General features: G+C 41.4%; 2 protein-coding genes and 3 long non-coding RNA genes across 6 annotated transcripts; 3 read left to right on the forward strand and 2 right to left on the reverse strand.

Moving 5' to 3' along the window:
• Positions 1-24,808: 24,808 nt before the first annotated feature.
• LOC115204592 (globoside alpha-1,3-N-acetylgalactosaminyltransferase 1-like) lies at positions 24,809-43,446 on the forward strand. Its single transcript, XM_029770256.1, has 10 exons — positions 24,809-24,863; positions 24,961-24,996; positions 27,548-27,607; positions 27,891-27,926; positions 34,770-34,904; positions 37,171-37,222; positions 37,493-37,648; positions 38,032-38,156; positions 42,155-42,317; positions 42,577-43,446. Exons 1-10 carry the CDS (start codon positions 24,838-24,840, stop codon positions 42,775-42,777), a joined length of 990 nt encoding a protein of 329 aa, XP_029626116.1. The 5' UTR covers positions 24,809-24,837; the 3' UTR covers positions 42,778-43,446.
• Positions 43,447-64,959: 21,513 nt separating this feature from the next.
• Positions 64,960-78,414, reverse strand: LOC115204597 (uncharacterized). Its single transcript, XR_003880403.1, has 2 exons — positions 75,501-78,414; positions 64,960-65,741 (listed from the first exon to the last, which is right to left on the reverse strand). It is a non-coding gene; the product is annotated as an uncharacterized LOC115204597 (long non-coding RNA).
• LOC115204596 (uncharacterized) lies at positions 67,380-67,898 on the forward strand. The gene is made up of 2 exons (XR_003880402.1): positions 67,380-67,593; positions 67,803-67,898. It is a non-coding gene; the product is annotated as an uncharacterized LOC115204596 (long non-coding RNA).
• On the forward strand, positions 70,129-112,291 carry LOC115204593 (globoside alpha-1,3-N-acetylgalactosaminyltransferase 1-like). 2 transcript variants are annotated; one of them, XM_029770258.1, is made up of 12 exons: positions 70,129-70,418; positions 90,726-90,780; positions 90,883-90,918; positions 96,256-96,327; positions 96,620-96,655; positions 101,712-101,846; positions 104,187-104,238; positions 106,173-106,328; positions 106,975-107,099; positions 111,115-111,277; positions 111,500-111,682; positions 112,177-112,291. In XM_029770258.1, the coding sequence occupies exons 1-12, from the start codon at positions 70,409-70,411 to the stop codon at positions 112,177-112,179; spliced, it is 1,026 nt and encodes a 341-aa protein (XP_029626118.1). In that variant the 5' UTR covers positions 70,129-70,408; the 3' UTR covers positions 112,180-112,291. The 2 variants fall into 2 exon arrangements, with proteins under 2 accessions (XP_029626118.1, XP_029626117.1); XM_029770257.1 differs by lacking the exon at positions 112,177-112,291 and having other exon boundaries at positions 111,500-112,094.
• On the reverse strand, positions 92,546-94,714 carry LOC115204594 (uncharacterized). Its single transcript, XR_003880401.1, has 3 exons — positions 94,144-94,714; positions 93,608-93,665; positions 92,546-93,497 (listed from the first exon to the last, which is right to left on the reverse strand). It is a non-coding gene; the product is annotated as an uncharacterized LOC115204594 (long non-coding RNA).
• Positions 112,292-130,539: the final 18,248 nt, after the last annotated feature.

Raw genomic sequence — 130,539 nt, forward strand, 5'->3', positions numbered from 1 at the left:
GCACCACCCTCGGGGGAGCTGTGTGGTTGAGGGCAGTGCAGTTGCCGTACCAGGCTGTGATACAGCCCGACAGGATGCTCTCGATTGTGCATTTGTAAAAGTTTGTCAGGGTTTTGGGTGACGAGCCAAATTTCTTCAGCCACTTTCAAACATTTTTTGTTTTCATGAATTTTACCAATATAGTCAATCTTTACTTAGTGGCTGTGCTATCTACTGGAAACCCAGCGATTGGTTACCCAAATCTCCCATGAAACTCTGTGACCCAACTTCACCCAAGGTTTAAACACAGAGTTTCTAAACCCAGAGGCGCAACAACGCGAGACTTCCGGGAACGATTGCGAAACAGACCAAGCAGACCAGGCCGGCGTTTGTTGTTTGAGAAGTCAATGAGAGAAATGAAAAATTCTTCTTTAGTTTTTAATTTTTCAATCTAAATGCACAACCTAGATTCGAGCCAATGTCTTAAGTAGTTGAACATGTTATTACTCCAACCTCGTAAAAGTGACAAACTGACACGTTTTCATTATCGTCAAAAACAACTTTATATGGAAGGAGTGCCTTTGATTTGATGGCCTGCACATGCGCAGCTCGGCGCAAGACGATGACGTGATTCTGCGCATGAGCTTAGCGATATCTGGGATTTCTATTGGAGAATCAGATTCTGCCTATATTCATACTGTACTGTCTTTTGGTTTAAAATTGCTTCAGGGTAGATGGATGCCAAAAATACTAGGATGGAAGTAAATGTAAGTAATTATAACTTCATAATAAATCATCCCAAAAATGTACTGTTTAGAGGAATATATTAGTTGCTGTAGAGAAAAACTATTCTGCATATTTTTTTCCCACAAAGGTAATTTATGAAAATGTCTATAGATGGCTTGGTTCTTTAGCAACATGCGCAACTATGGAGTAAAACAGATGGGGTTGGCTTAGATGAACATGTACACTATATTTTGTATCCAATGTTTGTTGAAATCATACATACATTTGCACAATGAGCACTTGTTGTCTCTCAAATACATTGTTACAGTTGTTGGTTAGCTAGCTAGAGAATTTTTGCCGTATTGGCATCGGCGTGGCATCAGTCAAAACACCTAAAAACAAGACATGGCATCAAGAACAAGATGAAACTAGCTGAAACGAGTCACTTACAATTCCCCACATGGAAGTTTATTGTCATTGTTGGTAGCTATCTGGCCATCCAGAATCCCAACAACTCAAAGACTTCTGCCCCATTGAAGCGTGTGCATGATTTTCGTGACGTATGTTAGCTAACCCATCTATTTAACAAGCTAGCTGACTAGCTAATATTAGCCAGCTAGCTATATTTAGCTCGTTTTTATGGGCGTTTTGACATTTGTATAAATTGTAATTCATGTTGTTTCATGTTTTAGGGACTCCTGAGCAAACCAGGCTGTCATCTTGTGAAACCCAGTGGATGTAAAGAATCTAGCTAAAGCATTTACTGCGAATTGAATGTACGGTTTTCTTGCGGTTCATTAAAAACCTCTTGAACTGAATGGGAAAATGTAGATTTCTGCCTAAATAGACATACCCAAAAGTAATTATTTTTTCATGAGATGGCCATAAACTATATCTAGTAATGCTGCATAGTTCTAGAAACATCTGGAACTCCCCTTTCTGAAATGTTTTTTTTAAAATTATAAATGGCTGAGGTTTGTCCCCATTTCATATAACGAATAAAATAACATTTTCTGCCAAGCCTCCTCTGAGTGACACAGAGACACCATTGGAATGTCTGCAGACTCGTTACAACTTTAGCTTTACGTACAACGGGATTTTGTACCTCTGTGACCAAAAGAAAGTGGCCATGTTTAACTTCCACTAAATTATTTATATTTTTCATGTTTCATGTCTAAATTCACCTGAGAATATTACAGCGAGATGAAACCATCAATCACTAGATTGTCCCCTTTAATATGCTTTATCCCAGGCTGTGCTCAGTCACTCAGAGGGAGAGAAAATCTATTGTTTGTCGGGATGGGACAGAAATGTGACACCACTCCTAGAGCGTTTGTACACCAAAATGCCATTCAGAACCGATCCAGAACCACTCAAAGTCCCCTAAATAGGAGATTTAACATCTAAGAGATTTTAAAAAAATATTTCAAGTCAATCACTTGTCATTGTTCTTTATTGTAGTAACGTTATAGATTGACGATATTTGCCATGCAATGCAGCTGAAGTAAAGTTGCTCAGGGATTCTTGAAAGTCGAGACAATCCTTGTTCAGCAGGGAAACTTTTTTTATATTTTGAATATTATTAATTCCCATGATGACCCGGGTATGTCCTTGTCTGGAGCAAAATATCACAATTTCAAACTCTCAGAAAAGGGTTTAAAATTGTAAAAAATAGCCAATAATTAATATTATCCAAAAACGAATGTTATGTAGTTTGAAATAGCCCTATGTGACTTCAAATAATATTTCTCTCAAAACTGTGATTCCAAAATGTTTTTTCTAAAATCCCAAATTAATCAGGAATGAGCAGTAAGCCTTAAGATAAATAATCCACTTGTTTAGACAGAAAAATGTACATTATTTTTTGTAAAGTAGTAATATGTTGGATGAGTGTGTTGGGGGCAACTCGCCCCCCCCAACTAGGGGGTAACTGGCCCCTAGGGGCTAGTTACCCTTTTATGGTTATGAATGTGTTTCTACCTGTCATTTAGACAATGACTAGCGCAGGTAGCGTTAGTTTATGCTAACGTGCTAGCTAGCAACTTCACTAGCAGTAAATACTAGCCAGCTAGCTAGTTAGCATAAGCTGTTAAGAGTGCAATCTAGCAACCTTACTACCAGATCGTCTGAGGTAAAATACATTATGGCAAGATGGCGCCGACAGAGATGGTCGCCTCGCTTCGAGTCCTTAGGAAACTATGCAGTATTTGTTTTTTTTAATGTATTATTTATTACATTGTTACCCCAGGAAATCTTAAGTGTTGTTACATACAGCTGGGAAGAACTAGTGGATATAAGAGCGACATCAACTTACCAACATTACGACCAGGAATACATCTTTCCCAAAGCGGATCCTCTGTTTGGACCACCACCCACGACAATGGATCTAATCCCAGAAGCCTACCCAAAACAATGACGCCGCAGAAGGGGCAGACAGAGCGGCCTCATGGTCAGGCGCCGTAGACGTGCACATCGCCCACCGCTCCTGAGTATACTACTCGCCAATGTCCAGTCTCAAGGTAGACTAAATTCGAGCAAGGATTGCCTTCCAGAGAGACATCAGAGATTGTAACATTCTCTGTTTCATGGAAACATGGCTCTCTCGGGATATGTTGTCGGAATCAGTTCAGCCACCGGGCTTCTCCATGCATCGCGCAGACAGAGATAAACACCTCTCTGGGAAGAGAAAAGGCGGGGGTGTATGTATGCATCATGATTAACGACTCATAACAACATACAGGAACTCAAGTCCTTCTGCTCACCCGACATAGAATTCCTTACAATTAAATGGCGGCCATATTACCTCCCAAGAGAATTCTCATCAGTTATGGTCACAGCTGTGTACATTCCTCCTCAAGCAGACACCACGGCGGCCCTCAAAGAACTTCACTGGACTCTATGTAAACTGGAAACCATATATCCTGTTAGGGATAGGGGGCAGTATTTACATGGCCGGATAAAAAACGTACCCGATTTAATCTGGTTATTACTACTGCCCAGAAACTAGAATATGCATATAATTGTTGGCTTTGGATAGAAAACACCCTAAAGTTTCTAAAACTGTTTGAATGGTGTCTGTGAGTATAACAGAACTCATATTGCAGGCAAAAACCTGAGAAGATTCCAAACAGGAAGTGCCCTCTCTGACCATTCCTTGGGTTCTTGGCTCTGTTTATTGAAAACTTAGGATCTTTGCTGTAACTGGACACTTCCTACGGCTCCCATAGGCTCTCAGAACCCGGGAAAAAGCTGAATGATGTAATTCCAGGCGCTGGCTGAAAAACTTTAGCGCGTTTGGATGGTGGTCGATCAGAGGGCCATCAGACTGAGGCTCGTGCACGAGGGGATCCCATGTTCTTACTTTCTCTCTCTTTGTACTAAAAACCGATTTCCCAGTCAGAATATTATCGCTTTTTTACGAGAAAAATGGCATAAAAATTTATTTTAAACAGCGGTTGACATGCTTCGAAGTACGGTAATGGAATATTTAGACATTTTTTGTCACGAAATGCGTCGTGCTTGTCACCCTTCTTTACCATTCGGATAGTTTCTTGAACGCACGAACAAAACAGAGGATATTTGAACATAACTACGGATTATTTTGAACCAAACCAACATTTGTTATTGAAGTAGAAGTCCTGGGAGTGCATTCTGACGAAGACAGCAAAGGTAATAACATTTTTCTTATAGTAATTCTGACTTTGGTGAGTGCTAAACTTGGTCGGTGTCTAAATAGCTAGCCCTGTGATGCCGGGCTATCTACTGAGAATATTGTAAAATGTGCTTTCACCGAAAAGCTATTTTAAAATCAGACATAGCGAGTGCATAGAGGAGTTCTGTATCTATAATTCTTAAAATAATTGTTATGTATTTTGTGAACGTTAATCGTGAGTAATTAAGTAAATTCACCGGAAGTTTGCGGGGGGGTATGCTAGTTGCTAGTTCTGAACGTCACATGCTAATGTAAAAAGCTGGTTTTTGATATAAATATGAACTTGATTGAACAAAACATGCATGTATTGTATAACATAATGTCCTAGGGTTGTCATCTGATGAAGATCATCAAAGGTTAGTGCTGCATTTAGCTGTCTTTTGGGTTTATGTGACATTATATGCTAGCTTGAAAAATGGGTGTCTGATTATTTTTGGCTGTGTACTCTGCTGACATAATCTAATGTTTTGCTTTCGTTGTAAAGCCTTTTTGAAATCGGACAGTGTGGTTAGATTAACGAGAGTCTTGTCTTTAAAATGGTGTAAAATAGTCATATGTTTGAGAAATTGAAGTAATAGCATTTCTAAGGTACTTGAATAACGCGCCACGGGATTCAACTGGCTGTTGAGTAGGTGGGACGATTTCGTCCCGCCGACCCTAGAGAGGATATCCTGAGGCTGCATTTATTGTAGCTTGGGATTTTAACAAAGCAAATTTGAGAACAAGGCTACCTAAATTCTATCAGCATATTGATTGCTGTACTCGCGGGGATAATACACTTGATCACTGCTACTCTAACTTTTGCGATGCATACAGAGCCCTCCCCGCCCTCTCTTCGGCAAATCCGACCACAATGCCATCTTGCTCCTACCGTCTTATAGGCAGAAACTCAAACAGGATGTACCAGTGACTTGAACCATTCAACGCTGGTCTGACCAATCGGAATCCACGCTTCAAGATTATTTTTTTCACACAGACTGGGATATGTTCCTGTCAGCCTCAGAGAACAGCATTGATCTGTGAGTGAATTTATAAGGAAATGCATTGGAGATGTTGTACCCACTGTGACTATTAAAGCATACCCTAACCAGAAACCGTGGATGGATGGTGGCATTCGCGCAAAACTGAAAGTGCGAACCACCACATTTAACCATGGAAAGAGGTCTGGGAATATGGCTGAATATAAACAGTGAAATTATTATAATTAAATCAAGACACCTAGACATAGCTTTTTAACATTTTTATAATATGTTTATTATTTTCCAATAAAAAATAAATTAAAAAAGACAGCAATACAATCATTGACATTCATTGTACTGTTGAATGGGATGTCCAATTTAGAGGACAAAACAAAACTTAACTCACACACACAAAATAAAACAAAATCATATTAGGTGGTGCGTGTATAAGAAGACGGCATATAGTCATTACAAGCAGTGTAGTTAACCTCTTCGCTATATGGGGCAGTATTTTCACAGCTGGATGAAAAACGTACCCAAATTAAACGGCCTACTTCTCGGGCCCAGAGTCAAATATTTGCATATTATTAGTAGATTTGGATAGAAAACACTCTGAAGTTTCTAAAACTATTTGAATGGTGTCTGTGAGTATAACAGAACTCATGTGGCAGGCAGAAACCTGAGAAAATTACAAGCAGGAAGTGGCCTGTCTGAGAATTTGTAGTTCTTCTTTCACGTCCCTTTCGAAACTACAGTATCTGTGGGGTTACGTAGCACTTTCTAAGGCTTCCATTGGCTCTCTAAAGCCTTCAGAAAGCGGATTGAGGCGTCTCCTGTCTCTGGGCAGAGTATAGTAGCTCAGTTTCTCAGTGGTCTGCCAGGTGACTAAGAGATTGGATATGCGCATTCACGAGACCACGCTGTTTTTTCTTCTCCTCTTTGAATGAATACACTATTGTCCGGTTGGAATATTATCGCTATTTTACGAGAAAAATACCATAAACATTTATTTTAAACAGCGTTTGACATGCTTCTAAGTACGGTAATGGAACATTTTGAATTTTCTTGTGTCGAATTGCGCCCGCGCGTTACCCTTTGGATAGTGACCTGAACGCACAAACAAAACGGAGGTATTTGGACATAACTATGGATTATTTGGAACAAAAACAACATTTCTTGTGGAAGTAGCATTCTGACGAAGATAAGCAAAGGTAATACAATTTTTCTAATACTAATTCTGAGTTTAGTGAGCCCCGAACTTGGTGGGTGTCTGAATAGCTCTTCGTGATGGCTGAGCTATGTACTCAGAATATTGAAAAATGTGCTTTCGCCGAAAAGCTATTTTAAAATCTGACACCGCGATTGCATAAAGGAGTTCTGTATCTATAATTCTTAAAATAATTGTTATGTATTTTGTGAACGTTAACCATGAGTAATTTAGTAAATTCCCCGGAAGTTTTCGGTGGGAATACATTTTCTGAACATCATACGCCAATGTAAAAAGCTGTTTTTTGATATAAATATGAACTTGATTGAACAAAACATACATGTATTGTATAACATAATGTCCTAGGAGTGTCATCTGATGAAGATCATCAAAGGTTAGTGCTTCATTTAGCTGTGTTTTGGGTTTTTGTGACATATGCTTGCTTGGAAAATGGCTGTGTGATTATTTTTGGCTGTCTACTCTCCTAACATAATCTAATGTTTTGCTTTCGCTGTAAAGCCTTTTTGAAATCGGACAATGTGGTTAGATTAACGAGAGTCTTATCTTTAAAATGGTGTAAAATAGTCGTATGTTTGAAAAATTGAAATTAATGCATTTTTGAGGTTTTTGTATTTCACGCCACGCTCTTCCATTGGATATTGGCAAGGCGTTCCGCTAGCGGAACCCCTAGATGTAAGAAGTTTTAAGCCAAAAATAAATATTGAGTGGAGTACAGCACAGAGTAGCAGCAGATCGTCAACCCAGTTATGAAGCGGGACTAGACCATTTATCTAGGATCGGCTGCCGTATTTTGTAAAACAATGGACTTCTATTGGAGGTATTGTATCGTATCTTTCCCATATGTATTACATTCCCTAAATCCCGTAACCACATTTCAAAAGGTACGTACAGTATCCAATTTCCAAAATTGCAATATGAGCCTTTTGGCTAATAGAGTACAGAGAGACAGCCTTCCCCTCCTGGTTATTCCCATCAACTGTACCAAACAGAGCGATCAATGGATCTGGGGCTACAACTCTATCGATGGCTTTAGATAAGTCATCAAAAATGAGAGCCCAGTAAGCATGTAACTTATGACATGTCCAAAATAAGTGGGTCAACGTCCCCTCATCCTGCTTGCACCTCTCACACAGTGGTGAGGTGTCTGGGAATATTTTATTCAGTTTTACTTTTGAGTAGTGCAACCTGTGTATCACCTTAAACTGAACAAGGTTGTGCCTGGCATTCACTGAACTGTGGTTTATATTCCTGAGAGCTTCCACCCAGTCCTCATCTGAGATTTCTGAACCAAGTTCTTGTTCCCAAGCCCTTTTAATAGTGTCTGTGGATACCTCTATGTGGGCCTGTAGCACATCATACAGTCTAGAGACCGACCCTTTTGAATGGGGTTTGACAAGGATCAGGCTATCTAATGTAGGATTATTTAGCTTAATGCCATACTGTGGGATATGTGTCCTTAAGAAATTCCTGATTTGGAGATATCTGAAAAAAAATTGTTGTTGGCATGTTGAACTTTCCCTGTAATTGTTGAAATGAAGCTAACTGACCATCAATGTATAAATTACCAATTGTTGTGAGCCCCTTCTCCCTCCACTGTGAAAACACCATATCATCCAATGCAGGGTGGAAAGCATGATTCAGGCAAATTGGGCTGTCAATATATACAGTGGGTAAGTTAAGAAAATACCTAATCTGTTTCCAGATCCTAAGAGTATGACAAATGACTGGATTAGAGTCATAAGTGGCTTTTGTCACATATGATGGACTATTAACAAGTGCAGGGAGTGAGGAACGTTGACAGGAGTCCTGCTCAATCCAAAGCCATGAAGGCATATCATTCTGTCGCATCCCAGGTAAACTTTCCCTCCAGAAAGACACAATGTTCAGATTAGCAGCCCAATAATACAGTTTAAAGTGAGGAAGGCCAAAGCCCCCCTCTATCTTGTACTACATAAATGCTTCTTTGAAATTATGGCTGCCTTGTTATCCCATAAAAAATGGAATTACTATTGAATCCAGTTTCTTAAAATAGCTTTGTGGTATGAAATTGGGTAGACATTGGAAGAGGTAAAGAAACCTGGGCAGGACAACCATTTTAATAGTGTTTATATGACCAACCAAGGAGATAGGCAGAGTTTTCCAAAAATCTATATTTTGTTTAAGCTGATAAATGTTCATGTCCCAATTCGCTTTCAATAGCTGATCAAGGTCTCTTGTCACTACAATGCCAAGGCTTGTGAACTTGTCCATCACTGTTCTAAATGGGGTAGATTGCAGAAATTGCATATCCACAGGCCCGTGATATCGGCATCAAATCGCTTTTTTGCCAGGTTATCTTGTAGCCAGAGAAGGAGCCGAATGTATTTATCAAGTTAAGTAAGGGGGGAATAGAAGTTTTAGGCTTGGATAAAAACAATAGATATAGCTTCTAAGTATTACTTTTTAAGTATTACTTTTTTTTTTTTTTTTAAATCGAAATAACACTGATTAAATGGATTTTAACACACTTGTGTGAAACCCTATGCCATAATCTTCTACCGAAGTACTGGCACCCCTGGTGGCCAATTACACCATGGGGTAACGCCCCTTTTCTAAAAACAAAATTTCATGAAATACCTCAAAAAGTGTCAACTGTAGCCATTTATTTACCTTTATAGTTTATTTACCTCAGCATGACCTTCATCCACACACACATTTTTTCCCAAACATTGCTTTTAGACATTGTTCTTCGTTACCCCGTTGTACCCTACAAATTAATGCAAGAATGACTTGCAAAACAGGCACTGCACTCCTGAACTCAGTCCTCTACTACAGATGTTGTTCTACCGTTCTATAGGGCCGGTTTACCAAACACAGATTAAACCTAGTCCAGGACTAAAAGTCATTTTCCATGTAGATTCTTCACTGAAAGAGCTTTTTAGTCCAGGACTAGGCTTAATCTGTGTCTGGTACACCGAACCATTCAAATCAAATGAAATCAAATGTTTTTTGTCACAAACACATGTTTAGCAGATGTTATTGCAGGTGTAGCAAAATGCATTGACAACAACAACCCATTAGATTTGAATATGGGGTCCCATGTGACTGAGTTGGTAGAGCATGGCGCTTGCAACGCCAAAGTTGTGGGTTCGATACCCACGGGGACAAATACAAAAAAATATGAACATGTACAGTGTTTACTCGCTACTGTAAGTCTCTCTGGATATGAACGTCTACTAAAATGTAAATGTAATGTCAGACACGACCACAGATGTCAGAGATAAATGTAATTTAATGTAGAAAATCAGAACTGACATAATTAATGCTTTAGCACTCCCCGGTGAGTCCAAAAATATGTATTGTATGCGGAAGATCGGCTTTACAGCGTGATTGAAAATGTAAAGGCGATGTCCCTGCTTTAGCGGAGTCTGCTTTCCGCTCAATCGGTACGCTTCAGCGTTACATATTAAATAGAGCCCTACAACTCACAAAGCACTATATAAGAAGCATTTGGTGCGAGGTCTGATATGCGCTTTGGAACACCTGAGTAAGGTCCACTCCTTGTACTGGCGCCGTCGTGACCTTGACCACTGCATTTGTTTACCGAGATCCCCTTACTTTCAATCAGTTCAATTATTTGTTTTTCAAGGACTGAGGCACTTTGTACAGTCACATTCTTGAAGCCCAGGAAACAAATGCTTAGCTTCCAAGTACATGTGGAATTTAAAACGTTTTATTAATTACTTTTTAGAGGGTTACTGTCAAAATAATGTATTAAATAAAACATGTGACATCGATAACAGGCGCACGGGCCCCCAGAGCTCTCGCCTTGCGGTGTCTGGTACGCCAGTGCCTGCTGAGTGTTATTTACTGTTATTTACAACCCAGGACCAGCTGGGTTGGTACCACTTCCAAATAGAAATGCACAGTCTTAATAGAAGACATGGGCTCCATAACGGTATGTTACCCTTTTCCAGAAGTGTGCACTGGCCCACTCCCCGTCATGGATTTCAAATGAACTGACTGGTGTGAGGTTTGAGGAATATGGTGGAACCTCCCTCCAGCCATGCCTGCACCAATCCAATGCTTCTAAATGCATAAGGGAAAGTGAACAAGTACACACTTCCGGAGAGAGGGAACGGTGGGAGCTCAATGTATATATTTATTTGTATAAAGCGACAGGTATAGATAGCTACTGTAGATTAACCTTATACTATACAGACAACTGGGACCAGGTGATTTTCAGGAGCATCAGTAAAAATGATACAAAGTGAGTACAAGTCAATTGATTTTTTAAAATGTAGATATCCTTACATGTAGATATGATAAGTGACATGTTTTATCAGATAAGTTAGTGAAGAAAAGTTTGAGTGAGTGTTTTTATCTATCTAATTGAATGTATTTTATTAAATCTCTATTACATTCATGTATTGAGGTCAGTAAATAGGCTATTTCAGAAATACATGACTGTTCACCCTATTGACTGCTAATTGGGTATCAATAACACGTATATAACACGTATATAATATAATTAAATGCATATAATATTATAATATGTACATAATAAAACGTATATATTATACAATAAAATACTTTTGAGGTTTGGTGCAAATAGGCACCACGTGGGCGTAAACCTTTCAACGAGCGTAGAGCCTATTCTAGGCTTAGTTGGGATCAGGCGTAGGGTGATACGCACAGAAAATAATAGCAATCTATATTTTCAAAAGTATATAAATCTTGTGTTAATATTTCACAAGTCGAGTTGCCTATGCGCGAGTTAATAGTAAAATAATACACTTGATTTATGCTACATATAGCATGCTAAATGTTTCTGATCAGTGATGCATTAGCAAACGAATAGATGAGCTACCTCGTTCCTCCATTTATTTGCCCAGCCGGAGATCAAATAACAAAATATACAGATGAAATATTTCAGTGAAACAAAATCACATTGATTGATGAACAGACAGGTGAAGGGCTTTTGGTCGGGATAGGCTACTACGTGAGTGAATGGCAAAATAATCCACACTTGTAACAGCCTAGTAAAGGTCGATGGCCAGCAACCACCAAGAACTCAAGAGAAAAAAAGGTCAAATCATGATGACGTAAGTGATCTTCAGGTAGCTCTAGAAAGAGGCCCGAGTTACCGATTTACAATTCCAAGTTGGATTAAAGTTCAAAGCGTATTTTCCCGAGTTCCCAGTTGTCTTGAACTCACTAAAGTCAGATTTTGCAGTTCAGAGTTAACAGTTGTTTTGAGCAAGACACAAATCATGCTTCATTGACAGCATGGTCAATGTTGAATGTTTATAATTTTAAACTAGAGAAAAGAGACCCTTGGGACCACACAGCCACTCCACTGAATAGCAGGCTAATGATTGCTTTGCAATTATTACAGTTAGCCACTGATTCCTTCCAAACAACTCATAGTTGAATTTGCAACTTGTTGTGTAATGTTTGTCCAATGGCTGATGAGCACCAATATGTTTTATCTATAATTTCTCTTCATTATTTTTCTTCATATGTCAAGGACTAAAAAGGATTTGCCAGTAGTTTGTCGACTTCATTGACTGCTAGCTAAGATTTTGTAAAGTATGACGTAATTTTATCTGTGGTCAATGACCTTGAGCCTTCTTGGATGAACACTTCTAATGTAACTCTATGGCAGCACCCAAGGGGCTTGAATTTTTCGAGCTCTACCCTTAGACTTTGCGGTGATGTAGTGTCTCCATGAGTGACAGAACACTGAGCCAATCACGGTGCAACGCTTCATATTTTCTGCTGGCTTGCCCCACCACCACAGATAGCACTGAGCTAGGCTGAAATATCTGCATTTTGGAGCTGCCTTACTCAAGAAAACAAAAAAGAGGCCGTGTGTGTATGCGGCTTTATGACACAATACAACTATTTACCAAAATAATATGAAATACAACCAAAACAAACAGCAAATGGATCTAACAATTTTGTAGAGTCACAAGCTTGATGTAATCTTTGCATGCTAGGAATATGGGACCAAATACTAAACTGTTGACTACTTTAATACACATTTGTTTTTATTTTACCTTTATTTAACTAGGCAAGTCAGTTAAGAACAAATTGTTATTTACAATGACGGCCTACGAATAGTGGGTTACCTGCCTTGTTCAGGGGCAGAACGACAGTTTTTACTTTGTCAGCTGGGCGATTCGATTTAGCAACCTTTCGGTTACTGGCCCAACGCTCTAACCACGAGGCTACCTGCTATATATGCCTAAGTGAGTTTGCCCCAATACTATTGGTCCCCTAAAATGGGGGGAATATGTACAAAAAGTGCTGTAGTTTCTTTATGGTTCACCGATATCATGAAAATACCCTCAAATTAAAGCTGACAGTCTGCACTTTATTCTCATAGTCTTTGTATCATATTATATCCAAAGTGCCGGAGTACAGAGCCAAAATAACAAAAAATGTGTCACTGTCCCAATACTTTTGGAGCTCACTGTATATGACTCTGGCTAAGAGTCTTATTTTTCCTTTGTGCAACAAGTCGGACGTAGCTACACCCAAGTTAACATTTAAGACCAACTTGTTTACGCCCAGCTGGTGCAACCGGACCAGGGGCTGCATGGAGTGCCTCATTTGTAAATCGGGAGGTGCACGAACAAAAAGTGAGCGCGAGGGTTGGGGGAGTTCTGAGGTACCAGAATGCACGAGAAAAAACCCCCCTTTATAATAAAGCATTGCATGCATATGATCGCATTTGCGTAGTGGCAAAGAGCAGTAGAGTAGAGGCACTTACAGAAGTTGCACACATGGGGTCCATTTTTAGTAGTCTAAAGTCCGGGGAAAATGTGGCTTTTTTGAAGCCCCTTTCGTGCAATTCTAAGTAATTTTACATGACTGGAGACATTAGTCGATTTTTTTTAAATACTGCACAAATGATCGAAATGGCAGGCTACTTTGACACTGACAAACTGAGAATCTTAGATCAATAAAAATGACCGTGTCTTGAATCCATTAATAGCCTAGGTGGGTGGAGACACATATTGTAGGCTACAATATGAGGAAATTATAGTCCTAAAAATGGTTTCCCGCATTTCCCTCATAAATGTGAAGAAAAATAAAATCGCTGATTTACCCAATGATGTGCAGCTCACCCGCTGGTGATGCGCTCATGCCAAAATCCCATCTTTCTCTTATTTTACTTTGTAAAACAATATTTGGAAGTTGATAAAATATGTTAGTAGCCTACAGCACAGTCTTCTCTTTTCAGAAGTAGCCATTTGCTTTCCAACCTGTGTTTTCCCTCAATTGTAATTGTATTTTAAATATTGCGAAAAGCCTGTTTTGTCTGCATGCTGTAGTTCACTGACAGATTTGCAACGCGGCCCGGACTCTAGACTATTCCTTGTTATCGGGCTACAATCCACAGCTATGCTATTTTTAAAAGAAGCTATTTATCCACTGCCGCTAATTTATATGCCTTCTCATATGCATATATGCCTTTTGAACAGACAGTAGTAATTCTATAACGTTGGCAAATGTATTTACATTTATTAGGGGTGCTGCAGTTTCTTCAGAACCCATCGCGTGGCCATGATTCTTCAAGGAAATAAATGATGATGTACAACGCTGGAGAGATAAGAGTTGCAGGCTCATGTCTATCAGAGCAGAGCGAGAGATCATAGAAAGTAAATCTCATTCTAGTTATGTGAGAGATACAGGCGCGCTTCTAACACAACCACGGTCACCCGCTGGTTTTACACATAGGCCTACAGTAAATTATAATGTTGCGCAAATCATAAACCTATTCAAATCAACTCGTTGAATATTAGGCCCGTAAGGAAAATCTACTTTTTAACATGACTTTTTTTGTTCGTTTTTAATGAAGAGGGAACACAAATTAACTTTGATCGCAATTAATTTGTGACAATTATATTTCATGCCACGAGTGTTACCGAATCCGAAAAATAGGATTAAGCACTGGCTGCATGCATGGGTTAGGTGTTTAATGTTTGAAGATTGGATAGCCTATTCAGCATATGGCTTGCAATTGAAATACTTGTCTCAGGAAAATATAATTTTCAAAATAAAATTATTAGAGTTTTGTTTTTGTCTTTTTGAAATATGTGTAAAAATCTATATTCCCTGTGGTGAATTAATGTAATGTAATGTAAAGTCATGTCTTTTGAGCAGTACTAGCTGTATATAGTATGCGCTAAGCTATTGTTGCAGACAGTAACCAGATTTCCATTCAACCTTTTTATGCAAGTAAAGGCAGGCCCGATGCAAACATAATTCTTTTCGGTAAACTTTCCAAAATATGTAAGACAAGTGTCGGTAAAATTCATTATATAACATTAAAATTAATTATGCGAGAAATGTAACGCTTTTATGCTCAAATATTCATAAAAGAAACATGATATTGAAAAGGGAAGTAACTTTCACTGGGGATGGGCATTTTTGTCCCCCCCAGTTTATCATTGCAATGTGATACAAAAAGTGGCAATGATGTGCTTAGGACCAGGCTGTTTGGAGTGTTCACACGGCTGGATTTAGGACCATATGGACACCACAGAGCGGGCTGAAAGGCTGTGTGAAGGCAAAGCTTCTGGAAGGCTGGTTGGCCCAGCATAGGAGAGTTGAGCACAGTTCAGTGCGTACATACAGTGCATTCGGAAAGTATTCAGACCCCTTTCCCTTTTTCCACATTTTGTTACATTACAGCCTTATTCTAAAATGTATTAAATACATTTAGCCTTCCCTGTAGCTCAGTTGGTAGAGCATGGTGTTTGCAACGCCAGGGTTGTGGGTTCGATTCCCACGGGGGCCAGGCCAAAAAAAAAATGTATGAAATGTAAGTCGCTCTGGATAAGAGCATCTGCTAAATGACTAAAATGTAAATGTAAAATGTTCCCTCATCAATCTACAAACAATAACCCACAATGACAAAAAGCTTACTGGTTTTTAGACATTTTTGCAAATGTATTACATATTAAAAACAGAAATACCTTATTTACATAAGTATTCAGACTCCTTGCTATGCGACTCAAAATTGAGCTCAGGTGCATCCTGTTTTCATTGATCATTCTTCTACAACTTGATTGGAGTCCACCTGTAGTAAATTCAATTGATTGGAAATTATTTGGAAAGGCACACACCTGTCTATATAAGGTTCTGCAGTTGACAGTGCATGCAAAAACCAAGTCATGTTATCGAAGGAATTGTCCGTAGAGCTCAGACAGGATCTGGGTAACAAAACACTTCTGCAGCATTGAAGGTCCCCAAGAACACAGTGGCCTCCATCATTTTTAAATAAATGGAAGAAGTTTGGAAACACCAAGACTCTTCCTAGAGCTGGCTGCTTCTCTCTCGGGGGAGAAGGGCCTGATGGTCACTCTGACAGAGCTCCAGAGTACCTCTGTGGAGATGGGAGAACCTTCCAGAAGGACAACCATCTCTGCAGCACTCCACCAATTAGGCATTTATGGGAGTGGCCAGATGGAAGCCACTCCTCAGTAAAAGGAACATGACAGCCCGCTTGGAGTTTGCCATAAGGCACCTAAAGATTCTCAGACCATGAGAGACAAGATTCTCTGGTCTGATGAAACCAAGATTGAACTGTTTGGCCTGAAGGCCAAGCGTCACAGCTGGAGGAAACCTGCCACCATCTGTCACAGTTTCTGTGTTATTTGATTGTTGTTTCCTTAGGTTACTGCTGGAGGGCACCCTTACCCTGTTTTCTAGTTTCCAGGTTATCCTGATTATTACTTATTGGATTCACCTGTGTTCAATTACCTTCTCTGTTCACTTGGTTGCCTTGTTTTTTAGCTTCCTCAGTTGGCCTGTATCGTTGCTTAGGTCTCATGTTTTATTATTGTGCTCTTGTGCTGTTGCCTTGTTTCTGTTAAGATTCTAAGTAAAAGTTCTGGATTTACCCTTACCTCTGCTTGCTGTGTTTCTCTGCACCTGGGTTCGAGGTTGTGCTAGCATTATTGTTACACCATCCCTACAGCGAAGCATGGTGGTGGTGGCATCATGCTGTGAGGATGTTTTTCAGCGGCAGGGACTGGGAGACTAGTCAGGATCAAGGGAAAGATGAATGGAGAAAAGTACAGAGAGATCCTTAATGAAAATCCGCTCCAGAGTGCTCAGGACCTCAGACTGGGGCCAAGGTTCACCTTCCAACAGGTCAACAACCCTAAGCACACAGCTGTGGCAACACAGGAGTGGCTTCAGGACAAGTCTCTGAATGTTCTTGAGTGGCCCAGCCAGAACCCGGACTTGAACCCGATCAAGCATCTCTGGAGACCTGAAAATAGCTATGTAGCGAAGCTCCCCGTCCAACCTGACAGAGCTTGAGAGGATCTGCGGAGAAGAATGGCTAGAAACTCCCCAAATACAGGTCTGCCAAACTTGTAGCGTCATACCCAATAAGACTCAAGGCTGTAATCGCTGCCAAAGGTGCTTCAACAAAGTACTGAGTAAAGGGTCTGAATACTTATGTAAATGGTATATTTCAGTTTTATTAAAAAAAATGCAAACATTTATAAAAACCTGCTTTTGCTTTGTCATTATGGGGTATTGTGTGTAGATTGATGAGGGGGGAAAAACTATATAATCCATTTTAGAATAAGGCTGTAACATAACAAAATGTGGAAAAAAATCAAGGGGTCTGAATACTTTCTGAATGCACTGTATCTGTTGCGCTCTTTCACCGAGTTGTAAAAGCAAGCAGATCAGAAACTTGCTTCTAGTTAGTTGACTGATGTAACTGGCAGGGTAAATGCTTTTTAACTTAACATAAAACTACTAAACTAGGTTTTATTCGCAGTGCAGAGCTAGTATTGTAACTGACATGTAACGTTAACGAATGTTTATTCCGCTCTCGACTGTGGTGAATGAATTAGCTATGCTAGCTAGTAGCTACTACTGTCAGGTCAGCTCTAACCTTTAGTCTGTCAGATAGCGATATGAGGTGGCTATTATTACTATCTAACAGTAGTTGTTTGTAGGGATTTTTTTTTAGCCTTTGTTTTGTCCCGTTTCAACAATAGTAAATAAACTTGGCTAGCTTTTGCCAGTTGACGTTCCATTAGAGAGAGCTGGCCAAAGTTGGCTAATTTTCTTAGATGTTATTTTTGCCTCAATCACACTAGACCAGAATGAAATGATCAAACCATTAGCCAAATGATTGAAGATTGATATTCTGATGTTTTTTTCAGTGTAATGTGAGTTTTTATTAGTCAGTATGGAAATGTAACGTTATTGATCTGTCAGTTTCCCGAGCTAATTTCCTTTTCACACTGACATAGTAATAAACAGTTCAAATGGTACAGGCTTCACAGTCATGATAAACTGTAGAGGTCTGCTGCAGGACCGATTTCTTCATCCCTCTCCTGCCTGCACCCACAGCTTTTCATACCGCACTCTGCCCGCACCCGCTGGCTTTCTGTCTGACTCCCACCAATATGCTAGATGTACAGTCGTGGCCAAAAGTTTTGAGAATGACACAAATATACATTTTCACAAAGTCTGCTGCCTCAGTTTGTATGATGGCAGTTTGCATATACTCCAGAATGTTATGAAGAGTGATCAGATGAATTGCAATTGATTGCAAAGTCCCTCTTTGCCATGCAAATGAGCTGAATCCCCCAAAAACATTTCCACTGCATTTCAGCCCTGCCACAAAAGGTCCAGCTGACATCATGGCAGTGATTCTCTCGATAACACAGGTGTGAGTGTTGACGAGGACAAGGCTGGAGATCACTCTGTCATGCTGATTGAGTTCGAATAACAGACTTGAAGCTTCAAAAGGAGGGTGGTGCTTGGAATCATTGTTCTTCCTCTGTCAATCATGGTTACCTGCAAGGAAACACGTGCCGTCATCATTGCTTTGCACAAAAAGGGCTTCACATGCAAGGATATTGCTGCCAGTAAGATTGCACCTAAATCAACCATTTATCGGATCATCAAGAACTTCAAGGAGAGCGGTTCAATTGTTGTGAAGGCGGCTTCAGGGCGCCCAAGAAAGTCCAGCAAGCGCCAGGATCGTCTCATAAATTTAATTCAGCTGCGGGATCGGGGCACCACCAGTACAGAGCTTACTCAGGAATGGCAGCAGGCAGGTGTGAGTGCATCTGCACGCACAGTGAGGCGAAGACTTTTGGAGGATGGGCCGGGTGTCAAGAAGGGCAGCAAAGAAGCCACTTCTCTCCAGGAAAAACATCAGGGACAGACTGATATTCTGCAAAAGGTACAGGGATTGGAGGAGGACTGGGGTAAAGTCATTATCTCTGATGAATCCCCTTTCCGATTGTTTGGGGCACCAGTAAAAAAGCTTGTCCGGAGAAGACAAGGTGAGCGCAAACAAAAACCCACTAATTCTGACAAACTCCAAGCATTGACTATGCAAGAATGGGCTGCCATCAGTCAGGATGTGGCCAAGAAGTTCATTGACAGCATGCCAGGGTGGATTGCAGAGGTCTTGAAAAAGAAGGCTCAACACTGCAAATATTGACTATTTGCATCAACTTCATGTTATTGTCAATAACAGCCTTTGACACTTATGAAATGCTTGTAATTATACTTCTGTATTCCATAGTAACATCTGACAAAAATATCTAAAGACATTGAAGCAGCAAACTTTGTGAAAATTCATATTTGTGTCATTCTCAAAACTTTTGGCCACGACTGTAGTTTGAAGAGAGCAGAGTAGGAGGGACTTGCACTTTCTCTTGAGCTATTTTTATAGCCTACTTTTTAGGAGTGGGAAGATTTTCTGTCATGGTTCCACCTGTCACCAGAGGACGGCAGAGACCGTCCTAGAGACATTAACGACACTCAGCTGTGTCCTATTTACTCATGATTTCCCTGTTAAAAGAGTTGTCTTTTCTGTTGTCCTTTGCTGAACCTTGAACTCTGTGTCGTGTGCGTTTGTCGCCTGAGTGAGTTTTCGAGACTTAGTGTTTGTTGTTTTCCCAGTGTTACTGTGATCCTTCTGTAACCGTTTCTCAGTAAATTATTATGTTTATCCTTAACCGCTGATTCCTTGTCTGATCTCTTCTCTGCACCTGGGTCCAACCTCAACATGTCACAGCAAGCTTCAGCCCACAACATGGACCCAGCAGAGATCACCCAGATCAAGAATGTTGTAACCCACCAAGGAGCACTGCTGGGGCAGCAGCAAGAACAACTCTTTCCGATATCAGAAACCCTCCAGGCACTTAATGACTCCCTACAACCAAGTGTCTTCACCCAGTGCTACAAGGGTCGCCGTAGTTCCTCCAGGAACCTGCACCGGGAACCCAAGATCCCAGCCCCCTTCGCGGTGTGACGGCCACCCGGGAGGATGCAAGGGGTTCCTCACCCAGTGCTCTCTGGTGTTCGAGCTACTGTTCTCCTCGTTCCCCACCAATCGGGCCATGATCGCCTACATAATCTCTCTACCCCTGGCGTGGGAAACAACGGTGTGGGAACAGCAACAACCATCCTGCAGCTCTTTATTAGCTTTCACTGCTGAGCTGCAACGACACTAAACAATACAACACTAAACAATACATTAATTGCACTATAACGGCGACAAGCAGTGCCCACAAACTGTTAGGGCCGAAATAAAGCTGTCCCAACAGCAGAGCTTTCTTTCCAGCACAATGGAGTGAATCCTTACCACCGTTACACCTGGCTATCAGCGAAACAATTAATTCAGCCTTATTTACTGCCTTTTTATAAAACATAGCTGACTTGCTTAAACAAATGTGGTTTCTACTGATAATTGAGATGTACAAACTATGGCATAAGGGAATGATGAGCGGATGAGGCATTCCGTAATTTCGATTAAGACATTAATGAGTGCGCGACGACAGACGTAGTCAATATAACTACGTGTTCTGCACTTTTGAAATGTTACAGCGACAGAATGCAGAACATGGGCTGCTCTTACAGTATTTTCCCTGTACACCAAGTCAGAACCGTAGGATAAATAAAGGGGGCATATAAGCAGACAATGAAACCTCTTACAATATTAGATGATGACATTTCTCAAAAACAGGTTATGGGCTTCATGTGCAGCACCAAGTCAGAACAGTAGGTGAAATTAAGATGTGAAAATAGACCAAATTATTAGGGTGAGACACAGGGGCTACTCATAGCTTTCTACACAACATACACTGGGTATTACTTTCTTAGCAACAGTATACATATTTCCCTTGCATATTACATCATTTATGCAGCAGCATACAAGACAATTTTTGACTCACCTTGGCTTGTTATGTGCTCACTTAAACATGGATGTGGAGCGGCGGTTTTGTCATCCAAATTTGTCATCAAAGTCTGGTATTCTGGATTTATGGTGGGAACTCGGGAAAAAAACACACAGCCACTCCACTGAATAGCAGACTACTGGTTACTTTGCACGGCTTGCAGTTAGTCACTGATTCCTTCCAAATGACTCATCGTTGAATTTGCGATTTCCAACTTGTTGTGTAATCTTTATGTCCAATGGCCGATGAGCACCGATACATTTTATCTATAATTTCTCTTCATTTTTTCTCTTCATATGACAAGGATTAAAAAATATTTGCCAGTAGATTGTCAACTTGATTCATGATGATGACTGCTAGCTAAGACATTGAAAGTAAGATGTTGACATGATCAGTCCAATCAAAGCTACTGTACATATAACGTGATTTGACGTCATTTTATCTGTGGCCAATGACCTTGAGCCTTCTTGTAAGGACACTTGTAATATAACTCAGAACCCAAAGGGCTGAAATGTTGGATGTCTACCCTTACTAAGGACATAAACTTCACGATGACGTAGTGTCCCCATGAGTGACAGAACACTGAGCCAACCACGGCGCAATGCTCCTATTTTCTGCTGGCTCGCCCCACCACCACAGATGGCACTGAGCTAGGCTGAAAGCCCTGCATTTTGGAGCTGCCTTACTCAAGAAAACAAAAAAGAGACTGTGTGTGTGCGGCTTTATTAACTCAATAATGTACACTACCGTTCAAAAGTTTGGGGTCACTTAGAAAGGTAATTTGTTTTTGAAAGAAAAGCACATTTTTTGTCAATTAAAATAACATCAAATTGATCCGAAATACAGTGTAGACATTGTTAATGTTGTAAATGATTATTGTAGCTGGAAATGGCATATTCTTTTATGGAATATTGTGGTGGAATATTGACTCAGAAATATAACACTCTTACTAGATCTTGTGAATTCAATATAGACTTTAATACAAAGTAGCAAAGCCGAGCCCTTCCATGGGAAAACTCAATTACAAACGTAACAGAGCCGAGCCCCTCCATGAAAAATACTAAATTCTCATATGACAGAGTCCTGCCTTTATAGTATTCTGCCTTTTCGTAACGTATAGAATCCCCTCCCTCTATATGAAAATAGCTTTCCTTGACCTTTCTCCATTATTATCGCTCCATCTCAGTTCTTGCTTGTTAACGCCCACATCTGACAGCTGTATAGGTTATAATGGTAGCAGGACCTGGTCATATATGTTCCATTCCTTATATTGCTATTCTGTCTTAGCTCTTCAAACTGGACAGCTTAGATGCTGCTAATCACGGAAATGAAATCATCGTCATGAGTTTTGCTCCCACAATATCTACATAGGCGTACAGAGGCCCATTATAAGCAACCAACACTCCTGTGTTACAATGGCACGTTGTGTTAGTTAATTCAAGTTTATCATTTTAAAAGCCTAATTGATCATTAGAAAACCCTTTTGCAATTATGTTAGCACAGCTGAAAACTGTTGTACTGATTAAAGAAGCAATAAAACTGTCCTTCTTTAGACTAGTTGAGTATCTGGAGCATCAACATTTGTGGGTTCGATTACAGGCTCAAAATGTCTAGAAAACAAATAACTTTCTTCTGAAACTCGTCAGTCTATTCTTGTTCTGAGAAATGAAGGCTATTCCATGTGAGAAAGTGTCAAGAAACTGAAGATCCCGTACACTGCTGTGTACTACTCCCTTCACAGAACTAACAAAATAATGCAATTTTTTTGTGAGGAAACCATAAGTAGAGTTGAAAATGCTTTGGAAACCCATTTAACTTGTATTTTTATTGGGTACATGGGAATTTAACCGCAAAATATATTTTTATCTGCACTACATCGTCCCTCACAGTCTTTTATCAGAACAAGTCAATTTGACGGAAACACATCTCTTGTGGGAAAATGTGCACATTGTTTTAATGGGGATTTTAGAATATTTGCATGAAAATCTGTAGCCAATTGGATGGAAACCTAGCTAGTGTGGGTGTGCTTGCATGGGGCGAAAGTGACATTTTGCGTCAAAATAAAGAGCATCTTGGTTATTTATTTTAGATCAAAAGAAAGCTGTTGAGATTAGATCTATTTGGTGCCTTCACTCATTGAAAACATTCAAATATTAGGAAAAACCTGAACAACTACTAAGGCTACCAATCAATGTTGTTTTTGCTCTCCTGCTCCTGATTTACGCACCCATCTGTCTGTCTGTCTGTCTGTCTGTCTGTCTGTCTGTCTGTCTGTCTGTCTGTCTGTCTGTCTGTCTGTCTGTCTGTCTGTCTGTCTGTCTGTCTGTCTGTCTGTCTGCATTATATTGTATTAAAATTATATTGTTATATAATATACAGTACCAGTCAAAAGTTAGGACACAACTATTCATTCAAGGGTTTCTCTTTATTTTTACTATTTTCTACATTGTAAAATAATAGTGAAGACATCAAAACTATGAAATAACACATGGAATCATGTAGTAACCCAAAAAAGTGTTAAACAAATCAAAATATATTTTAGATTCTTCAAAGTACCCACTCTTTGCCTTGATGACGTCTTTGCACACTCTTGACATTCTCTCAACCAGCTTCACCTGGAATGCTTTTCCAACAGTCTTGAAGGAGTTCCCACATATGCTGAGCACTTGTTGAATGCTTTTCCTTCACTCTGCGGTCCAACTCATCCCAAACCATCTCAATTGGGTTGAGGTCGGGTGATTGTGGAGGCCAGGTCATCTGATGCAGCACTCCATCACTCTCCTTCATGGTCAAATAGCCCTTACACAAGCTGGAGGTGTGTTGGGTCAATGTCCTGTTGAAAAACAAATGATAGTCCCAGTAAGCGCAAACCAGATGGGATGGAGTATCACTGCAGAATGCTGTGGTAGCCATGCTGGTTAAGTGTGCCTTAAATTCTAAATAAATCACAGACAGTGTCACCAGGCAAAGCACACCCACACCATCACACCCCCTCCTCCATTCTTCACGGTGGGAACCACACATGCAGAGATCATCCGTTCACCTACTCTGTGCCTCACAAAGACACGGCGGTTGCAAGCAAAAATCTCAAATTTGGACTAATGGACAGCTTTCCACTGGTTTAATGTCCATTTCTCATGTTTCTTGGCACAAGCAAGTCTCTTCTTCTTATTGGTGTCCTTTAGTAGTGGTTTCTTTAAAGCAATTCGATCCTGAAGGCCTGATTCACACAGTCTCCTCTGAACAGATGTGTCTGTTACTTGAATTCTATGTAGCATTTATTTGGGCTCCAATTTCTGAGGCTTTTAACTCTAATGAACATATCCTCTGCAGCAGAGTTACTCTGGGTCTTCCTTTCCTGTGGCGGTCCTCATGAGAGCCAGCTTCATCCTAGCACTTGATGGTTTTTGCGACTGCCCTTGAAGAAAGTTCTTGAAATTTTCCGGATTGACTGACCATTCATGTTTTAATAAAGTAATGATGGACTGTTGTTTCTCTTTGCTTATTCTAGCTGTTCTTGCCATAATATGGACTTGGTCTTTCACCAAATATGTCTATCTTCTGTATACCACCCCTACCTAGTCACAACACAACTGATTGCCTCAAACGCAAATTAACATTTAACAAGGCACACCTGTTAATTGAAATGCATTCCAGGTGACTACCTCATGAAGCTGGTGGAGAGAATGCCAAGAATGTGCAAAGCTGTCATCAAGGCAAATAGTGGCTACTTTGAAGAATCTCAAATATAAAATATATTTTGATTTGTTCAACACTTTTTTGGTAACTGCATGATTCCATATGTGTTATTTCATAGTTTTGATGTCTTCACTATTATTCTACAATGTAGGAAATATTAAAAATAAAGAAACTCTTGAATGAGTAGGTGTGTCCAAACTTTGACTGGTATTTTTTAGCAGAAATGACTTTTCCTTCATCTCATATTGTTGGTGGTTAATGACAGTTTTTGTTTCTTCTTCTCCAGAACGTGAACACTTGCTACTTGCTTTAGTAATGGCTGGGGGAATGGTTCTCTGCTGGTAATGACATTTTAGAAGCTGTAGCCTACATTGGAACCTTTTGAGTTTTTATTGTCATCACTATTGTTGTTTCATTTTTTTATTCTCTTCATCAAAGGCTTGTCTTCTCACGATGCGCATCTGTCTCTCTCAAGTAAGAAAACATGTATTACAATGCTGGGTGAAAGCTGTGCTGTAAGGTGTGGCTAAAGCTGGGTGAATGCTGTGCTGTAAGGTGTGGCTAAAGATCTGCAAATTTGTTGGATGCATTAGCTGTTTGTTTTAATTGTGTTTCAGATTATTTTGTGGCCAATAGAAATTAATGGTAAATAATGTGCTGTGTCATTCTGGACTCACTTTTATTGTAAATAATTGATTGTAAATTAATGTGGATTCTACCAGCAAATGCATCCAACAAATTTGTGGAGTCACAAGCTTGATGCAATCATTGCGTGCTGTGAATACTGGACCAAATACATAACTTTATATTGCTTTAATACACATAAGTGAATTTGTCCCAATTTTTTTTGCTCCCCTAAAATGGGGGGATTATGTACAAAAAGTGCTGTAGTTTCTAAATGGTTCACCCAATATGGATGAATTTAAAGTTAGACAGTCTGCACTTTAACCTCACAGTCATTGTTTAATTTCAAATCCAAAGTCTTGAAATATACAGCCAAAGGAAGAAAACACGCTGCACTGTCCCAGTAATTACGGAGGGCACTGTAAACCCAGTAGATAATACCAGGATTACTGACCTTCAGTGCCTTCGGAAAGTATTCAGATCCAATTACTTTTTCCACATTTTGTGCGTTACAGCCTTATTCTAAAATGTATGTAAGAAGAAAATCCTCAGCTAGCTACACACAATACCCCATAATCAAAAAGCAAAAACAGGTGTTTAGAATTTTTTGCAAATGTATTAACTAATAAAAAACAGAAATACCTTATTTACATAAGTATTCAGATCCTTTACTATGAGACACGAAATTGAGCTCAGATGCATCCTGTTTCCATTGATCATCATTGAGATGATTGGTGTACACCTGTGATAAATTCAATATATTGGAAATGATTATGGAAAAGGCACACATCTGTCTATATAAAGTCCCATCATTTACAGTGCATGTCAGAGCAAATACCAAGCCATGAGGTCGAAGGAATTGTCCGTAGAGCTCCGAGACAGGATTGTGTCGAGGTACAGATCTGGGGAAGGGTACCAAAAAATGTCTGCAGCATTGAAGGTCCCAAAGAACAGAGTGCCCTCCATCATTCTGAAATGGAAGATGTTGGGAACCACCAAGATTCTTCCTAGAGCTGGCCGCCCGGCCATACTGAGCAATCGGGGGAGAAAGGCCTTGGTCAGGGAAGTTACTCTGACAGACCCCTAGAGTCTTTCAGAGTTCTCCTTCTGGAGAACCATCTCTGCAGCACTCCACCAATCAGGCCTTTATGGCCAGACGGAAGTCACTCCTCAGTAAAAGGCACATAACAGGCACCTAAAGACTCTCAGACCATGAGAAACAAGATTCTCTGGTCTGATGAAATCAAGATTGAACTCTTTGGCCTGAATGCCAAGTGTCATGTCTGGAGGAAACCTGGCACCATCCCTACGGTGAAGCCTGGTGGTAGCAGCATCATGCTGTGGGGATGTTTTTCAGTGGCAGGGAGACTAGTCAGGATAGAGGGAAAGATGAACAGAGCCAAGTTCAGAGAGATCCTCGATGAAAACCTGCTCCAGAGCGTTCAGGACCTCAGACTGGGTCAAAGGTTCACCTTCCAACAGGACAACGACCCTAAGCACACAGCAAAAACAACGCAGGATTGGCTTCGGGACAAGTCTCTGAATGTCCTTGAGTGGCCCAGCCAGAGGCCAGACTTGAACCCGATCAAACATCTCTGCAGAGACCTGAAAATAGCTGTGCAGCAACGCTCCCCATCCAATCTGACAGAGCTTGAGAGGATCAGCAGAGAAGAATGGGAGAAACTTCCCAAATACAGGTGTGCCAAGCTTGTAGCGTCATAATCAAGAAGATTCGATGCTGTTATCACTGTCAAAGGTGCTTCAACAAAGTACTGAGTAAAGGGTCTGAATACTTATGTAAATGTGATATTTCTGTTTTTAAGTTAATAAATTAGCAAACATTTCTAATAACTTTTTTTTGCTTTGTCATTATAGGGTATTGTGTGTAGATTGAGGGAATCCTTTTTTAAAATTTTTTTTTTAGATTAAGGCTGTAATCTAACAAAATGTGGAAAAAGTTAAGGGGTCTGAATACTTTCCGAAGGCGCTGTATTTACTGGAATTCTCCACTCTGCCTCTAAGGTGTCTACTTGGACAGGTGCTTAGACATAATTATCTCTGTTACATTATATTTTTACATTTTGAAGATGCTCTTACCCATGGAAACTTACAGTAGTGAGTGCATACATTCTCATAATTATTCATACTGGTCCCCCGTGGGAATCAAATCCAAAACCCTGGCGTTACAAGCGCCATGCTCTACTAACTGAACCGCTCTTTCTCTGTTTTCTTTCTCTGCTGTCTGTCTGTCTGTCTGTCTGTCTGTCTGTCTGTCTGTCTGTCTGTCTGTCTGTCTGTCTGTCTGTCTGTCTGTCTGTCTGTGTGTGTCTGTCTGTCTGTCTGTCTGTGTGTGTCTGTGTGTCTGTGTGTCTGTGTGTCTGTCTGTCTGTCTGTCTCTCAGTGAGTATGTGGAGGGGTTAACATGGCACCAGGTGCATCACCAGGTTGTGCTGAATCACAGGTGAGTGAGTATGTGTGGGTACTGACTGTACACATATGTTGAACCTGCACCGTACTGCACTGTACTCTTTATACCATTTCATTACTTCATCAACCAACCATAGCCTGGTCCCAGATCTGTTTGTGCAATCGTGCCACTCCTTTTCATCCCAAACATGACAAGAAGTGGCATGATGGCACAAACAGACTGGTACGCCAAGCAAGTCTTAGCCTTCAACATTTTATTATTATCTCAGTGCCAGTCTGTTTCTGCAAAAAGTAAACCTGCTCCCCATGTTTTTCAGATTACAGGGCAAGCAAGCCAAGCTTATGGAACCAGTGTAAGTGGCAGCACATGCAGACGACAGCATTACAATAGAACTTTATTCTATTGTTTGAATTCTAGATTATATTATAAATCGGGTGGTTCGAGCCCTGAATGCTGATTGGCTGAAAGCCACTAGTATAACAATTTAATTAAATTTTTACTGTTCTAAATACGTTGGTAATCAGTTTATAATAGCAATACGGCACCTCGTGGTTTGTGATGTATGGTAAATATACCACGGCTAAGGGCTGTTTCCAGGCACTACGCGTTGCATTGCGCTAAAGAACAGCCCTTAGCCGTGGTATATTGGCCATATACCACACCCACTTGTGCCTTATTGCTTAATTACTGTATACCATTATGGTAAATACTATGTAGTACATACTTGCTTTATAACATACTTCATAATGTCTTTTCATGAAGTTCTACCACTATTGGATGTTTATCTTGATGATTATGTTAAGTGACAGTGCAGCAATATCTAACAAGTATTATCTAACAATTTCACAACATATACCCAATACACACAAATTTAAGTGAAGGAATGGAATTAAGAATATATAAACATATGGACGAGCAATGTCAGAGCAGCATAGATACAGTAGAATAGTATAGAATACAGTATATACATATGAGATGAGTAAAGCAAGATATGTAAACATTATTAAAGTGACATTATTAAAGTGACTAGGGTTCCATTTATTAAAGTGGCCAATGATTTATAATATATATTTTTTCTTCTGAAGGCAAGGGTACACTAGCTTTCTTACATGCTAATATTGTTATCATTATGCCCACTCTAGGGCTTAAACAATTTAAGCTACAAACATGAAACCAACTTTTAAATGTGCAGATGGCCCCAACTTAGATTGCTTTAGAAAAATATTTGTGATTGCATTTATACTTTTTGTACTACAACAATATCTAACCCTCAAACTACCAACTTTTATTACATACATAGATTACGAACAGTGGTCATTTGTACCCAAAGAAGAAACAATTGGAAAAATCAACAATCAAAGCAAAATATCTACTTATTTCTCATGAAAATATCATTAGACTTGTAAATAATCTCTGAAATAAAAATGATCAAAACAAAAAGTATCAAAATGTGCAGCTTTTGCCAAACTACCATCCACATAAGTACTAAAAAGCAAATGTACTATAATTTGATTAGCTCCACCCATCTCTTTAAGGATTCACATGTTAGACCAGAGTGAATCAGGTAGAGTAGTAAACAACTAAAGATTTCAAGACGAAGTGGTGAACATAGTAACAAAAGTAGTAGTAAAATACACTATGTATTCCTGAAGCTATATCCTAATTTGACTTTTGTGCAGGTCATGTTGTTCTTCACATTACCTTCACATCTCAAATAAAATAAAAAGATTATTTGTCACATGCTCAGGATACAGAAGGTGTAAATGGTACAGTAAAATTGATACTTGCATAGTGGAGTCATTTGTTTAGACATGTAGATGGCCAGACAGCTAGCTAGCTAGCTAAACAATGAACCATAATAACAACAGATACCACCTTGCATGAATCTGCAGGTAGCTAAAGCTAAACAAATCAGTTTAGTGTTAGCTAGCTAGTTAACATTAGTCTATAACTTGCAATGCAAATAACTTTCTGAGATACAAATAATATTACTGCACAGATCATACACGTAACGTTAGCCAGCCAGCCAGCCAGCTAACGTTAGCTAGCTAACAGTATGCTTAAACTTGCAATGAAAACAACTTTCTGACAAAATTTGAAATGTATAATATCTGAAAATGTTAACCGTGTACATGGATAAATGTGTGAGTGCAGTAGCAACACTTTTTCAGTTTTCATGACATCTTAAAAAAAAACTGGTAGAAAGGATTATCCACACATACTGAGCAGCTCATGTTATAGACAGAAGCATGCTACATGGCAGACCAATCCGAACTCATCCCTCGGCATGTCGAGCCCATCCATTATCTTAGCCAATCATGGCTAGCAGGAGGTTCCTGTATTTTTCAGTGGCTAAACCAACTAGGCTCGTAATTGAACAATTTTATTTGTATTTACAGATGGAATACAAGTTTGTTATTAAGGCACATGAAAGTTCACATGTTCCAGAAGGCGTTCTGACAGAAAATGCTTCTACTGTGACGTGCAACATATGCCTAGCTTCTTGAAACGGGTCGCATATGTACATGTAGGTTTGGTTAGGTTATTGATTGAAGTAATATGTACTGTACATGTAGGTAGTCGGTGAAAAGCAGAGACTCCAGGTAGCCATTTAATTAACTGTTCAGCAGTCTCATGGCTTTGGGGAGAAGCTGTTCAGGAGCCTTTTGGTCCCAGACTTGGCACTCCGGTACCGCTTGCCGTGCGGTAGCAGAGAGAACAGACTGTGACTTGCGTGGATGGAGTCTTTGGCAATTTTTAGGTCCTTCCTCTGACACCGCCTGGTATAGAGGTCCTGGATGGCAGGGAGCTTGGCCCCAGTGACGTACTGGGCTGTACTCACTACCCTCTGTAGCGCCATGCGGTCAGATGCCGAGCAGTTGCCATTCTAAGCAGTGATGCAGCCAGTAGTCAGGGGGCCCATGCCAAATCTTGTCAGCCTCCTGAGGGGGAAGAGGCGTTGTTGTGCCCTCTTCACGACTGTGTTGTTGTGTTTGGACCATGATACGTCCTTAGTGATGTGAACACCGAGGAACTTGAAGCTCTCGACCGTCTCCACTACAGCCCCATCAATGTGAATGGGGGTGTGCTCGGCCCTCCATTCCTGTGGTCCACGATCAGCTCCTTTGTCTTGCTGACGTTGAGAGAGAGGTTGTTGTCCTGGCACCACACAGCCAGGTCTCGCATCGTCGTCGGTGAATAGGCTTACCACCGTCGTGTCGTCAGCAAACTTAATGATGATGTTGGAGTCGTGTACAGCCACGCAGGTGTGGGTTAACAGGGAGTACAGAAAGTGACTAAGCACGCACCCCTGAGGGGCCCCTGTGGTGAAGGTCAGCGTGGCGGATGTGTTGCTGTCTACCCTCACCACCTGGGGGCAGCCCGTCAATGTCCAGATTCCAGTTGCAGAGGGAGGTGTTCAGTCCCAGGTTCCTTAGCTTAGTGATGAGCTTGGAGGGCATTATGGTGTTGAAGGCTGAGCTGTAGTCAATTAACAGCATTCTCACGTAGGTGCTCCTTTTGTCCAGGTGGGAAAGGGCAGTGTGGAGTGCAATCGAGATTGCGTCATCTGTGGATCTGTTGGGGCGGTATGCGAGCTGTAGTGGGTCTAGGGTGTCTGGGATGATGGTGTTGATGTGAGCCATGACCAGCCTTTTAAAGCATTTCATGGCTACAGATGCGAGTGCTACGGGCGATAGTCATTTAGATAGGTGTTCTTGGGCACAGGGACTATGGTGGTCTGCTTGAAATGTAGATGTTACAGACTGGATCAGGGAGAGGTTGGAAATGTCAGTGAAGACACTTGCTAGCTGGTCAGCTCATGGTCTGAGTACGAGTCCTGGTTATTCGTCTGACCCTGCGAGCTTGTGAATGTTAAAGTGTTTAAAGGTCTTACATCAGCTACGTAGAGTGTGATCACACAGTTGTCCGGAATATCTGGTGCTCTCATGCATGGTTCTGTGATTTAAGCTACAAACACAAAACATTGAAATTTGCAGACTGACTCAAATTAGATTGCATAAACACAGCTTTGTCCTACCATTCATATACATTTAGTTGGTAAAAATGTATTATTTTCCCTCGACTCCAACCCTATTCGATGCATTGGGTGGAGCTATGTTTACATAAGGGTGCTACATTTTTTTTTTAATCACAAAAGCTCTGAGGAAGACCTTGAGGCCGATATGTGAAGCTTATTAAAGAGCAGTGATACTATCAAGAGCAGTGATACTATCAAGAGCAGTGACACTATCAAGAGCAGTGACACTATCAAGAGCAGTGACACTATCAAGAGCAGTGACACTATCAAGAGCAGTGACACTATCAAGAGCAGTGACACTATCAAGAGCAGTGATACTATCAAGAGCAGTGATACTATCAAGAACAGTGATACTATCAAGAGCAGTGTGCAGGTTTCTTATTTTTTCTCATTTTTCATCTGTTACCATAGCACTTAATGAACTAATGAAACATTTATCTTTGGTTATTAAACCTGCAGACAAGGGGGGGTGCTGTGGTCGTTTTAGACTATGAAAAATACAAAGCAGAGATTCAGAGACATCTCAGTAATTACAATTTGTGTGTTGATCCCACAAAGTGATATATTCTCTAATCTGGACCTATTAAATAACCTTATCTCAAAACCATAATATAAATACATTTGCTGCACATGTGCCACACGTCCATGCTTGTACATTTTGCCGAAATTACACAAATCTAAAACACCAACAAGGCAATTATCCAGGCAGGCCAGTGGTTGCAGGAATAGGCTCAATGCTAGAGCCATTGCGAACTTTGTAGACTCTTTTATTAAAACTCATGTGCAAGCATTGCCATCATATGTAAAAGACTATAGACTTCATAAACAAGATCTCACCAATAACGGGTTTAAAAGAAGACTGTATTCTGGTCACATTAGATGTGGAGAGTCTATATACCAGCATTCCCCATAGAGGGGGCAGGCAGCACTAGCTCACTATTTGAGAGACAGAGATACTAACGAATATCCACCAACCCGACTTTTATTCTAGAGCTGGCTGAATATGTTTTGACGTATAACTATTTCAGGTCTGATAATGAATTCTATCTCCAAGCGAATGGAACATCGATGGGCTCCACATTCGCTCCGAGCTATGCTAACCGTTATGTGGGTCTTTTTGAAGAACGTTTTGTTAATAATGAAAACCAAAATCCATTTTTGATTCCTGAAGTGGTATTGATATATTGACGACATATTTTGCAATCCACACTTATTGTATATCGGAGAGGTCGCAATTTACGTGATAAATTGGTCCATGCCAACTGCCAGCCAGAAAAGAAAATCAGCCAGGCTCTTTTACACCCTCTACCAAATGGTAGCTATAAATGCAGAGGTTGTGCATAGTGCAATAATATGATGAAGTGTGAATGTTTCTGCCACCCACATACAGGAAAACGGTTCCAAATAAATGACATTATTACATGCTCCACCACCCATTTTATCTACATTATTAAATGTCCATGTGGGCTGTGCTATGGAGGTAAAACCTCTCGTTCTCTCAAACAGATAATCAGTAAACATAAAAATGTAATTTGGAGAAACGACAGGGATTATCCAGTCGCAGTACATTTTAATGACCTAAAACATGACATTTCTACCTTTTTTAGATGTGATTTTGTGGCATAGTGAAAGTTAAGATATCAGACAGGGGAGGTGATATTAATAATACTCTGAGCAAAAGAGAATGTTCTTGGATTTTCACCCTCCAGACATTATTTCCTAAAGGTCTGTCACTTCTGCCGAAGTTGGTTCCTCTCCTTGTTCAGACGGTGTTCGGCGGTCAAAGTCGCCGACCTTCTAGCCATCGCTGATCGTCTTTTCATTTTCCTTTGGTTTTGTCTTGTCTTGTATCACACCTGGTTCCAATCCCATTCATTACATGTTGTGTATTTAACCCTCTGTTCTCCCTCATAGTCCTTGTCGGTGATTGTTTGTTTGTAAGCTTTGTGCAAGATATGTTCTGGTGTGCGACGGGTTTAGTACCCACTTGTATTATTTTGTATATTTTGGTTTTCGGAGTTTTCAAGCACTGATTAAACTGCTCCGTTCTATACCAAGTTCGATCTCCTGCGCCTGACTTCCCTGCCAACAGCACGCACCCTTACAAGGTCTTAATGATGAAATGCCTATGTATGTTATGTTGGAAATTTGAACATGAATTTTGCCCCCATTTCAGATTACTCTGACGTTTTTCTTGCGCTGTACCCAAGGTTTTATGAAAACTTGCTTGGTACTGTAGGTCGATGTCTTCATTGAGGTTTTACAGACGTGTTTAACATGTTTTATGTACACACTTAATTAGAATATTTATGAAATGCATATTGTTATATTTATTTGGTAGCACTTATTTGATTTCCTTCGACTCCAAACCCATTCGATGGATGTGGGTGGGGCTAGGTCTACATAAGGGTGCTAATTTGAAAAACTCACAAAAGCTCTGAGGAAGGCCGTCAGGCCGATACGTAAAGCTTATTAAAGAGCAGTGATACTATCAAGAGCAGTGTGCAGGTTCCTTCTTTTTGCTCATTTTATTCAACTGTTACCATGGACCTGCAAAAATGTACATAGATTCGAATGAGAACTATAGGAATACAGTGGTAGCTATTCGAAATGGTCCTGCTCCTTGGCCATTTAAGCTACAAGACCAACTTTAAAAACATCCAGGCTATCCTGAAGTCAAATAAGTTGAAACCTTTTATAAACTTTAAACAATGTTAATTTGCATAAATTATCATATAATTTCATGTATTCAATGCCAAACATAACACAGTGGTAGACACTTTTAATGCTACTGCTACCATTCCAGCTACATAACAATGTTATAAATGTGCATAAATTAGTATTTAATAACCACCGTCAATAACTGTACCTCTTCAACTGTGACGCTGGACACAAAGAACATTCACATGTTCAGGCTATCCTATCAACCAACAAATCAATCAATTAATGTTTTAATTTACCTACTTTTTCAACTATAACCAGTCACTAAAATTTCTACTGCAGTTACTACCACTACTATAACTTACTGCAAAACCATAAATACTTTAAAACAAGCTAGTAAGCACACACAGTTTCTTCAGGAAACGTAATTTTCAAATTATTATTACTGTTGTTTTTGCTATTATTATTATTATTATTATTATTATTACTATTCAGGAGGACTGACGTGCTGACTGTAACCCCATGGCTGGCTCCTATAGTCTGGGAGGGGACCTTTGACCCCCTGGTCATAGACGAGGCCTTCAGGACCCACAACCTCACCATCGCTACCACTGTGTTTGCTGTAGGGAAGTAAGTCACAGATTCCATGTGTAGAAACCTGTTGCCAAGGCAATGGTTACATCACTTCCTATTTGTGTATGTATCACCTACAAGAAATGTCAAGACTGCTGCCACTAACACAAGCATGCACCTATTCACATACATTCACCTCAAACCTATCCACATGCATTCACCACCACCTATCCACATGCATTCACCACCACCTATCCACATGCATTCACCTCACACCTATCCACATGCAAGCTGTAATTTTTATGTTTGATTTAAAAAAAATGTAACCTTTATTTAACTAGGCAAGTCAGTTAAGAACAAATTCTTATTTACAATGATGGCCTACCACGGCCAAACCCTAACCCGGACGACACTGAGCCAATTGTGCGCCGCCCTATGGGACTCCCAATCATGGCCAGTTGTGATACAGCCTGGAATTGAACCAGGGTCTGTAGTGACGCCTCTAGCACTGAGATGCAGTGCCTTTGACGCACAGTCCGGTGAGAGTGATCCCAGCCCCTCGCAAGTGCCGTGCTAGAGTGGGCATCCAGCCTGGAAGGAGGATGCCTGCACAGCGCATCTGGCCACCAGTGCGCCTCCTCGGCCCAGGCTACCCTACACCTGCTCTACGCACGGCAACCATCAGGCCTCTGCACAGCCCAGTTCGCCCTGTGCCAGCACTCCACTCGTGCAGGCCTGCTATTACTATCCAGCCAGGACGGGTTGTGCAGGAGGTGCGCTCCAGACCTCCAGTAAGCCCGGTGTATCCAGTTCCTGCTCCTGGTACTGGCCCTGAGGTGCGTGTCTCTAGGCTGGTGCCTCTAAAGTCAGCACCACGCACCAGGCCTCCAGTGCGTCAGCCCAGTTTAGTACGTCCTGTTCCCGCTCCTCGCACTAGCCTTGCGGTGCGTGTCACCAGTCTGGTACCTCCACTACCAGCCCCACGCACCAGGCCTCCAGTGCGTCAGCCCAGTCCAGCTCGTCCTGTTCCTGCTCCTCGCACTAGCCCTGTGGTGCGTGTCCTTAGTCTGGCACGTCCTAAGCCAGTCCCACGCATCAGGCCTTCAGTGCGCAGTCCCCGTCCAGAGCTTCCGACGACAGTGCCTCGTCCAGAGCTTCCGGCGACAGTGCCCCAACCAGAGTGTCCGGCGACAGTGCCCCGTAGAGAGACGGCCCACAGTCCGGAGCCGAGAGAGTGACGGCCCACAGTCCGGAGCCGAGAGAGAGACGGCCCACAGTCCGGAGCCGAGAGAGAGACGGCCCACAGTCCGGAGCCGAGAGAGACGGCCCACAGTCCGGAATCGGCGCAGCCAGCGACGCACTTCAGCCCGAGGTCTACAGCGATGTGCTTCAGCCAGAGGTATTCAGCGGGGGTGGACAGGTTAGGTGGGGGACTAAGGCCAGAGCCTGAGCCACCTCCACAGTAGGAGGATTGGGGAGGGGGGGTGTAGCACGGGAACCGTCGGTGACGGTAGCCACCCTCCCTTCCCTCCCTTTAGTTTGGGTTTATTTTTTATTTGGGGTTTATTTTTGTGTTTTGTGTCGGTGCATCCGGGGTCTGCACCTTTGGGGGGGGGGGGGGGGGGGGGGGGGTACTGTCACGTCCTGACCAGTATAAGGGGATATTTGTTATTGTAGTTTGGTCAGGACGTGGCAGGGGGTATTTGTTTAGAGTGTTTCAGGGTTTGTTGGGCTATGTGTGTATGTAGAGGGGTGTTTGTTTAGAGTGTTCCGGTGTTTTTGGTTATGTTCAATGTTAGTATATTTCTATGTTCTGGTGTAGTCTTTTTAGTTCTATGTTTAGGGTTATTGGTTTGACCTTCAATTGGAGGCAGCTGTTCTTTGTTGCCTCTGATTGAAGGTCCTATATAGAGGGGTGTTTTTGTAATGGGTTTTGTGGGAAGTTGTTTTTGCATAGCTGTATGTGTGTAGCCTGCAATACTGTGCGTTCGTTCGTTTTCTTGTTTCGTGTCTCAATAAAAGTTAATATGAGCACTCAACCCGCTGCACCTTGGTCCACTATATACGACGACCGTTACAGACGATGCGCCACTCGGGAGTCATCAAGGCAAAGGGTGGCTACTTTGAAGAATCTCAAATATAAAATATGTTTAACTCTTTTTTGGTTACTACATGATTACACGTGTTTTTCATAGTTTGGATGTCTTCATTATTATTCTACAATGTTGAAAACATTAAAAATAAAGAAAAACCATTGAATGAGTAGGTGTCCAAACCTTTGACTGGTTCTGTATATGTTTTTCATCTCTATTCTTCCTTACAGATACACTCGTTTTCTCCGTGACTTCTTAGAGTCAGCTGAGAAGCACTTCATGGTGAGAATCCAGAACTATCTATCAAATGGATTGACTGTTATTGTATAAAGAAGGTTCTGGGATGATGAGGGAATAATAATAATGATAATAATTCAAATAAATGCCATTTAGCATTCTGGATCCATATTTATAAAGAGTACTGTAGGAGTGATTATTTAGGATTAAATTAAATGTAATTATATTTTAAATTAATTAAATGTAACTCAATTTGTTACAAATTCCATCAAATTCAAATAGTTTTTAATTAAATGTAATTCCATGTGATTCCAGGTGGGGCTGGATGTGCACTACTACGTGTTCACCGACCTGCCCGGCGATGTGCCTAGCAACGTGACTCTTGGTGTCGGCAGGCTGCTCAGCATCGTGAAGGTGATGAAGTTCGACCGCTGGCAGGAGATATCCCTCCGCCGCATGGAGCTCATCCAGGTCACACTTTATTCATATTATTATTACATTGAGTTATTTCGTTTATTATTAATAATAACTATTCATATTATTATGAGTTTGTTAGTAGAAGTAGCAGTAGTAGTTCCCTATAGATGATCTACAGATGACCCAACTATCAACAAAATATCAAGTGTTGATAATAGGCAACAGCTTTGTAGAGTTACAATTAAGACGATATGCCTACTAGTGCATACTAGTTATTTTAAATGTTGTTGACAGTAGATTGTATGGACTGTGTATTTATCATTTTAACCCTGCCTGCAAACCAGATTTACATCTGAGGACAATCAACTTTGATTGATTGATTTGTTTGATTGATTGAAGTTCTACTGAACATCCACCAACCATCTATTTGTGAGCAGACTGCCATTGAGGATCACATCCACCGGGAGGCGCACTACATCTTCTGCCTGGATGTAGACATGAGGTTCCATGGCCGTGTGGGGTCCGAGGCGCTGGGGAGACTGGTGGCCGCCATCCACCCCTGGTAATGCTTACTTAAAGGGCCAGTCAAAAATGGTACAACCAAAAATCTGTATTTTTTTATGTAAATGGTATGCTAAAGAAGGACACCTTTTTTGTGATTTCACTTGTTTTTGATAAACGTACCCCAAACAACGAATCACTTCCTCATCCTCGTTGTGCAGTATGAGGGCCCTGAAAAAACATGAACAAAGATTGAAAAACATCCAAATATATCATTTTAGAAACGTCAAAGCTCTCAGTATATTGATGCAGGTCTTTAGATGTTGTTCACATGAAATTTTGTCATTACGAACTTTATCCGCAATGTTATATTCCATTTTGTCGATCACACCTCTCCATCCATTCTACAGGTAAATGCCAAAATAAAGGAAACATTTGAGTAAATGAGGGATACAAAGTGTATTGAAAGCAGGTGTTTCCACACAGGAAGTTCCAGACACTTGTAGACTCTGTGCCTTGGCGCCTTGTAGTTGTTCTGGCTTTTCGTGATGGCCCTATTAGGACACTATGTTGGTGTGTCCTTTATTTTGGCAGTTACCTGAAGCAGCAGGCTACACAGGAAATGGAACGGCTGGATAGAGGAAACAGCTTGAGTCGCACAGAAGCGAATGTAACGTTGTGGATAAAGTTTGGAATGACACAATGTCATGTGTACAACATCTAAGATCTGCATGACTTGGTACTGTCCATATGTAGCTTGTTTTTTGTTGCAGGTTCAGAAATATCTGAATAATTACAATATTTACTTGGAGCTAACCCTGCATATAGCACTGCTGGGTGATTTGAAAAGTCATAGTCATTCGATCAATAATATAATAATTCTCTTAGCAAAAAACAATTTACAATCTTCCAAAATTATGAGAGTATAAAGGTTAAGAACTTTTGTGAAACGACACAGCACAGTTGAAAAATATATACGGCAAATATAAATTAAAACTGGATGGTCTTCAGAGATAGATGGGAGGGGTTGAGGGTAGATGACGGATTGGACTAAAAACAAACAAAAGATAACTAAAGGTAAAATATACTCTGTGTCATAGTCGTGTTTGTAGGTGGCAGGGAAGTCAGGCGCAGGAGAAACCAACTTGGTTAAACTGGAGTATTTTAATTAACAAAAAAACAAACTCCAAAACCAAAGTACACACATAACATGGGTAAAAAATAACAAAATACACGCGTACATAACTCAAACAATCACCGACAAGGACATGAGGGAAAACAGAGGGTTAAATACACAACATGTAAGGAATGGTATTGGAACCAGGTGTGTAGGAAGACAAAACCAATAGAAAATGAAAAACTGATCAATGATGGCTAGAAGACTGGTGACGTCGACCGCCGAGCACCACCCGAGCAAGGAGGGGCATCGACTTCGGCAGAAGTCATGACACTGTGTCCGTAAATTGTACAGTGCATTCAGAAAGTAATCAGACCCTTTGACTTTTTCCACATTTTGTTACGTTACAGCCTTATTCTAAAATTGATCAAATTGTTTTTTTCCCTCATCAATCTACACACAATACCCCATAATGGCAAAGCAAAAACAGGTTTCTAAACATTTTTGCTAATTCATTAAAAAACTGAAGTATTATATTTACATGATTATTCAGACCCTTAACTCAGTACTTTGTTGAAGTGCCTTTGACAGCAATTACAGCCTTGAGTCTTCTTGGGTATGACGCTACAAGCTTGGCACACCTGTATTTGAAGAGTTTCTCCCATTCCTTCTGCAGATCCTCTCAAGCTCTGTCAGGTTGGATGGGGAGCGTTACAGCACAGCTATTTTCAGGTCTCTCCAGAGATGTTTGAACAGGTTCAAGTCCTGGCTTTGGCTGGGCCACTCAAGGACATTCAGAGACTTGTCCCGAAGCCACTCCTGTGTTGTCTTTGCTGTGTGTCCTGTTGGAAGGTGAACCTTCGCCCCAGTCTGAGGTCCTGAATGCTCTGGAGCAGGTTTTCATCAAGGATGTCCCTGTACTTTGCTCCATTAATCTTTTCCTCTATCCTGACTAGTCTCCCAGTCCCTGCCACTGAAAAATCTCCCCACAGCATGATGCTGCCACCACCATGCTTCACCGTTGGGATGGTGCCAGGTTTCCTCTAGATGTGACGCTTGGCATTCAGGCCAAAGAGTTCAATCTTGATTTCATCAGACCAGAGAATCTTGTTTCTCATGGTCTGAGAATCCTTTTGGGTGCCTTTTGGCAAACTCCAAGTGGGCTGTCATGTTCCTTTTACTGAGGAGTGACTTCCGTCTGGCCACTCTACCATGAAGGCCTAATTGGTGGAGTGCTGCAAAGACGGATATCCTTCTGGAAGGTTATCCCATCTCCACAGAGGAACTCTGGAACTCTGTTGGGTTCTTGGACACTTCCCTGACCAAGGCCCTTCTCCCCCGATTGCTCAGTTTGGCCAGGCAGCCAGCTCTAGGAAGAGTCTTGGGGGTTCTAACCTCTTCCATTTAAAAATTATGGAGGCCACTGTGTTCTTGGGGACCTTCAATGCTCCAGATCTTTGCCTCGACACAATCTTATCTCGGAGCTCTATGGACATTTCCTTCGACCTCATAGCTTGATTTTTACTCTGACATGCACTGTCAACTGTGGGACATAAATATAGACAGGTGTGTGCCTTTTCAAATCATGTCCAATCAATTGAATTCACCACAAGTGGACTCCCACAGAGTTGTAGAAACATCTCAAGGATGATCAATGGAAATAGGATGCACCTGAGCAAAATGTTGAGTCTCATATAGCAAAGGGTCTGAATACTTATGTAAATGTGGTATTTATGTTTTTATTTGTAATAAATTTGCAAACATTGCTAAAAAAACAGTTTTTGCTTGGTAATTGTGGGGTATTGTGTGTAGATTGGTGAGCATAGTTATTTTTATTCAATTTTGAACAAGGCTGTAACGCAACAAAATGTGGAAAAAGTTAAGGGGTCTGAATACTTTCCGAAAGCACTATATAGATTTACAAAAAAAATATGGAGGATTGGAAATTATGTAGACAATTACCTTGATGGAAGCTACAAACTATCTGCAATATCAAAGCTGATCTACACCCTCAAAAAATAAAAAAATACCTGCATGACTCAATTTCATGTGTACAACATCTAAAGACCTGCATCAATATACTGAGAGCTTTGCCGTTTCTAAAATGACTTATTTGGATGGTTTTTGAGCCTTCGTTGATGTTTTATCAGCGCCCCCATACTGCATAACGAGGATGAGGAAGTGATTCGTTGTTTAGGGTAAGTTTATCAAAAACAAGTGAAATCACAAAAATGTGCTTCTAAAAAATACCTTCTCCTTTAACTTGAAAGTTTTTGCAAAATATACATTTCTGCCTAAATATTGTAGACATATCCAAAAGTAACTGTTTTTCATAAACAATAACTAGTAATTCGTGTAATTCTGCATAGTTCCAGGAAGGTCTGGAACTCACCGTTCTGGTAAACATAATTATAAATTGCTCACTTTTAAGGACACAAGCTCAAGTAAATAGTTCAAAATTATTAAATATAAACAAATCATATGGTTTGTTTTCCCTATTTAACAACAGTGGAAGATGACTGAAAGGCTTTATAAATATAGTAACAATCAAATTATAAATTACTTACTATAAGATTTCACCTTTCTTATAACGGTAAAATTATTATGATTGTATTTAGTGACAGTACAAATTTGGCCCCATTTCATATAACTGACAACAGATCATTTTCTACCAAGAGTCCTCTGAGTGACAAAGAGACACCATTCGAATATCTGCTAACGTTACGGTTAGGTTTAGAATAAGGCTAAGGGTTGAGGTGAGGCTAAGGGCTAAGTTCAGGGTTAGGGCTAGGGTTAGTAGATAGTTAGTTAGTTGAAATGTTACTGATAGTACATTCGTAGGTGCTCTACAGACTGTCTAAATAAAGTTTTACCGTGACCTTAGTAAGGGTATGTTCCTGGTTAAATAAAGTATCAATACAAAATTGTCTTGTATCTTGCAGGTTCTACATGTACCCCCGGAGCCAGTACCCCTACGAGCGGCGGACTGTCTCCACAGCCTCTGTACCCGAGGACCAGGGAGACTTCTACTACCAGGCCAACATATTCGGAGGAGCGCTGGAGGATGTTCACAGGCTGACCAAGACGTGCAGGGAGCACCTGGAGGTAGGCACTCACCCACGCATGCATGCAAGCACTCACGTACTCAGGCAGGCAAACGCTCACTCACTTACTTACTCACTCTCTCAACCCCCCCCCTTCCTCTCGCCACTCTTCCCCTTCCTCCCTCTACCTCCCCTCTTCTCTCCCTCGCTCTTCCCCCTTCTCCCCACCCTCTCCCCTTATCTCCACCCCCCTCTCCCTCTTCCGCCTCCTCTCCCCCCCTCTCTCCCTCCCCCCTCTCTTCCCCACCCCCTCCCTTTAGGTGGATAAGTCTGTGGGTGTGGAGGCTGTGTGGCAGGAGGAGAGTCACCTGAACTGGTACCTGGTGAAGAATAAGCCCACCAAGCTGCTGTCACCTGAATATGTGTGGGACGACGATAGAGGAGGGAAAGCCAAGGAGATTAAACTGGTCCGCTTCTCCTCTGTCATCAAGAACAAGGCAGAGGTCAGGGAGAACACATGAGAGGAGAAGAGAATGTTGCTGGAATGGATAGCAGAAATGTTTTACGAGCTCCTGATAAAAAAAAAAAAAACACACAAACCAGCAGAATTTAACACTGATCTTAACTTTTTGTTTTATATAATGTTTCCGCTATCGTTTCCTATGACCGAAAAGATGTCTAGATGTCCTTTGGGTGGTGGACCATTCTTGATACACACAGGAAACACCCAACAGAGGTGCAGTTGTTCACACACTCAAACCGGTGCGGCTGGAACCTTCTACCATACCTCGTTCAAAGGCATACATAATCCATGTTTCAATTGTCTCAAGGCTTGAAAATCCTTCTTTAACCTATCTCCTCTCCTTCATCTACACTGATTTGTAGAGGATTTAACAGGTGACATCAATAAGGGATCATAGCTTTCACCTGGATTCACCTGGTCAGTCTATGTCATGAAAAGAGCAGGTGTTCCTAATGTTTTGTTTAATCAGTGTATAGCTGGTTCTTCTTTGCATCGGCAGGACAGAAAGGTTGCGTCGGGGAAGCTCAGGGGAAGGGTTGTGTGTGTCTTTGTTAACAACAGCTGGTCTGCCATCTCTAATATTAAGGAAGTCTCAAGGTTCTGCTCGCCTTAGTTAGAATACCTCATGATAAGCTGTAGACCGTACTATTAAACTCTCTTCCATCAATATTTTTCGTAGCTGTCTTATTTACCACCACAAACTGATGCTGTGACACTAAGGCCGCACTCAATGAGCTGTAAAGGGCCGTAAGCAAACAAGAAAAAATACAAATCAATTTATAACATTTTTGACATGCGTTTTTCTGGATTTTTTTGTTGTTAATCTGTCTCTCACTGTTCAGATAAACCTACCATTAAAATTATAGACTGATGATTTCTTTGTCAGTGGGCAAACGTTCAAAATCAGCAGGGGATCAAATACTTTTTTCCCCTCACTGTAAGTTGATGAAATTGTTGTAGATATATTCCAATGAAGTTAGATCTATAATTGTTTTTTTTTTTAAATATACAAGTAGGAAAGCCTTAAGATAAATAATCCACTTGTTTTAAAGAGAAAAATGTAGATCAGTAAAGTAGTAATATGTTGGGCACAACTCGTCCGTCCCCCCCCCTTTACTAGGGGGTTACTGGCCCCTGGGCCTAGTTACCCCTTTATGGTTATGAATGTGTTTCTACCTGTTATTTAGACAATGACTAGCCCAATCAGTTCTAGTTTATACTAACTTGCTAGCTAGCAACTTCACTAGCAGTAAATGCTAGCTAGCTAGCTAGTTATAATAAACTGTTAGGAGTGCTAGCTAGCAACCTTACTACCAGATCGTCTGAGGTAAAATACATTAAAAAGATAACGTAACTTAATTGCAGTTATAAATGTTTCCACTAGTGACTGATAGCTTTACAGCTAATGTTACTTTATAGCCTTTTAGCTATTTTACACAGCATTGTATGTCATATAGCTAGATATCTCGATGCGTTTTGAAGAGAGAGCTTTTCAATTGTCATCTCTCCCCCTGTTTTCGGTCACAGCTGGGGACTGGATTAGGTGTGAGCAGTGCAGGATGTGGGCTCATGAGTGGTGCTCCAATTTTACTTGGGACAGCTTTATTTGTGACTTATGTACAAATTAGAATCGTGCAATAGCAGAGCATAAGATAGTTGCCACATAAATGTCACACTGAAGTAATTAGTTAAGTTAGTGTTATTAAATGTTCTATTCCAATGTTATTTAATGTTATTAGTTACAGTATATTCCATTCCAATTTTATATTCCAATTAATATTTTAAAAAAAATATTAATTAAAAACAACTATTGAAAACCTTTTGGCTCCTGAATGTCATTTTAAAGACTGCTGGGATTTAAAGACTGCAGTTACCCCGGTACTTAAAAAAAGCCCCTTTTCTAAAAACAAAATTTCATGAAATAACAAAAAATGTGTAAACTGTAGCCATTTATTTCCCTTTATAGTTTATTCGCCTAAAGCATGACCTTCATCCACATACCAATTTCTTTCTAAACGTTGCTTTTTTGTGTCAGCAATTAGATATTGTTCTTAGGGGGGGGGGGGGCTAGCTACCCCTAGTACCCTACTTTTTGAGGGGGGAAATGGCCACCACATCTTCTCTTCCAGAGGAGGACCTCACCTGTCCTGTATGCCGAGACATCTTCAGAGACCCAGTCATCCTGTTGTGTAGCCACAGCTTCTGTAAAGACTGTATACATGGCTACTGGAGGGAGAGAGAAGTGAAGGACTGTCCAGTCTGTAGGAAAAGATCAAAACTCAGTGATGCCCCCCTCAACCGGGCTTTGAAGAACCTCTGTGAGGCCTACTCGAAGGAGAAAGCATCTGCAGGTGTCCTCTGCAGTCTGCATGGGGAGAAATACTAACTTTTCTGTCGGAAACATTTATGTCCCAATAGAATAAATGACCATGACATTTAGTTTTTTTCCTAAAAAAGTAACAATTATTGCACACCACTGCTTAGTGTAGGTGCTGCTGCCCTTTAGAGAAAATGTTCTCTCAGTAAACTGATATATTTTACCATTTTCCTCTTTCATTCCAGGCGTCTGTGCTGAAGGTCCTACAAAACAAACTGGGAGGTCCTTGAGGCAGACAGTCGAAATTGTGACGAAACGGCAGATACTATCAAGGTAAGAAAGCTGAGCGACTTTTGGCTTTTATGTTTCTGTAGTAGAGTTTCCCTCAGCCAGCAGATTTGACCCTACTTGCTTTCTACTACACTAGGGTCGGACAGGCTTCCTGTGTAGATTAAGACACTGCAGAGCTGGTGCGAGATATGGCTCCCAAAATGTACTTCAGTCTAGAGATTAGAAATGCGTTATACTCCGAATTGTCTTATTATCCCAACTGTTACACGGAGTAGATGGTACGACTGATGGTTTTTAAGTAAACTGCTGTTTTTGTCCTGATCCTAACTAGCATTAGCCACAGAAGCCATCGTGGCATGGCACGTTGTGTTCCTTAATCTTCTTTGAGGTTTTATGGCAGACTAAAACCTACTGATGTTTTGCCGCCACCTACTGTATGGGTTACTGATACAAAACTATTCCTTTGCGGGAAAGGGGAGGGGCAAGAAAACCATACATCATACAAATAATGAATTAAAAAAAACATCCCACTCCTTCAGTCACCATTCAAATCATATCCCTCTCGCAGGGGCCTGCGAGGAGAAAGCATTCATCGACGGGATTCCTTGTAATGCCACTGCTGTAAAATCCCAGAGCCCTCAAAAACACCACATTCACAACGATGCCCGTTTTCTCATATTTCCTATTTGTGCTGTCCAGTTGATAACCAATGAAAATAAACGCTAGGGTCATTCGGTGTGCACCAAACAGTTGATCCAGTTCGTCACGTATATCCTTCACATTCGCTTCTAGCATCACCCCAGAGATGACACCCCTGATAGGTTCCCTGCATTGAAGATCCACACACGACACATTTCCAACCTATATCTTCTAGAGGTGCTGAGCACTGTCCTTCTGTTCCATAGATGCACAGAAAACCAAAATAATCCAATTTCTCGTTACTCTCACCGATGCCACCTTTATCCAACGCATCCACAATTTTTATAGACTTCAAACTGACCTCCCAGGTAACATCAAATCCAAAATCCTGACCAAAAACGAATCAGAACTATGGTTGGATTTACTAGATTCCACCACCACTTTACTTCTCTTTTTTCCTTTTGTGTTCACCACTGTAATCCAATTATTCTTACTCATCTCCACTCAACATGCCATCTGATTCAAACAGAACATTCACTTGCGCCAGTTTCCATTCCAACATGACATCTCCGGCCCATTTCTTTGAACAGGTCCTAGTTTTGTCGCACATAGACTTACTGTTCAGTAGTGTGGTCAGGTGCCACAAAGAGGGACTTGGGAAAATTGCAGTTGTCTCAGAACAGGGCAGCACGGCTGGCCCTTAAAAGTACACAGAGAGCTAACATTAATGACATGCATGTCAATCTCTCATGGCTCAAAGTGGAAGAGAAATTTACTTCATCACTACTTGTTTTTGTAAGAGGTGTTGACAAGCTGTATGTACCGAGGTGTCTGTTTAAAATACTAGCACACAGCTCGGACAGCCATGCATACCCCACAAGACATACCACCAGAGGTCTCTTCACAGTCACCAAGTCCAGAACAGACTATGGGAGGCGCACAGTACTACATAGAAACATGACTACATGGAACTCTATTCCACATCAGGTAACTGATGCAAGAAGTGGAATCAGATAAAAAAAATAAAACAGGTAAAAATATACCTTATGGAACAACGGGGACTGTGAAGAGACACACACAAAGTACAGACTCATGCATACGCACACAGTGTGATATTGTTATATGGTGGTATTAAACATTTTGTATTGTAGATATGTAGTGGTTTAATAATGTTATATGATGTACTGTTTTATCTTTTCTTTTATATGTGATGTAGGTGCTTTAATATGTTTAGACCCCAGGAAGAGTAGCTGCTGCCTTGGCAGATCTAATGGGGATCCATAATAAACCCCAGGAAGAGTAGCTGCTGCCTTGGCAGATCTAATGGGGATCCATAATAAACCCCAGGAAGAGTAGCTGCTGCCTTGGCAGATCTAATGGGGATCCATAATAAACCCCAGGAAGAGTAGCTGCTGCCTTGGCAGATCTAATGGGGATCCCTAATAAACCCCAGGAAGAGTAGCTGCTGCCTTGGCAGATCTAATGGGGATCCCTAATAAACCCCAGGAAGAGTAGCTGCTGCCTTGGCAGATCTAATGGGGATCCCTAATAAACCCCAGGAAGAGTAGCTGCTGCCTTGGCAGATCTAATGGGGATCCCTAATAAACCCCAGGAAGAGTAGCTGCTGCCTTGGCAGATCTAATGGGGATCCCTAATAAACCCCAGGAAGAGTAGCTGCTGCCTTGGCAGATCTAATGGGGATCCCTAATAAACCCCAGGAAGAGTAGCTGCTGCCTTGGCAGATCTAATGGGGATCCCTAATAAACCCCAGGAAGAGTAGCTGCTGCCTTGGCAGATCTAATGGGGATCCCTAATAAACCCCAGGAAGAGTAGCTGCTGCCTTGGCAGATCTAATGGGGATCCCTAATAAACCCCAGGAAGAGTAGCTGCTGCCTTGGCAGATCTAATGGGGATCCATAATAAACCCCAGGAAGAGTAGCTGCTGCCTTGGCAGATCTAATAGGGATCCCTAATAAATACAAACACACAACAACAAAGTAGCTGGTAGACTGACACTGCTATTCCAAATGGCATGAGGACAAAAAAATTGACAATTTTCCAGAAAACTAGAAGTCGTTCAATCTTCTTGGTGCAACCGATGGTATAATTCGCAGTACAAGGCCTTTTTTCATCCTTGGGTTGAAGTATGTTTTCTGAGCCATATCTCCCACCGACTCTGCGGTGTCTTGACCTAACCAGGAAGCCTGTCCGACCATAGTGCAGCTGTAAGCAAGCGGGTCGTATCTGCTGGCTAAGTTTCCCTTAGTTCCCTGGATTTGTGGATGAACCGTATAACCTTAAAGAATAACAATAGTAGGGTTACAAAATTCCCTGGTTTGAGGATTACCAGATTTCCACCTTATTCCCTCTCAATTCCAGGTATCTTCCAACCAGGATTTCTGGTAAACTGGGGAATTTTGTTAAAGTTACCCAAATGTTCCAAATGGCATCCTATATTCCCTACAAAAATCACTGGGGACCCCGGGGCCGGTAATTTGACCATGTAAACAAGTTTAGATAGTTTAGGGTCCAGCTAAGATAGCAATCTAAAAAAAAATTGCTGACATGGGCTAATTGAGTGACTATCAGTGACTGACATAAGAGAGAAACTGATGCACAACCACATTTGGAAATTGCACTTTGTGTATTCTACTATTCTACCTAGCAACAGTAACTTGAGACCCCTACTGACTTCCTAAAAATAAAAAACATTTTGTTGAAATTGATCCGAAGGCCTTCAAAAGGAGGCCCGCGGTCTGCCAGTTGCCCATCCCAGGTTTATGATTATACTTCTTTTACATCTGTGGTCGTGGTGTCTGACATTTAAATGTATCAGGGTTTTATTCTCAATGGGTCGGTTTCCCAGACACAGAATAAGCCTAGTCCTGAACTAAATAGCTCTTTCAATACAGAATCTCCATGGAGAATGCTTTTTTTGACCTGGACTAGGTTTAAACTGTGACAGTGTCTGGGAAACTGGCCCTAGTCCTAGAGTGGTATAACAATAACAGTGGTTGAGGACAGTCCAGGAGAGCAAGCAGTTCACACAGACCTACAGTAGGGGGAGACATTGTCCTGCTGTACTAGGACTGAACCCCACAAACCTTTAAAAGGAAATAGGTCATCCAAACTCTATATTTGGGTCATATTACAGCAGGGGTGTATTCATTAGTGCACACCGTAGTAAAACATTTTGGAACAAAAACAAATGTTTCTCATTGGACAAGTTTAGATGAATCCCTCCTTTTTTTGGCTGTTTGCTTCCGTTTGGTTCCTAGTGAATACACCGCAGTCTTATGAATGAACACAGAACATGTTGATTGTTGACTAAATTCATTTCAGTGTAGAGGAAATAACACAGATCAACAATAGTCTATTTATGCAGCAGTAGCCTGTAGCACAATGAAATTTGACGAAGAGCTATGCAGATTCACAGCATGCAGAACACCATCGTAGAGGAATAATCATGGGAGCAGTTTTAAGAAGAAAACATTTACAGAACCAAAAGAAGAGGATGAGAAGACAAGACTGGTAAACAGAGGCCCTGCCTGCAGCGTGTCCTTGGGGAGGCAGTAGTCGCGCACTCCCAACATCTGTAAGATTTGGTTCTGGGTTTTGAGATCAGGGAGGCAGGCGTTGTTATTGTGATTCTGTTGGTAGGGGAAGTGGTTGTTTGGTAGGGGAGGACTTGCATCTTGTTGATTTGCATGCAGGGACTGGGAGCGGTTGGTTAGGAACACAGTGGATGTAACATTTACTTATAGACAAAGCAGCAGCAGGAGAGGGAGAGGCAGACAGGACTTCCCTGTGGCTCAGTTGGTCAAGCATGGTGTGTGCAACGCCAGGGTTGTGGGTTCGATTCCCACGGGGGGCCAGCACAAAAAAATAAAAGTATGTATTCGCTACTGTAAGTCGCTCTGGATAAGAGCATCTGCTAAATGACTAAAATGTAAAATGTAAATGTAAAAATGTTACTACTGTGCTGTCATTCCTGTGGTTTTGCATGCAGAAAGGTGTTGGAGCTAAATGGAAACATGTTGTAGAATGTGACAGGTATTGACAGCTACTGTAGGTGCACATTATACTGTACAGACAACTGGGACCAGGTGATTATCAGAAACAGCAGTCAAAATAGTACACAATGGTTACAAGCCAATTAAAAAAATACACAATTAATGTCACTACATATAAATAGAAGTGATATGATTTAGTAGATAAGTGAAGAAATGTTTAAAAGGCGTGTTTATTGCATTATATATATATTTAACTTTATTTAATTTTAAATCTATTGTGAATTTATGTATTGATATCAGTGAGTATTTCAGGCTTGACGTTTTATACTCAACGATCTGTTTTCTACCACGAAACACCAGAAAATGGCCCCAAAAAGTAGAACCAACTCATCTGCTTTTACACTAGGATTTATTTGACTATTAGATGTTTCATGTTTCTTTGAAAAAATATATTTTAAAGTGGTGAAATTGTTGACCAATTTGAAATGCATAAATTGAAATAAATCAGTTTATTGTTAACTTATTGTCTCTTAAGATCAGTAACCCTTGTTTGATGATAGACATGAGAACTGCAGGTTTAGTTCTGTTTGCTGTTTTTCAGTGTTTGTGCCTGCTGCTGAATCTCATTCAACATCGACTTAATGGAACAGATTTGGAATATATATATATATATATATATATATATATATATATTTTCTCAATTGAATGGCAGGTGTACTGAACACATCTGAACGAAAGGCTGTGAACAAATACACTACATCACCAAAGTATGTGGAGTTGGTCCCCGCTTTGCCGCTATAACAGCCTCCACTCTTCTGGGAAGGCTTTCCACTACATGTTGGAACATTGTTGCGGGGACTTTCTTCCATTTATCCACAAGAGCATTCGGCTTCCCAATTCATCCCAAAGGTGTTCATTGGGGTTGAGGGCATGGCTCTGTGCAGGTCAGTCAAGTTCTTCCACACGGATCTCAACAAACCATTTCTGTATGGACCTTGCTTTGTGCACTGGGGCATTGTCATGCTGAAACAGGAAAGGGCCTTCCCCAAACTGTTGCCACAAAGTTGGAAGCACAGAATCGTCTAGAATACCACTAGCTACTGTGAGCTTGCTAGCTCCGTTTTCAGTCTCATATCATTTCGGACATTTAGTCCTGTATTTGCATCCACCTCATGTTCGAACGCTTTTAAAACACGGAAGCCAAACGGGGAAACTATGGATACAACTTCCTTATCATCATTAATATGTTCTGAATATGTGGACAACTAGAAATACCTAGGTGTCTGGTTAGACTGTAAACTCTCCTTCCAGACTTATATCCAAAACTAAATCTAGAATCGGCTTCCTAATTCGCAACAAAGCATCCTTCACTCATGCTGCCAAACATACCCTCGTAAAACTGACCATCCTACCGATCCTCGACTTTGGCGATGTCATTTACAAAATAGCCTACAACACTCTACTCAAGAAATTGGATGCAGTCTATCACAGTGCTATCCGTTTTGGCACCAAAGCCCCATATACTACCCACCACTGCGACCTGTACACTCTCGTTGGCTGGCCCTCGCTTCATACTCGTCGCCAAACCCACTGGCTCCAGGTCATCTACAAGTCTCTGCTAGTTAAAGCCCTGCCTTATCTCAGCTCACTGGTCACCATAGCAGCACCCACCCGTAGCACGCGCTCCAGCAGGTATATCTCACTAGTCACCCCCAAAGCCAATTCCTCCTTCGGCCGCCTCTCCTTCCAGTTCTCTGCTGCCAATGACTGGAACAAACTGCAAAAAAAAAACACTGAAGCTGGAGACTCATATCTCCCTCACTAGCTTTAAGCACCAGCTGTCAGAGCAGCTCACAGATCACTGCACCTGTACATACCCCATCTGTAAATAGCCCATCCAACTACCTCATCCCCATACTGTATTTATTTTGCTCCTTTGCACCCCAGTATCTCTACTTGAACATTCATCTTCTGCACATCAATCACTCCAGTGTTTAATTGGTATATTGTAATTACTTCGCCACCATGGCCTATTTAATGCCTTATCTTACCTCATTTGCACACACTGTATATAGACTTTTTTTCTACTGAATGTTTGTTTATTCCATGTGTAACTCTGTGTTGTTGTATGTGTCGAACTGTTTTGCTTTATTCTTGGCCAGGTCGCAGTTGTAAATGAGAACTTGTTCTCAACTATCCTACCTGGTTAAATAAAGGTGAAATAAAAATAATAATAATAATATGGCGCAACTAGAAATCACTGCATTGGCATGTTTCTGTTAGCCAATACAGACTGACAAATACACCATATTACTGAGCCTGCTAATGTGCCTGGACCTTGTAGGCTAAACTGCCGTGAAAAGAACCATAACTGATCCAAATGGTTGCCCAATCAGGTTATTTAGAAATTAATGTATTCAAAAACGCCAGGCTTGAGTGATTGTTCAAATGACAGGCTAGTCACTGCAGTTTACACCCTACACTAGAGTTTGTACGCGAAAACAATACAACGTGTAACCAACGTCATATAGCAGCCCAGAAGAACTGCACGTGAACACCCACCCTTCAGGTTGACTTGGTTGTTTGTTATCTGCAGTAAAAGCTATCAAACAGTAATGACAGGCATTGACAGGACATTCACTTGTCTCAGAATCTCCCTTTCAGACTCAATGCACAAGGTCATAGTATAAATGCGTTGTGTTTTAGAAAATAACAAAAATACAGTGAAGCATACCTTCAGTAAAAAATAAAAACTGACGACAGGCATTGACAGGATGGTCAGAGCCACACGTTCACTGGTTAGATAGGAGCAATAGTAATGATACATGCCCTCAATGTGAAGCGACATCAATCCATAAATACAGAGCACAAGTACAACCCTTTTTATATAAACCTTTTAAGGTAGTAAGAAAATAAACATTCACTTAATATTTCATTAAAGAAGGCTTGAATTACAAATAAATCACCTGCTAGCAATACCTAGCGTGATATTAAAGTGCACTGACTGGATGGTGCTAGTTAGCGCGTCATTAACATGGCTAGCTAAGCCAGCAAACACTTGATTAACTTGTCGAAATAGGTTGCCGTTAATGTCTTTAAAGCCTATAGTCACATTCACTAATAACTTTGGGATATATGAACCAGTTTTCAAAAGACACTTATGTTATACGGTTTAAAACAGTTTTTATGTATAGAGAAAGGAGACATGAGCCTGCTCTCAGAATATCAATTCAACAGCCTTTATTGGCATGGTGTCACATTCTTCGTCTGATAAAGAGAAATCATTGTCGGACCAAGACGCAGCGGGGAAATGTGCACTCATCTTCTTTTTATTTAAATGGAAAAGAAGGTGAACCAAAATAAACACCTACACAACAAAACACAATGACTGATAACAGGCCGGTAAGGCAACAAAGCTATACCAAGCACATAATCTCCCACAAAATACCAAAACAAACACATACCTATTTATAGGACCCTCAATCAGAGGCAACAAGAAAACACCTGCCTCCAATTGAGAGTCCAACCCCCAATTACCTAAACATAGACATACAAATGACTAGACTAAACATAGAAATACATAAACATAGAACATTGCCCAAAACCCGGAATAATAAATCAAACACCCCACTAAACACACAACCACCCCGAACCACATAAAACAAATACCCTTTGCCACGTCCTGACCAAACTACAATAACAAATAACCCCTATTACCGGTCAGGACGTGACACATGGAAAACATATGGTTACATTGCCAAAGCAAGTGAAATAGATAAACAAAAGTGAAAAACAATAACAAGTGAACAGTAAACATTACACTCACCAAAGTTCCAAAAGAATAAAGACAGTATGTCTATATACAGTGTTGTAAGGATGTGCAAGTAGTTAAAGTTAAAAAAAAGGAAAATAAGTATGGGTTGTATTTACACTGGTGTTTGTTCTTTACAGGTTGCCCTTTTGTGGCAACAGGTCACAAACCTTGCTGCTGTGATGGCACACTGTGGTATTTCACCCAGTTGATATGGGAGTTTATCAACATTGGATTTGTTTTCGAATTCTTTCTGGGTCTGTGTAATCTGAGGGAAATATGTGTCTCTAATATAGTAATACATTTGGCAGGAGGTTAGGAAGTGCAGCTCAGTTTCCACCTCATTTTGTGGCCAATGTGCACATATGATTGCCTCGCCTGGTTCACCAACTACTTCTCTGATAGAGTTCAGTGTGTCAAATCGGAGGGCCTGTTGTCCGGGCCTCTGGCAGTCTCTATGGGGGTGCCACAGGGTTCAATTCTTGGGACGACTCTTTTCTCTGTATACATCAATGATGTCGCTCTTGCTGCTGGTGAGTCTCTGATCCACCTCTACGCAGACGACACCATTCTGTATACTTCTGGCCCTTCTTTGGGACACTGTTAACTACCCTCCAGACGAGCTTCAATGCCATACAACTCTCCTTCCGTGGCCTCCAACTGCTCTTAAATGCAAGTAAAACTAAATGCATGCTCTTCAACCGATCGCTGCCTGCACCTGCCCGCCCGTCCAGCATCACTACTCTGGACGGTTCTGACTTAGAATATGTGGACAACTACAAATACCTAGGTGTCTGGTTAGACTCTAAACTCTCCTTCCAGACTCACATCAAACATCTCCAATCCAAAGTTAAATCTAGAATTGGCTTCCTATTTCGCAACAAAGCATCTTTCACTCATGCTGCCAAACATACCCTCGTAAAACTGACCATCCTACCGATCCTTGACTTCGGCGATGTAATTTACAAAATAGCCTCCAATACCCTACTCAATAAATTGGATGCAGTCTATCACAGTGCCATATGTTTTGTCACCAAAGCCCCATATACTACCCACCACTGCGACCTGTACGCTCTCGTTGGCTGGCCCTCGCTTCATACTCGTCGCCAAACCCACTGGCTCCAGGTCATCTACAAGACCCTGCTAGGTAAAGTTCCCCCTTATCTCAGCTCGCTGGTCACTATAGCAGCACCCACCTGTAGCACGCGCTCCAGCAGGTATATCTCTCTGGTCACCCCCAAAGCCAATTCCTCCTTTGGCCGTCTCTCCTTCCTGTTCTCTGCTGCCAATGACTGGAACGAACTACAAAAATCTCTAAAACTGGAAACACTTCTCCCTCACTAGCTTTAAGCACCAGTTGTCAGAGCAGCTCACAGATTACTGCACCTGTACATAGCCCATCTATAATTTAGCCCAAACAACTACCTCCCCCCTACTGTATTTATTTATTTAGCTCCTTTGCACCCCAGTATTTCTACTTTGCACATTCATCTACTGCAAATCAATCATTCCAGTGTTTTACTTGCTATATTGTATTTACTTCGCCACCATGGCCTTTACCTCCCTTATCACACCTCATTTGCTCACTTTGTATATATACTAATTTTTCTACTATATTATTGAGTGTATGTTTTACTCCATGTGTAACTCTGTGTTGTTGTATGTGTCAAACTGCTTTGCTTTATCTTGGCCAGGTCGCAGTTGTAAATGAGAACTTGTTCTCAACTTGCCTACCTGGTTAAATAAAAAAAATAAAAAAATATGGGAGAAGCACTCAGAACCCACTAATTGTTATTTTACAGTGCCTCTCGTGGCATGAAAAATAATTGTCAATGTTGGCAATGTAAAAACGATAATGAAAGCAATCAGGGTCAATTCAAGTTGACTCCTCTTTAATTCTCCTGACTGCCCCTTAAAAAACGTAATGTGAAAACAGTGCCTGATATTCTAAAAATGTATTCGTAAATGGTTTGCGGAATATTTTAGCCTATATAGACCAACGAGAAGCGCGCCTGTATCTATCACAGAACTAGAATGGGATTCACTTTCTATGATCTCTCCGCTCCCTGCTCTGATAGACATGATGAGCATGCAACGTTCATCTCTCAAGACTTGCACGTCATCATGTATTTTCTTATAGAATCATAGCCTGAGGGAAGTGTGATGGAGGTGCCGCAGCATCCTTTATAAATTGAAATACATTTGCCAAAGTTATAGAATTGCTGCTGTCTGTTTAGAAATAAATTAAATAATTCCCGATAATACACCTCGAGTAGGCCTATACTTGTTTTTGTTAATTGCCTAGCTTTGGATTGTCTGTAGCCCAATCACAAGGCATGGCTACAGTCATGAAGGCGCAGGCAAATCTGTCAGCGAACAGCACGCACCCAAAACAGGCCTTTCGCGTCATTTCAAATACAACCGCGGGAAACACAGATCCTGTTGAAAGGAGAACACGAAGCTATCAACTTCCATGTCTCCACACACCTAGGCCGGGACTATTGATGGATTCAAGACAAGGTCGTGTTTATTGATTTCAGATTCTCAGTTTATCAGTGTCAAAGTATAGCCTGTCATTTAGATCATTTGTGAGGTATTAAAAGTATTCTGTCTCCAGTCATCTAAGTCTCCAGTCATCTAAAAGTATGTAGAATTCCATGAAATGCGTTTATAAAGGCAACATTTTTTTCCAGGACCCTAGGCTAAAAAAAATGTCCCACCTGTGTGTGCGCGCGCAACTTCTGCAAGCGCCTCTCTCGACTCTACTGCTCTATGCCTGTACACAAAAGCAATCCTAATGCATGCAATGCTTTATTATAATATATTGCTAACCTTAGTACAATGGTAGTAAATGTTTTTATAAATTAAACACATAAGGAAAATAAACGTTATTAACATTACACCCTTTGGTGAATGGAATGGTTTCACCCAGTAGTCTGCCCACGAACGGCGTTGTTCTCTGATATAACATTGCGCGCAGCACGAGTGAGGTTGATGGAAACAACATTTTCACTTTGTATAGGCACCTGGTCTCTCCGCTGCCTCGGATATTCCTCTTAAATCGTGTGCAGTCCCAGGAAAAGCCATACTACAAAAACTTGGACACTTATTTCGAAATATTTGAATTACTAATAGCTTATTAGAGGTGAGATGTAGGCTTGCTCTTTGTTTGCTGAATGTAAAATACTGGGGCGCGACTAACTTAACCTGGCAGGGGGTCCTCCCTCATCTCTTTTGCGCTTCTAAAGCTCATTTCCTGCTTTCTACTAGGGCTGCCCCCCCCCCCAAAAAAAATCTCTGTCCACCAAAAGTAGTCTTTTCTTTCGACTGATCGCCAAAATTTTAAAACATGGATTTTTCCATATACAGACATATGTGTTTAAATAAAATCAACTGTATTTACTGAACTTGTCTGATGCATTGGGCACACCATTTGATTAAATAATGAAGACACAGGCTGCGTTTCAAGCTCATAAAAGACACAGCTTTGTCCACTTACCCTCGCCTTATGGCTTTGGGGGAATCCCCATGGACATACAGTTGAAGTCGAAGTTTACATACACTTAGGTTGGAGTCATTAAAACTCGTTTTTCAACCACTCCACAAATTTCTTGCTAACAAACTATAGTTTTGGCAAGTCGGTTAGGACAACCACTTTGTGCATTACACAAGTAATTGTTCCAACAATTTTTTACCTACAGATTATTTCACTTAAGCACAATTCCAGTGGGTCAGAAGTTTACATACACTAAGTAGACCTTTAAACAGCTTGGAAAATTCCAGAAAATGATATCATGGCTTTAGAAGCTTCTGATAGGCGAATTGACATCATTTGAGTCAATTGGAGGTGTACCTGTGGATGTATTTCAAGGCCTACCTTCAAACTCAGTGCCTCTTTGCTTGACATCATAGGAAAATCAAAAGAAATCAGCCAAGACCTCCACAATTGTAGATCTCCACAAGTCTGGTTCTTCCTTGGGAGCAATTTCCAAATGCCTGAAGGTACCACGTTCATCTGTACAAACAATAGTACGCAAGTATAAACACCACGGGACCACGCAGCCGTCATACCGCTCAGGAAGGAGATGTGTTCTGTCTCCTAGACATGATCGTACTTTGGTGTGCAAAGTGCAAATCAATCCCAGAACAAAATTAAAGGACCTTGTGAAGATGCTGGAGGAAACAGATACAAAAGTATCTATATCCACAGTATAACGAGTCCTATATCGACATAACCTGAAAGGCCGCTCAGCAAGGAAGAAGCCACTGCTCCAAAACCGGCATAAAAAAGCCAGACTACGGTTTGCAACTGCACATGGGGACAAAGATCGTACTTTTGGAGAAACGTCCTCTGGTCTGATGAAACAAAAATAGAACTGTTTGGCCATAATGACCATCGTTATGTTTGGAGGAAAAAGGGAGAGGCTTGCAAGCCGAAGAACACCATCCCAACCGTGAAGCACGGGGGTGGCAGCATCATGTTGTGGAGGTGCTTTGCTGCAGGAGGGACTGGTGCACCTCACAAAATAGATGGCATCATGAGGAAGGACAATTATGTGGATATATTGAATCAACATCTCAAGACATCAGTCAGGAAGTTAAAGCTTGGTTGCAAATGGGTCTTCCAAATGGACAATGACCCCAAGCATACTTCCAAAGTTGTGCAAAATGGCTTAAGGACAACGATGTCAAGGTATTGGAGTGGCCATCAGAAAGCCCTGACCTCAATCCTATAGAAAATTTGTGGACAAAACTGAAAAAACATGTGCGAGCAAGGAGACCTACAAACCTGACTCAGTTACACCAGCTCTGTCAGGATGAATGGGCCAACATTTACCCAACATATTGTGGGAAGCTTGTGGAAGGCTACCCGAAACGTTTGACCCAAGTTAAACAATTTAAAGGCAATGCTACCAAATACTAATTGAGTGTATGTAAACTTCTGACCCACTGGGAATGTGATGAAAGAAATAAAAGCTGAAATAAATCATTCTCTCTACTATTATTCTGACATTTCACATTCTTAAAATAAAGTGGTGATCCTAACTGACCTAAGACTGGGAATTTTTACTAGGATGAAATGTCAGGAATTGAGAAAAACTTAGTTTAAATGTATTTGGCGAAGGTGTATGTAAACTTCCGACTTCAACTGTATTAGTGTCGGTCCAAATGATTAGCCAAGCAAGGGAAGTTTGCAACGTAAGCCCCTCAGCCCTCGCTTTTGATGGAGTTTGCGATTGTACAATTATGTTCACTTCGTGGCCTGTATAGTGCATATAAAGCAACAACATGCTACCGGTGCCTAAAAACACAATCGCCATGGGACGAACGAGTGACGAATTTCCGGGCAAGGGCTGTCCATTTAAAATTCATTCCTTCCTCCATTGCCCTGTAAGTGTATACTCATCAGACGTAATGACAGTGTCCACTTAATTTCAGGGCTGAGGGGATAGAGTGTGTGTCTTAAGTGTTTGGAATGCAGCCCTTGAGTAATTTGTCAGGCCCGAAGTGAACATAATTGTACACTGCAAACTTCACAAAAAAGGGGCTTATATTGCAAACTTCCCTTGCTTGGCTAATCATTTGGACTGACAACAAATATGGCCGAGGGGGTTCCCCCAAGGGCATAAGGCGTGGGTAAGTGGACAGGGTCAGGGGCGGAAATCCCGGGGGGGATGGGGGGGACACGACCCCCCCATCCTGGGAAAAATATGATTTGTCCCCCCCAATATATCACTGAAACATAACTATGTCATTTAAATAATATTAATAATACGCAATGAAAGCAATTGTGCTGATTATAGACACTTAATAGCGCGTTTTTAGTTTCAAAAGATTGCGACCCCCCCACCCTTTGCCTCACAATGGTTTGATCCACTGCCAGTTCCTTAGTTGGCAAGGTAACAGAGGGGTCGTATCTACTGTAAATTAGTGCTTCAAAGTCCCTGTGATAAGGTTAGCGATAAACTGAAATCCAAACTGAACAGAACTACACTCTCTTCTACCATTGTCTTAAATATATTTAATGGTCTCGTTGCAAAAGCTAAATTGTCGCAAGGGAACTTTTATTTATTTATTTTATTTCACCTTTATTTAACCCGGGTAGCAAAGATTATAGCAAACACTGAAACTGAATTGGTGCTCGCTAGCTTTGCAAATTCAGCTATTGTTGTAAGCCAGCCAATATGAAACAAACTATTAAAATTACAAAAGGTTGCAGCATATGTTGTGTAAATGGTGAACTCATACAGCTGTCAACTCTTGTCATTTGAATCCGTTTCACATTTGCTAGCTACCTTTTAGATCGAAGCCCAAATAGAATGATAGAAGATGATAGAAGCCCAGCTCCTACTGTAAATAACCTACACACTGTGTGTATGTGTAGCCAGCCAGGTAGAAAAATGGCAGAAAAATAAAAAAGACGGACATCAGAGTATTTTTCAATACACCAAAACGCATAGTAAGAACCCTAGTAGCCTAATATCTCAAAGACTAGTTGATAAAATGTTCATAAGAAAGAAATGAAATTCTAATGGAAATGTTTCACAATGATGTCATTAGGCAGAGCAGGCAACAGATGGCACACAGACAGCAGAGTTGGGGACAGATATGCAGGGACAGACTGGCAGAGACAGGGAGTCTCAGGTAAGTTTGTTGAGTCTTTGTTTGGCAACATTATGAAAGGTTCTCCATTTTTTTTACTTGTAAAATAGGAACATAATTGGAAAATGCCATGGATACCCCCACTCTCAACTTAAACTGGTGACTGAACTAAGATTTGTTAAAGGCAATGGTATTGCTGTTGCGATTAGTTGTGTTGTTTTGGGTACCGGTAGTTATTTCTTTGGTTCCTCAATATACATTTACCATATTACAATGTAGGCTATGTGTTACAGCACTGCTTTTGGTGTCCCCCTCAGGAATTTCTCTTGAGAAAATGTCATGTAATTGTCCCCTCCAAAGTTGATATTGATATCAGATTTCCGCCCCTGGACAGGGTGCGTCTTTTATTAGTTTGAAATGCAGCCAAGAGAGCGTCTACTCCCGCTCCCCCTCTCTGGTGCTCGATTTCGCCAGTTTGTGCTCCCCCTCTCTGGTGCTCGATGTCGCCATTATTACCACACCTGCGCTTCATGAGACTCACTTTGACTCCATCACCTTCCTAATTTCCTCCCCTATCTATATCTGTCACTCCCTTTGGTTCTTTCCCCAGGCGTTATTGGCTGCATTCCAAACACTTAAGACATATCCTATCCCCTCAGCCCTCATTAAATGGACACTTCTGAGACGTATCATGACGTCTGACGAGAATATGGCTGCAGGGCAAGGGAGGATGGAATTCATTTTAAATGGATCACCCTTGCGCGGAAATTCGTCACTCGTTCATCCCGCGATGATTGTGTTTTCAGCCAACAAGTGACTATAGCCAACTATGTAATAATAACGTGCATAAAGCCAACAAATAAAAACATTGAAGCATGCAGGTAGAAAGTATCCTGATTTTAAAAATAAATATCCTACAAATCACATTGGCTACGCATGGCCTGTCTGCAAAGATCTTGAAACATTTTATCAACTGGGTCGCCCCAAAACTTGTGCTAGCAAACGTGAACCATTGTATAGAATATTCTGGGCCCTCAGAGTTTCCCACGCCAATGAGCTCAGGACAGACACAGCTGTAGACTATTTTTTTGTTCATGGGATAAGAAGTAATCAGGTTTTTTGACATTTCCACTGGATCAGAGCATTGCATTTTTCCCTTTCATGCCGAGTGGTTATCGAAAGAGAGAGGGGTGGAAATATTGTTCAAATACTTTGAGTAACTATTGTCATTCTCAATTGATTCTTTAAAAAAAATACTTCGTTTAATTGCTGTTTCAGGTGAAGGGAATTAACTTTGAGAAGCGCCACAGCTCATTAGTAGTGGTGAGTTAATTAAGACAATAAGAAATACTAAATCAGCCATTCCCAAATGGGAACATTTTATAGGTCTACATTTGTGCGCAGATCAGTTAGACTAGTCCTACTGCTGTACGGTAATCAGGTTCGCGTCCTTACTCAACATTGACTGAAGCGTTTCAAACAAAAGACAATGAATGAATTGACAAAACTCGTAAATGTAATGAAAAACAAAAATTTGTTTCTCACAAGTGTAGCATAGGTTGTGAGTTCTGCAAGACACATCCACTCCGACAATTAGACCAAACGGTAAATGACTAATATAATGAATGCATTAACAGAAGTTACCATAAACAAACATTTCAGATGAGGAATTAGGGGTAGATGTAGTGGGGGCAAAAATGGAGTGGGAAAGAAGGCAATATTTTCCAATAGTAGGCCTAGCTTAACACCGGGCTACATTCTGACAAAATACACCATGAGTGAACTGCTAATGTGACTTTCTAAACGGTCGAGAATAGACCCAAACTGATACAAATGGTTGCATGATCAGTACTAGGCTGTAGGCTATGCAGTTATTTCGACATGAAACAAAATGTTTGAGCGGTTATTCAAATGATCTTAAAATCACCACAATTTACAGCCTATAGACAATACATGTGTACTCACTTGATAACAAAACATTCCTTATTGCACTGTGTTGCTGTTGCCCAGGTAAAATTATTTTCTTGTCTAAAAACGTAGGTTTAGGCCTAATCAATAGTTGAGCTTTGTGTGCCGGGGATCACAGAGAGCAGTCTGGATCATCCTTATATATGGGATGAGGCCGGTTGTGTTCAAATACTATTTGGAATAATTTAAAATACTTTGATCTGATCTTGATTGAGCTTGCCTGGCACAATGGAACAAATGGATTAGTCACAAGGAGTGCAAGCCTGCCTATCTAACCGTTCACGTGATTATGCGTATTAGGTGGAGGCACCGCATTTGTATATTTCACCTTTATTTAACCAGGTAGGCTAGTTGAGAACAAGTTCTCATTTACAACTGCGACCTGGCCAAGATAAAGCAACGCAGTTCGACACATACAACAACACAGAGTTACACATGGAGTAAAACAAACATACAGTAGAAAAATAAGTCTATATACAATGTGAGCAAATGAGGTGAGATAAGGGAGGTAAAGGCACAAAGGCCATGGTGGCAAAGTAAATACAATATAGCAAGTAAAACACTGGAATGGTAGATTTGCAGTAGATGAATGTGCAAAGTAGAAATACTGGGGTCAAAGGAGCTAAATAAATACAGTAAGGGAAGTGGTAGTTGTTTGGGCTAAATTATTGATGGGGTATGTACAGGTGCAGTGATCTGTGAGCTGCTCTGACAGCTGGTGCTTAAAGCTAGTGAGGGAGATAAGTGTTTCCAGTTTCAGAGATGTTTGTAGTTCGTTCCAGTCATTGGCAGCAGAGAACTGGAAGGAGAGGCGGCCGAAGGAGGAATTGGCTTTGGGGGTGACCAGTGAGATATACCTGCTGGAGCTCGCGCTACGGGTGGGTGCTGCTATGGTGACCAGCGAGCTGAGATAAGGGGGACTTTACCTAGCAGGGTCTTGTAGATGACCTGGAGCCAGTGGGTTTGGCGACGAGTATGAAGCGAGGGCCAGCCAACGAGAGTGTACAGGTTGCAGTGGTGGGTAGTATTTGGGGCTTTGGTGACAAAACGGATAGCACTGTGATAGACTGCATCCAGTTTATTGAGTAGGGTATTGGAGGCTATTTTGTAAATGACATCGCCGAAGTCGAGGATCGGTAGGATGGTCAGTTTTACGAGGGTATGGTTAATATGCTTCAACCATGGCTGGCGATGCACTCCTGGGCTCAGTCCTCTACTACAGATGTTGTTCTACCGTTCTATAGGGCTGGTTTCCCAGACACAGATTAAACCTAGTCCAGGACTAAAAGTCATTCTCTATGGAGATTCTTCACTGAAAGAGCTTTTTAGTCCAGGACTAGGCTTAATCTGTGTCTTGTACACTGAACCATTCAAATCAAATGAAATCAAATGTTATTTGTCACATACACATGTTTAGCAGATGTTATTGTGGGTGTAGCGAAATGCATTGAGAACAACAACCCATTAGATGTGAATATGGGGTCCCATGTGACTGAGTTAGTAGAGCATGGCGCTTGCAACGCCAAAGTTGTGGGTTCGATGCCCACGGGGACAAATACAAAAAAATATGAACATGTACAGTATTTACTCGCTACTGTAAGTCGCTCTGGATAAGAACGTCTACTAAAATGTAAATGTAATGTCAGACACGACCACAGATGTCAGATAAATGTAATTTAATGTATAAAATGAGAACTGACTTAATTAATGCCTTCGCCCTCCCCCGGTACGTCCCAAAAAATGTTTTGTATGCCTCTGCAACAGTGATGTGCCAGGGAGATATGTATACTGTAGCTAAGAAACTAACACTAAGTGTATGTTGTGTAGTAAGCTGTTAGTAGCCTATGTGTCTCCCCATCAACTTAGCCTACTGTTTTGACTTGGTGGTGCACATGTAGACTATAGACTGTTTTAGAGAACTGTCATCATCGAATATTGTTCATTGAGAGCATTCATTTTCTGCTTATGAGCAGCTGTTATTTATCCTACTGTTCTGACTTGGTGTACAGGGAGAATACTGTGCTAAACGTGATGCCTGGATGAAGATGAACCCTGGAAAGACCATATATGACATTCCAGGCCTTGTCAAAAATAGCACTACCAGGTGCCACAACACCCACCAATGTACAGGCTGGGTTCAGGTGAACCAGCATTTGGCTATACAACCCTGATGTATTTCAGGAACGTGACTGCACCCTCACTTGTCACTGATTGCCCTGCTCCAGCTGACAGACTGGCCTTGCCAGCTGCCTCCCAGGTCACCTCTTCAGCCACCACTCAGACCACTGCTATCCAGCCCCACATCTCCACTGCTATCCAGCCTCGCCTATCCGGCTGCCACCCGGGCCACCTCGCCAGCCACTTCACAGGGCACCTCCACACATGTATCAGGCTATGGCTGGGAAACACCTGATTCCAACCCAGTTGACCAGGGACCAGGAAAATACAAGTGGTAGGAAGAGGAGAAAGACTGCAATTATTACCAAAACAAGCAAGCACTGGAAAAAGAGCATCAAAAAATTCAAGTGCTCAGAAGGCAAAGATATAAATTACATTTTTATTTTACCCTCTCTCAACCAAACAATAACTAGGCTAAACGTGTGTGTGCTATGTTCTTTCCAGCTGTTTTAGGCAGGACCATTTTTTTTCTGCCAAGCAAAATGTTATAATGTAATGTTGCCCTTATGGTCTCTAAGGCATTCAATAATTAGTTGCATGTCATGGTTTATGCACTTTTTCATTCTGTTACAACTAACCCAGACCATGGGGTGAATTGTAACACTTCACTCCTTGTATTTAATATAATACCATTAACTTGCAGTTTGATTTACATATAACCACACCAATTTGTAAAGGACAGATGTAGGTACTTTGTATCAAGTTTTGAATACACAAATGTAAACAATGAGAAACTGACAAAGGTGAAGTGTTACTACCATTCCTGGTCTCCCCTATACAATTACAAAGATACATACACATTACAGAGATGGACATGAACAAATGCTCAACCTCCAGATGAGTAGAAAGGTGGTTTTAAGTACAATTCTTACAAGCTTGTTTGGCTGGTTATCACTTTTCAGGAGAAGACCCAGATGCAGACAGTGTTGAAATAAAAGTATTACTAGAACGTGGCAGGCAAAACGACAGGTCAAGGGCAGGCAGAGGTCAGTAATCCAGATAAGAGTCCACAAGGTACAGAACGGCAGGCAGTCTTGGGGTCAGAGCAGGCAGGGGTTAAAAAATCCACGGGTGTGTGACAAGGCACAGATCGGCAGGCAGGCTCACGGTCAGGGCAGGTAGAATGGTCAAAATTGGGAAAACTAGAAAAAGACCAGCGCAAGGGGAAAACAGTTGGTGGGCTTGACAAACAAAATCAACTGGCAACAGACAGAGAACACAGGTATAAATACACTGGGGATGATGGGCGACACCTGGAAGGGGGTGGAGACAAAGACAGGTGAAACAGATCAGGGTGTGACACTGGTAGCTTATTCTTGGGAGCCAGGCCAACCCATTGGGGAGCCTGGCCCGGCCAATAAGAATGAGTTTAACCCCACAAAATAGATTTTATTACAGAGACAACTCCTCAGCACCCCCTCTGATGATCCAGCAAGTGAAGAAGCAGGATGTGGAGGTCCTGGGCTGGCGTGGTTACACGTGGTCTGCGATTTGTGAGGCCGGTTGGACGTACTGCCAAATTCTCAAAAATTACATTGGATGCAGCGTATGGTATAAAAATGTACATACAATTATCAAGCAACAGCTCTGGTGGACATTCCTGTAGTCAGCATGCCAATTGCACCTCCCTCAACTTGAGACATCTGTGGCATTGTGTTGTGTGACACAACTGCCTTTTATTGTCCCCAGCACAAGGTGCAGCTGTGTAATGATCATGCTGTTTAATGAGCTTTTTGATATGCCAAAACATGTCAGGTGGATGGATTATCTTGACAAAGGATAAAATGCGCACTAACACGGATGTAAACAAATTTGTGCACAGAATTTGAGCGAAATAAGGTTTTTGTGCGTTTGGAAAATTTCTGTGATTTTTTTACATTTATTTCAGCTCATGAAACATGGGACCAGCACTTCATACGTTGCGTTTATATTTTTGTTCAGTGTACATATCTACCTCAATAGCCTCGTACCCTTGCACATCGACTCAGTACTGGTACACGTATCGTTACTCATTGTGTATTTATTCTTGGTGTTTTCTTTCTATTATTTATATTTTTCTCTCTGCATTGTTGGGAAGGGCAGTAAGTAAGCATTTTACTGTCAGTCTACACCTGTTTACGAAGCATGTGACAATTAAAATTGGATTCATACAGTTAATCTCTTTCCATAATGTGTTGTGGCCGGTGATTAAAGATGTTGCTGAACTGCTGTATTTGAAGCGTCACTCCCTTCCTCCTAGTTTCCCTGATGTTGCCACGGCAATCAAGTTGTTTTTGACCATCCCTGTCACTGTTGCTTCTGAGGAGCGATTAGGGCTCTATTCCAACCGCTTTGCGGAAGACCGGCTTTACAACGTGATTGAAATTTAAAGGCGATGTTCCAGCTTTAGCGGAGACCGCCTTCACGGTAAACTCTGCATATGTTGGCTCAATCGGAAATTACCATTACATTTCTATTTCGGAATCTTTAACGCATTAGCGCTCCATATTGAATTGGGCCCTACAACTCACAAAGACCTACCTAAGAAGCATTAGGCTCTCGGTCTGATATGCGCTTTGGAACATCTGAATAAGCTCCACGTAACCTCGACCACAGTATTTATTTACCGATATCCCAATACTTTCAATCAGTTCGATGATTTGTTTTTCACGGCCTGATGCACTTTGTACAGTCACATTCTTGAAGTCCAAGAAACAAATGCTTAGCTTCCTATTACATATGGAAATTAAAAGTTTTATGTATGACTTTTTGGAGGGTTACTGTCAAAATGATTAAAACTTTTTTTTAACCTGTTGGGGCATTGATGAAAGGCGCATGTGTAACAGGGTTGGTAATGCTTCCACGTGCCTCTAAAGAAACGTATTTAATGTTCAAGCATTCTTATTGGTTGGTTCAATTCCCATGACAATAAGGCGTTTTGTTATTGGCCCCGCTTGCACAAAGGGGGAGATCGCGAAGGTCAGGTCTCCCCAGTATGAAAATGTGATGCAACGGGTAGGTCACGTTCTGAATACTGTATTCTATTTTAATATTTTACAGTGTGTACAAGTTAGCTGTACATTTCTGGTTTATACATGTTAGGGATTGAGGGGCTTTCTGGGATGTGCTTTGGGATATGATTGCTGTATATAAGTGTTAGCTAGCATGCACCGACGTAGTGGTCACATAAGCCCACTGCTAACACAGTTGTCTTCATGCTACAGCTTTTGCCATCGACAGCCATCAACATCATTAATCCCTGCACAACTAACGTGCTGCTTCCTATTTAACTACAGATAATAAATAATGCTCAACTGGGACCGCTGGTTGAGGTGATTTTCTTTGAACAAAACACTGGAGAGTACGATTAACATCTGTTACACACGGATACACAGATGTCTGGGCTCCCTCGCACCAGTACACCAGTTCCCAGTTAAATGTTCTTTACTGTGAAGTGGTACCACTACCATATACAACTTAGTCTTAATATAAGACATAGTCTGCGGTCCAAACACTTAAAAGACATACCCTATCCCCTCAGCCCTCAATTTAAGTGGACACTTCTGATGACGTGTCGTGACTTCTGACGAGGGAGTCCTAATAACATTTACATTTACGTCATTTAGCAGATGCTCTTATCCAGAGCGACTTACAAATTGGTGCATTCACATTATGATATCCAGTGGAACAACCACTTTTACTCCCTCAAATAATACTTTTAAGATTAATTGGATAAAACAATTCGTAAGAAGCCCCACTTCTATGTGGAATTTTATTCCTCATCATGTCTTCTCTACTTTTGGTGGCCTTAACTTCATGTTGGTTTGACATAATATTGACAAAGTTCCAGTGAAACTTTCTGCTTTTCATCGGCAGGTTTTCTTGTCATGGTCCTTCATTTAGGAGCATAATTTTTCTCCACACAGATATTATATATGGAATAATCGGGATATTGTATAAAAATACTTCTTTGTTATTAGAATATTGGTTCTGAAATAATATCCTATTGGTAAGCCAACTTGTAAATGCAGAGTTTAAAAAAAACTTAGTTATAAGGAATTCTTATCCCTTTACAAGGTCCCTGTAACGCCTAAAGATTTTGTAATTGTTTTAGATGCCATTCCTTCAGGTGTTAGTTTATTATTCAGGAATGTGTCAAGACCTGAACCTCAGAGCCTACCTTCCATTGACCCTGTTGATTCATCAGTAGCAAAGATTTGTTTCTCTTTTGGTCCATTCAAAAACAGAGCGATACGAACCTTGTTTTAGCAGGATGTTGTATCTATACCTTATTGGAACGGATTTATTGATAATATTTATTGGAAAAAAGTTTGAATGTTGCCACACACATACCTACTTGTTAACAAAATTAAAGTGTCCTTTAAAATTGTTCATCAATATTATCCTGCCAACCACTATATGAAGAAGTTTAAGGAAAACAAACTCAAATTGCTCCTTTTGTAATGACCACTCAGAAACAGTGTTGCATCTTTTGGCATTGTATTCATTTAAGAAAACTGTGGCAAGACATCTGTAGATTTATAATTGAACACATTTATGAAGATCTTACACTATTGTGGAGAGATGTACTGCTTGGACTCTTTACCTATGATAGAAATAAGCTGAAACATTTTTATGTAATTAATTTCATTATTCTTTTGGCCAAATTTCATATTCACAAATGTAAATTTACAAACAAAACACCACATTTTCTTACCTTACAAAAATAAATTGAACAATATTTTAAGAGAATTAAATACTCTACTAACAAAAAAGCTGTTAGAATTCTAAGTGTATGTATGTCCCTTAAGGTCCTTGTGTAATGTGATATTGTACCCCCTAGCCAAATTATCCTTTGTATATTATTTATATATACTTGTGTTCACACATGTACTTTCTGTGTTTGTTAATTTTTTATTTTTTTTGTAAAAAATTGACGAGGAAGGAAGGATTTATAAATGGTCGGAAATTCGTCACTCATTCATTTCGCGATGATTGTGTTTTCAGCCACCGGTAGCGTGTGGGTGCTTTATATGTGCTACAGTCAATTATGAGTGCATGTCTACTTATATTAAATATATAATTATTAATATACACCTACTGTATAATAGCTAGCAAATTAATTATCTAACTAACGTTAGCCTGCCTAGCTGGAACTTCTGAAGAAGGAAAATGTTTTATTTCTACAATTTCCAAAAGCTAACCAAACAATTACTTTTTACGTAGTAGCAACATTTAACATATTTGCATTCGTTTTTACTTACACTTGTATGTTGACTTCTCCATTGATGTCGTTTTTAAGTTTTCGCAGACTTTTCTTATGGGGAGTTTCGTGCCACGAAGTGAACATAATTGTACACTCGCAAAGTCGACTAAAAACGAGGGCTGAGGGGCTTAAGTTGCAAACTTCCCTTGCTTGGCTAATCATTTGGACCGCCCTCCAAGATGGCGAGGGGGGTTCCCCAAGGGCATAAGGCGAGGGAAAGTGGACAAGGGTGTGTCTTTTTAGTGTTTGGACCGTAACCATAGATAGGCTCGCAACCATAGATAGGCTCGCATCATATAACAATATTCTTCCCTTTTGCACACTCCCCCTCGTGAATTTTAAATGAACTTTATGATGTGAGAGTTGAAGAATATAGTGGAACCTTCCTCGCACTAGTCCAATGCTTCTAAATGCGTAACGGGGCGTGAACACGTACACACTCCTGGAGACGGTGTGAGTTCAATGGAAATACCGATTTTGTATAAAGTGAGGTATAGATAGCTATATGCGCCTTTTACTATACAGACAACTTGGACCAGGTGATTCTCAGGAGCATCAGTAAAAATGATACGAAGTGAGTACAAATCAATTGAAAAATAAATATTTAATGTCCTTAGATATAGATATGATACGTTTGAGTAGATAAGTTGTGAAGAAAAGTTTGAGTTATCTATTTAATTGAAAGTATTTTATTAGATCTCTTCATGTACTGAGGTCAGTGAATAGGCTATTTCAGAAATACATGACTTAACCCTATTGACTGCTAATTGGGTATCAATAACACGTATAATATTAAATGTATATAATATATGTACATAATACAACTTAAATATTATACAAGAAAATATATTTCAGGTTTGGTGCAAATAGGAAGCACCTGGGTGTAAACCCTTCAATGAGCTACACCTGGGCGTAGAGCCTATTCTACGCTTAGTTGGGATCAGGAGTAGGGTGATACGCACAGAAAATAATAGCAATCTATATTATCTAAAGTATATAAGTCTTGTGTTAATATTTCACAAGTCGAGTTGCCTATGCGCGAGTTAATAGTAAAATAATACACTTGATTTATGCTACATATAGCATGCTAAATGTTTCTGATCAGTGATGCATTAGCAAACGAATAGATGAGCTACCTCGTACCTCCATTTATTTGCCCAGCCGGAGATCAAATAACGAAATATACAGACGAAATATTTCAGTGAAACCAAATCACATTGATTGATGAACAGACAGGTGAAGGGCTTTTGGTCGCGATAGGCTACTACGTGAGTGAATGGCAAAATAATCCACACTTGTAACAGCCTAGTAAAGATCGATGGCCAGCAACCATCATCATGAAGCGTCAAATCTCATGAACGTGCATTGTTTACACCGGATTTAGCCACGACCAGAGTCATAGTGATTTCCAAAAGTATTGGGACTGTAGGTTGGTTTCCATCCAATTGGCAACATATTTTCATGCGAATATTCTAAATTCCGCATACGTTTGTTGTTCTTGCCATTATACCACTAGTGGTGTGTTTCCACCAAATGGATTTGTTGCGGATATAAATGACGTGGCACACCCAACATGTAGCCTACCGAATAAAAATCTAAAGTTCAATGTGTTTCCGTCGCATTTTCAATTCTACTACATTAAGTAGCAAATGTGCCCACACTGGTCTTGGCACATGGCTAGAGTGCAACAGTTTGCAGATACAGTGCAGGTCTACATGATGAGATTATTGTGGATAAGTGTCAAACGGCAGTCAAGCATCGATCATCATGTCACAAGAATAAGACCCTCGATATTAATGGGAAAGGAGCATGAAGATCACCGTGCACTTTCACCACCTTCATCATAAGTATTTAATCTGTAGCCTAATAAACTGCATGGTTTCCCGAGTCATTGTGAGAGGAGCAAACACCGTGTCATCGCGTGACTCCAACTTCACTAAAATATATATTTTTATTTAACTAGGCAAAATAACAAATATATCTTAGTAAAGTTGGAGTCACAATCTCATCAACAACAAATCCATTTGGTGGAAACACACCACTAGTGGTATAATGGCAAGAACAACAAACGTATGCGGAATTTAGAATATTCGTATGAAAATATGTTGCCAATTGGATGGAAACCAACCTACAGTCCCAATACTTTTGGAAATCACGAATAGATGACTCTGGTCGTGGATAAATCTGGTGTAAACAATGCACGTTCATGAGATTTGACGCTTCATAATGATGGTAGCTGGCCAGCGACCTTAAGAACAAATTCGTATTAACAATGACGGCCTAGGAACAGTGGGTGAACTTCCTTGTTCAGGGGCAGAACGACAGATTTTTACCTTGTCAGCTCGGGAATTCGATCTAGCAACCTTTCGGTTACTGGTCCAACGCTCTAACCACTAGGCTACCTGCCGCCCCATGACGATAATTCTATCAATATTCGATGCGTGAATAAACAGTGTGCCTATTCTAAAATAATATGTAATCACCAGCGGTTGGATTGATCAGTCCATATATCATAAAGACCAGTTTTGGATGTAAAAATGCATCAGGGACCTGATTTATAATACCCCCCTAGGATCAAAGGAAAATAACCGAAATCCAATATTATTTTGTTAAATTGAAGGAAGAAGTCTGCGTCCTCTTCATTCGGAGCATAAATATTTCGAAATATTATATTTTGTCCTGAAACCCTTACAAGTAAAATCAAGATTTGTCCCTATTTGTCCTAACTCTTTTTCCACTTGAACATGTATACTTTTGGAAAATAGAATACACATCTTTTTTAATTAATTTAAAAATGTTTTATAGTAAGCATTGCCCACCCATCTGTCTCCCACCCAATAAGCATCCTTTTCAAGCAGGTGGGTATCTTCGAGCATAATTACGTCTGAATGTTTTTGTTTAAGATAATTCAATACCTTCCGTCTTTTAGAACATGAACCAAAATACGTTCACATTCTACTACGTCATTTTAATTACATTGGTCATTATGTCTGAAAGGTAGTAAACAGGGACGTCACTAAAGATTCATGGATAGGGAGGCTAAGCCTCTTTTAGGGGGGTCTGGCCATACTCCCCCAGGATTTGTTTTAAAGCCCCCAAAACGTCTTTTCATCATGTATTTTTAGAGTAACAACGGGTGTAAAATCGATCAAAATAAGGTTATTTTTGGTCAAGGTTGGCTAAAAGTATACCTGTCTCATAGTTTGTTAGACACTGATCTAATATGACTTACTTAAATTCTATCCAAATAAAGAAATTAAAGCCCACTCTGTCCCCATCCATCCAACACCAACAAAAGGCACAACAATGGCTGTACGATCTAGCCAAAATACTTTTGGGGTGTTATTTTGAGAGAGGGAGGGAAATGTGAGGACATGCAGGTTATATTATACCATTAGAAAAACATCTTTATTTAAATTTGTTGCTCAAAATTAACACAATAATTCAGACACATGGAACATCTTAAACAGTATCTAACCTCAACTAATGAGCTAAATACGATTTTAAAAACTGAAAAATAATTAGGAATAAAATCTGATAAAGTAAGATCCCAAACAAATATTACAACCTATATTACAGAACGTCTCCTCCTGCTTCTCTCTTGATGCTTATTTTGTGGGTGGACGCATCATAGTGTACCTCCTATTTTTAAAGGTGGTAAAGTGGTCAATAATACTATTGTGGCTTAGTGGCCCAAGCACTTCACCCTCAATGGACATGGCTGCAAGACTTGCAAGTCTTTTCTGACCCATTGTCTTACGCAACCAGGAGTGCAGCTGGCGCAGTGCACTAAAGGACCTTTCACAGGGGCAGCTGATCACAAGAATTGTGAGGACAACCTGAATGATTCCTTCAGAGAAGGAAACATATCATCAGCCAGGAGGTTATACACAGCAAGCATATCTTTGGGAGGACATCCAGCCTCTCTTTTCCGGGCAAGAAAGTTACTGGCCACCAACATCTCTTCTGTTTTAACATCAATACCGTAGTGCTTGGCAAACTTTGAGCAGACCTGCATCTACAGTCGAGAATCGCTGGTCAAGCTCACAAACCATCCTGTCCAAGCAGGGGAGCAACAACTCTGTTTTCATTGTTTGGGAACATGACAATTCTGTGCCTAAACCCAAGGAGGTCTCCACCACAAAATCTCCCATTTTCCTTCGTTTGCGCTTTCTTGCTGCATCTGCCTCTGGAATATTGTGAATTTCACAAAGTGCTTTGGTTCTGTCATAAAGATCTGTGGCAAATGCATCTGTGCGTTCACATACAGCTTGTTTGCCGAAACAAGCTTCTGCCAGGCCTAGTCTCTTTCTGGAGGAACTTGTGTAGTCTCTCAGTTATAGGAAGAAGGGACTGAAACATCAGTAGAAAACTTATGAAGCTTTGCTCTCAGACCAACAGCCATGGGGGATCCAATGGCAGATAGACAATCAAAAATAGCAGTTGAAGTGTCCAGGTCTTTACTTATGAACCGCAGCTGGCATGCCCAGCGAGTGTTTGAGAGCTGTACAAGTTCAGCTGATGCTATTCCAAGTTTGGACTGAGCTTCTTTGAACTTGTGGTGGTTAACTAGGGATGTACTGAAAAACGAATACACATTCTCCAAGAAAGTAAAACTCAGCAGCCTCCAAAATAGCCCTGCAAGTATGACACAACACCAAATTAAGCTCATGAGCATAGCAATGTACTTAAATTGCCTCCGGATGCAGCACTCTGAAATGTGCTTGCACACCTCCTTTGGACCCACTCATGACAGCTGCACCATCATAGGTCTGTGCAACTTTAGGCCTGCTACCCCTCTCATTTGGAACTGCTGTTGCAACTCATTTGCTATCGATTGGGCATCAAATGACTTGATTTCTGCTAGTGCTAGTAAACGCTCTTTAACTGTCCCCTCTGTCACATACCTAACACACAGAGCCAACTGTTCAGACTGCCCATCCCTGGCCTCATCTGCCATAATGGCATACATTCCAGATTTTGACATCTGAGACCATGGCGTACATAATCTCTTGAGCACAGCATTCGATCATGTCATTCTGAGTTTCTGGAAAGAGATACGTCGCATTTGATGGACTATTGTACCTTTGCAGGAAAGGATCAAACTCTTTCAAAAGCTCCATACATTCAAAAAAGCTCCCTCTATTTGTGCTTTCACTAGATTCATCATTGGCACGGATAGAGTCCCTGTCTTCCTAACATTGAGGTGACAGCAACAATTCTCCTCAGATACTCCCTTCTCTCTGCAATATTACTAGCATGGGCAGATGTTAAAATCTGAGCAATGTTCCCATGACTGCTAGTTGCCTGGTAGCTTTGCCATGCCACAACACTGTCTCTGTGTGTTTGAGCCATTTCATGTTTACCAAAGATAAACAAAGCTTTTTTTTTGCAGCCATTTTGCAGCCATTACTGACAAAATAATCAAATGTAATGTTTTTGCCAAAAACTCTACATGGAAAGCAGAAAGCTGTGTTTTTGTGAACAGAGTACTCTACCCAATTGTATTTCTCAAACCAGCAGTGCTGAAATGCCCTTTTCTGTGTACCAAAACTTTTGTGTGTGCAGCTATTCAGCTTTACTTGTCTGGGCCCAGTGTCTTTATCACCTAAATCCCTCTCATTTCTGGAAGGAGTTGCTGTAGCGGCTTAATTACTTTCTTTATCTGGATCTGTTCGCTGTTCCTCTCTCTCTGGGTATGGTTCTTGTCCCTCTTTCTCTGGGCATGCTTGCTCTCTCTCACTTATACAGCTTGCATGTTGATCTCTGCCTTGCATAGCAGCCTCTCCTTCTGCATGACCCTTTATTAAGATATCATAAATATTTATTTATGCCTAACAAAAGTAAGACATGCTGTACAAATTTAACTGAAAGCTTAAACATCTACTCGCTTTTTTTAATCACTAACCTTCATCAGACATGCTCCCTCAGCCCTGTCAGCCTCCAGCTTCTTTCCCTCATTCTTGTCTGCTGTGTTTGGAAATGCATTGTTTTTAAACTTATATTTACAATAACTCAAGGCTTAATAGGTGATTAATCAGTTTAAGTTTTAATTTGTTTGTTTGAACTGGTAAAATCTTCATTTCTCACCGGATTGGCCTTCGGCAGAGCTGCTGGCACTGCCTCTCTTGTAGAATTTCCGTATATCCATCTAACGTTAGTCATTAGCTAGCCTACAGTTGAGAAATTGAGGATAATACAATCACATTGTGATCAACACCATGTCACCTTTTCTACACATGACCTACTGATAATTGTTTTGAGTATGAAAAGATATGTGCATGATGTTACGTCATCTGTCTCATTTATAGCCTGGCACAGATAGCAAGACTACATTAAACACAACGTTAACTAGATATCATCTGTCTCATTTATAGCCTGGCACAGATAGCAAGACTACATTAAACACAACGTTAACTAGATATCATCTGTCTCATTTATAGCCTGGCACAGATAGCAAGACTACATTAAACACAACGTTAACTAGATATCATCTGTCTCATTTATAGCCTGGCACAGATAGCAAGACTACATTAAACACAACGTTAACTAGATATCATCTGTCTCATTTATAGCCTGGCACAGATAGCAAGACTACATTAAATACAACGTTAACTAGATATCATCTGTCTCATTTATAGCCTGGCACAGATAGCAAGACTACATTAAACACAACGTTAACTAGATATCATCTGTCTCATTTATAGCCTGGCACAGATAGCAAGACTACATTAAATACAACGTTAACTAGATATCATCTGTCTCATTTATAGCCTGGCACAGATAGCAAGACTACATTAAACACAACGTTAACTAGATATCATCTGTCTCATTTATAGCCTGGCACAGATAGCAAGACTACATTAAACACAACGTTAACTAGATATCATCTGTCTCATTTATAGCCTGGCACAGATAGCAAGACTACATTAAACACAACGTTAACTAGATATCATCTGTCTCATTTATAGCCTGGCACAGATAGCAAGACTACATTAAACACAACGTTAACTAGATATCATCTGTCTCATTTATAGCCTGGCACAGATAGCAAGACTACATTAAACACAACGTTAACTAGATATCATCTGTCTCATTTATAGCCTGGCACAGATAGCAAGACTACATTAAACACAACGTTAACTAGATATCATCGCCACATAACTTATATCGAATTTAAAAGACACCGTTACAGTTAGCTAGCTCGCAACGTCTGTTACACTGTAAGGCAGCCTCAAATAAAAACGTATTGGTTATCAAAGCTTTGATTATGACCAAAGTCTATAGTAGTGAATACTCTCTCTGTTCTAACTTAACACAAACTCACATCGTAGCCTGTCTGCATGAATCCGTCCTGTCAGAGCCTTTTCCTGTCCGTTTACTGTTAGCTAGCAGTCTCAAGCCACAGCAGTAGCTAACGTTAACCAAAATGTTAGCTACAAGTAGACCTAACTGTCACTAGCGAATCAAAAATAATAAATACAAAAATAAAATAAAAACAACTATCACTAGCGTGTGCAGCAGAGCCTCTGCGGCTAAAAACCCCCCTAAAATAGGCCTAGCGACGTCCCTGGTAGTAAATATATACTATGACCAAAACGTGACGACTGTTAGAATATTTTAAATCAATACCGATATCGAATCAAAGAAAGTGAACGGCTGGTAGTGCACCCCACATAGAACACTAAACTTCCCATAGAACAAATATGTCAGAAACATATCCCAACCCCACATGATACAAAAAAATAAATAATGAAAATACAAAATGAAAAAAAGTCTCCCTCCCTAAACCAGGTCTTCATCCATGTGAAGTGTCCTGAGGTCCTTCCCGAGCACTGACGCTCCAACCAGAATTTAACCAGGTTTAACCAACGCCAAATACAGACATGACCATACACATTTTGATACGACAGCGATGACATGTCATAAATGACATAGAGCAACCAAAAACATTAAACATAAATACAGGCTGATCATTATACTCGTAAAGAGAAGAGATTACCTTTCTCATGAACTGTCCAATTCCATAAAGCAGGAATGTAAGCAGAGAACAAACACCAAAGGGAGACTGGTATAAATCATAATAATGATGACATAAACTAAGTAACACTTTGGGTTGTGCCCATCACGCATGGCACGAACACACCTGTCGAGGATTATATTGACCAACTATTGCGGTTATGATAAGTGAAAACAGAATGATATGCTTGGACTATAATCGTGCTCAATCTAGTACTATAATGATATTAACTGTAAACCAGAAAGATACATTGTAGGCAGCATTCGTAGCATAAACACTCAGTGAGACAGTTACTCACAACATAGAACTTCCTATCAGTTTAGAGAAATGGTGGTCTATCCGTGATGAACCACCGCCATCATGTGGATCCTCCATAGCCCATCACACTACTCAGATTGTTTGGCCTCATTGATATCCGCGACACACTTCTTTGGGTCTCTGACTCGATGTAGTGAACCTCTCATAGTAATCCAGAACACGGCAGGTTATTGCAAGGAATATTTCAGTCCCCGTTTCATGCACTTCTCTTGATCTGAACCTACTTGGAAAAGTCAGGAAAAAACTCAACTCCACCTTTGTCCCTTTCCAGTGAAAAGTCCTAAATAATTTTTCTCTGAGCCGGACCTTCTCCCTGTCATCAGGACAGGCCGGGGGTTGCGTGGGGCTGGTACTGGGCGCCATGTCTTCGGTGTCCGGTGTGTCCTCTCAATGGTCATGTTGTTAACATCCTCTCGTGTGTCCTAAAATAAATTGCGTAAAATGTCTTTCACACAATCCACTGTATTTATGTGGATTTAAATTTTTGTGTCGTTTAGGCGGGTGTTCTTGTCCTCCATCCAATGTTGATATCCTCTCTTCGGCGTTTGTAACTTGGTTGTCGAGTGTCCACTTTTGTTTTCAGTGTGCCCACTGTATGTTTTATTTCAGCCACATCTTCGCCCACTTTCGCAATTTTCTCTTCTAGATTTTTGTTGATTTTGAGAATCTCCTTTAGAACTGGGTCATCAGGCTGTTATTCTCCGCCATTTTCCTTGCTAGCTGCAGGTAGAAACACTATTCTCGTGGTTTTCGTCTTCTGCGTTTCTAAATCGTTTTTCCATGTAACCGATATCTTGGACAATTAGTTAATTAACAAAATGTGTAACTAGGCGTTGATTAATTTGTTAAAATCGGGTTGGAGCTACACAGCCTCGTTAGTTAGCTGCTGCTCCTCTCCACATCGTCACCGGACCTCCTGTATGACTTTACTTGTAGAAAGACTAAAGACAGTTAGTTACAGACGCGCACACATTATACCCCCAAGACATGCTAACCTCTCAGCATTATAACAGGGGAGGGTAGCATTTTTGGGGGGAGGGGGTATGATATTTGTGTATCCATAACTTTCTCACTCATCAGTATTCACGATTCATTCAGGACTATCCATAATCATGGTAGCATCGATATTAATACAGAAGTGTTTAGAAACATATTATATTCTTATTTACAATAAAAGTGACTCCAAAATGACACTACACTATTTATGAAAATAATATGAAACACAAGCAAAACAAACAGCAAATGGATCTAACAAGTTTGTACAGTCATAAGCTTGATGTAATCATTGCATGCTATGAATATGGGGCCAAATACTAACCTTTTGACTACTTTAATACACAGAGTACCAGTCAAAAGTTTGGACACACCTAGAGTACTCATTCCAGGACTTTTCTTTATTTTTACTATTTTATACATTGTAGAATAATAGTGAAGACATCAAAACTATGAAATAACATATATGGAATCATGTAGTAACCAAAAAAGTGTTAACCTGTTAGGGATAGGGGGCAGTATTTACACGGCCGGATAAAAAACGTACCCGATTTAATCTAGTTACTACTCCTACCCAGTAACTAAAATATGCATATAATTATTGGCTTTGGATAGAAAACACCCTAAAGTTTCTAAAACTGTTTGAATGGTGTCTGTGAGTATAACAGAACTCATATGGCAGGCAAAAACCTGAGAAGATTCTGAACAGGAAGTGCCCTCTCTGACAAGATCTTGTTCTTCTTGTCTCTGTTTATTGAAGACTGAGGATCTTTGCTGTAACGTGACACTTCCTACGGCTCCCATAGGCTCTCAGAGCCCGGGAAACAGCTGAATGATATCGAGGCAGCCCCAGGCTGAAACACATTTGCGCTTTTGGCAAGTGGCCGATCAGAGGATAATGGGCTTAGGCGCGTGCACGAGTCGACCCCATGCTTTATTTTCTTTCGTCTATTTACCTAAACGCAGATTCCCGGTCGGAAAATTATCGCTTTTTTGTGAGGAAAAATGGCATAAAAATTTATTTTAAACAGCGGTTGACATGCTTCGAAGTACGGTAATGGAATATTTAGAATTTTTTTGTCACGAAATGCGCCGTGCTCGTAACCCTTATTTACCCTTTAGGATAGTGTCTTGAACGCACGAACAAAACGCCGCTGTTTGGATATAACTATGGATTATTTGGGACCAAACCAACATTTGTTATTGAAGTAGAAGTCCTGGGAGTGCATTCTGACGAAGAACACCAAAGGTAATCAAACTTTTCTAATAGTAAATCGGAGTTTGGTGAAGGCTAAACTTGCTGGGTGTCTAAATAGCTAGCCCTGTGATGCCGGGCTATCTACTTAGAATATTGCAAAATGTGCTTTCACCAAAAAGCTATTTTAAAATCGGACATATCGAGTGCATAGAGGAGTTCTGTATCTATAATTCTTAAAATAATTGTTATGCTTTTTGTGAACGTTTATCGTGAGTAATTTAGTAAATTGTTAGTAAATTCACCGGAAGTTTGCGGGGGGTATGCTAGTTCTGAACGTCACATGCTAATGTAAAAAGCTGGTTTTTGATATAAATATGAACTTGATTGAACAAAACATGCATGTATTGTATAACATAATGTCCTAGGTGTGTCATCTGATGAAGATCATCAAAGGTTAGTGCTGCATTTAGCTGTCTTCTGGGTTTTTGTGACATTATATGCTAGCTTGAAAAATGGGTGTCTGATTATTTCTGGCTGGGTACTCTGCTGACATAATCTAATGTTTTGCTTTCGTTGTAAAGCCTTTTTGAAATCGGACAGTGTGGTTAGATTAACGAGAGTCTTGTCTTTAAAATGCTGTAAAATAGTCATATGTTTGAGAAATTGAAGTAATAGCATTTCTAAGGTATTTGAATAACGCGCCACAGGATTCCACTGGCTGTTACGTAGGTGGGACGATTTCGTCCCGCCGACCCTAGAGAGGTTAACCTGTTGGGGCTAGGGGGCAGTATTTACACGGTCGGATAAAAAACGTACCCGATTTAATCTGGTTACTAATCCTACCCAGTAACTAGAATATGCATATACTTATTATATATGGATAGAAAACACCCTAAAGTTTCTAAAACTGTTTGAATGGTGTCTGTGAGTATAACAGAACTCATTTGGCAGGCAAAAACCTGAGAGATTCCTTTACAGGAAGTGGCCTGTCTGAGCATTTATTTGCTTTCTTTGACATCTCTTCCAAAAACTGAGGATCTCTGCTGTTACGTGACACTTCCCACGTCTCCAATGGGCTCTCAGAGCCCGGGAAAAACCTGAATGACGTAATTCAAAGCCCTGGCTGAAACACAGGAGCGCTTTTGCTAAGTGGTCTATCAGCACACAAAAGGCTTAGGCGCGTGCACTGCCCTCCCTCGCCTTTCTGTTTTTCCCTCTATTTACAGACAGGCAGATTCCCGGTCGGAATATTATCGCTTTTCTACGAGATAAATTCCATAAAAATTGATTTTAAACAGCGGTTGACATGCTTCGAAGTACGGTAATGGAATATTTAGAAATTTTTTGTCAAGTTATGCGCCATGCGCGCGACCGTGATTTACCATTCTGATAGTGTCTAGAACTCACGAACAAAACGTCGCTGATGGAACATAACGATGGATTATTTGGGACCAAACCTACATTTGTTATTGAAGTAGAAGTCCTGGGAGTGCATTCTGACGAAGAACAGGAAAGGTAAGACCATTTTTCTTATAGGAAATATGATTTTGGTGAAGGCTAAACTTGCCGGGTGTCTAAATAGCTAGCCCGTGATGGCTGGGCTATGTACTTAGAATATTGCAAAATGTGCTTCATCCGAAAAGCTATTTTAAAATCGGACATATCGAGTGCATAGAGGAGTTCTGTATCTATAATTCTTAAAATAATTGTTATGCTTTTTGTGAACGTTTATCGTGAGTAATTTAGTAAATTGTTAGTAAAATCCCCGGATGATGAGGTAGTCACTTGGAATGCATTTCAATTAACAGGTGTGCCTTGTTAATTTGTGGAATTTCTTTCCTTCTTAACCTGTCTGGGCTAGGGGCAGTATTTTCACGGCCGGATGAAAAACGTACCCAATTTAAACAGGTTACTACTCTGGCTCAGATACTAGAATATGCATATTATTAGTATATTAGCATATTATTAGATTTGGATAGAACACACTCTGAAGTTTCTAAAACTGTTTGAATGGTGTCTGTGAGTATAACAGAACTCATATGGCAGGCAAAAACCTGAGAAAAAATCCAACCAGGAAGTGGATTGTCGTTTTTCAAGACTGGGCCTATTCAGTATACAGTGACTTAGGGTTGAATTTGTACTTCCTAAGGCTTCCACTAGATGTCAACAGTCTTTAGAACGTGTTTCAGGCTTTTGCAGTCAACAGAGAGCGAACAAGACCTCCTGGAGTCTGATGACCGAGAGAATGACAGGTGACAATTACGCACGTTCATGTGAGGAGGTAGCTGTGTTCCAAAACGTTTTTCAAGACACTGGAATCGTCCTGTTGGAATATTATTGAAGTTCTAAGTTAAAAAGGCCCTAAAGATTTATGTTTTACAATGTTTGACATGTTTCAATGAACGTAAATATAACTTTTTGTCGTGAAATTTTCGGTGTGCTTCCTATATTTGGAGTAGCTTACTGAACGCGCAAACAACAAGGAGTTATTTGGACATAAATTATGGACTTTATCAAACAAAACAACATTTATTGTGGACCTGGGATTCCTGGAAGTGCCTTCTGATGAAGATCATCAAAGGTAAGTGAATATTTCTAATGCTATTTATGATTTTAGATTACTCCAAAATGGCAGGTATCTGTATTGCCTGGTGTATTTTTCTGAGCGCAGTACTCAGATTATTGCAAAGTGTGCTTTCCCCGTGAAGCTTTTTTGAAATCTGTCACAGCGGTTGCATAAAGGAGATGTTCATCCATAATTCTTTGAATAACAGTTTAATATTTTATCAACGTTTATGATGAGTATTTTTGTAAATTGTTGTGCTGATTCACCGGGAGTATTGGAGGCAAAATATTTTCTGAACGTCACGCGCCAATGTAAAATGCTGTTTTTGGATATAAATATCAACTTTATCGAACAAAACATACATGTATTGTGTAACATAATGTCCTAGGAGTGTCATCTGATGAAGATCGTCAAAGGTTAGTGCTTCATTTCGCTGTGTTTTGGTTTTATTGACACATGCCCTTGCTTGGAAAATGTCTGTGTGATTATTTTTGTCTATGTACTCTCCTAACATAATCTAATGTTTTGTTTTCGCTGTAAAGCCTTTTTGAAATCGGACAATGTGGTTACATCAAGGAGACGTGTATCTTTAAAATGGTGTAAAATAGCCGTATGTTTGAAAAAGTTGAATTATGACATTTTGTTGTTTTTCAATTTGCCGCCCTGATATTTCACTGGCTGTGTCCCGCAGGTGGGACGCTACCGTCCCACCCAGCCCATAGAAGTTACTGCGTTTGAGCCAATCAGTTGTGTTGTGACAAGGAAGGGTTGGTATTTTTGTAAATGACCAAGTCCATATTATGACAAGAACAGCTCAAATAAGCAAAGAGAAACAACAGTCCATCATTACTTTAGACATGGTCAGTCAATGTGGTAAATGTCAAGAACTTTGAAAGTTTCTTCAAGTACAGACGCAAAAATCATCAAGCGCTATGATGAAACTGGTTCTCATGAGGACCACCACAGGAAAGGAAGACCCAGAGTCTGCTGCAGAGGATAAGTTCATTAGTTACCAGCCTCAGAAATTGCAGCCCAAGTAATTGCTTCAGAGTTCAAGTAACAGACACATCTCAACATCAACTGTTCAGAGGAGACTGGTTTTTGCTTAATAATGTCATCGAAGGATATGGTCACCATTTTACAATCCTGTAACTAATTGTGCTAATGTGTACGTTTTTTTCGCGTTATTTGTAACTCATTTTGTACATAATGTTTCTGCCACCGTGTCTGATGACCGAAAATATATTTTTGATATCAGGGCAGCGATTACTCATCCCGTACTGGAGGAATTCTTATTCAACGAGTCGGACGGGAAGGATTTACTCCAGACACCCGACAAGGCCCTCATCCCCGTCATTCACAGGCGGAAAAGACGGAGGTATTGTGGACGACGGTCCCGGGTGCCTTGTAAGGATCCGTCGCCAAGAGGGTAATCTACCTTTACCATTGGTCCTATTAGCCAACTTACAATTCATCGATATTTAAATAGACGAACTACAAGCAAGTATATCCTACCAACGGGACATTAAAAACTGTAATATCTTATGGTTAACCAAGTCGTGGCCTAATGACAACATGATTAACATACAGCTGGCGGGTTTTAAGCTTTTTCGGCAGGATAGAACAGCAGCATCTGGTAAGACAAGGGGCGGCAGCCTATGCATATTTGTAAACAACAGCTTGTGCATGAAATCAAAGGAAGTCTCGAGGTTTTGCTCACCTGAGGTAGAGTATATCATGATAACCTGTAGACCACAATATTTACGAAGAGAGTGTACATCTATATTTTTAGTAGCTGTCTGTATACCACCGCAGACCGATGCTGGCACTAGGACCGCACTCAATGAGCCTTATACGGCCATAAGCAAACAGGAAAACATTTATCTAGAGGCGGTGCTCCTAGTGGCCGGGGACTTTAATGCAGGAAAACTCAAATCAGTTTTACCTAATTTCTATCAGCATGTTAAATGTGCAACCAGAGGGGAAAAAACTCTAGACCACCTTTACTCCACACATAGAGATGCGTACAAAACTCTCCCTCGCCCTCCATTTTGGCAAATCTGACCATAATTCTATTCTCCTGATTCCTGCTTACAAGCAAAAACTAAAGCAGGAAGCACCAGTGACTTGGTCAATAAGAAAGTCGTCAGATGAAGCAGATGCTAAGCTACAGGACTGTTTTGCTAGCACAGACTGGAAAATGTTCCGTGATTCTTCCGATGGCATTGAGGATTACACCACATCAGTCACTGGCTTCATCAATAAGTGCACCGATGATGTCCCCACAGTGACTGTACGTACATACCTCAACCAGAAGACATGGATTACAGGCAACATCTGCACTAAGCTAAGGGTAGAGCTGCCGCTTTCAAGGAGTGGGACTCTAACCCGGAAGCCTATAAGAAATCCCGCTATGCCCTCCGACGAACCATCAAATAGGCAAAGTGTCAATACATGACTAAAATTTAATCATACTACACCGACGCTCATCGGATGTGGCAGGGCTTGCAAAGTATTACAGACTACAAAGGGAAGCACAGCCATGAGCTGCCCAGTGACACAAACCTACCAGACGAGCTAAATTACTTCTATGCTCAATTCGTGGCAAGTAACATTGAACCATGAGAGCACCAGCTGTTCCGGACGACTGTGTGATCACGCTCTCCGTAGCCGATGTGAGTAAGACCTTTAAACAGGTCAACATTCACAAGGCTGCGGGGCCAGATGGATTACCAGGACGTGTGCTCCGGGCATGTGCTGACCAACTGTAGCCATGAAGTGCTTTGAAAGGCTGGTCATGGCCCACATCAACACCATTATCCCAGAAACCCTAGACCCACTCCAATTTGCATAATGTCCCAACAGATTCACAGATGATGCAGTCTCCATTGCACTCCACACTGCCCTTTCCCACCTGGACAAAAGGAACACCTATGTGAGAATGCTATTCATTGACTACAGCTCAGCATTCAACACCATAGTGCCCTCAAATCTCATCACTAAGCTAGGACCCTGGGACTGAACACCTCCCTCTGCAACTGGATCCTGGACTTCCTGACGTGCCGCCCCCAGGTGGTAAGGGTAGGTAGCAACACATCCGCCATACTGATCCTCAACACGGGGGTCCCTCAGGGGTGTGTGCTCAGTTCCCTCCTGTTCACTCATAACTGCATGGCCAGGCACGACTCAAACACCATCATCAAGTTTGCCGATGACACAACAGTGGTAGGCCTAATCACCGACAACAATGACACAGCCTATAGGGAGGAGGTCAGAGACCTGGTCGTGTGTTGCCAGGACAACAACCTCTCCCTCAACATGATTAAGACAAAGGAGATGATTGTTGACTACAGGACAAGGAGGACCGAGCACGCCCGATTCTCATCGACAGGGCTGTAGTAGTGCAGGTTGAGAGCTTCAAGTTCCTTGATGTCCACATCACCAACAAACTAACATGGTCCAAACACACTAAGACAGTCGTAAAGAGGGCACAACACAGCCTATTCCCCCTCAGGAAAATAAAAAGATTTGGCATGGGTCCTGAGATCCTCAAAAGGTTCTACAGCTGCACCATCGAGAGCATCCTGACTGGTTGCATCACTGTCTGGTATGGAAACTGCTCGGCCTCCGACCGCAAGGCATTACAGAGGGTAGTGCATATGGCCCAGTACATCACTGGGGCCAAGCTTTCTGCCATCTAGGACCTCTATATCAGGCGGTATCAGAGGAAGGCCCTAAAAATTGTCAAAGACTCCAGCCACCCTAGTCATAGACTGTTCTCTCTGCTACCGCACGGCAAGCGGTACCGGAGCACCAAGTTGAGGTCCAAAAGGCTTCTTGACAGCTTCTACCCCCAAGCCATAAGACAACTGAACAGCTATTACGCTGCTGCTACTTTGTTTATCATCTATGCATAGTCACTTTAACTCTACCTACATGTACATATTACCTCAACTAACCGATGCCCCCACACATTGACTCTGGTGAGGAAAGCAGTTTTGAAGAGCAACCAGGCATCCTCTACTGACGGGATGAGGTCAATATCCTTCCAGGATACCCGGGCCAGGTCGATTAGAAAGGCCTGCTCACTGAAGTGTTTTAGGGCGCGTTTGACAGTGTTGAGGGGTAGTTGTTTGACCGCGGACCCATTAAGCACGCAGGCAATGAGGCAGTGATCGCTGAGATCTTGGTTGAAGACAGCAGAGGTGTATTTAGAGGGCAAGTTGGTCAGGATGATATCTAAGAGGGTGCCCATGGTTACGGATTTAGGGTGGTACCTGGTAGGTTCCTTGATAATTTGTGTGAGATTGAGGGCATCTAGCTTAGATTGTAGGATGGCTGGGGTGTTAAGCATGTCCCAGTTTAGGTCACCTGTTATGTTCCCCAGTTTCTCCGTTGTGGGTTTGTATGTGTGTGTCTCAGGATGGTTTCCTGTATTCCAAGCAGCTGATTGGTCAGCCCCATTGGAGCTCTGACCCCGCTCTCTTGTCAGGGGAAACAGCTGGCTCATCAATTACCGACGCCTTCTACAGCTTGAAAAGCCAGTTTTCCTTATTAGGAGGGAGCTTCTTTGTATGTGCTGTGTTGGTTGTTGGTCCTAAAGGTTGTAAAGTATTTTGTAGCCGCTCCTGCAGAGGTATGTGTATGCCGTAGGACTTAGTGTTTTTTGGTTTATTGAAATTGTTCACTAAATTTGGTGAGTTATTCTGTTTCATTTGTTCCCAGAGGGGGAAGGCACCTTGGGAGTGTTTAGGCAAAAGGCCTGCGGGCATACATAACCCGTAGTATTTACAGTCTATGCACACTAGGTAAGACCTGGGCGCACCATCCCCTGTAAACTGTAAATTCCCTGTAAACTGTAACTTTTCTCAGCCTCTGTCGTCCTTCTCCGCACCTCTTTCACTCCACGGGGAGTTGAGTTGGAGCAGGGTGTTGCGTTCCCTTCACCAAGAGGCGTATGTAACATCACCTAACAGTACGAGCTCTGAAGATAGATGGGGGGCAATCAATTCACATATGTTGTCCAGGGCACGGCTGGGGGCAGAAGGGGGTCTATAACAAGCGGCAATGGTGAGAGACTTGTTTCTGGAAAGGTGGATTTTTAAAAGTAGAAGCTCGAATTGTTTGGGCACAGACCTGGATAGTATGACAGAACTCTGCAGGATATCTCTGCAGTAGATTGCATCTCCGCCCCCTTTGACAGTTCTATCTTGTCGGAAAATGTTACAGTTAGGAGGGCAATTTCAGGATTTTTGGTGGCCTTCCTAAGCCAGGATTCAGACACGGCTAGGACATCCGGGTTGGCGGAGTGTGCTAAAGCAGTGAATAAAACAAACTTAGGGAGGAGGCTTCTAATGTTAACATGCATGAAACCAAGGCTTTTAGGGTTACAGAAGTCAACAAATGAGAGCGCCTGGGGAATGGGAGTAATGCTGGGGGCTGCAGGGCCTGGATTAACCTCTACATCACCAGAGGAGGAGTAGGATAAGGCTATAAGAACTGTCCGTCTAATGCATTCGGAACAGAGAGTGAAAGGAGCAGATTTCTGGGCGTGGAAGAATAGATGGTCGAATTGCTGCAAAGAAACCACTACTAAAGAACACCAATGAGAAGAAGAGACTTGCTTGGACCAAGAAACACAAGCAAAGGATATTCTGTCCTTTGGTCTGATGAGTCCAAATTTGGTATTTTGGTTCCAACCGCCGTCTCTTTGTGAGACGCAGAGTAGGTGAACGAATGATCTCTGCATGTGTGGTTCCCACCGTGAAGCATGGAGGAGGGGTGATGGTGTGGGGGTGCTTTGCTGGTGACACTGTCAGTGATTTATTTAGAATTTAAGGCACACTTAACTAGCATGGCTACTAGCATACACCATCCCACACCATGGCTGCAGCGATACACCATCCCATCTGGTTTGCGCTTAGTGGGATGTTCATTTGTTTTTCAACAGGACAATGACCCAACAAACCTCAAGGCTGTGTAAGGGCTATTTGACCAAGAAGGGGGGGGGGGTGATGGAGTGCTGCATCAGATGACCTGGCTTCTACAATCACCCGACCTCAACCCAATTGAGATGGTTTGGGATGAGTTGGACTGCAGAGTGAAGGAAAAGCAGACAACAAGTGCTCAGCATATGTGGGAACTCCTTCAAGACTGTTGGAAAAGCATTCCAGGTGAAGCTGGTTGAGAGAATGCCAAGAGTGTGCAAAGCTGTCATCAAGGCAAAGGGTGGCTACTTTGAAGAATCTAAAATATATTGTGATTTGTTTAACCCTTTTTTTGGTTACTACATGATTCCATATGTGTTTTGATGTCTTCACTATTATTGCACAATGTATAAAATACAAAAAAAAGAAACCCTTGAATGAGTAGGTGTGTCCAAACTTTTGACTGGTACTGTAAGTATTCAGACCCTTTGCTATGAGACTCAAAATTGAGCTCAGGTGCATCCTTTTTCCATTGATCATCCTTGAGATGTTTCTGCAACTTGATTGGTGTCAACCTGTGGTAAATTCAATTGATTGGACATGATTTGAATTGATTCGACATGATACACACCTGTCTATAAAAGGTTCCACAGTTGACAGTGCATGTCAGAGAAATAAACAAGTAATGTTGCGAAGGAATTGTCCGTAGAGCTCCGTGACAGGATCTGGGGAAGGGTACCAAAATATTTCTGCAGCATTGGAGGTCCCCAAGAACACAATGGCCTCCATCATTCTTAAATGGAAGAAGTTTGGAACCACCAAGACTCTTCCTAGAGCTGGCTGCCCGGCCAAACTGATCAATCGGGCAGAAGGTCCTTGGTCAGGGAGGTGACCAAGAACCCAATGGTCACTCTGACAGAGCTCCAGAGTGCCTGTCTGGAGATGGGAGAAACTTCCATAAGGACAACCATATCTGCTGCACTCCACCAATCAGGCCTTTATGGTAGAGTGGCAAGACTGAAGCCACTTCTCAGTAAAAGGCACGTGACAGCCCACATAGTTTGCCAAAAGGCACCTAAAACATTCTCTGGTCGGATGAAACCAAGATTGAACTCTTTGGCCTAAATGCCAAGTGTCACGTCTGGAGGAAACCAGGCAACGCTCATCATCTGGCCAATACCATCCCTATGGTGAAGCATGGTGGTGGCAACATCATGCTGTGGGGGGGGGGGGGGGGGTTCAGCGGCAGAGACTGGGAGACTATTCAGGATCGAGGGAAAGATGAACAGAAAAAAGTACAGAGATCCTTGATAACCTGCTCCAGAGCGCTCATGACCTCAGTCTGGGGCAAAGGTTCACCATCCAACAGGACTTCCTAAGCACACAGCCAGGACAACGCAGGTGTGGCTTCGGGATACGTCTCTGAATGTCCTTGAGTGGCCCAACGGGGCCCGGACTTGAACCTGATCAAACATCTCTGGAGAGACCTGAAAATAGCTGTGCAGCAATGCTCCCCATCTAACCTGGCAGAGCTTGAGAGGATCTACAGAGAAGAATGGGAGAAACTCCCCAAATACAGGTGTGCCAAGCTTGTATCGTCATGGGGCTCCCGAGTGGCGCAGTGGTCTAAGGCACTGCATCTCAGTGTTAGAGGAGTCATATGTGTTATTTTATAGTTGTTGTCTTCACTATTATTCTACAATGTAGGAAGTATTAAAAATAAAGAAACTCTTGAATGAGTAGGTGTGTCCAAACTTTGACTGGTACTGTAGTTACAGTACTTCTTATTTAGCAGAAATGACTTTTCCTTCATCTCATATTGTTGGTTGTTAATGACAGTTTTGTTTCTTCTTCTCCAGAACGTGAACACTTGCTACTTGCTTTAGTAATGGCTGGGGGAATGGTTCTCTGCTGGTAATGACATTTTAGAAGCTGTAGCCTACATTGGAACCTTTTTGAGTTTTTATTGTCATCACTATTGTTGTTGTTTTCATTTTTTTATTCTCCTCATCAAAGGCTTGCGCATCGTGAGAGGACATCTGTCTCTCTCAAGTAAGAAAACATGTATTACAATGCTGGGTGAAAGCTGTGCTGTAAGGTGTGGCTAATGCTGGGTGAAAGCTGTGCTGTAAGGTGTGGCTAATGCTGGGTGGAAGCTGTGCTGTAAGGTGTGGCTAATGCCGGGTGAAAGCTGTGCTGTAAGGTGTGGCTAATGCTGGGTGAATGCTGTGCTGTAAGGTGTGGCTAAAGTTCTACACATTTGTTGGATGCATATGCTGTTTGTTTTAATTGTGTTTCAGATTATTTTGTGCCCAATACAAATGAATGGTAAATAATGTGCTGTGTCATTTTGGAGTCACTTTTATGATAAATAAGTATAATTTGTTTCTAAACACTTAGACATTAATGTGGATGATACCAGCAAATGTATCCAGCAAATGTGTAGTCACAAGCTTGATGTAATCATTGCATGCTATGAATATGGGACCAAATACATAACTTTATACTGCTTAAATACACATAAGTGAATTTGTCCCAATATTCCTTTCTCCCCTAAAATGGGGGGACTATGTACAAAAAGTATTTAAAGGGGAACGGAAACACTATGATATAGAACGCCATCTAACTGTAACTGTAAATCGCCATATTGGCATTGTTGCGTCACTGGCAGGAGAGGACATTTTGGAACACCACAAAATGGCTGGATTTACAGAGTAGCTCAAAGTCTGAGAATGAGTTTATTACAGAGAATGAAATAATTGTTAGTTAGGGAGCCAATAAACCTACTGAAGCCGTTCATGTTTGAGCCGATCGTTGCCCCTGATTAAAGAGTTCGTTCTCGTAGCAGTCGCAACACAGATATGCCGCCTGAAACACCTCAGCTAGAGGGTTGGCGTAGGCAAACACAAACTGGTGTGAGTGGGGATACTGCCAAGTAATGGCTAGACTAGGAGTGTGTGTGTTGTAGAGAGATGGTGGCGATACAGTACAAAGTCCCAGTGGATGGTGGCTGTAAAACATGGTGTTCCTATATATATATATATATATATATGTGTGTGTGTGTGTGTGTATATATGTATGTATGTATGTATGTATGTATATGTATGTATGTGTGTGTCCTATAAAGATGTTTATCGTCAGCGCTGTTTGGCACTTTGGTAACACATTTACCTTAAGACGACCAGAGTTGGAATCGCAGACAGCATCGTGATTAATGAAATCTCATTCTAACCAATAATGGGGCGTGCTCCTTATAAATACATTGTGATTTAGTTTCGGTATCAGAATAATTTTTCTTATGATTTTGTTGGCAAAGCATACAGGCAGGCAGTTTATCGCTAGTTCACCCTTTCGGCACAACGGAGAATTGGACGAGGTGTACGGCGTCTCATCCCTGCAGTTTCTTCCATAAAGCGCGCATAGCCAGAAGCAAAGGCACAGAATAAAAGTAATTTAGTATATCTAGCCTAGCCTAAGACATAGACCTAATGCCTGGGTCGTTTGTAAAAAATAGTGTTAGTTAGCTTGTCCACTATTACAACAAGTTCAAGTGTAACCAGGTAAACTTGCTTTGAAGTGAACTACTTTCAGTGCGCACTAATCCCCTGTCGCTAGAGCAGGGACTTCAACTAGCTTTTGCTGCCATCTATTGGAAAGGAATGGTACACACACGGGCAACTAGTTGGCAGAGTCAAAGTAGATTTTAACATTATGCCATTTAGCAGACACCTTTATCCAAAGCGAACTGGGTACATGGTAGTGGAAACAGATAATAGAAACAGGATTACAATTTTGATATCATGGATGGTCAGTCCTTGCATCTATAGCTATGTCTATGAATTTGAGTGGTTACATTTCTCTAGTCCCATCCCTCAGCTTTTTACCGAAAGAGGAGCAGGGAGACACTTTATTGTTTCTACTGCTGATTGCCACTTTAAGAAGTTAAGATGCAGATTAAATACACACCAAGATATGTTACAGATACTATAAACATTTCCGTCATTCAGAAAGTTAGTGAATACACAGTAACCAGCACAGCAAACAATCAATCAAATGTATTTTACAAAAGCCCTTTTTACATCAAAATAATAACCACAGTGGCTATAGAGGGTGCAACAGTTCAACACCTCAGGAGAAAATGTCAGTTGGCTTTTCATAGCTGAGCATTAATAGGGTTGAGAGAGAGTCGGAACAGAAGAACCAATACAGGGTAGCACATCCATTGAAACAAGTAAAAAAAAAAAAAAAATCTGGAAAAACTATTTCACTCCAATTCCCTTTATGGGTGGGTGTATCTTTTTAATTCGCTGTTGAATGACCTGCTCCTTCTCCATTTTCGGAACACCAGCCCGCTCCCCCAAAGTGATTAATAGTATATCTTGACTCGCACTGTGGTGATTGTGATTCTGAGCTCTCAGGTTCATACAGCGGGTTCTGATCTTCACTGATCTCACTCTCCATCAGCTCCATCTGTGGCGTATAGGGGCAGGACTCGGTTGTATACTGATGGTCGTGAGCGCAATCTAGCTGAGCTCTTTAGTGATGCTCTCAGTGGACCTCTTCTCCACCGCAGCACAGGAACAGTCTGGCACCTAGGGGTCAGTTTGGGATGCTGTACTAACTGTTCTTTCCTGTTGGTAGAAAACAAGGCATCGATTAGGCTATAGTTATATTAAACAATCACTGCATATACTTGAAATAAGCAATAGCCTTAGAAATAACATTTATTTGCATGTATCACCTGCCTCCTGCACAGTCTCCTCCAGGATGAAAACATTTTCCGGGATGGAGATGTCATCCTGAAAACAAACAAACGCTTTGTTAAGACAACTGAACCCAAATATATCAGTTGTCATTAACAAGCTACCTGTTGTATGCTTTGTCAACACACACACACACACACACACACACACACACACACACACAGCAAATACAGGGACATTTATTTTTCAGCAAACATTAGCTATGTGTTCAGTCTAGCTAAATGAGGTGGAGTTAACAAAACATTAAAACAACAAATCTGTAAACGAAATGTATTACAGTACTTGACTATCTGAGGTGGAAGCTAGCTACAGTAACTAATGTTACCTAATAACATGGGTACACGGATAAATTGTGTTTCAATTTTAGTTGCAGTTAGCAACGTTATTTGCTGTGGGGTGTTACACAAAACACTTCAGACGCAATTAGCTAGTTACCTTCAAATAGAGTTGCAACAAAGTTGTCCAGTGTCTAAGACTAGCCTAGTCAACAACAGTCATGATTGGTTAGCATTACCTCAGGCTCCATTGCATTGACTCGCATCGCCTCCTCCATTCAGTCACTTTTGCTTGACTCCAAAGTCAGCGATGTTGATGATGGTCGGTCAGTAACCCCTACACCATAACCCTCAATGTCAAATGGAGGCGCAAGCAGAGGGTTTCAATGTAGGCCAATGACTCCTTTCCATTCGGAAACTCCCGGTTGCCACATCGAAAGTGCCCTTCATCGTGAAGTCTCCCTCTGCGAGGTGATGTCTGCAGATCCTGCTGGCTCGAGCTGGCACGTCTTTGCTCTTCAGGACATGGAGCCACTTCTTCAAAAGTGGGTCCTTGGGCAGCCGATGGTAGTTTACCGAGGGATTTTTTTGGGAGCCAATTCATACAGCCTGGCTCTATACAGTTCATGTTTGAATTACTACTTGTTGTCCACACCTAACCTCACTCTCTTCGACTCACCCTCCGTGCGAAAACTCAATACCACAGACAATTTGCTGATTCCTACCAGTGACGTCATTACTATGGCAATTTAAAATGGCGCTGACCATAGCTCAAATAAACCTTGTTGACGATCAAAATACTAAATATAAAATGTTTTTTTTAATGTTAAATGGACATGTTTAGTAATAGTGGATTGAATACATCTCTGCTTAGATTTACTTCCTAAAATGTTTCCATTCCCCTTTTAACCTCATAGTCATTGTTTGATTTCAAATCCAAAGTCTTGAAGTATAGAGCCAAAGGAAGAAAACATGCTGCACTGTCCCAGTAATTACGGAGGGCACTGTAAACCCAGTAGATAATACCAGGGTTACTGACATTCAGTGCCTTCGGAAAGTATTCAGACCCCATTTACTTTTTCCACATTTCATTACAGCCTCATTCTAAAATTGATTAAACAAAAAATCCTCAGCTAGCTACACACAATACCTCATGATGACAAAGTGAAAACAGGTTTTAAGAAATTTTTGCAAATGTATTAACTAATAAAAGTCACATACCTTATTTACATAAGTATTCAGACCCTTTTCTGTGAGACACGAAATTGAGCTCATCCGATTTCCATTGATCATCTTTGATGTTTATACAACTTGATTGGTGTTCACCTGTTTGAAAATCTGTCCAATCAATTGAATTTACCAAAGGCACACACCTGTCTATATAAAGTCCCACAGTTGACAGTGCATGTCGGAGCAAAAACCAAGCCTTGAGGTCGAAGGAATTGTCCGTAGAGCTCCAAGACAGGATTGTGTCGAGGCACAGATCTGGGAAGGGTACCAAAAATAATTCTGCTGCACTGAAGGTGCCGAAGAACACAGTGGCCTCCATAATTCTTAATGGAAGATGTATGGAACCACCAAGACTTCCTAGAGCTGAAGAACCTGATAAACTCTGACAGAACTCTAGAGTTCCTCTGTGGAGATGGGAGAAACTTCCAGAAGTACAACCATCTCTGCAGCACTCCACCAATCAGGCCTTTATGGTAAAGTGGCCAGACGGAAGCCACTCCTCAGTAAAAGGCACATGACAGCCCGCTTGGAGTTTGCCAAAAGGCACCTAAAGACTCTCAGACCATGAGAAATGAGAAACAATTATCTGGTCTGATGAAACCAAGATTGAACTCTTTGGCCTGAATGCCAAGCGTCACATCTGGCGGAAACCTGGCACCATCCCTACGGTGAAGCATGGTGGTGGCAGCATCATGCTGTGGGAGATGTTTTTCAGCGCGATGGACTGGGAGACTAGTCAGGATTGAGGCAAACATGAACGGAGCAAAGTACAGAGCGATCCTTAATGGTAACTTGATCCAGAGTGCTCAGGACCTCAGACTGGGTTGAAGGTTCACCTTCCAACAGAACAATGACCCTAAGCACACAACCAAGACAAAGCAGGAGTGGCTTTGCGTTTCAATGTCCTTGAGTGGCCCAGCCAGAGCCCGAACTTGAACCCGATCAAACATCTCTGGAGAGATCTGATAGTAGCTGTGCAGCAACGCTCCTCATCCAACCTGACAGAGCTTGAGAGGATCTGCAGAGACGAATGGGAGAAATCCACAACCCTGGTGTTGCAAGCGCCATGCTCTACTAACTGAACCACTCTCTCTCTTCTTTCTCTGCTGTCTATCTGTCAGTGAGGGTCCCAGTGAGAATTATGAGGGGTTAACATGGCGCCAGGTGAATCACCAGGTTGTGCTGAATCACAGGTGAGTGAGTATGTGTGGGTACTGACTGTACACACCTGCTGAACCTGCACCATACTGCACTGTACTCTTTATACTATTAATACCATTTCATTACTTCATCAACCAACCATAGCCTGGTCCCAGATCTGTTTGTGCAATCGTGCCACTCCTTTTCATCCCAAACATGACAAGAAGTGGCATGATGGCACAAACAGACTGGTACGCCAAGCAAGTCTTAGCCTTCAACATTTTATTATTATCTCAGTGCCAGTCTGTTTCTGCAAAAAGTAAACCTGCTCCCCGTGTTTTTCAGATTACAGGGCAAGCAAGCCACGCTTATGGAACCAGTGTAAGTGGCAGCACATGCAGACGACAGCATTACAATAGAGCTGTATTCTATTGTTTGAATTTTGTATTATATTATAAACTGGGTGCTTCGAGCCCTGAATGCGCAAACTGACTATAACCAGAATAGAAAGAGGTGTGGGAGGCCCCGGTACATAACTGAGCAAGAGAACAAGTACATTAGGGTGTCTAATTTGAGAAACAGACGCCTCACAAGTCCTCAACTGGCAGCTTCATTAAATAGTACCCGCAAACACCAGTCTCAATGTCAACAGTGAAGAGGCGACTCCGGGATGCTGGCCTTGTAGGCAGGGGAATATGTAAAAAAATTAAAATAAATACACCACTTTCCAGGGGTGTAGTTACTTTATCACATGACAGTATATACAGTGCATTCAGAAAGTATTCAGCCCCCAACTTTTTTTTTAAACATTTTATGTTACAACCTTATTGATTAAATAGTTTTTATTCCTCATCAATCTACACAAATACCCCCAAATGACAAAGCAAGAAGAGGTTTTTAGAAATGTTTGCAAACCATAAAAAATAAACTGAAATACACTGCTCAAAAAAATAAAAAATAAATAAATAAAGGGAACACTTAAACAACACAATGTAACTCCAAGTCAATCACACTTCTGTGAAATCAAACTGTCCACTTAGGAAGCTACACTGATTGACAATAAATTCCACATGCTGTTGTGCAAATGGAATAGACAACAGGTGGAAATTATAGGCAATTAGCAAGACACCCCCAATAAAGGAGTGGTTCTGCAGGTGGTGACCACAGACCACTTCTCAGTTCCTATGCTTCCTGGCTGATGTTTTGGTCACTTTTGAATGCTGGCGGTGCTTTCACTCTAGTGGTAGCATGAGACGGAGTCTACAACCCACACAAGTGGCTCAGGTAGTGCAGCTCATCCAGGATGGCACATCAATGCGAGCTGTGGCAAGAAGGTTTGCTGTGTCTGTCAGCGTAGTGTCCAGAGCATGGAGGCGCTACCAGGAGACAGGCCAGTACATCAGGAGACGTGGAGGAGGCTGTAGGAGGGCAACAACCCAGCAGCAGGACCGCTACCTCCGCCTTTGTGCAAGGAGGAGCAGGAGGAGCACTGCCAGAGCCCTGCAAAATGACCTCCAGCAGGCCACAAATGTGCATGTGTCTGTTCAAACGGTCAGAAACAGACTCCATGAGGGTGGTATGAGGGCCCGACGTCCACAGGTGGGGGTTGTGCTTACAGCCCAACACCGTGCAGGACGTTTGGCATTTGCCAGAGAACACCAAGATTGGCAAATTCGCCACTGGCGCCCTGTGCTCTTCACAGATGAAAGCAGGTTCACACTGAGCACATGTGACAGACGTGACAGAGTCTGGAGACGCCGTGGAGAACGTTCTGCTGCCTGCAACATCCTCCAGCATGACCGGTTTGGTGGTGGGTCAGTCATGGTGTGGGGTGGCATTTCTTTGGGGGGCCGCACAGCCCTCCATGTGCTCGCCAGAGGTAGCCTGACTGCCATTAGGTACCGAGATGAGATCCTCAGACCCCTTGTGAGACCATATGCTGGTGCGGTTGGCCCTGGGTTCCTCCTAATGCAACACAATGCTAGACCTCATGTGGCTGGAGTGTGTCAGCAGTCCCTGCGAGAGGAAGGCATTGATGCTATGGACTGGCCCGCCCGTTCCCCAGACCTGAATCCAATTGAGCACATCTGGGACATCATGTCTCGCTCCATCCACCAACGCCACGTTGCACCACAGACTGTCCAGGAGTTGGCGGATGCTTTAGTCCAGGTTTGGGAGGAGATCCCTCAGGAGACCATCCGCCACCTCATCAGGAGCATGCCCAGGCGCTGTAGGGAGGTCATACAGGCACGTGGAGGCCACACACACTACTGAGCCTCATTTTGACTTGTTTTAAGGACATTACATCAAAATTGGGTCAGCCTGTAGTGTGGTTTTCCACTTTTAATTTTGAGTGTGACTCCAAATCCAGACCTCCATGGGTTGATAAATTGGATTTCCATTGATTATTTTTGCGTGATTTTTGTTGTCAGCACATTCAACTATGTAAAGAAAAAAGTATTTAATAAGATTATTTCATTCATTCAGATCTAGGATGTGTTATTTTAGTGTTCCCTTTATTTTTTTGAGCAGTGTATAAGATTTACATAAGCATTCAGACCCTTTACTCAGTACTTTATTGAAGCACCTTTGGCAGCGATTACAGCCTCGAGTCTTCTTGGGTATGACGCTACAAGCTTGGCACACCTGTTTTTGGGGAATTTCTCCCATTCTTCTCTGCATATCCTCTCAAGATCTGTCAGGTTGGATGGGGAGTGTCGCTGCACAGCTATTTTCAGGTCTCTCCAGAGATGTTCGATCGGGTTCAGGTCCTGGCTCTGGCTGGGCCACTCAAGGACATTCAGAGACTCATCCCGAAGCCACTCCTGTGCTGTCTTGGCTATGGGGGCGGCAGGTAGCCTAGTGGTTAGAGGGTTGGGCCAGTAACCGAAAGGTTGCTAGATCAAATCACAGAGCAGACAAGGTAAAAATCTGTCATTTTGCCCCTGAACAAGGCAATTAACCCACTGTTCCTAGGCTGTCATTGTAAATAAGAATTTGTTCCTAACTGACTTGCCTAGTTAAATAAAGGTAAAATAAAAAAACTGTGCTTAGGGTTGTTGTCCTGTTGAAAGGTGAGCCCCAGTCTGAGGTCCTGAGCGCTCTGGAGCAGGTTTTCATCAAGGATCTCTGTACTTTAGCATTCATCTTTCTCTTGATCCTGACTAGTCTCCCAGTCCCTGCTGCTGAAAAACATCCCCACAGCATGATGCTGCCACCACCATGCTTCACCGTAGGGATAGTATTGGCCAGGTGATGAGCGCTACCTGGTTTCCTCCAGATGTGACACTTGGCATTCAGGCAAAAGAGTTCCATCTTGGCTTCATCAGACCAGAGAATCTTGTTTCTCATGGTCAGAGTCCTTTAGGTGCCTTTTGTCGAACTCCAAGCGGGTTGTCATGTGCTTTTTACTGAGGAGTGGCTTCCGTCTGGCCACTCTACCATAAAGGCCTGATTGGTGGAGTGCTGCAGAGATGGTTGTCCTTCTGCAAGGTTCTCTCATCTCCACAGAGGAACTCTGGAGCTCTGTCAGAGTGACCATCGGGTTCTTGGTGACCTCCCTAACCAAGGCCCTTCTCCTCCGATTACTCAGTTTGGCTGGGCGGCCAGCTCTAGGAAGAGTCTTGGTGGTTCCAAACTTCTTCCATTTAAGAATGATGGAGGCCATTGTGTTCTTCGGAACCTTCAATGCTGCAGACATTTTTTGGTACCCTTCCCCAGATCTGTGCCTTTTTACACAATTCTTTGTTGGAGTTCTACGGACAATTCCTTCGACCTCATTTCTTGGTTTCTGCTCTGACATGCACTGTCAACTGTTGGACCGTATATAGACAGGTGTGCCTTTCCAAATCATATCCAATCAATTGAATTTACCACAGTCGGACTCCAATCAAGTTGTAGAAACATCTCAAGCATGATCAATGGAAACAGGATGCACCTGAGCTCAATTTTGAGTCTTATAGCCAAGGGTTTGAATACTTATGTAAATGACATATTTCTGTTTTATATTTTTTATATACATTTGCAAACATTTAAAAAAAGAATGTTTTTGCTTTGTTATTGTGTGTAGATTTTTAAGGAATAAATAATTTGTAGACTGCAAATTGACCGCAAGAAGCCCAAGCAGATATCATGTTTGACTGAAACACAATAATTTCAAACCTTGCTTACATTTGTATACAATCACGTGTCTCTCTATTATGCATGGGAATACCTGGGATCAGATTTCTTAAATTAAAATCACTTGGAGCTGATTTCCAGTTTTTATTTACGGTATTTTATGTCCAACAATGAAAGTAAAATAATATATTGATTTATTTATTTTTGTCAGAGAACCTGCTGGCCAATTTCGGCCCGTGGGCCACGAGTTGGGGAACCCTGTTCTAAGGTGCAGGGTTTAGTAACCGGGTGGTAGCCGGCTAGTGACTAAGTTCAGGGCAGGGTACTGGATGGATGCCGACTAGTGATGGCTGTTTAACAGTCTGATAGCCTTGCCATAGAAGCTGTTTTTCAGTTTCTCAGTCCCAGCTTTGATGCATCTGTACTGACCTCGCCTTCTGGATGATAGCGGGGTGAACAGGCTGTGGCTCGGGTGGCTGAGGTCCTTGATAATGCGACATCCGTACCTGGTCAAGAATGTGTTATTGTCTGAAGCTGGGAAACTGGTAATTTGTTTATGTCCATACAATCTAACTGAGCTGCTCAACCAGTCTCCACCTAAGCAACAAGCATGAGGTTTTCCTACCTCCAAAAGCTCCAAACAAACTTCAAATTTCCATTCAATAACCCAGTAACAGTAACAGTAACTCTTGAACTATTCAAGCATTCCATTTATCTATTCCTTTTCAACTATAACCATTTAAAATGTACATCAATTAACATAGGTTTGAATAACTACCATGTGAATACAGTGGTAGCTATTCAAAATGGTCCTGCTCCTTGGCCATTTAAGCTACAAGACCAACTTTAAAACTTCCAGGCTATCCTAACCTTTAAATACTATAAACAGTGTACATTTTCATAAATTATCATGCAATTTCATGGATTCAATGCTATTTCAGCTGCCATTTCAACTACAAACATTTTCAAAACGTTATAATTATAACTATTTAAATGTGCGTAAATTAGCATATAAACCCACCAACAATAATTGTCACTCTCAAACTGGGAAGCTAGACACCAAACCAACTTTCACATGTTCCTGCTATAATTTCTTATCAACCAACCAATCATTCAATTAATGTTTTTATTTACCTACTTTTTCAACTATAACCAGTCACAACCATTTCTACTGCAGTCGCAACCACTACTATAACTTACTGCAAAACCATAAATACTTTAAAACAAGCTAGTAAGCACTCACATTTTCTTCAGGAAATTTAATTTTCTTCTTCTTATTATTATTACTGTTGTTGTTATTATTATTACTACTATTCAGGAGGACTGACGTGCTGACTGTAACCCCATGGCTGGCTCCTATAGTCTGGGAGGGGACCTTTGATCCCCTGGTCATAGACGAGGCCTTCAGGTCCCACAACCTCACCATCGCTACCACTGTGTTTGCTGTAGGGAAGTAAGTTACAGATTCCATGTGTAGAAACCTGTTGCCAAGGCAATGGTTACATCACTTCCTATGTGGTGTATGTATCACCTACAAGAAATGTCAAGACTGCTGCCACTAACACAAGCATGCACCTATCCACATGCATTCACCTCATGTGTTAATATCTTTGGTTGATGTTATCTTCATCATAACCTCATTTTATGTTGCCTGTCTGCATTATTCAAACCGTTCGTAAGTGGGGTTGTTTGTCAACTGGCATCTTATTCCCTATGCAGTGCTCTACTTTTGACCCGAGTCCTATATAGAGAATAGGTTCATGTTTGGGACACGCACTATAACTCTACATGGACTTCATATTTCTGAATAAGGCCATCTCATGTCACAAGCATGCAGTCTGTCTCTAGCTGTGTCTTTTACATACATTTCCCCCTGCAGGCACACTTGCTTGTCCTACCTGAACGTTTCACATTATTTATTATTTACAACCTGAATGTTTCACCTTCTTGTTTTCTCCATGTCTATTTTTTTTATCCATCATTGAAGATGTAGTAACTTTAATCATTTCACATCGATGTACCAGTCAAAAGTTTGGACACACTTACTCATTCAAGGGTTTTTCTTTATTTGTACTATTTTCTACATTGTAGAATAATAGTGACGACATCAAAACTATGAAATAACACATGTGGAATCATGTAGTAACAAAAAAAGTGTTAAACAAATCAAAATATATTTAATATTTTACATTCTTCAAAGTAGCCACCCTTTGCCTTGATGACCGCTTCATGAGGAATGCTTTTCCAACAGTCTTGAAGGAGTTCCCACATATGCTGAGCACTCGTTGGCTGCTTTTCCTTCACTCTGTGGTCCAACTCATCCCAAACCATCTCAATTGGGTTGAGGTCAGGTGATTGTGGAGGCCAGGTCATCTGATGCAGCACTTCATCACTCTCCTTCTCGGTCAAATAGCCCTTACACAGCCTGGAAGTGTGTTGGATCATTGTCCTGTTGAAAAACAAATAACCGTCCCAGTAAGCGCAAACCAGATGGGATGGCGTATCGTTGCGGAATGCTGTGGTAGCCATGCTGGTTAAGTGTGCCTTGAATTCTAAATAAATCACTGACAGTGTCACCAGCAAGCACCCCCACACCATCACTCCTCCTCCTCCATGCTTCACGTTGGGAACCACGCATGCGGAGATCATTCCTTCACCTACTCTGCATCTCACGAAGACATGGCGGTTGGAACCAAAAACCTAAAGTTTGGACTCATAAGACCAAAGGGCAGATTTCCACCGGTCTAATGTCCATTGCTCGTGTTTCTTGGCCCAAGCAAGTCTCTTTCTTATTGGTGTCCTTTAGTAGTGGTTTCCTTGCAGCAATTCGACCATGAAGGCCTGATTCACGCAGTCTCCTCTGAACAGTTGATGTTGAGATGTGTCTGTTTCTTGAACTCTGTGAAACATTTATTTTGGCTGCAATTTCTGAGGCTGGTAACTCTAATGAACTTATCCTCTGCAGCAGAGATAACTCTGGGTCTTCCTTTCCTGTGGCAGTCCTCAAGAGAGCCAGTTTCATCATGGTGTTTGATGGTTTTTGTGACTGCACTTGAAGAAACTTTCAAAGTTTTCCGGATTGACTGACCTTCATGTCTAAGGATCGTCCCTTTTTTCAATTTTCACCTAAATTGACATATCCAAATCTAACTGCCTGTAGCTCAGGACCTGAAGCAAGGATATGCATTTTCTTGATACCATTTGAAAGGAAACACTGAAGTTTGTGGAAATGTGAAGTGAATGTAGGACAATATAACACCATTAGATCTGGTAAAAGATAATACAAAGAAAAAAACATGCGTTTTTTTGTAAAAAAATGTTGTACCGTCTTCCAGCCCAGGCACAATTTAGATTTGGGTCACTAGATGGCAGCAATGTATGGGCAATGCTTTAGACTGACCCAATGAACCATTGTATTTCTGTTCACATTGTTGTATCAAGACTGCCCAAATGTACCTAATTGGTTTATTAATAACTTTTCAAGTTCATAACTGTGCACTTTCCTCAAACAATAGCATGGTTTTATTTCACTGTAATAGCTACTGTATATTGGACAGTGCAGTTAGATTAACAAGAATTTAAGCTTTCTGCCAATATCAGATATGTCTATGTCCTGGGAATGTTTTTTGGTTATTACATGATTACATATGTGTTATTTCATAGTTTGGATGTCTTCATTATTATTCTACAATGTAGAAAATAGTAAAAATAAAGAAAAACCATTAAATGAGTAGGTGTGTCCAAACCTTTGACTGGTTCTGTATATGTTTTTCATCTCTATTCTTCCTTACAGATACACTCGTTTTCTCCGTGACTTCTTAGAGTCAGCTGAGAAGCACTTCATGGTGAGAATCCAGAACTATCTATCAAACGGATTGACTGGTATAATATAAAGAAGGTCCAGGGATAACAATAGTTTGTGTGTGTGTGTGTGTTTTATTTATTTATTTATTTATTTATATATATATTATATATATATATATATATATATATATATATATATATATATATATATATATATATATATATATATATATATATATATATATATATATATATATATATATATATATATATATATTACACACACACACAGTGCTGCTTGAAAGTATGTGAACCCTACAAGGCTGGTCATTATTTAGCTATAAAATATTAAAATAAACATAAAATCCTTATCTAATCCCCAATTCGTAATAAAGACATTCCAAGTAAATGCTTGGCTATTGGGATAAGGTTCTTTTGGTGGTAGGCAGTGTTGGGTTTTCGCCAAACATAGTGGTGTTGATTGTGACCAAAAAGGTCCATTTTGGACTCATCAGTCCAGAGAATGGACTTTCAGAAACCTTCAGGTTTGTCGAGGTGGTCTCTGGCAAAGTTAAGACGGGCAGTTTGGTTATTTTTTGACAGCAGAGGCTTCTTCCTAGCAACACTCCCATGAATGGCATTTCGATTCAGTGTTCTTCGTATTGTTGAACCATGCACAGTTATCTGAGATGCAGCAAGGGAGATGTTATGTTTGGGTTAGCTTTTACCTGATTTATTATTGTTCTTGTGGCACTTGGGGATATTTTGGAAGGGCGTCCACTTCTAGGCCGAGTTACTGTCATGTTAAATGCATTCCATTTGTAAATGATTTGCCTCGCATTGGAATGATGGCACTCATCTTTTTGAGATGATTTTATAGCTTTCTCCAGACTGATGTCCTCTCACTATCCTCGTACTAGTTGAGTATCTGGAGCATCAGCATTTCTGGGTTCGATTACAGGCTCAAAATGGCCAGAAACAAAGACCTTTTTTTCTGAAACTCGTCAGTCTATTCTTGTTCTGAGAAATGAATGCTATTCCATGTGAGAAATTGCCAAGAGACTGAAGATCTCGTACAACGCTGTGTCCTACTCCCTTCACAGAACAGCAGAGTTGCAAAGAAAAAGCCATATCTCAGACTGGCCAATAAAAAGAAAGACGGGCAAAAGAACACAGACACTGGACAGAGCAACTCTGCCTAGAAGGCCGGCATCCCGGAGTCGCCTGTTGACTTTGAGACTGGTGTTTTGCGGGTACTATTTAATGAAGCTGCAAGTTGAGGACTTGTGAGGCATCTTGTTCTCAAACTAGACACTAATGTACTTGTCCTATTGCTCAGTTGTGCACTGGGGCCTCCCACTTTCTATTCAGGTTAGAGCCAGTTTGCGCTGTTACTCAACTAGTCTAAAGAAGGCCAGTTTTATTGCTTCTTTAATCAGAACAACAGTTTTCAGCTGTGCTAACATAATTGCAAAAGGGTTTTCTAATGACCAATTAGCCTTTTAAAATGATAAACTTGGATTAGCTAACACAACGTGCCATTGGAACACAGACGTGATGGTTGCTGATAATGGGCCTCTGTACGCCTATGTAGATATTCCATAAAGAAATCTGCCGTTTCCAGCAACAATAGTCATTTACAACATTAACAATGTCCACACTGTATTTCTGATCAATTTGATGTTATTTTAATGGACAAAAACTTGCATTTCTTTCAAAAACAAGGACATTTCTAAGTGACCACAAACTTCTGAACGTGTGTGTGTGTGTGTGTGTATCATTTAGAAGACAGTTTTAAAAGGAGTAAATCTGGACCCATATTTATAAAGACTGCTGTAGGAGTGATGATGTAGGATTAAATCCTCCTGCCCGTGTGATGTTATTCATTGGTCCAGATTAAATTAAATGTTATTACATTTAAAAGTAACACAATTCATTACAAATTCCATCCAATTTAATTGACATGTGATTCCAGGTGGGGCTGGATGTGCACTACTACGTGTTTACCGACCTGCCCGGCGATGTGCCTAGCAACGTGACTCTTGGTGTCGGCAGGCTGCTCAGCATCGTGAGGGTGCCGAAGTTCGACCGCTGGCAGGAGATATCCCTCCGCCGCATGGAGCTCATCCAGGTCACACTTTATTCATATTATTATTACATTATGAGTTATTTAGTTTATTATTCATGAACTATTCATATTATTAGATTAGTAGTAGTAGTAGTAGTAGTAGTAGTAGTAGTAGTAGTAGTGGTGGTGGTGGTGGTGGTGGTGGTGGTGGTGGTGGTGGTGGTGGTGGTATTTAAGAGCGTTGGGCCAGTAACTGAAAGGTCACTGGTTTGAATCCCCAAGCCGACTACATGAAAAATCTGTCTGTGCCCTTGAGCAAGGCACTTAACCCTAATTGCTCCTGTAAGTCGGTCTGGATAAGTGCATCTGCAAAATTTTATTTTAATAAAAATTTTAACCTTTATTTAACTAGGCATTTAAATGTGAAAATGTAGTAGTAGCTCCCTACAGATGTCCCAACTATCAACAAAATATCAAGTGTTGATAATAGGCAACAGCTTTGTAGAGTTACAGTTAAGAGGATATGCCTACTAGTGCATACTAGTTAGTTTAAATGTTGTTGACAGTAGATTGTATGGACTGTGTATTTATCATTTTAACCCTGCCTGCAAACCAGATTTACATCTGAGGACAATCAACTTTGATTGATTGATTTGTTTGATTGATTGAAGTTCTACTGAACATCCACCAACCATCTATTTGTGAGCAGACTGCCATTGAGGATCACATCCACCGGGAGGCGCACTACATCTTCTGCCTGGATGTAGACATGAGGTTCCATGGCCGTGTGGGGTCCGAGGCGCTGGGGAGACTGGTGGCCGCCATCCACCCCTGGTAATGCTTACTTACCTACATACTTAAAGGGCCAGCGTCCACACCTGTTAATACTTAAACACGTAATAGCTACTTAAAGGGGAAACACATATTTAATCCATTTTAGAATAAGGCTGTAATGTAACTAAATGTGGAAAAAGTCAAGGGGTCTGAATCATTTCCGAATGCACTGTATATACAAAAGTATGTGGACACCCCTTCAAATCATTGGATTCGGCTATTTCAGCCACACTTGTTGCTGACAGGTGTATAAAATAGAGCACACAGCCATGCAATCTCCATAGACAACATTGGCAGTAGAATGGCCTTACTGAAGAGCTCAGTGACTTTCAACGTGGCATCGTCAAAGGATGCCACCTTTCCAACAAGTCAGTTTGTCAAATATCTGCCCTACTAGAACTGCCCCAGTCAACTGTAAATGCTGTTATTGTGAAGTGGAAATGTCTAGGAACAACAACGGCTCAGCCGCAAAGTGGTAGGTCACACAAGCTCACAGAATGGGACAGCCGAGTGCTGAAGCGCGTAGCGCGTTTAAATCGTTTGTCCTCGGTTGCAACACTCACTACTGAGTTCCAAACTGCCTCTGGAAGCAACATCAGCACAAGAACTGTTCTTCGGGAGCTTCATGAAATGGGTTTCCAATGGCCGTGCAGCCACACACAAGCCTAAGATCACCATGCGCAATGCCAAGTGTCAGCTCGAGAGGTGTAAAGCTCGCCGCCATTGGACTCTGGATCAGTGGAAATGCGTTCTCTAGAGTGATGAATCACACGTCACCATCTGGCAGTCCGACACAAAGCGAGGTCCATAATGAAATGGTTTGTCGAGATTGGTGTGGAAGAACTTGACTGGCCTGCACAGACCCCTGACCTCAACCCCATGGAACGCCTTTGGGATGAATTGGAATGCCGACTGCCAGCCAGGACTAATCGCCTAACATCAGTGCCCGACCTCACGAATGCTCTTGTGGCTGAATGGAAGCAAGTCCTCGTAACAATGTTCCAAAATCTAGTGGAAAGCCTTCCCAGAAGAGTGGAGGCTGTTAAGTGGGGAGCAACTGCATATTAATGCCCACGATTTTGGAATGAGATGTTCGATAAAGCAGGTGTCCACGTACGTTTGGTCATGTAGTGTATTTTTTAATTGGTTATAAAAAATAAAACTTGTCCTTTAACTTGAACGTGGCAAAATGTAGATTTACGCCTAAATGGACATCCCCAAAAGTAACTGTTTTTCATAAGATGGCCGTAAACAATAACTAGTAATGCTGCATAGTTCTAGAAAGGTCTGGAACTCACCTTTCTGGTAAACATAATTATAAATTGCATAATACAAATATTATGAAAAATATTCAAATAAAATATATAAACTCATCCTGAAAAAGGGATGTTTCTTTTTTTGCTAATTCGTAAAAATCCAAATAACTTCACAGATCTTCATTGTAAAGGGTTTAAATTCTGTGTCCCATGCTTCCATAAACAATTAATGAACATGCACCTGTGGAACGGTCATTAAGACACTAACAGCTTACAGACGGAAGGTAATTAAGGTCACAGTTATGAAAACTTAGGACACTAAAGAGGCCTTTCTACTGACTCTGAAAACACCAAAAGAAAGATGCCCAGGGTCCCTGCTCATCTGCGTGAACCTGCCTTAGGCATCCTGCAAGGAGGCATGAGGACTGCAGATGTGGCCAGGGCAATAAATTGCAATGTCCGTACTGTGAGACGCCTAAGACAGCGCTACAGGGAGACAGGACGGACAGCTGATCGTCCTCGCAGTGGCAGACCACGTGTAACAACACCTGCACAGGATCGGTACATCCGAGCATCACACCTGCGGGACAGGTACAGGATGGCGGCAACAACTGCCCGAGTTACACCAGGAATGCACAATTTCTCCATCAGTGCTCAGACTGTCCGTAATAGGTTGAGAGAGGCAGGACTGAGGGCTTGTAGGCCTGTTGTAAGGCAGGTCCTCACCAGACATCACCGGCAACAAAGTCGCCTATGGGCACAAACTCACTGTCGCTGGACCAGACAGGACTGGCAAAAAGTGCTTTTCACTGACGAGTCGGGGTTTTGTCTCACCAGGGGTGATGTTCAGATTCGCGTTTATCGTCGAAGGAATGAGTATTACACAGAGGCCTGTACTCTGGAGCGGGATCGATTTGGAGGTGGAGGGTCCATCATGGTCTAGTTTTGTGTGTTGCAGCATCATCTGACTGAGCTTTTTGTCATTTCCTGCAATCTCAACTCTGTGCATTACAGGGAAGACATCCTCCTCCTTCATGTGGTACCCTTCCTGCAGGATCATCCTGACATGACCCTCCAACAAGACAATGCCACCAGCCATACTGCTCGTTCTGTGTGTGATTTCCTGCAAGACAGGAATGTCCGTGTTCTGCCATGGCCAGCGAAGAGCCCGGATCTCAATCCCATTGAGCACGTCTGGGACCTGTTGGATCGGAGGGTGAGGGCTAGGGCCATTCCCCACAGAAATGTCCGGGAACTTGTAGGTGCCTTGGTGGAAGAGTGGGGTTACATCTCACAGCAAGAACTGGAAAATCTGGTGCAGTCCATGAGGAGGAGATGCACTGCAGTACTTAATGCAGCTGTTGGCCACACCAGATATTGACTGTTACTTTTGATTTTAACCCCCCACCCCCTTTGTTCAGGGACACATTATTCTATTTCTGTTAGTCACATGGTGTAACGCCCTGGCCATAGAGGGTTTTTTTGTTCTTTATTTTGGTTAGGCCAGGGTGTTACATGGGTGGGCGTTCTATGTTTATTTTTCTATGTTGGTTTGTTTCTTTGGTTTGGCCGTGTGTGGCGGCTCTCAATCAGGAACAGCTGTAGATCGTTGTTGCTGATTGAGAGTCATACATAGGCAGCCTGTTTTTCCTTTGGGGTTTGTGGGTGATTATTTTCTGTCTAGGTTTGTGTTAATCCTGACAGGACTGTTTGGCTGTTGTTTCTTTTCGTGTTTTGTTTGTAGTGTTCATTCGTTTATTAAAATCCTTTATGATGAACACATCCTCGGCTGCACCTTGGTCTCATTGCGACGACGGTCGTTACACATGGCTGTGGAACTTGTTCAGTTTATGTCTGTTGTTGAATCTTATGTCCATACAAATATTTACACATGTTAAGTTTGCTGAAATAAACACAGTTGACAGTGAGAGGATGTTTTTTTGTTGTTGCTGAGTTTGATTTTCTCTCTATAAAACAAAAGTGGGGAAATGGGGCTTGAAATTACTGAAATGCTTTCTAATTATAGTAACAATCAAATAATAAACAACTTACTAAGGTTTTCTTATAACTGTAAAACAAATATGATCATATTTGGTGACAGTACAAATTAGTCCCCATTTCATATAACTAACGGCATTTTCTACCAAGAGTCCTCTGAGCGACGCAGAAGCACCATTTGAATGTCTGCAGACTCGTGACAACTTCAGCTTTCGTCCCTCTGTGAAAGTGGTTGTGTTTCAATTCTACTAAATTATTTCAGATTTTTTTTCATGTTGAGAGCTCTAAATCCGGCCTATAATTTCACAGCTAGATATAACCACAATTGCTGAATTCGCTAGACTGTCCCGTTTTAATATACAGTCTCCTAGGCTGGGCTCATCGCTCAGAGGCAGTTGAAATCGATTCTTTGTTTGGAAAAGGCCAAAAAATGTGACACGGAGTGGCAACAAGATTTTCCATCTGTTGATACTCTACAGATAGTATGACCATCAAAACATCTGTTGCTAAGCAAGGGTTGAGGCTAGGGTTATGTTTAGGGGGGTTAGGGTTAGGGTTATGTTTAGGGTGAGGGTTAGGGTTATGTTTAGGGTGAGGATTAAGTTCAGAGTTAGGGCTAGTATATAATTAGTTGAAATGTTACTGATAGTACATTCGTAGGTGCTCTACAGACTGTCCAAATAAAGTTTTACCGTGACCTTAGTAAGGGTATGTTCCTGGTTAAATAAAATATCAATACAAAATTGTCTTGTATCTTGCAGGTTCTACATGTACCCCCGGAGCCAGTACCCCTACGAGCGGCGGACTGTCTCCACAGCCTCTGTACCCGAGGACCAGGGAGACTTCTACTACCAGGCCAACATATTCGGAGGAGCGCTGGAGGATGTTCACAGGCTGACCAAGACGTGCAGGGAGCACCTGGAGGTAGGCACTCACACACTCAGGCAGGCAAGCACGCACGCAGGCAGGCAAACGCTCACTCACACCTGACAGACAGTTATGCAGACAGAAAGGCATTCCGACACGCACGCAGGCAGGCAGGCAGGCAGGCACGCAGTCACTCACTCTCTCCCCCTATCTCACTCCTCTGTCCCCACCCCCCTCTTCCTCTTCCTCTTCCTCTCTCCCCCCCCCCCCTCCCTTTAGGTGGATAAGTCTGTGGGTGTGGAGGCTGTGTGGCAGGAGGAGAGTCACCTGAACTGGTACCTGGTGAAGAATAAGCCCACCAAGCTGCTGTCACCTGAATATGTGTGGGACGACGCTAGAGGAGGGAAAGCCAAGGAGATTAAACTGGTCCGCTTCTCCTCTGTCATCAAGAACAAGGCAGAGGTCAGGGAGAACACATGAGATGCAGCCCATGCAAACCCCAGATATCTATAGCTTAAACAGACAGATTTCTATAGCTTTAACAGACAGATTTCTATAGCTTAAACAGACAGATTTTGATCGGGATTTTTTTATTACGCTAATTAGACTTCCGCTGAGGTGATGACAACGACTCTAGAGTTTTAAAGACTCGAGATAACTACATTTAAGCTCGAGTCTTCCTCATCTCTAAGAACTGCCACAACAAAAGAATGATGTTCTAGACAACTGAGTGTGTTGTTGGTGCCCACCCTAACAGCGACATGTTAGCATCCCCTGATCTGTGAAAAGGTTTTACAGTTATGATGTGAAGCCCTTTAATACTTGTATTAAAAAGCGCTATTCAAATAAAGTTTATTATTATTATTATTATTATTAAGTCAGTTGACATTTTATACATTAAATTACATTTATCTTTCTGGCATTTGTGGTCGTCGTGTCTGACATTGTCCAACCAGTAGCGGACCAAGACTGCGTGAAAATGATGTATGGCCAACGGAATTCCGTCCTGATGTTAACGAGGTGAGTATGCATATCAATGGCTTTGTCTTGGGCTGCTCAATGACGAGACTTAGGAGAGCAGTTAACTGTTAGCTAGCTACTCTTTGTCGCTGTAAACGCCGGCAACTCAAGGAGCGTTATTATCCTCTGTGAAATAATCTCTCCTGTTGACTCTGACAGTGTTGAAGCACTTCTGACACCATGTTATGATCTTAGTCAGACATGACTGTACTGCGCAGCAGAGCACGAGCAAATGGCTCGGCTTCAAAATGTTACTGATCAATTTAGTGATGCCCTGCCCGTACCCCGGTTATTGATGAAACAACAGGCACTAACCTGATGTATAGTGTCAGGGTCTGGCAGGGTTGGGTAGCAGAGCTCTAATAGGGAGGGGCCATCTGTATAAAGGTATACCTGTTTCACCTGTGTGCTAAAGTTATGTTCTAGCCATAGAGAATGATAGATAGCTCTAGTGGCCAAAAAGCCATTGTAGCAACGGCAGCGCCATTGAGGGCTCCCACCATGCTTCCGCCATTTTTGAGTAGTCAAATGGAAGGAGATATTCAACGAGCAGCTGTCCACATACTTTTGTGGTGTGAATGGCTTCATTGCCAAAAACTCGAACTATCTCTTTAATACGGAGGAAATTACAGTCATTGGAGCCCATTACAGGATTTTGTCTGTGTAGAAAATTGTTAGGCGGGGTCGTCTAAGTGGTCATTTATGGGATGGAAAAACAGTTTGTGTTAACTTGAACAACTAAAACCAGATAGAAAGCATGCAGAAAATATATTTAACTATATTATGTAATAATACCATCTCTGAGAACTAACAATCAAATAAAAGCTAGACAGTCAGGGAGAATAGAACATTCCAAAAACTGGGTATTCAGGAAACATGCCCATTGCTCAAACATTAGAACAAAATCAGAGGAACACAGCATTAGCCATGACAAAATGCATTGAATTACTGGAAATTAGCTTTAAAACTGCAAAATTGTCTCTTAGCTCCATGCCAAACTGTGTAGTATTTATTGAAATTTGCTTAAAAACTGCAAAATCTTCTCTCAGTTCAATGAAAACATTTGTAGAATTTTTTTTGAAAGTTTGGTTTACAAAATCAAAATGTTATCTACGCAGCCAAGATGCCTTCCAAGTTAATAAATTATGTATCTGTCACATCATGACATCTGTGAGCACACGGGAAGCCCAATTCCAATTGTCCATTTTAAAGTAGTCAATTTTCTTCTTCTACTACTTCTATGAGTTGGTAAACAAACTAAAAGCATCCTTACTGCCACCTGGCGTGTGTTGTTTTGAACAAGTATAAAGCCAAGGTTGGAGATTTACTGCCACCTGGCCTGTGTTGTTTTGAACAAGTATAAAGGCAAGGTTGGAGATTTACTGCCACCTGGCGTGTGTTGTTTTGAACAAGTATAAAGCCAAGGTTGGAGATTTACTGCCACCTGCAGTTATAGGCTTAAAAGTCCAAACACTTAAAAGACACCCTATCCCCTCAGCCCTCAAATTAAGTGGACACTTCTGATGACTTCTGACAAGTATACACTTGCAGGCAAATTCGTCACTCTTTCATCCCGCGATGATTGTGTTTTCAGCCACCGGTAGCGTGTGGGTGCTTTATATGCGCTACAGTCAATTATAAGTGCATGTCTACTTACATTAAATATATCATTATTAATATACGCCTACTGTATGATAGCTAGCAAAGGAATTATCTAAATAACATTAGCCTGTCCAGCAAGAACTTCTGTAGAAGGAAAATGTTTTATTTCTACAATTTCCAAAAGCTAACCAAACAAAAACATCATTACTTTTATGAGACGTGTTTGTGCCGTCATGTGCATTAGTAGCACAATTTCTAATTTATTTATTTTCGTTTTTACTTACACTTGTATGTTGACCCCATATTGACGTTGAGGTTTACATTTTTGGCTGACTTCTTAGTGGATGTACAATCGTTGCAAATTGACTCATGGGGAGTTTCAGGCCCCGGAGTGAACATAATTGTACACTCGCAAAGCCGACTAAAAACGAGGGCTGAGGGGCTTACGTTGCAAACTTCCCTTGCTTGGCTAATCATTTGGACCACCCTCCAAGATGGCGAGGGGGTTCCCCAAGGGCATAAGGCGAGGGCAAGTGGACAAGGGTATATTTTGAGTTTGAACCGCAGCAATAGAATGTTTGAGCATCAAAACCGTAATGTATCATAGGTAAATTGTGACTGACTGATCTACAAATAATAATAATAACGAGTCGGCTACGCTGTCGGCTGAAACGTCGGCTACGCTGTCAGCTGCAATGTCAAACAAGCCCATTAGCTTAGCCCTCCTGATGACCTGGGTGGAATTATGTGATCCTTCCTTAACCAGAGATACTATATTTAATGATGAGATGGTCTTGTCTCCACCCTAAAAATGGGAGTCGTGCCAAAGTATGGGGATTTAGATTTTTATTCAAACTAGTATTTTGAGGATTTATTTTGTAAATGCCTTTTATAGATAGATATATAAAAGTAGAATGAGCTGATCTGCTTTTACACTAGAATTTGGACTATTAGATGTTTTGTTTCCTTTGAAAAAATCATGTAAAAAAGGAATAGTTTCACTATTAAAAAGAGTTCAGTTCGTGTAACAGCGTTGATCTTAAAATGAGGGGCAGACGTAAATGAATCACTAATCACATGAAATAAATATAATCTTCATAAAAAATAACTAGGGCTTTAGAATGATGGTGAAATCCCAGACCTTGGGCAACAGCACTAGGTCTGGGAATCATGTCGGATTTTCGTGGCCAATGTGGAGAGGGTCGTTTTCAGACAGACCACTCTCCCAACAAGCCACGAGTTTTGGGTAGGCGGGTAAGGTGACCAGACATCCCTGATTTCTGGTGACCTTTCCCCGGCTAGAGCTGTACCCCGGAAATGTGCCTGATTAGCACTCAGAAAGAACAAAGCAACTCTGAAGTTAAATTGAGGCTGATTTCAATAATCAAACGCTCTATGCAATCAGAATACCATGTAAAAAATTATGTATTTTCCTGTACCCAGCTGGTTTGCTCCTGCAGTTTCACGGCATGAACAACCATGCCGACAGCCAGAAAGTGTATCCATCCGGAACACATAATGGGCGTGAGAGGGGGAGGGGGGTTTATCCAGGGTCTGAGCTCTGAGTTACCAGAACACATTGAGGGGAAAAAAGTGTCCAACACAACATAACAGCCAAATAGTCTACTATTTATGTTGGTGAAACGGTCAGCACTCTCCAAGGTGCTAATTCATTCAAAGCATTTTAGACTTCACTGCAGTAGGCCCACATGCTTGAGTATAGCTGCTATAGCTGTTTGAATTCCTTATAACCTAATTTTCTAGACATCAATGTACAGCAACATTTTTAAACGACACTGCAGAACACCCGCCATATGCACACATACTCAGCTGTGGATTTACAAGACTCACATTTTATGTAATTTTCAAGACATCAATGTAACAGTAGAACAAATATCACAATATTGGAATATAACTTGAAATAAAATAAATCAATGTAGGCTACAGCAGAACACACATATGAGAATATATAAGCCTCCTGCCTATGTGATAATATCAAGCACATATTCAGATTACAAACTTGTTCTGTGCTGTGAAGGTAAAGAAAAAAAATCCTAATATAAACCTCCCCCAATGAGTCTCCCCATGTAAAGTCAATTTAACTCCTGAGAGTCAACTTCTTGCTCAAAGCCATGAGCGGGCATGTGGCTATGATGTTTAGCCTCCTTCTAAGGCTGTTCTGAAGACTGGCTATAGTATAAAAAAATAATATATTTTATTTCTTAATTTTGAGTGTTAACCTGGGTGTCCTCTTTAGCCTTGTGTACAAGGCTTGCTGCCACCAAAATAGGGCTCGTTGTTTTTTTACGTCTGATGCATAGGATGTTAATTTACTGTACATTCTACCCAGTGTTTTGCCAGTTTAATCCCTCCAGTCATTTCTAGACCCAAATGCCCTACCTATAATTCTGCATGACAAGCAGGGGGTTATACGTTTGCTTGTTTTTGAACTGCAAATTGCACCTGCTCCGAGCATTTTGTTGGTGAATGGACTGCCCCCCTCCCCACCAGCTCCCCGTCTCCCTCTCCCGCTGAGTCTGACTTGCTAGTAGGCCTACTAGCAAGTGGAGGTGGTGTTGTTGACCTGGTGAGATTAGCAGCGCTGCTAGCTAAGGCATCACCATCAGGAACAGTTTGCTCCTCACTCCTCTCCTCCGTCACTGACAGTTCTCTGGCTCGTTCTGGGTTCGATTCACTATCTTTCTCTGGATTTTTGGACTTGAAAAATGTCAAACTCGATTGCCTTTTCTTATCCATTTTTTTTTATTTGGCTTTCCCACGATTCAAATTCAGTAGGGTGACGACTAGACTAGGCTACGTGACGTGGTTACGTAGGGACCGCTTCACTAGCTGACCACCACAACCAAGACCTGTGTCAAGATCAGTTACTTACTCTACCGGCCCACACCATAACCTCTATGTACAACTAAGAGAGCAGGTCTGGAGTCACTGTGGCAGACTGTAGTTTCATGATTGTTTTGGATAACTATGCTAATATTAGCCACAGCCAGTCAGTTGTAAGCTTGTAACGCTAACGACTCGGTGCATGCCAACAACTCACTTTCGAAATACACTAATTGAAAATGTCCTTAGTGAGCTCTATCTAGCTAGCTACTGGAAATGTTAACCCATTCGTAGACTATATATTTAGGTTGGATAGGGCAGTGTGATGGCGATTGCATTGTCCGTGGACCTATTGGGGCGGCAGGTAGCCTACTGGTTAGAGCGTTGGACTAGTAACCAAAAGGTTGCAAGATCAAATCCCGAGCTGACAAGGTAATAATCTGTCACGCTGCCCCTGAAAAAGGCAGTTAACCCACTGTTCCTAGGCTGTCATTGAAAATAAGAATTTGTTCTTAACTCACTTGCCTAGTTAAATAAAGGCAAAATAAAAAATATCAGAGTTCAGGATTGCAGTTCAAGCAGACAGCAAGCAACTGTTATAGTAAAATAACTTTCATGTTTCTAAGTACGAGGGTCACCGGCATCATCTCATCTCTTGTTTCATGATGGGCATATGCCCAGCTAGCCCATTTGGTTCCCTAGAAGTTGTGGGAATGTACGTTTTTGGTTCTGGGAACAAAAAGTTTTTTATGTGAAAATATTTGCACCTGTTCTGGAAACGTTAAATTTTAGGAAGATTCTGAGAACGTTTTATGGTTCCTTGAACATTTTCCTGGGAGGTTTTATTAACGTTCTGAGAACATGTTTCAATTAGACTTTTAGTAAAACTGCTAGCGTAGTTTGGGTTAACTATTTTGAACTCAAAGCACAGATAGGACACATGGAAATTAATTTGCTTAAGCATTAATAATTTAAACACATTACTTTTTTATTGTGGCATGGCATCGGTGAGAGTCAAACCTATGATCTTCTGTCCTCTAGCCATGGAATTAGTCCACTGCGCCACCAAGATGGCGCTAGCATACTGTGTTTTGTGAACTCATGCAAAGCTGTTCATTATAGGATATTCAAACAGATCCTGTTTCAAAGGAAACAAGAACTCATATAGATCAGGTGTGGCCAATTAGTGGGTGCAGCCAACACAACTGAACACACTTAACAAGATTGCTGATAGAGATAGTTTAGTTGATCCCGAGAAGAACAGATGTATATGTTTTTAAATAACGTTCTTAGAACGTTCTTTGAACATTACTAAAGTTTTTTGTGGTTATGCTGAAGTACTGTAATTCCCACAGAAGTAGGTTGTTTCTTAACATTCTTGGAACTATTTGAAAACATTCCCAAAGTCAAACCAGTTGGATAACGTTCCGAGAACATTACCAAAACATTACCAAAATGGAAATGAAATATAACCATCTTTGAACTTTTCTGAAACGTTCAGTTAAAGTAATGAAAAACAAAAAAAACATTCTCATGCTGAGAATGTTCCAAAACCAAGCAACTATCCTGCATCATGCCTAGAAAGTTGTGTTGTATGCAAAATAACCATAGGACAACCATGCTCTCACCAAGCTCTAAGAAACAAACGGTTCTCAGAACGTTATGTGCTAGCTGGGTGGACGCATGTGAAAGGGGTAATAACAGGAGCTGGCTAAAATAATGTACATAAGCCTACATAGATTAAAAGAGATGTCCGTTCACTCTTTTGCTGCTCACAAACTTGATCTTTTTAATAGCGCTTTGGTGATTTTAAGATTAATTTCAGAGCAGGCTCATGAGCCAAAGCCTTTATTGATAGGCTTGGCTACTATTACTTCAGAAATTTCTATCACTTCAGAAATGCAAAACATAAACAGCCTTCATTGAGGGGAGGGGAGGCTATGCATGATTTTGTTTTTTTACGTTTCTAAATACAAGGGTTACTGGCACATAAAGCATATCTCCTCTTGTTCTATGAGCATATGGGCAATGTGCATTACGTCTGGATTGTTTGTGTTTCCACTCTCAAATTCCATGCCATTGCCAACCACATTACCGCTTAGACCTGCTTGTCGTTGTTCTTAAATCTTAAAACTGACTCCGCCAACAAGGACATTGAGGTTAAAGAATGTGTGCTTTATCAATTTACCTGATTTCACTAACCGTTACTTTGGACAAAATCAAGAAGTCAATATTCTTGTAATGCTTTCTGTATAAAAAAACTTAAATTACAGCTCAATTTGAGCAAATTCTGAATTTGAGATTAACCTTGATTAATCACAGCAAATCCTGTGATTAACCTGTTATATTGAGATGTATAAACTTGGCGCATGCCATACATATGCATGTTCCCAGTTAAAAGTCACTCATCGGCCTCCTGAGTGGCGTAGCGGTCTGAGGTGTCACTACAGACCCGGGTTTGATCCCGTGCTGTATCACAACTGGCCGTGATCGGGTGCACAATTGGCCCAGCGTCATCAGGGTTAGAGGGGGGAAGGCCGGGGGCTTTACTTGGCCGGGAGCCTGCAGGCTGACCCTGGTCGTCAGTTATCTTCTATGGGCTACGTGGGACGCTAACCTTTAAACCTCACAGGCAGTGAAATATCAGGGCAGCAAATTCAAAAACAACAACATGTCATAAATCAAGTTTCTCAAACATACAACTATTTTATACCATTTTAAAGACACACTTCTCCTTGATGTAACCACATTGTCCGATTTCAAAAACGCTTTACAGCGAAAGCAAAACATTAGATTTTGTTAGGAGAGTACATAGACAAAAATAATCACTCAGCCATTTTCCAAGCAAGGACATGTGTCAATAAAACCCAAAACACAGCTAAATGAAGCACTAACCTTTGACGATCTTCATCAGATGACACTCCTAGGACATTTATGTTACACAATACATGTATGTTTTGTTCGATAAAGTTCATATTTATATCCAAAAACAGCATTTTACATTGGCACGTGATGTTCAGAAAATGTATTCCCACCAAAACCCCCGGTAAATGTGCACATCAATTTACAAAAATACTCCTCATAAACATTGACAATATATAACAATTATTTAAAGAATTATAGATAGACTACTCCTGGATGCAACCGCTTTGTCAGATTTTAAAATAGCTTTACGGAGAAAGCACATTTTTCAATATTCTGAGTACATAGCTCAGCCATCACAGAGAGCTACACAGACACCTGCCAAGTTCGGGGCAACCTAAACTCAGAATTAGTATTAGAAATATTCTCTTACCTTTGCTGATCTTCGTCAGAATGCACTCCCAGGACTGCTACTTCCACAATAAATGTTGTTTTTGTTCGAAATAATACATATTTATGTCCAAATACCTCCATTTTGTTTGTGTGTTCAGAGCACTATCCAAAGGCATAACGCGCGAGCGCGGTACCAGAGACGAAAAGTCAAAATGTTCCATTACCGTACTTAGAAGCATGTCAAACGCTGTTTAAAATCAATCTTTATGGTATTTTTAACGTAAAATTGCGATAATATTCCAACCGGCCAATAGCGTATTCATTCAAGGAGAAAAAGAAGGAACGGCACGCTCGCGTGACCGCGCCTATCCAATCCCTTTGTCCACAGGCAGTTCACTCAGTAACTGAGCTCCTATTATCTGCCCAGTAACAGGAGAAGGCTGAAAAAACTTTCTGAAGACTTTTGACAGCCAATGGAAGCCTGAGGAAGTGCAGCGTAACCCCACAGATACTATAGTTTCGAAAGGGACTAGAAAGAAGAACTACAATTCTCAGATCCTCCACTTCCTGGTTGACTTTGTCTCAGGTTTTTTCCTGCCATATGAGTTCTGTTATACTCACAGACACCATTCAAACAGTTTTAGAAACTTTAGAGTGTTTTCTATCCAAATCTACTAATAATATGCATATTCTCGTTTCTGGGCCAGAGTAGTAACCTGTTTAAATTGGGTACGTTTTTCATCCGGCCGTGAAAATACTGCCCCCTAGCCCAGACAGGCTAAACGGTATTTCATCCGACAAATTGGTGTGGCTGGCTTCCTGATTAAGCGGGCCGGTGTTAAGAAGCACGGTTTGGCAGGTGATGTTCTGGAGGATTCATGACTTGACCAACGCCTCTCGAGCCCGTTGTGGATGAAGGTGAATTCATCTCCCAGTGTCTGGTGGAAAGCAGACTGTACCAGATTTTGCTTTACGATTTTGCCTGTGCTCCGTTTCTTTTTTATCCTGAAAAACTTCCCAGTCCTTAATAATTACAAGCATACTCATAACATGATGCAGCTCTTTCTATGCTTGAAAATATGGCGAGTGGTACTCAGTAATATGTTCTATTGGATTTGCCCCAAACATAACACTTTGTATTCAGGAAATAAAGTTAATCACTGCCACATTTTATGCAGTATTACTTTAGTGCCTTATTGCAAACAGTATTTGGAATATTTTTTATTCTTTACAGGCTTCCTTCTTTTCACTGTGTCAATTAGGTTAGTGCTATACACCAATTGGCAACACCCACTCCTCACAGGTGTAAACACTAGTTGCTGAATTGTTCACTTAGAAATCAGAGCTTTAGCACTATAAAAGGCCACAGATGAGCTCTCCTGTTTTTTGTTACTTCCGACAGAGATGGCCGCCTCGCTTCGCGTTCCTAGGAATCTATGCAGTATTTTTTTTTTTTTAATGTATTTCTTACACAAGCATTTTGCTACACTCGCATTAACATCTGCTAACTATGTGTATGTGACAAATAAAATTTGATTTGGAATTTATTGTAGAGTAACTACAATGTTGTTGAGCAGTCCTCAGTTATGTCCTATCACACCCATTAAACTCTAACTGTTTTAAAGTCCACATTGGCCTCATGAGTAAATCCTTGAGTGGTTTACTTCCTCTCTGACAACAGAGTTAGGAAGGTCACCTGTATCCTTGTAGTGACTGTGTGTATTGATACACCATCCAAAGTGTCATTAATAACTTCACCATGTTCAGAGGGATATTCAATGTCTGCTTTTTTTACCCATCAACCAATCGGTGCCCTTCTTTGTGAGGCATTGGAAACCCTCCCTGGTCCTTGTGGTTAAATCTGTGTTTGAAATTCACTGCTCGGCTGAGGGACCTGTCACGGGTGTAGAGAGGAGTAGGCAGGAGGCAGTCGCAGGTTTAGAACTACTGAATATATTTAGCACCTTAGAACAAAGTGGGATAAAACCCAAACGCTGTTGTGCTCAAAATATATCTTCATAAACAAAAAGGCACAGGGCGAACCCAAAGTACAAAATATAAAGCACTCAGGAAATAGTAGGACAGATTCCTCTCTGGAAAACAAGTAACATTTACAATGACCGACAAAGACAAATGTCAGAGGGAGTGTATATATACAGCGATAGAGTGGGGATTGGAACCAGGTGTGTGTAATGATGACGAGACAAGTCCTGGGTTGATGAGTGAAGGGCGTTTGCCAGCAGTAGGTTCGGCTGCAGCGAGAAGGCCTGCAACGCCTGAGCTGGACAGGAGGGGGAGCCAAAGTGAAGGCTGGTGTCACTGCTCAAGTGAGGGACCTTACAGATAATTGTATGTGTGGGGTACAGAGATGAGGTAGTCGTTCAAAAATCCATGGAACTTATTATAAAAAATCCATCCAATTTATTATAAAAAATCCATGCAATTTATTATGTGACTTGTTAAGATTTTTTTTTATCCTGAACTTTTGTTTTCCATAACAAAAGGGTTGAATACTTATTGAGTCAAGACATTTCAGATGTAAATGTTTTTTTTAATTTGTATAAATGTTGAAAACATCATTCCGCTTTGGTATTATGGGGTATTGTGTGTAGGTCAGTGATACAAAATCTCTATTTAATCCATTTCAAGTTCAGGCTCTAATAAAACAAAATGTGGAAAAAGCCAAGGGATGTGAATAGATTCTGAAGACAATGTGCATTCAACACAGTCCACACACTCATATACTTTCACGTTAAAACACACACCAGGTTACGCAACAATTAGGCAAGCATATTACCCCTAAACCCAGCGAGTACAGTGTAACAGTAGGCCTGTCTAATTGGTTCTGTAACAATAGCCATTCAAGCAGTATATTGACAATTTAAAAAAAAAAGAAAAAAAACTTTTTTTTTTCTTCTTGCAATGATCATAATTTGTGGTTGTTATATTTAAGTTGAATGCACCACCTGTAAGTCACTTAGTCTAAAAGTGTATATGTTGGGCATAACTCATGCGTTGTTTGATATAACCACATACAATCTGTATATGGCCTTTTGGCCCAAATTCAATCAATTGCAGATGCGTCCTCCATCACCATACCAACCTTGATCCCTACAACACCGCCCTTCTCATCACATTCCTGGACACACTACATGGCATCCTCATTCCAGCCGAGCAGATGGGTGGACCAGAGCATTCCAGGTATGTTGTCATCTGGGACAATGTGTTCCCACCTGGCTGTACTGGTCCGCAACTGGTTCATCGACCACCTACAATTTATTGTTCTATACCTCTCACCATATTCCCCATTCCTAAACCAAATTGAATAGTTTTTTCTGGCATGGCGATGGAAGGTGTGTGTGTGACCGCCATCCCCTCACACGCATGCCTGTTCTCCAGGCAAGGGAGGATGCATGTGGTGAAGTTGATGTGGGGGCTTTCGGCGGCTGGATCCGTCACTCCAGAAGATTCTTTCCCCACTGTTGAGCCAGGGAGAACATTGCTTGTGATGTAGATGAGGTGGTGTGGCCAGACCAAAATAGGAGGCAGGATGCAGCCTAATGTCTTTTTTTCTTACATTTTGCGTGTTTTTGTCTTTAGAGTTTTGAAAGAATGAGCCACTTTCATGTTTTATTTTATTTTTTCTTTAATGTTTTTCCTGGTTTTCTCCTGTCGGGTTTGTAAAGTGTTACATACAAAACACAAGTGTTCAAAAATACTGCATTTTGTAAATAAATGACAATGTTTTTGTTACTGTATTGCATTTGTGTGTGTTTATTTAATGTTTATTTTAGTAGGTATACATTACTGTAACAATCTTTTACAACCGGCTACAGTGTAACACTGAAAATGCAAAAGGCCTAAACCTACTGATGGGATATTCATAGTAGTGTTTTTGTGTTGAGCACATCAGTGTGTTGTTGGTTGGTAGACAGATCTATTCATATGACGCGTGTGTCATTTTGATGCAAAAAAATAAACATTTTGGAAAGGGATAAAACAGTTTTGCATGCAGTGTTTTCTTTTGCTAGAGATTTGTAGAGTTTTGTGTTTGTGGTTTTGTGGCCAAAGATTCAGCAAACGTGTGTAAACTGTAATAGATCTGTTTTAGTGGGAAATTATTATGTTGAATAAATAAATGACTCCAGGCTACTCTTGAAGGTCTGAAACCAGATAAAACACATATTGGTATGGAGACGGAGCTAGATATTTTGAAATAACTACCCTATTTCTGGCCAGCAATCTGATTTTGACTAACAAATTGGTCCCTAAATGTATTTTTCAAAAACGTGATGTGGCCCTCGAGCTGGGGGAAGGCTGTATATAGCTGAAGAGGTATAGCAGAGTTGTGCTGGTGTGTTTACGGTTCAGTACAGCGTTCTGTGATGATACAAAGGCCAATTAGACAGTGTTTACCAACCTACCCAGGGGACAGGGATGGTCTACAGCACTGAGGTCTCTGCTCTATCCCCCACAGAGAGAGGGAGAGGGGGAAGAATGGAGAGAGGTTGGGGGAGAGCAAGGCAGAGAAAAACATACATCTAATACATAGAGAGAGAATAGGAGAGGATGGAGGAAGAAGAGAAGAGTAAGGGAGAAAGAGAGGAGGAGAGAGGAAATGTGATAAACATAGAGTTGGTAGTTAGAGAGGTGGCGAGACAGAGACCGAGAGGTGGTGATGCAGAGACAGAGAGGGAGAGGTGGTGATGCAGAGACAGAGGGAGAGGTGGTGATGCAGAGACAGAGAGGGAGAGATGGCGATGCAGAGACAGAGACGGAGAGGTGGCGATGCAGAGAGGGAGAGCTGGCGATGCAGAGACAGAGAGGTGGCGATGCAGAGACAGAGAGGGAGAGGTGGCGATGCAGAGACAGAGGGAGAGGTGGTGATGCAGAGACAGAGAGGGAGAGGTGGTGATGCAGAGACAGAGAGGGAGAGGTGGTGATGCAGAGACAGAGAGGGAGAGGTGGTGATGCAGAGACAGAGAGGGAGAGGTGGTGATGCAGAGACAGAGAGGTGGCGATGCAGAGACAGAGAGGTGGCGATGCAGAGACAGAGAGGTGGCGATGCAGAGACAGAGAGGGAGAGGTGGTGATGCAGAGACAGAGAGGTGGCGATGCAGAGACAGAGAGGGAGATGTGGCGATGCAGAGACAGAGTGGGAGAGGTGGCGATGCAGAGAGGGAGAGGTGGCGATGCAGAGAGGGAGAGGTGGCGATGCAGAGAGGGAGAGGTGGCGATGCAGAGACAGAGAGCGAGAGGTGGCGATGCAGAGAGGGAGTGGTGGCGATACAGAGAGAGAGGGAGAGGTGGCGAGGCAAAGAGAGAGAGGGAGAGGTGGTGAGACAGAAAGAGAAGGAATGGAAAAGAGAAACAGAGAGAGAGAGGTAATGCTGAAAATAATTAGGCCAATACCGAACACAAATTTCTGTAAATCAAACCAGTATGCATCACTCATACACAGTGCCTAAGTCCTGACCTGATCATCTCTGTGTGTGTGTGTGAACTCATGTATCCATTGCTAATTATGGGCCTTAATTAACTTTATCACTAGAGCCACATGGAGAGGAGAGGGGGAAATAAGGTGGAAGAGAGGGAGGGGAACGAGAAAATGTTTGCATGGAGCAACTCTCCTGTCCTCGTTGTTCAATCAGAATTTGCCCTCATCATCATCTCACACACACACACACACACACACACACACACATTACTTTGGTTTATTAGTAACCCTTATAATGATGCTTTGCATTAAGGCGCAGGCATGTTATTGACAACTACAACCAGCTCTCACAGTCTCACATCAGAATTAGACGTTCATCCCTGTTTCTCAAACGTCAAATTTTGAGGTTGTTGCATATGTCAAATTTCAACGTGCTTAAGGTTACGTTTAACTCTGAATTTGTTATGTTAGGGTAAGGTTTGGGATAGGCTTAAAACAATTTTTTTTTATAGCTGGATTCAAACTTACAACCTTTGGAATCAGAGACAGATGCTTACACCAATCTGCCATCCCCATCCATCCACAACGCCCTAGCCAAGCCGAAATCTACAGCGCTCACTGTTACCCTTAGTGCTCGGTTTTCACGTCATCTCCTGATGTCCTCAGACATGGACTTCGAATACTGGCTTGTATCACGGGTGACCCCGGCTGATTATTGACATTTGTGTTGCGGACGTATGTGGCCGTCACACTAGTTCACTCACACACACGCACACGCACACACCCACAATTTCAATCCAAATATCAGCTTGAGGGTGGATAGGCAGGTGGACACATGGTCATTCACGGCCCAGACTTGATGCCTCCTACATAGCCGTGGCAGGTGAGTTGGCCCCCTCTCTGTCCTTAGAAGGAGGACCAGACTTGATGCCTCCTACGTAGCCGTGGCTGGTGAGTTGGCCCCCTCTCTGTCCTTAGAAGGAGGACCAGCCTTGATGCCTCCTACATAGCCGTGGCTGGTGAGTTGGCCCCCTCTCTGTCCTTAGAAGGAGGACCAGACTTGATGCCTCCTACGTAGCCGTGGCTGGTGAGTTGGCCCCCTCTCTGTCCTTAGAAGGAGGACCAGACTTGATGCCTCCTACGTAGCCGTGGCTGGTGAGTTGGCCCCCTCTCTGTCCTTAGAAGGAGGACCAGCCTTGATGCCTCCTACATAGCCGTGGCTGGTGAGTTGGCCCCCTCTCTGTCCTTACAAGGAGGACCAGACTTGATGCCTCCTACGTAGCCGTGGCTGGTGAGTTGAGGCGAGAGCGGAGGAGTGAAATGAACGGGGGAAGAGCAGCGATTTAGCTAAAGGAATTAGCAAGCTCTAATCATTCTCATTAGCTGCTATCAGATTGGGTTAGAGGTGAAAGAGAGAGAGAGACAGCGAGAAAGAGAGAGAGAGGGCCTCTTTGATACCGACAGGGCCTCTCTGTTACTTGATATGGTCTCTCTGCTACTTGATAGGGCCTCTTTGATACTTGCATTTTGTGTTCTCTTGATCTATGGGCCATATAGCTCTATAGCGTCTCTGTAACATTTTCACCAAAAGTGCTTCCTTGTAACGTGACTTATTCATGTCTATTTGCAAATCCCATGTGAACCATTAATGCTAGAAAACCGTAATTGAAGTATAATCATGTTATTGATTTGCCAAATGGTCCCTCAAAATGTTCCATTCATCCATATGGAATGACCCCTGACCTCTGTGTAAGAAATTAAGAATTAGTTGTAGAGACATGTGGTTTGGATATGTCAACCAGGAACTAGTCCTGAAATTGTGTTCAAAGTAGCTTAACTATCTCTTTCAAAGATCAAGATATGTTCAAATATCTTCTAATTACTGGTCCAAATCGCCATACCACTTTGTGCAAAGTACTACAGCCCAAGGCTTTGACCTACACTCTTCTCCTTTGCAAGGTGTTATCACTCTAGGTACAGTGTGCATGCAAAAGGATTTGGCTGTGGACTAATGCACTCCAGAAATACAGTCCTTTAAATTGTCTGATTTCCTGCAATAAATCCCCTATGAGACGATCAGTAATTAGTAGATTTTTGAACATATCTTGAGCTTAGGAAGATACCGTTAAGCTTCTTTCAACACCGTTTCAGGACTAGTTCCCAGTTGACACATCCAAAGCACATGTCTCTACTCGTAAGTCTTCATATTTTATACAGAGGTCAGTGGTTGTTCCATACGGATGAATGGAACATTTTGAATGGCCATTTGCCATGTCAATAATCTTACATTTCCACAGTAAAAATGTATGTTGCTGTTATAGATAGAAGTGTGTAGTTGTGTCACGCCCTGACCATAGAGAGCCTTTTATTCTCTATGTTGGTTAGGTCAGGGTGTGACTAGGGTGGGTTATCTAGGTTGTTTTATGTCTATGTTGGCCTGGTATGGGTCCCAATCAGAGGCAGCTGTTTATCGTTGTCTCTGATTGGGGATCATATTTAGGCAGCCATTTCCCTACTGGTTTTTGTGGGATCTTATTTTGAGTTAGTGCATGCTGCACTGCTTATGTTATGGTTCGTTGTTTATTTCCGTTTTGTAAGTTTCACAAAAATAAAAATGTGGAACTCAGAGCACTCTGCGCCTTGATCCGTCTCTCCACACAATCGTGATAAGTTGCTAAGTGAAAATGTTTCAGAATGTTTCAAAGAGGCCCTATTGGGATGTAAATGCATGACTATCTGAAAACAAAACAAACAAATATTTGTCATTGATACTTTACATACTTTGTAATAGCATGTTCTAACATATACATCAATATTAGACTACCATGATACTGTTAAGATGTAGTTCATTTTGTAAAACAGGGTTAAGGTTCAGGTTTCAAAGATTATTTTCAGTGTTTTTTAAATAATAACTTATATCTACAGTTGTTTGCCATGAACATGGAATGTGTCTAGTAATTTCCTACAAAACGTTAATAAACAGATAAAGCATGAGAATTCAACTAGATCTATTTTTGGTACATCCAACAGGGCCTCTATGTTACCTACGACTCATAGTGTGAAATTATTATAAAGCCAAGAATAAATGACAAAACATTGTAAAACTGCATACAATTAACAGAAGAGGTTGTAGGAACATTTTGAAAAAGTTTGAACCCTCTAACAGCAACAGATCATGTAAAAGTGTTATCCACCCATGAAAATTGCTTTCGAACATCAGAGGGATGAGCAATCATGCAATCCATTTAGATTTTTTTTCTAAATATTGGCAGAAATAAAATGACCATGGAGAGAATAAGAGTGATCAGAACAATCGGATTACTAGCTAGCTGATAGCCCTCAAAACCAGAAAAAGATACTATTCTCTCCTGTTTTAGATATTCCTGTCAGATAGGTCCTCTCTGCAACTTCTCTCTAATGTAATTGCATATAAATGTGACATTTTACAAGATATAATAAATACAAAAATTCTAGCATTGAAAGAAGAGGAAAAGAAGGAGAATCATCTGTCATGTGATCAAACACTACAATGCATCTACAGAGAGAGAGAGAGAGAGAGAGAGAGAGAGAGAATGGGATAGGGATAGAGCAGAGGGTGAAATGGAGGAGAGAGAGAGAGGTGCATGAATGGAGTGAGTGTATAAGTGTCAACACAAGGATATGCAGGATACAAAAAAATCCAAAGATTGTGAATTTTCTTAATTTCTATGTTAAGTTTTTATACATCTGTTATACTGTCAGTTAATTAGGAATTCCTTTGCTCTCATTCTGTAATTTCTCTCCGTCCCGTGACTCTCTTTCTGTCATTTATCCATCCACACTCTTCCGTTCGCCCTCTGTCTGTCATCCCTATCACTGAAGTCACTATCTCCACCTCCCCACCCCTCCATCATCCCTATCACTGAAGTCACTATCTCCACCTCCCCACCCCTCCATCATCCCTATCACTGAAGTCACTATCTCCACCTCCCCACCCCTCCATCATCCCTCTCTCTGAAGTCACTATCTCCACCTCCCCACCCCTCCATCACCCCTCTCTCTGAAGTCACTATCTCCACCTCCCCACCCCTCCATCATCCCTCTCTCTGAAGTCACTATCTCCACCTCCCCACCCCTCCATCATCCTTCTCTCTGAAGTCACTATCTCCACCTCCCCACCCCTCCATCATCCCTCTCTCTGAAGTCACTATCTCCACCTCCCCACCCCTCCATCATCCCTCTCTCTGAAGTCACTATCTCCACCTCTCCATTCCTCAGTCATCCCTATCTCTGAAGTCACTATCTCCACCCCTCCATTCCTCTGTCATCCCCATCACTGAAGTCACTATCTCCACCTCTCCATTCTTCTGTCATCCCTATCTCTGAAGCCACTATCTCCAACCAGGGTTTAGGGGTCACTGCTATCGCAATTCAGTCAATGTAAGAAATCAATTAAGATTCAATTAATGAATGAATAATAGTCCATTGCTTTCTACAAGCATATTTCAATTAGTGAATTGAATTTCAATTGCCTTTCTGAATTGGCGGAGTTAAAATGGCATTGACCTCAACCTTGTCTCCCTCTATCCCTTCTGTCACTCTATCTGAAACTTGATCTCACAACAAATAGTGATAGGAATGTTCCATCACCCCCTAACCCACCTCTCTCTCCATGTCCTCTCTCTATCAAATGGCATGGTCCAAAAGGCAAGAGTCAGTCAGTTTAGAAATCTATCTAATTCACATGAAGAGATAACAAACACCACCAATGAGTGGAACCTGCAGTATGTGGTGTTGTATAGTTACGCAATAAGGCCCGAGGGAGTGTGGTATATGACCAATATACCATGGCTGAGAGCACGACGCAATTATGTTGGTAGACAGTTTATAATAGCAATAAGGCACCTCTGGGGTTTGTGAAATACGGCCAACATACCACGGCTAAGGGCTGTGTCGTAACACTACGTGTTTCATCGTGCTCAAGAACAGCCCTTAGCCGTGGTATATTGGCCATATACCATCCCCACTCGGGCCTTATTGCTAAAATAACACACAGAAGCACATGATGCATGTGACATGTCTGTGATCACCAAACTCTCTATAGATTCCATATCCCCAAGTAGCAATCAGATCTAAACATTATCAAAAACCTTTTCTATATCATTTTAAGATCTATATCTGT

Source organism: Salmo trutta, chromosome 12, assembly GCF_901001165.1.
Source record: "Salmo trutta chromosome 12, fSalTru1.1, whole genome shotgun sequence".
In the NCBI taxonomy this organism is placed as follows: Eukaryota; Metazoa; Chordata; class Actinopteri; order Salmoniformes; family Salmonidae; genus Salmo; species Salmo trutta.

Bases quoted from the DNA above. Each gene is read 5' to 3' on its own strand.
- LOC115204593 (XM_029770257.1), top strand. The intron at 96,656-101,711 runs GTAAGTGGCAGC...ACTACTATTCAG, and splicing joins GCCACGCTTATGGAACCAGT to GAGGACTGACGTGCTGACTG. The intron at 106,329-106,974 runs GTCACACTTTAT...ATTTGTGAGCAG, and splicing joins GCCGCATGGAGCTCATCCAG to ACTGCCATTGAGGATCACAT.
- LOC115204592 (XM_029770256.1), top strand. From the start codon at position 24,838: ATGGCTGGGGGAATGGTTCTCTGCTG. The intron at 24,997-27,547 runs GTAAGAAAACAT...TCTGTCTCTCAG, and splicing joins TGCGCATCTGTCTCTCTCAA to TGAGTATGTGGAGGGGTTAA. The intron at 34,905-37,170 runs GTAAGTCACAGA...TCTTCCTTACAG, and splicing joins ACTGTGTTTGCTGTAGGGAA to ATACACTCGTTTTCTCCGTG.